The sequence below is a fragment of the Salvelinus fontinalis genome, chromosome 15 (genome assembly GCF_029448725.1).
Source record: "Salvelinus fontinalis isolate EN_2023a chromosome 15, ASM2944872v1, whole genome shotgun sequence".
Taxonomy (NCBI): Eukaryota; Metazoa; Chordata; class Actinopteri; order Salmoniformes; family Salmonidae; genus Salvelinus; species Salvelinus fontinalis.
In genome coordinates, this window is record NC_074679.1 from 45100840 (window position 1) to 45245018 (window position 144179).

The 144179-nt window shown below is 40.9% G+C and overlaps 1 protein-coding gene across 2 annotated transcripts; it reads right to left on the reverse strand.

Moving 5' to 3' along the window:
- Positions 1 to 10888: 10888 nt before the first annotated feature.
- si:dkey-87k14.1 (leucine-rich repeat transmembrane protein FLRT2) lies at positions 10889 to 74501 on the reverse strand. Of its 2 annotated transcripts, none has more exons than XM_055863963.1 (2): positions 74089 to 74501; positions 10889 to 14986 (listed from the first exon to the last, which is right to left on the reverse strand). In XM_055863963.1, the coding sequence occupies exon 2, from the start codon at positions 14405 to 14407 to the stop codon at positions 12362 to 12364; it is 2046 nt and encodes a 681-aa protein (XP_055719938.1). In that variant the 5' UTR covers positions 14408 to 14986; positions 74089 to 74501; the 3' UTR covers positions 10889 to 12361. The 2 variants fall into 2 exon arrangements, with proteins under 2 accessions (XP_055719938.1, XP_055719937.1); XM_055863962.1 differs by lacking the exon at positions 74089 to 74501 and adding an exon at positions 29971 to 30588.
- Positions 74502 to 144179: the final 69678 nt, after the last annotated feature.

Genomic DNA, 144179 nt, shown 5'->3' on the forward strand with positions numbered 1-144179 from the left:
TTGTCTGCACCAGTGTTGGGATTAGTTACTTGTAAAAGTAATACATTACATATTACTCTATCATTAACGAAAGTAAGGCATTACTTTACAATATTACTTTGTGTGGAAAGTAATGCGTTATATTGCTAGTTATATTACTTTGCGTTACTTTCAATAAAAAAATACATCATCTATTTTTCACTGTCGGAGGGAGCAAGGCTAGCCGTGTGTGTTCTAAAAAAGATAGGCTACTTACTAACTCAGGTTTGAGCACTAGTTTCTCATTTTATCTGTGGCAATGCTTTCCTGTGCTAGACTACAAGTGCTGCGGTATATACAGTATGGGCTGCTTAATTAGCCATAATATACTGTAAGCCATACATCTGTACAGACCTTTTCATACAAAATCTTTATTTCGAGCTGCCAGTTCTGGTTATAAACCGCAGGTACACGGACCTATAGAGATGTATGTAGGGCACACTTTCCACTAGATAGGAAGCCCTCTATGTGCTTTGCTATCACAGAAGTGATAAATGTCAAAGATCAGAGGTGTGCCCTCTATGCATTTCTATGGACAGCAGCTGTCTTCCACCGCTCACTCGAGAACTAAATTAAGAAACAAGTTGAGATCGTGCCCGGTAGAGATATGATTCGAAAAGTAATGCATGTGTTGTTTGATAAAGTAACTGTAATAATATTACCCCATTACTCAAGTTGCATAACACATTACCCCAACACTAGTCCGCACTAACTAGCTCTGGTCCAGGGCGGAGCTAGTAGCTAGCTAGCTCTGGTCCGCACTAGCTCTGGTCCAGGGCATAGCTAGTAGATAGCTAGCTCTGGTCCGCACTAGCTCTGGTCCAGGGCATAGCTAGTAGCTAGCTAGCTCTGATCCGCATAAACTCTGGTCTAGCTCTGGTCCACACTAACTATTTATGTTCCAGGGTGTAGCTAGTAGCTCTGGTCTGCACTAGCTCTGGTCCAGGGCATAGCTAGCTAGCTAGCTACTTAGCTAGTAGGTAGATTGTACTACTATCTGGCTACTAGCTAGCTAGCTACTAGCTACATCCTTTACCAGAGCTATTTAGTGTGGACCAGAGCTAGCTAAATAGTAGCTATGCCCTGGACCAAAGCTAGTACAGACCGAAGCTACTAGCTATGCCCTCGACCAGAGCTAGTTCGTGTGGACCAGAGCTATCTATTTACTAGCTATTACCTTGACCAGAGCTAGTGACAGATTATAGCTCTGGTCCAGGGTGTTAGAGCACTGCATGCCCAACCACTGTTTTGTCATCTGCAAACTTAATGATGGTGTTGGAGTCGTGCCTGGCCATGCAGTCGTGGGTGAACAGGGAGTACAGGAGGGGACTGAGCACGCACCCCTGGGTAGATCAAGTGTTGAGGATCAGTGTGACAGATGTGTTGCTACCTACCCTCACAACCTGGGGGCGGCCCGTCAGGATGTCCAGGATCCAGTTGCAGAGGGAGGTGTTTAGTCCCAGGATCCCAAGCTTAGTGATGAGCATTGAGGGTACTATGGTGTTGAACGCTGAGCTGTAGTCAATGAATAGCATTCTCACATAAGTGTTCCTTTTGTCCAGGTGGGAAAGGAGATTTTGCATCATCTGTGGATCTGTTTGGGCGGTATGCAAATTGGAGTGGGTCTAGGGTTTCTGGGATAATGGTGTTGATGTGAGCCACTACCAACCGCTTCATGGCTACAAACGTGAGTGCTACGGGTCTGTAGTCATTTAGGCAGGTTGCATTTGTGTTCTTGGGCACAGGGACTATGGTGGTCTGCTTGAAAAATGTTGGTATTACAGACTCAATCAGGGACATGTTGAAAATGTCAGTGAAGACACCTGCCAGTTGGTCAGCACCTGCCCGGAGCACATGTCCTGGTAATCCGTCTGGCCCCGCAGCCTTGTGTATGTTGACCTGTTTAAAGGTCTTACTCACGTCGGCTACAGAGAGCATGATCACACAGTCGTCCGGAACAGTTTATGCTCTCATGCGTGCCTCAGTGTTGCTTGCCTCAAAGCGAGCATAGAAATGATTTAGCTCGTCTGGTAGGCTTGTGTCACTGGGCAGCTCGCGGCTGTGCTTCCCTTAGTCTGTAATAGTTTGCAAGCCCTGCCACATAAGACGAGCGTCGGAACTGGTGTAGTATGATTCAATCTTAGCCCTGTATTGACGCTTTGCCTGTTTGATGGTTCGTCGCATGGCATAGCAGGATTTCTTGTAAGCTTCCGGGTTAGAGTCCTTATATGTACGTACAGTCACTGTGGGGATGACTTCCTCAATGCACTTATTGATAAAGCCAGTGACTGATGTGGTGTACTCCTCAATGTCATCAGAAGAATCCCGGAACATGTTCCAGTCTGTGATAGCAAAACAGTCCTGTAGTTTAGCATCTGCTTCATCTGACCACTTTTTCATAGACCGAGTCACTGGTGCTTCCTGCATTAATTTTCGCTTGTAAGCAGGAATCAAGAGGATAGAGTTGTGGTCGGATTTACCAAATGGAGGGCGAGGGAGAGCTTTGTACGCGTCTCTGTGTGTGGAGTACAGGTGATCTAGATTTTTCTCCCTCTGGTTGCACATTTAACATGTTGATAGAAATTTGGTAGAACTGATTTCAATTTCTCTGCATTAAAGTCTCTGGCCAGTAGGAGCACCGCCTCTTGGTGAGTCGTTTCCTGTTTGCTTATTTCCTTATACAGCTGACTGAGTGTGGTCTTAGTGCCAGCATCTGTCTGTGGTGGTAAATAAACAGCCACGAAAGTATAGCTGAAAACTCTCTAGGCAAGTAATGTGGCCTGCAATTTATCATAATATACTCTACTTCAGGGGAGCAAAATCTAGAGACTTCCTTAGATTTCGTGCACCAGCTGATGTTTACAAATATGCACATACACCCCCCCCTGCCCCCTCGTCTTACCGATGTGTGCTGTTCTATCTTGCCAGTGCAGCGTATATCCCGCTAGCTGAATATCCATATTATCATTCAGCCACAATTCCGTGAAACATAGGATATTACAGTTTTTGATGTCCCGTTGGTAGGATATTCGTGATCGTACCTCGTCTAATTTATTGTCCAATGATTGCACGTTGGCGAGTATTATTGACAGTAATGGCAGCTTTCCCACTCGCCTTCTCCGGGTTCTGACAAGGCATGCGGCTCTTTGTCCTCTGTACCTGCGTCGCTTCCTCTTGCAAATAACAGGGATGTCGGCCGTGTGGGGTGTTTGGAGAATGTCCTGTGCGTCCTCCTTGTTGTAGAAAACATCTTAGTCTAATCTGAGGTGAGTGATCGCTGTCCTGATATCCAGAAGCTCTTTTTTGCCGTAAGATGCGGTTGCAGAAACATTATGTACAAAATAAGATACAAATAATGCGAAAAAAAAACACATAATAGCACAATTGGTTGGGCGCCCGTAAAACTGCTGCCATTTCTTCCGGCACCATTTTAATGTTTGTGGTACTTTTGAGTTCTTTTGGGTTCCTGTTTGGGGTTGTTTCGTTTTCTATTAGGGGTTGTTTGTGGTTGTTTGGGGTACCCGTTTGTGGTTGTTTGGGGTTGTTTTTGGGAATGCCTTGTTTGTGTTTTTTGGAGGTTGGTTTGGGTTCCTTGGTGTACCTGTTTGGGGATGTTTGTTGTTGTTTGGGGTTATTTGTGGTTGCTTGGCGTTGTTTGGGATACCTGTTTGGTGTTTGGTGTTGTTTGCGGTACCTGTTTGCGGTGATTAGTATGATCCATTGATAATGCTATTGACTATTTACATCACTATTCCCCTGATACCATACCTTGAATAAATGATTAGTGGATATACTGTATCTTCATGCACCATCGTTTTATAATGTTATGTCAGTGCCAATCATATATTATATCCACGTCTGTCTGAGTGCTATCCTATGACTGTAATAATGTAGGTGGTGTATTATTTATGTGGCTAGCGGCTTTTAATCCAGTTAGAATGCAATTCCCAGGATTATTGACGATTGTAGGGAGGAATGAGACACTTCTATTCCCAGTGTCAATAACGTAAGTAGCAGGGATCTCTCCAAGAGCGGGCGTACATGTTCATTAAGGCGTTAAAGATGCCTCGGCAGCCATTATGCTTGACTGCGTCCCAAATAGCACCTCTTTCCCTACATAGTGTACTACTTTTGACCAGAGCTCTATGGGCCCTGGTCAAAAGAAAAGCACTGTAGAGGGAATAGGGTGCCATTTGGGACGCAGCCCCTGACTGAGATGGGTAGAGCAGGAAATCATAGCAGCTCCCCTCCAATCCACTTACCCAGCGAGCGGAGAAATGCCAGATAATAATGTAATGAATCAGAAAATATGCAATTCTGCTACATCTATCAGGCCAGTCTGCCTATATGTGGGAGGGTGCAATGGCTAATTCACATTAGATTGGAGAATCAATCGACACACCACGGCAATTCATCCCGCTGTTGTCGCGTTCCAGTGGCCAACGTACATTCCTGTTTAACATTTAGGGTCAGATCCATCATGAGGTGTTTAGATATCACAGGGCCAGGTGGAGGAGTCTCTCTCTCTCTCTTCTCTCTCTATCGCTCTCATACTCACGGTTGCTCTAGCTGAAAAGGAGCTATCAAAAGACAGCGATACAGACTAAGGGTTCTTGGACTCATTATGGTTCCACATAGAACCATCAACCTCACCAACGAACTCTTGATGCGCCATCTTTTCTTAGTGTCTATACATATAGAGTTTAGCAAAGCATTCTCCATGTTGGCACCAACCATCCCATACCAATAACATTCTAATTTGCATTCTAACTAGACTGTGTTGAGGAACGTTCTTTGCCAAGATGCCTGTCATTAAAACTGAATCTAAACTGAGTTTTACTTGTATACTGTAGCTTGTTTATCTGTGGCTCTGGTTCTATCCGGAGTCTGATTTTGTGGTTCAATCCAAATCTCTCAGCACCTTCAGTACAGTTTGGTGATCAATAGTAGCACCCTGGTACCAAATGAATCCATTCACAGTCATGGAAAGGTTAAAGAGAGCCATGATACCTGTATTGACACTAACACGCTACATTCCTTTCTAAGAAACACATATGATGCTATTTCACTATCGAATGAATAGCAGATGTGAAGTTTCATTAATATAGTGGTTTGAAATCCTCTATAATGTGAGCTCAATTTGTCATGTTTTGAAACCTTCAATTATGGTAGTGATAGTGAAGGAAGGGTGGGAGCCAATGTTATGAGTAATGTATGCTCTATTCCTGTAGGTTATAGGACACATTCTCCCAGCCAGGCATCCTATAACTATTCTCTAGTCCGCATAGGGTCTCATGCACACACACACACACACACACACACACACACACACACACACACACACACACACACACACACACACACACACACACACACACACACACACACACTATGTCTGGTAACAATGGACATAGCCTTAATGCAGGGGCTGAACCTGATTAGAGGAGAGAGGCTAACAGGCAATGGTGTCAAGGTCAAATTAAGTCAAACTGCACTGAAGTGTGGTCACCAACTTTCATAGAAGGGGACATAGAGGGTTTATGTCAATGTCAAGTAAGCCTATCTCAGCCAACAATGTCTCTAATACTCTCAAATACTCTATTGATATTCATACGGATTGCAACTTGATTGAATTCTGTAAAAAATAAAAACATTTAGTAGATTTTCATTAAATGGGATAAAAAGCTGTCAATGTCATGTTGCTTTGATCTGTGAATATTCTCCATATTTTATCTCAGTGGATGGTTGCATTTCAGCTAGACCAGACGTGTCCTTGATTGTGATAATTGTCTGAGCATGTTTTTGATTGTCTCACATGATTATTGACAGCAATTAGAAAATCACAGTCCTGTGCTGCTTGTAAAGTAAAGAAACTCAAATGTTCATCTCCCAGGGAAACCATCTGTCGGTCAGGAAAGCCTCGTTACTCCATAATATCTCTATTTTAGCACTTAATCAATTCTAGTAGATGCAATGACAACCCAAGACAACATTTAATACAGATTTGATATTTTCTGCTCATGTTTGCACCTTCTTATTTGCTCAGAACAGAAGAGGCAGTCTATCTCAGGCCAAACCATTAGGGCTGGGGATCATTTTTCATAATCCAGTGGAACCCCTTAGATCAATACTCTCCTGTGTGTGTGTGTGTGTGTGTGTGTGTGTGTGTGTGTGTGTGTGTGTGTGTGTGTGTGTGTGTGTGTGTGTGTGTGTTTACGTGCATGCATGCCAGGGTGTGAGGAAGAGAGCGTGTATATAGGTGAGTCTGGCTGTGTGTGAGGGGAAAGAGTGTGTTTGTGTGTGTGCTGTGGTGTTTTAGGAAAAGAGTGTGTATGTGTGTGGGAGTGTGTGAGAGAGTATGTGGAGGAAATAGATTGTGTGTGTGTGTGTGTGTGTGTGTGTGTGTTTACTTGATAATTATACATCTGGCGAGTTGGGAGACTATCATTCAGGGGTCCCTTACTCAATAAAAACTGGACCCAGTGTTAGTGTGTGTACAAGTCGGTTTGTGTGCCTGTGTCTGTGTGTTTAATTGAATGGAAGCTGACCATGGTAATGACCATGAGGCGTGGAGCCCAAATGTTCCTGGAAGCTTGGGACCAATATATCCAACAACTGCAGCAGGGCATTAAACACTGAGTTCAGGGGTAGTCCACTGCTATTGTTTTCTGCTTATTGACGTAACCTATTTAGTTATTAGTCAGTTACTAGATTGAACCTATGCCAAGAATGGTGTTCCCTGATTTCTTTCCCAGCTGGCTAGAAACCACAAGCCAAGCCACAAAAGGCAGGAGAAACACCAAGGAAGCATCTCAAATGGCACATTTATTGCCTTTAGAGTGCACTACTTTTGACCAGAGGCCTGGTTAAAAGTAGTGACTATTTGTATATATAAAAATAATAATTGTCAAATACACCGGATAAGTGCAGTGAAATGTGTTGTTATACGGTGCCATTTGCGACGCAGCTTCAGACACCCCAGCCATTTTGAAATCTCTGCAGTGATTTGCACACTAAGGAGGTAAATCTCTTCAACTGAACAGTCCCTCTTCCAAGGGAATTTATCGCAATGTATGTTCAATCAATCCTGTCTTCCTCCACCATCCTCCCCCATTCCTTTGCATCTTCTCTTTACCAATTGTGAGGAAAGCACTGTCAATGCACTGTCAACTATGTTCTGTCTCACCGTGCAGTGACTTTCTGGTACTAAGACAGTGTTTGTATCCAAAATGGCACCCTATTTCCTACATAGTACATACTGTTGACCAGAGTCCTACAGTAGTGCATTATATAGGGAATAGGGAGTCTGTTGGGATGCAACCTCAGTGTCATCCGTGTGATGTCCCACCCTGCAGTGACTCTCTGGTACTGAGAGGATCAGGCTGTCAGTTTAACAGTGGCCTGACTACTAGTTGCCTGGCCAGCACAGTTACTGTAATTGTTCAGGGTTGACCAAGGACATGATCACTTAAAATACAGAGTCGACAGGCTACAAATTCCAAGATGAAACTTCAATGTGCTATTCCAATGTGCTAGTATTTACTTGTATTTTAGATATTTGTTCTGTGGTTATGGTAGTAGAAATACAGAAATATAAAAAGTACTCATACCAAGTAATATGATCCATTTGCAATCTAGATTTTTTTCATTAAAATAGTAGTCCAATTGTCCTAGAGTTTGAAGCGTGCCTATAAGCCCATTTATTTGGCAAGACAGCTGTGCATGGCTGCATCTCACTGTAGTAGGCTGTAGGCTATGTTTAGGTTATTTGGATCTACATTCGCCTTTTATTTGCTCTGTTTGTTTACTGTTCATGTAACTAGCCTAACTATAGATTGTGTCACGCCTTTATCAATATTACATTTTGTTTACTAGGCCTACGACTTGGTACCTCTGTTTTGTTCTGTTCACATTTGCAGTTGTGTCGGTATTCTAAGCTAAACTGCTATTCAGTATTTTTGTCTGCGTGCATGAATAACTAGGCTGCTACTTTCAGCATTTAGTTGCCGTTGTTTTGGTAAAACAGCCGTGTGTATGGCTGCATTCACATAGGGTAATTCCCCTTTTACAAACAGCCTCTCTGTTTTGCAGCTTATATTCAATACCCAAAACAGCCTTGCTCTAGTATGTAAGGTGCTGTCCATTGTACTGATACAGCGCAACGGAGATAGGCTAACGATTTCACTCTAAACTGTCCCTTCAAAAGCACTCAATCAGTGGTCTCGGAGTCTCTGCATTTGAACTTTGTTTATTGTGTGATATAAGCAGAATTCAATATAATTCCAATGCAAGAAAGTGTACCAAAAGTGTACCCCCTCACTGATTTATGTCCTTGATTAATCCCCTGTATTGCTTGCTTAGGTTTGTTTATGGTCTGAACGTTCTCACGTCAAGGACTAGTTTCTGGATCATCAGAAGCTCAGACAGTGCATGCAGTGGCTATGCTGCATGGTCCTCATTCTTCAGTCATAAATGCCTGGGAGCAACTATCAGTGGAGGTTTTACATGAGGTTTTATATTCTCCATTTCCATGGTATAATTATAATTGATCCAATGTATTCTTTTTTAAATCACAGAGCATGCAATCATGTTTGCTATGCTTACAGAGTGTGTGCTTAGAGGTAGTGTTTTCGAGGACCATTGCTTTAAGTTTTAAGATGCATTTTCTGTTTGTTAGTCACACGGCAGATTGACGAGGACAAGTTAAGTTTACTATTATTTTAATGAAAATAATCTAGATCGCAATCGGATCATATTACTTGGTATGAGCAAATTGGAATAGCACATTGAAGTTTAATCTTGGACTCTGTAGCCTGTCGACTCTGTATTTTAAGTGATCATGTCATTGGTTGTCCATTGTCATTCCTGAAAAATTACAGTAACTATGCTGGCCAGGCAACTAGTAGTCAGGCCACTGTTAAACTGACAGCCTGATCCTCTCAGTACCAGAGAGTCACTGCAGGGTGGGACATCACACGGATGACACTGAGGTTGCATCCCAACAGACTCCGTATTCCCTATATAATGCACTACTGTAGGACTCTGGTCAACAGTATGTACTATGTAGGAAATAGGGTGCCATTTTGGATACAAACACTGTCTTAGTACCAGAAGGTCACTGCACGGTGAGACAGAACATAGTTGACAGTGCATTGACACTTCCCTCACAATTGGTAAAGAAAAGATGCAAAGGAATGGGGGAGGAAGATGGGATTGATTGAACATATATTGTGATAAGTTGCCTTGGAAGAGGGGCTGTTCAGTGGAAGATATTTACCTCCTTAATGTGTAAATCACTGCATAGATTTCAAAATGGCTGGGGTGCCTAAAGCTGCACAGCGGAGATACAGAGTTTGTGCCAACCTGTCACTCAATCATTGGAACTTTTTTGCTATTTTTATAAAGGGACATAAAACTTAAACTGAGGGGGCACGGGTTTCAACTGAGGGGGCTAAGCCCCCTTTTCCCCCCTCGTCGATCTGGGCCCGACTGAAAGGGCTGAAACCTTACTTGAGATATGGATGAAGAACTCAAACTTCTGTGGAAATTATTCCATTAACAGCAATGCATGATTTACAAAAGCTAGAGAAAGTTCACATCCATCCCTCAATGTCTCCTACACACTGGGCCCGTGGCAGACCTGGACAAAGTACCACACATATAGTATAAGTACACTACCTTCAGATCTGTCCTCAATACGAAAGTATCTCACTCACAGACACTGATCTCCCCAGAGAGGGAGCATTTATTTATTTACTTTTATAGATGACCACACAACTGAAGAGCACAGAAGTCTGAATTTAAAGGCTGATTACTGTCTCCACCGGCACACCAGGAACATAGGTTAGAGATCATTTAGAATGGTATACTGTTTATACCCCTCATTTATTCCTCTGCTCTCAGAGGAATCACAGGAGAATATGTGTATACACACACACTACAGTATACTGTGTACACATGTAAAGGACGTCATGCTGATTGCTTAGCGAGTACCAATTCTTCCAGATTAAGCCCATACCTGACGCAAACTCAGGACCTCTGCCTTGCTAGCACACATGACCGCCCTCCTGAAGCATTTTACCAGTCGGCACCACGTGAAAAGCTAGCTATTCGCTGGCGCAAGAAGTGACACTTCAGGCAGAGTAGTACATTTCACACATCCCCATGTGCTACACACACAAAGACTCACAGCTCAAGACTAATGAGGAAAACAGCCGAGCCATGACCTGGATCGGTACCGGATCATGTAATTGCAGCCATCAGTAGAAAAGGTGGCAGAGAGCCAAAGTGGACTACAAGTCTGTCTGATCTTCAGTGCGGGCAGAGTTTGGTTAAAGTGTAAATGACCTTTCACTAGACTAGAGACTCGTTAAAAATAGATGCTAGAATAGAAGCTTCATGAAATGGAATGTCGGAGGTTGACAAAATGTCTGAGGATGAGGGATGCAACTTACTACAGTAATGTATATCATTTTGGAATGTTAGCGATATAAAAGCTATCCCTCGATGTTCCACATCCCCTAAACAAGCGATTTGATATGGGACACAATACATTTTGTGACAAACAAATTGCAGTATCATCATCTCAGAATTTGTTCTCAAGGGTAACATTCAGTGTTTGACTTTTTTTTATTTTATTATCCAGCCTACACGTGTCCCTTCCAAATTAGGGCCCAACTTTTGTGAGAGCCGAGGACACATTTTGGTAGAAAAGAACTCAAAGCATCGACGATATAGACTCTCTACATAATTTGTGTATTTCTCCCAGAGAAGACCGTAACATCACAGATGAAAATGTCTTAAGTGATAAAGAGATGCGATAAGACTGATAAAGCAACAAGATACAAATAAATAATCAAATACAAGGCAATCGTTTTCTTTTTCAACAACAATTCAATGTCAATTGAATGTATTTACATTACACTTTTGTGCAAAAACACATGGATTCAAAAGACTTTACACTATGAGCTGATCATTTCAAGGCACATATAATATATTACCGTAACATAATTTTTTGCTGAACAAAAACTGAAATAGTTGCTTAGTATCCAACTATCTTGACAGATGTGCTTGTTGATCTTTCATTCTCAACTATACAATGTACAGTTTCCTTATGCTTTAGTTGTCGTTTTTGGAAAGCACACGATACAAACGTATGACCTCTGCATGATTTGCTGAGTCAAGTCCATGAGAAAACAAATGTGTTTTTTTAACAGCTTGGGAATCGATCAAAAGGTTCAACAAACTCCATAACTACAGTAGCCAACTACCATTTCATGAACAGTATGTCCAAGTTGTGGTGAATGACCACTGGCCAACGACATAACAGTGTGTTGTTACTGAAATAAATACTTGAATCAGACGCCGTATGTCTCAAGCATCTCGGAATAGGAGTGCTGATCTAGGATCAGTGTGGCCTTTTGTATAAGATGACAGAGGGGGGGGGGGCATGATCCCAGATCAGCACATCTGATCTGAGACACTTTATGTATACCAGCCCTGGAATCCATGCAGCCATTTGACCAACACTTCTCAACACTGTGTTCATAGAAATGTGTCTTTGTTATGTAGTTGAGATGATGAAAGAGAGACACTCACTGCAGTATTACTACATAGGCAGAACTACTATTCAGTACTCGGCAATGTCCAAGCAAATAAAAAGAGAAAGAATCATGAATGAATCATTGACAATCATGAAAAATTCTGCCCTCTTGTGGTACATTTGAATGAACAGATTCTCTCCCTCTTTCCCTCTCTCTTCCCCTCCCCTTCCTCCCTCCTTCCCGCACTCGCTCCCATTCTCTCTCAAATCCTTACTGTGAGAAAATATTTACCTCCAAAGATCATTTCCTGAATGGTTGGTTCTCTCTGTCACATTGAGTTGCCACATCAAGTCTCTGACATAAACCCTATTTGTTTTAATTTCCATTGCCAAAACATGGGATGTAGCTACATCTGTTATGGACATTGTGCATGTTAGACTCATTACTGGCTAGGCTATTTTTATAGGAATGAGTAGACCGTCTGACTATCATATGACTTCCACATGGCCCAATCTTTATGGAGCTCAAAATATAAGATGATGAGAGAAAGCTCTGATTGTAAAGAACTGGCTGCACAGAACCGAGTTACACAACTTTGAGAAATCAATAACTTATAAATCAATTAGCATTTTTTACGAAGGGAATATAAAAGTTAGCTGAATTCAACATTATAGCCCAGCCGGTGTATAAATTACATTGCAGACACAGAGGTCTTTGAAATATACTGTTCAGTGTACTGTATGTAGAAGTGTATTTGTTAATACAAAGGGGGTTCTATAACACTCTGCTATGCAAAATCATCATGTACGGCAAAAGTCTGCGTCTGCTTGAACATTGTTCTTGCAGTATACTGTGCTATTGCTTCCCAGAGGGCAGTCTCTGAAGCCAATGCCCCCATTAGGGGTATAAATGGGCTGTATGCGGTAGTCTCCCTTGAGGAGCTGCTCGTTGTTCAGGGACGCTATCTGGAAGCTGGTCTCAGTCATTTCCAGTATAGAGTTATCCTTTTTGGTTCCTGCCTCGCAGTAGTCGTCTTTTCTCCTGCCCTTATTGTATTTCCACTTGGCCGAGGATGACCGACCCTTCTTGTGCATGTGCCAGCAGAATATGCTAAGGAGAAGCACCAGAACTACGATCACGGCCCCTCCGATGAGGCCAGCCAGAAGAAAGGGAGAACTGAGGTCCTGCTGGGTGGCCTGCTCCGGCCCCGGTGGCCCTGTATTATTACCTTGGCCATAGGAGACCGGCTTAGTCACAGCCTCTGAACACACTGTATCATCCTTGGGCCGGTAGTTATTGAACGCATCCAACGGGATGACACAGATCCGGTAGGTGGACTTAGGCTTGAGGTTGACCAACCTTATGCCCCGGTGCTCCCCTCCCACCATCCTCTCCCTCACTGTGTCTCCCGACAGGCTGGGACCCATCTTGGCCCAGGTGACCTTGTAGGCTGTGACAGGAAAGGAGGCCACCCAGCTGACGTGGATGGCTGAACCATTGAGTATGGTGAACTTGATCTGCAGGGTCTCCCGCTCAGGATCCAGGGGCGGCAGGTTAGTCCTCTGTTCCCCATCTCTGGGAGGGGAGGAGGGGAGGAGGGGGGGGTGATGTGTGGGTGAGAAGGGGAGCCTGGATGGGGGAGAGAGAGACTCCGTGTCTGAGGGGTAGCCTGTGGAGGAGGGAGGGAAGCGGGTGGTGAGGCCTGGCAAGGTGGGGGGCAAGTGGGTGGGCAGCAGGTCAACCGTGGTGCTGCGAGGGCACTGGATAAGCTCGGTGTTCAGCTCTCTGATTACCATGCCCCGGACAGTTTCGGGCTTCTGGCACATGAAGCCGCGCACGTTGAGGGAGACTGGCAGAGACTTTAACCACAGTATGACCCAGTTAATGCTGCAGTCACACAGCCAAAGGTTGTTACGAACAGTGAGCTGTCTGAGGCTGACGAGGCCATCAAAGACCCCCTCTGTCAGGGACTGCAGCTGGTTGTTGGAAATATCTAGCCTCTCCAGCTTTCTCAGCCCCGCGAAGGCCGTCACAGGGATCTCATTCATCTGATTATCTTGAAAGTTCAGCTTCACCAGAACATCCCCTGGGAGAAGCGGGGGCGGGTAGGTGAGGGAGTTCCGCGCCAGAGACAGCTCCCGTAGTGTCACCAGGTCCTGGAAGGTTCCAGGGGCCACACCCTCGTCCGTCAGCAGGTTCCCGTCCAGTAGGAGGCGCTCTAACCTCGTCACATTCCTGAGCGCCTCCTCGGTGATCACTGCAATCCGGTTCTCGTCCAATCGCAACTCTTTGAGGTCCTCAGGGAGACCAATAGGGACACTGCTCAGGTGGTTCTTGGTGAGGAAAAGCATCTTGAGGCTGACGGCCTCCCTGAATGCCCCTTCTTCCACCCCAACTGTGGAGATAGAGTTATCGTCCAGGTGGAGCTCCTCCAGCCACAGCAGCTGAGCCAGCGCGGCCCTGGAGATGGTCTGGATGTTGTTCTCCTGCAGGTGCAGTACCCGTACATTCTTGGGCAGGTTGATGGGAAACTCATCCAGCTGGTTACCATAGAGATAGACAGTCTCCACGGAGGCGACGTTGTGAAGCTCCGAGGGGAAGCCGGCATTGTTGATCTGGTTGTTGTGGAGGTACAGGGTCTTGTAGCCCTCTCCGATCCCTAGAGGCACCGAGGTCAGGCTCCTCTCGTTGCAGTAAACAAAGGTCCTGTCACAGCGGCACTCCTCTGGGCAGCTTGAGCCGGACGCCCTGGAGAACTGCATGTGCAGGCCCAGCAGTATGGGTATCCATGGCCTGAGGAAAGAGGCCCAGTCCTTATTCCACACGCGCAACGGATGTAGCTCCATTATAAACGATAGGTCAGAACTGATGGAGCTGTCGTTAAAAGAACGACAAATGACAATCACAACAGCCAGTAGCAAAAAAGAAAAGAAAGAACAAAAATAGTAAAAATCCACCAGAATAAAAAAGTTCTGTGACCAGCTGTGAATGCTTAGTTCGCTGCTCCAGCAGTAAGCAGTGGTGGAGCGGCAGCAGCAGCAGTGCTGGAGAAGGCCTCTGGTGGTAATTCCTCCGTAATTGCCTGTCCTAAGCGTCCTAACACAAGAGCAATGGTCTCATTAAGCAATGTGCCTCCTTCACCGGCCGCCATCCACACTCACTAGCTCGCTACGGGGATGATAGCAAAGCTCATCACATTTTCACTCTCAGTCAGCCGCCGCAGTGCACTGTAAGGGCCAATTTAAAATGGTGGCTACCAGAGAGCCATGTATGGTACACTCAGGGTTATCATCGGAGAGACCCCTCCTCCTTCTCTTCCTCTCTCTCTGTCTTTCACTCTCTCGTTGTTTCACTCGCTCACGTCACACACGGCTGGGCCCAGACTGATGCTGCCTCCGTTGGAATTGACATTTGGATCCGGAGGCCTATTTTCAAAGAGACAAATGGAGAAATCAGTTGGATGATCTTAGAATGCATGCTTTCCCTCTAAATAAACAGAAAGGAAGACTTCAATTTCTATCCCTCAAATACAAAGTGAAGCATTGTAAATTAGAGAGAACAGACTCAACATGAATTGACTTAAGCATCACATCTTGTGAGGCATATCTTTCAACAAAAGTTTACCAGACTGATGCTTTTCAACGATATCATGTTGACAGACTAGTGCATGGTAGATCTGATAGACACACTTATTTCATATCCCTCACCAGACATGTGTTGCAGCAGTGGATGTTATATGAAACAGTGAATGTTGAATAATGCTCTTGTTGTAAAAATAATGTAACACTTTACATTACAGTTTCCTTACAGCTGTAATTACGTCATGAAACAGCTGGCCATTGTGATCTGTAGCATTGTTGTACAAATGAATCACAGGTAGAAGTGTCAATGAAAATGTCCATGAATCATTGTAGGTTTAATCAAATTGTGGCCATATAATAATGGAACAATGGAAACATTATTGTGTGGAGTTACGCATTTTCAGTGCTGTGAAAAAGTATTTTCCCCCTTTCTAATTTTCTCTACTTTTAAATATTTTTGATACTGAATGTTATCAGATCTTCAACCAAAACCTATTAGATAGAGGTAACCTGAGTGATCAAATAACACAACAATTACATACTCATTTAATTTATTTCATAAACAAATTTATGCCACACCCAATGATCCTGTGCAAAAAAGTTATTGCCCCCTTACACTCAATAACTGGTTGTGGCACCTTTTGCTGCAATGACTCCAACCAAACGCTTGTAAACTTGATTGTATGTTTTGGATCATTGTCTGGCTGCGTAACCCAGCTGCATTTCAGCTCACAGACAGATGGCCTGACATTCTCCTGTAGAATTCTCTGATACAGAGCAGTTATACTTTTGACTCATCTGTCCATAGAACATTTTTCCAAGAGTCTTGATGATTATCCAGGTGCTTCCAGGTTCTTTTTGGCAAACCAGTCAACTTTTTCGACAAGATGGGTCCCATTTTGTCTGGCAAAAACCAAACACTGCATTCCACAGTTAAAACCTCATACCAATGGTCAAGAATGGTGTTGGTAGTGTTATGGTTTGGAGATGCTTTGCTGCCTCAGGACCTGGACAACTTGCCTTAATAGAAGGAACAATGAATTCTGCTCTGTATCAGAGAATTCTACATGATAATGTCGGGCCATACATCTGTGAGGTGAAGCTGAAGCACAGTTGGGTCATCCAGCAAGACAATGGTCCAAAACACATTTTATTTTTTATCTTTATTTAACTAGGTAAGTCAGTTAAGAACAAATGATTATGTTCAATGACGGCCTAGGAACAGTGGGTTAACTGCCTTGTTCAGGGGCAGAAGGACAGATTATTATTTTTAAAAATGTATTATAATTATTATGATTTTTTTTTAACCTTGTCAGCTTGGGGATTTATCGGTTACAAGTCCAATGCTCTAACCACTAGGCTACCAGTCACCCCAAAACAAATAATCAAGTCTACATAAAAATGGTTAAAAAGCAACACATTTTAAGATTTGGAATGTCCTAGTCAAAGTCCAGACCTAATTGAGATTAATTGAGATTTTGTGGCAGGACTGGAAATGAAATCAAAATTCTTCCACTGCGATTTGAGAGAATAAATAACAACTACAGTAAGCATTTGGGGTGGCAGGTAGCCTAGTGTTTAGAGCATTGGGCCAGTAACCAAAAGGTTGCTGGATCAAATCCCTGAGCTGATATGGTAAAAATCTAAACAAGGCAGTTAATCCACTTTTCCCTGGTAGGCTGTCATTGTAAGTAAGATTGTGTTCTTAATTGGCTTGCCTAGTTAAATAAAGCTTTAACAAATGGTTGTAGTCATTGGAGCTAAAGGTGGTACAATCAGGTATTGAGGGGGCGATACTGTCACGCCCTGGCCTTATTATTCTTTGTTTTCTTTATTATTTTAGTTAGGTCAGGGTGTGACATGGGGAATGTTTATGTTTTGTTGGTTTTGGGTGTTTATTTGGTAAAGGGGTTATGGGGTGTAGTAGATGGTTTTGTGTTGAGTGTATATGTCTAGAGTTGTCTAAGTTGGTTAGTTATCTAGGAGAGTCTATGGTTACCTGAATGAGTTCCCAATTAGAGACAGCTGATTTCGGTTGTCTCTGATTGGGAGCCTTATTTAGGGTGGCCATAGGCTCTCATTGATTGTGGGTAATTGTCTATGTAAGAACGTTAGTAGCCTGTATGTTTGTGCACAACGTTTGTAGCTTCACGGTTGTTTTGTTAAAGTGTTTTGTTAAAGTGTTTTGTGTCGTGTTCATCTTCGTGTTATAATAAAAGAAGATGGCTTATTTTCCAACTGCTGCATTTTGGTCCGTTAATCCGCCACACGATCGTGACAGAATTACCCACCATAGGACCAAGCGGCATGACCAGCGGCAACAGGAGAAATACAAGGATTCATGGACATGGGAGGAAATTTTAGACCGGGAGGTACCAGGAGAATATAACCGCCCCAAAGCTGAGCTGGAGGCAGCGAAAGCAGAGAGGCGGCGATATGAGGAGCTAGCTCGGAGACAGGAAAAGGAACCTACAAAGGATCTGGGCTACACTACGTGGGAGGAGATCGACAGGTGGGCGATCAACCCAGGGAGAGTGCCGGAGCCCGCCTGGGATTCTCTGGCGCAGTGCGAGGAGGGATACCGGCGAATGGAGGCAGCACGACGAAGCGGTAGGAAGCCTGTGGGAAAACCCAAAAAATTTCTTTGGGGGGGGCTTAAAGGGAGAGTGGCGAAGTCAGGTAGGAAACCTGCGCCTACTCCCTGTAATTACCGTGGAGAGCGAGAGTACGGGCAGACACCGTGTTACGCAGTAGAGCGCACGGTGTCTCCTGTACGTGTGCATAGCCCGGTGCGGGTTATTCCACCTCCCCGCACTGGCAGGGCTAGATTGAGTATTGAGCCGGATGTCATGAAGCCGGCCCTACATATCTGGCCACCAGTGCGTCTCCTCGGGCCGGTTTACATGGCACCAGCCTTACGCATGGTGTCCCCGGTTCGCCTACATAGCCCGGTGCGGGTTATTCCACCTCCCCGCACTGGTCGGGCAACGGGGAGCATTCAACCAGGTAAGGTTGGTCAGGCTCAATGCTCAAGGGAGCCAATACGCCTGCACGGTCCGGTATTTCCGGCGCCACCTCCCCGCCCCAGTTCAGTGCCACCAGTGCCTACACCACGTAACAGGCTTCCAGTGTGTCTCCAGAGCCCTGTTCCTCCTCCACGCACTCGTCCTATGGTGCGTGTCTCCAGCCCGGTATCACCAATTCCGGCACCACGCACTAAGCCTCTTGTGCGTCTCCAGAGTCCTGTGCATCCTGTTGCTGCTCCCCGCATTAGCCCTGAGATGCGTGTCCCCAGTCCGGTACCACCAGTTCCGGCCCCACGCACTAGGCCTAATGTGCGTCCCCAGGGTCCAGTATGCCCTGTTCCTGCTCCCCGCACTAGCCCTGAGATGCGTGTCCCCAGCCCGGTGCCACCAGTCCCGGTACCACGCACCAGGCCTACAGTGCGCCTCAGCCGGCAGGAGTCTGCCGTCTGCACAGCAATGACTGAACTGCCCGTCTCCCCAGCGCCATCTGAGCCATCCGTCTCCCCAGCGCCATCTGAGCCATCCGTCTCCCCAGCGCCATCTGAGCCATCCGTCTGCAATGAGCCTGCAAAGCCGCCCGTCTGCCATGAGCCTGCAAAGCCGCCCGTCTGCCATGAGCCCACTGAGCCGTCCGCCAGACAGGAGCCGCTAGAGCCGCCAGCCAGACAGGAGCCGCTAGAGCCGTCCGTCAGACAGGATCTGCCAGAGCCGCCAACCAGACAGGATCTGCCAGAGCCGCCAACCAGACAGGATCTGCCAGAGCCGCCAACCAGACAGGAGCAGCCAGATCAGTCAGCCAGCCATGAGCAGCCAGATCCGTCAGCCAGCCATGAGCAGCCAGATCCGTCAGCCAGCCATGAGCAGCCAGATCCGTCAGCTAGCCATGAGCAGCCAGATCCGTCAGCTAGCCATGAGCAGCCAGATCCGTCAGCTAGCCATGAGCAGCCAGATCCGTCAGCTAGCCATGAGCAGCCAGATCCGTCAGCTAGCCATGAGCAGCCAGATCCGTCAGCTAGCCATGAGCAGCCAGACCCGTCAGCCAGCCATGGGCCATCCCTCAGTCCGGAGCTGCAGTCCCTCAGTCCGGAGCTGCCATTCTTCAGTCCGGAGCTGCCCCTTACCCTGGTGCTGCCCCTTACCCTGGTACTGCCCCTTACCCTGGTACTGCCCCTGATCCTGGTACTGCCCCTTACCCTGGTACTGGACCTTAGTCCGGAGCTGTCCCTTAGTCCGGAACTGCCCCTTAATACAATGGGGTTAATGTGGAGGGGGGTCGTTTGGAGGAGGCCTAGGAGGTGGTTAGGTACTGTGGTGACGTGGGGACTACGACCAGAGCCGGAGCCGCCACCGTGGAGGGGAGCCCACCCAGACCCTCCCCTAGACTGTGTATGGTGCGCCCGGAGTTCGTGCCTCAAGGGGGGGGTTATGTCACGCCCTGGCCTTATTATTCTTTGTTTTCTTTATTATTTTAGTTAGGTCAGGGTGTGACATGGGGAATGTTTATGTTTTGTTGGTTTTGGGTGTTTATTTGGTAAAGGGGTTATGGGGTGTAGTAGATGGTTTTGTGTTGAGTGTATATGTCTAGAGTTGTCTAAGTTGGTTAGTTATCTAGGAGAGTCTATGGTTACCTGAATGAGTTCCCAATTAGAGACAGCTGATTTCGGTTGTCTCTGATTGGGAGCCTTATTTAGGGTGGCCATAGGCTCTCATTGATTGTGGGTAATTGTCTATGTAAGAACGTTAGTAGCCTGTATGTTTGTGCACAACGTTTGTAGCTTCACGGTCGTTTTGTTATTTTGTTGTTTTGTTAGTGTTTTGTGTCGTGTTCATCTTCGTGTTATAATAAAAGAAGATGGCTTATTTTCCAACTGCTGCATTTTGGTCCGTTAATCCGCCACACGATCGTGACAGATACATTTTTCACAAAGGGTGTTGAAAACTTTGTTAATTAAATAAATAAAACAAGTATAATTTTGGGGGGTTATTTGTAAACTCAGGTTCCTTTTATCTAATATTAGGTTTTGGTTGAAGATCTAATAACATTCATTATTAACAGGGTTTGCTAGATTACTTTCTAAATGTAATCCATTACAGTTACTAGTTACCTGTCCACATTTTTTATCGGTACACATTTCAGAAAATTATGTCATACTTTAGAAGCTTCTGATAGGCTAATTGACATCATTTGAGGTGTACCTGTGGATGTATTTCAAAATCTACCTTCAAACTCAGTACCTCGTTGCTTGACATCAAGGGAAAATCAAAAGAAACCAGCCAAGACCTAAGAAACAAAATTGTAGACCTCCACAAGTCTGGTTTATCCTTGGGTGCAATTTACAAACGCCTGAAGGTACCACATTCATCTGTACAAACAATAGTTTGCAAGTATAAACACCCTGGGACCACGCAGCAGTCATACCGCTCAGGAAGAAGACGCGTTCTGTCTCCTATCAAATGATGTCAATTAGCCTATCTTCTAAAGCCATGACATAATTTTCTGGAATTTTCCAAGCTGTTTAAAGGCACAGTCAACTTAGTGTATGTAAACTTCTGACCCACATGAATTGTAATACAGTGAATTATAAGTGAAATAATCTGTCTGTAAACAGTTGTTGGAAAAATTACTTGTGTCATGCACAAAGTAGATCCTAACTGACTTGCCAAAACTATAGTTTGTTTATAAGACATTTGTGTAGTAGTTGAAAAACGAGTTTTAATGACTCCAACCTAAGTGTTTGTAAACTTCCGACTTCAACTGTATATACAGTAACAGTAAAAAATGTTTGGACACACCTACTCATTCAAGGGTTTTTCTTTATTTTTACTATTTTCTACATGGTAGAATAATAGTGAAGACATCAAAACTATGAAATAACACATATGGAATCATGTAGTAACCAAAAAAGTGTTAAACATTTTTTTCAATATTTGAGGTACTCCAAATTTCCAGCATTTGTCTTGATGAAAGCTTTGCACACACTTGGCATTAACAAGCTTCAACTGGAATACTTTTCAAACAGTCTTGAAGGAGTTCCCACATATGCTGAGCACATGTTCACTGCTTTTCCTTCACTCTGCAGTCCAAACCAACACATCCCAAACCATCTCAATTGGGTTGAGGTTGGGTGAGTGTGGAGGCCAAGTCATCTGATGCAGCAGTCCCCTCTCCTTGGTCAAATAGCCCTTACACATCCTGAAGGTGTGTTGAGTCATTGTCCTGTTGAAAAACAAATGATTGTCCCACTAACCGCAATCCAGATGGGATGGCGTATCGCTGCAGATTGCTGTGGTAGCCATGCTGGTTACGTGTTCCTTGAATTCTAAATAAATCACTGACAGTGTCACCAGCAAAGCACCCTCAAACCATCACACCTCCACCTCCATGCTTCACAGTGGGAACCATACATGCGGAGATCATCTGTTCATCTACTCTGTGTCTCACAAAGACAAGGCATTTGGAACAAAAAATCTCAAATTTGGACTCATCAGACCAAAGGACAGATTTCCACCGGTCTAATGTCCATTGCTCGCGTTTCTTGGCCCAAGCATGTCTCTTCTTCTTATTGGTGTCCTTAGTAGTGGCTTCTTTGCAGCAATTCGACCATGAAGGCCTGATTTACACAGTCTCCTCTGAACAGTTGATTTTCAGATGTGTCTGTTACTTGAACTCTGTGAAGAATTTATTTTGGCTGCAGTTTTCAAGGGCGGTAAAATATAATAAAATGATCCTCTGCAGCAGAGGTAACTCTGGGTCTTCCTTTCCTGTGGTGGTCCTCATGAGAGCGAGTATCATCTCAGCGATTCATAGTTTTTGCGACTGCACTTGAAGAAACTTTCAAAGTTCTAGAAATTTTCTGGATTGACTGACATTCATGTCTTAAAGTAATGAGGTACAGTCGTTTTTCTTTTCTTATTTGAGCTGTTAATATGCCATAATATGGACTTGGTCTTTTCCCAAATAGGGCTATCTTCTGTATACCACCCCTACCTTGTCACAACACACTGATTGGCTCAAACACATTAAGAAGGAAATAATTTCTGCAAATTAACTTTAAAGAAGGCACACCTGTTAATTGAAATGCATTCCAGGAAACTATCTCATGAAGTTGGTTGATAGAATGCCAAGAGTTTGCAAAGCTGTCATCAACTTAAAGGGTGGCTGCTTTGAAGAATCTAATTTTGATTAGTTTAAAACTTTTTTGGTTACCACATGATTCCATATGTGTTATTTCCTTGTTTTGATGTCACTTTTATTCTACAATATAGAAAATAGTAAAAAAAAAAAAAAAAAAAAACCCTTGAATGAGTAGGTGTGTCAAAACAATTGACTGGTACTGTATGTATTGTACCAGTCAAAAGTTTGGACACACCTATTCATTCAAGGGTTATATATAATTTTATAAGTCAAAAAATGGATGTAGCAACTGCAGATTGCCCCTTTTTAATTCTATAAAAAGTGTGCGAGTTTGAGCATGTGTCCATTAGGCCTATGAATTATTTTGTTTATCAGCATGAATTAGATTGAGCAATAAAATACCCATTTTATTCCATAGGCTTGGATCCGCACTATGCAGCTGTTGTAAGAGTGCATTTTTACTGGCTGTCCACTGGTTTCAAAAACAATGATTGATAAGCAGCTTAAACTTCTTGAATTCAACCATTATTCGGTTCAAATACACAGAAAGATTTGTGAGCAGCCGTCCACAACAACCACAATCTATAAGGCGCAAATAGCTAAATGAGAGAGTAGCATTGTGATTCACATCAATGTGCTATGTAGATATCAATAATAAGTGATATCTGTATCGCCGTAGACTACACCACTCCTGTCATCCTTACCTCCAAGCGTTTATTCAAGTTGGATACTCTTTGGATGCCGACAGCAGTCGCACCATTGGAAGACATAGCATGGACTGTAGCCTACAAAAGCCAATTCCTTTTCTTTTCTCGCGATCCAACGAACACATTTGGTGTGTCACCATAGTGGTCTCTGACTTGTGGTCAGACTCGCTCAGGTGGAACAAACGTAAACTTGCACATTTTTTCAATGCTGATTTGAATGTCATTGAGAAAACAGAGAAGTCTCAACAATTTTCCCTTCGCAAACATCCTTTCTGAATTTTAAAGTAATACTTTTCAAAAGTATCTGTAATCTGATTACAATATTTTGGCTGGTAACGTAACGGATTACAGTTACTGTTTTTTTGTAATCCCTTACATGTAACAGATTACATGTAACCCGTTACTCCCCAACCCTGAGTATAAAAAAGGCAATTACTTTTTCACTGCACTGTACATGCAACTGCCAAAATAAAGAAAATACCAACATAAAGTGTCTTAGGGCGTTGGGCCACCAGAACAGCTTCAATGTGCCTTGGCATAGACTCTACAAGTGTTTGGAACTCCATTGGAGGGAAGCGACACCATTCTTTCCAGAGAAATTCAATAATTTGGTGTTTGTTGATGATGGTGAAAAACGCTGTCTCAGGCACTGCTCCAGAATCTCCCATAAGAGTTAAATTGGGTTGAGATCTGGTGACTGAGACACACACATGCTCAGATAGGGCTCTACCTGTGCAGAACACATGCCCCTTTGCTGGTGGTATACCCCCCCCCCCATTTCTTTTTGTATTATTATTATTTTTGTATCGACTCAATCTGCCCGTCATAAAGTTAGCCACCCCCCACCCAGTCCCAGTTGCCCCTTTTTCCCAGTATGCCCTGTATAGAGATTGCATGCTCGGTATCCAAACATGCATTGCTTGAGACATGCGGTCACCGGTCGAGTATGTGTGGCTAACTACCCAGTTTAAGTATCAACATTACTACCACAGCAGCATACCATTTGATTAACACTTGATAACACTTGATTTAGCCTACATCATCAATATTCGATCTTGTTGGCTGATACGTGCAGCAGAGCGAGGCAGAGAGACATAGAGACGTAACAGTCAGTAAAAGAAATAGAGCTAGCTAAAGGAAATATTTACATCGATCATCAACATCAATGATCAGCTGATTGCCCACCCTCTTCTCCTGATGTCAACCGTGCCTATAGGAGGCACTGTACCTACACTGAACAAAAATGGAAATGCAACACGCAACAATTTCAAAGATTTACAGTAGATATGAGGGAATCAGTCAATTGAAATAAATTCATTAGAACCAAATCAATGGATTTCACATGACTGGGAATACAGATATGCATCTGTTGGTCACAGATACCTTAAAATAAAAGGTAGGGGCCTAAAAAACACTCAGTATCTGGTGTGACCACCATTTGCCTCATGCAGCGCGACACATCTCCTTCGCATAGAGTTGATCAGGCTGTTGATTGTGGCTTGTGGAATGTTGTCCCACTCCTCTTAAATGGCTGTGTAAAGTTGCTAGATATGGTGGGAACTGGAGCACGCCGTCGTACACGTTGACCCAGAGCATCCCAAACAGGCTTAATGGGTGACATGTATGGTGAGTATGCAGTCCATGGAAGAACTGGGACATTATCAGCTTCCAGGAATTGTGTACAGATCCTTGAGACATGGGGCTGTGCATTATCATGCTGAAACATGAGGTGATTGTATCTCTGTGCATTCAAATTTCCATCGATAAAATGCAATTGTGTTCAATGTCCAAAGCTTATGCCTGCCCATACCATAACCATGGGGCACTCTATTGACATCAGCAAACAGCTCGCCCACAAAACCCCATTCAAGCTTTCTGCCATCTGGACGGTACAGTTGAAACCGGAATTCATCCGTGAAGAGCAGACTTCATCAGCATGCCAGTGGCCATTGAAGGTGAGCCTTTGCCCACTGAAGTCGGTTACTACGCCGAACATCAGTCAGGTCAAGACCCTGGTGTGGACAACGAGCATGCAGATGAGCTTCCCTGAGACTGTTTCTGACAGAAATTCTTCGATTGTGCAAACCCACAGTTTCATCAGCTGTCCAGGTGGCTGGTCTAAGATGATCCCGCTGGTAAAGAAGCCAGATGTGGAGGTCCTGGGCTGGTATGGTTACATGTGGTCTGTGGTTGTGAGGCTGATTGGACATACTGCCAAATTCTCTAAAACGAAGCAAGCGTGGTTATGGTAGAGAAATTCACGTTCAATTCTCTGGCAACCTATCTGGTGGACATTCCTGCAGTTAGCATGCCACTTGCATGTTCCCTCCAAACTTGAGACATCTGTGGCATTGTGCTGTGTGACAAAACTGCACATTTTAGAGTGGTCTTTTATTGACCCCCAGCACAAGGTGCACCTGTGTAATGATAATGCTGTTTAATCATCTTATTCATATACCACACCTGTCAGGTGGATGGATTATCTTGGCAAAGGAGAAAAGCTCACTAACAGGGATGTAAACAAATTTGTGCACAAAATTTGAGAAAAACTTGCTTTTTTTGCATATGGAACATTTCTGGGATCTTTTATTTCAGCTCATGAAACATGGGACCAACACTTTACATGTTGCAATTATATTGTTGTTCAGTGTAGCTTGCTTACAATTTGCGATTATGAGTGAGTGCGTTGTTGCAGAAAGAAATAGGCCTATGTAAAACGTTCACTACAGAGCTAATTGTTATGTTAACAAACTCAAGATATTAATTCTGAAAGTAAAAAAACTAAATTGAATCAGGGGGAATGCCCTTTTATCATTTTAAGCACCTGCCTCGAGAAAGGGCTGCGCGTGCGTGCACACACAATGTTTTGCTGCATGTGCTGAAGCTGGCAAGAAATGCTGAATGAAATAATCAGAGTGAGAGAGAGAAATAAATAGAAAAACAGATGCATATATAAATGAATGAATAGATCAATCATTAAATAAGTAAAGTAAATTGAGTCAGGAATAAAGAAAAGCTCCCAAATGTATTTTGAATGGTGGTGAAGTGAGTGATGCTAAAGAGATCACTGGCTCTGTGCACTCAAACTTGTAGAGGGCATTGAGGTGTTTAATCTGTCAAATGCCACGGTGATGGACAGAGATTTGCTCCACTGCACTCACAAGAAGCACTGCACAGTCCTCCAATAGTAATGAGAGAGAGAGAGATACACATGAAGAATTACATTTCATAATATGTCTCTCTCTCAAAACACACATACATGCATATACACATACACATGCACACGTTAGTTCTATTTAAATTCAAAATGTTGTGATTCAGTTAGGTTAGAGGGGGAACAGAATCTTGCAATTGAAGCTAAAGCATGGGCAACAATACTCCAGTGAAGTTGATTTGCCTATATATACCGTTGATGACGATTATGCTCTAACGCATGTGGGTCATTCTTGAATTACAGTGGCATTTGAGGATTTTTTGGGGGGGATACATCCTATTCTAAACCAACTAATATGGTATCTTAATGATGTTTAATAATTTCTACCACAATGATAATATTGTGCCACCGGTAAGAGTAATAACATCAATGATGGTAACACCAATGAGACATTTTAGGTAAATTAGGATTTTCTGAAATGGAGGTCACAAACGCTAAATCCTAAGGTTATCAATACTTTAAACATCTTTTGCTAAAGTGATATGATTACTAATCTTTCTGACAATGTTATTGCCCTTCATTAAATTTAGTAAAACTAAGTGACACTTTGGATTTAGAGACACCAAATGATCAATGCAATCCTCAAATGTATGACATACTAAAAAGGTGTGATTAGCTAATCATTTTCTTTAATATAGACCCCTCCTCCGATAACAATTTGCCACTGCAGAGAAGACTCAAGGTCCCTGTATATCTTTGTAATGAGTGATTGTCAAGGCGCTAACACCAATGACATAGAACTGAGGGACACACATTATACTGGTAATAAAAAATAAATAAATAAATGCCTTTTTTGTTCTATTGATCTGTACAAAATATGAAATTATTTTGTTCACTTTCTAACATTCTAAATAATAGATATCTCTAAATCCCCAAAACACTACAACTCTACACATCACTACTAGGACAAGCCAGTTTGCTTGCCCTAAGTACTTTAAACGATGAATAAGTATACAGTCTTGCAGTAAAGGACTTGCATTATGTTTTATCATTAATAAACAGTTCAATATGAACAAAAACATGTTTGATGTCTACCTATTATTCATTTTCATGTGTTGTTTATGGTTGCAAATGCCACTGCAATTCAAGAACGACCCATGTAAGACAATGATTCACATTTAAACATGAGTGGACTAATTCCAGTTGTATTCAAGCAGTAAAAAATGCACTTGCAATCCACCTCCCATAACTGGCGATATCTACACTATGCAACCTCAAGCAATATCAATATTTAAAGCTGAAGGGGCTGAGCAGGGGCGTCATGCAACCCCAAAAAATCTGAGGGGAAAAATAGTACTTGAGGATGGCTGGGGGGTAGTCTGGGGGGGGCCTGAAGTTGAAGAATTTAGCATTTTTCAAACACCTGAACCTGCTTTTTACTGCAATCTATAGCCATAATCATTATGCTTAATTCTATGTAGAAAAAATATGTAAATTTTTCTGCATATCTATGCATACCTCTTTAGCTGTTTGTATCCTCATGACTGCGGGTTCTTTTTTTAAAGAAACTAAATATGTTTCTCTACATCTCTGCTAAAGTCTGGGTTAAAGGTTGGAGTCTTATTCAGTACATTTAGTTATTGCTTGCTTTTATTAAGTCATCCTACCTTGCCAGCATGCATGCCAGCTAAACAAGTTAGGGAAGCTAGCTACTCTAACTTGATTGAGAGCCTGAAATGGCCTCTTGGTAGCTAGTTATGAGGTTTGGAGATCGGGAACCTATTTGGGCTAGCTAAAGCGAACTTCATATAATTGCTAGGTGGCTAGTAGTGTTACAGGGAGAAAAGAACTGGGCTAATCTGAGGGGACATGTGTCCCTGTGCCCCCTATGGGAATGACAGCTCTGGGACAGAGATCCAGATATGACCACATGAATTATAAAGGTAGAGAAGAGAGATGGGGACAAGTAATGACGTTACACCTGGCTGGCTGTCATTTCCTCAACTGTCATTGAAAATGTCCAAGACATTATCTGATAATGTCCAAGACATTATCTGATAATGTCCAAGACATTATTTGATAATGTCCAAGACATTATCTGATAATGTAGTATAACCCTCTACTTTTTATCCTGCCAGGAGAGGAGGAAACAAAGCCTGGCTGACAACTAGTGTTCCTCAAGGGTTCTTTGGGAAGGGTGATGGTTCTATATGGAACCATACCGACCCAAAGAACCCTTTGAGCCCTTTAATGGTTGTTTGCTATACAGAAAAGGGTTATTTTCCTCTTCTGGTGATAATTAAAATGTCAGGGTGGCAGCTCATTCAAATATTTTGGGGAGTGGTTTGCCCACCGCTTTTTTTGTGCAACCTTGAGTGAGAGTGTCATTCCAGTTGATCTAATCTGTTGTGTTTTGCTATTATATGACTAAAATGATTATAGCTGGTAATGGTGTTTCAGGTAACCCTCAGATATGGCCTTGTGTCACTAGTGAACTATGGACTAAATCAGTGTTTCTAAATTCTCTTCTTTCTGACTAACCAGAACAAATAACCCGGTATGGTTCTTCATAAGGTTCTTTGTAGAACCTTAGAGATTGAGAATGGTTCTATAAAAAAAAAACTTTCTCAGTAAAGGTACTATAGACAATGGGAGGCACACAGTACGACATAGAGCCATAGCTACGTAGAACTGTATTCCACAGACACATTTACACATGATAAGACATGCACTCTACACATGTGCACATGTATGTTGTATTGTAAATATGTGGTGGTGGAATGGTGGCCTGAGGGAATGCACTGTATGTGTTGGGTAAGGTGTTATATAATGTAATGTCATGTAGTATTTGAAACTGTATGTAACTGTCTTGTGTTGCTGAGCCCCAGGAAGAGTAGCTGTTGATTTGTTAGCAGCGAATTGGGATCAATAATAAATACAAATACAAAATACAAATACTATAAAGAACCATTATAAAGGATTGAAACCATAGTGGATCCCTTTTTTGTGCTATATAGAACCTTTTTATAGTTCTTTATAAAAACCGTAGGAAAGGGTTCTTCATAGCACCATAAAGGTTCCATTTAGAACCGTATGAGCATGGTTCTTTATAGAACCTTCAAAAAAACGGTTCTATATAGCATCAAAAAGGGTTCCACTATTGTTACAAGGCAAATAACCCTTATTTGGCACTATATATAACCATTTGTTTTTGTGTAACACGGATCATTAGCTTCTGAACAGGAGAGTGAATACCTAACTCTGTCCCTAATCCGTGTGAAGCACCGGACTGGCAACATCTTTAAATAGAATCCTGAGCCGATGTGTCAATATAGCCAGCAATTGAAATAAATGTCAGTTACAGCTGCCAATAGCAGCGTGGGTAAAAGTTCCTTATCATTACCAATATGTCACGAACCGCAGGTGAATTTCAAACGCTGCGCAAAAAGGGAAAATCGAGACTCACAATGCCAATAGATTTGTCTGAAACGGCTCACTTGAAGTACTTGATTTGAAATCAAATGGAAAATACATAAAAAGTACATTAAAAAAAATATGCACTCAGTGTTTCATATAGGCTTGTTTTCCATGTCTAAATAAAATACAAATCAATAGGCTATATTGTGCGTAAACATAAACCATATGAGTGAAATCAAATTTATCCTATTTTAGATAAAGTTTTTAAATATATGTATATTTACCACCGTGGTGTTATTAGGCTATAGTGGACAGCGCTGTAGGTATTTAATAACGCATATCCAGATGTCAGCGATAAAACTGGTTTTAGGCAGTAAGATGGTCTTCACCTTTTTCAGGAATGCCGAACGTCGTTTTATGGTATATCCATGGGGCATGGTGAACTATCCCTGGTCCGTTTCCCCCGTAAATGACACCCAGCGCAGGCTTTCACTCTGTCAGGCATTCAGGCTTCCACATCTTGACTGGTGTACTCCAGGGTCCTAGCGGCTCAGCCCGAGAATTCCCGGGGGCAGGTGGTTGTTGTGGGGGGGCATGCTGGGGGCATGCTGGTCCGGGCAACGATTCAGTTTATCCGCGGTATGCTCCGCTACTCCTGTACTCCGCTGGCGATGCCACAGCAGCAGTCCTTCGCCTCCCGTGCTGGTTCAGAGGCGCCACCAAGTTCAGCGCTGCCTTCAAAAGATTAAATGATTACATTAGGCGAAGAGATGGGACTTTTGTCTCCCACCCCTTCATGTACACCCGAAAGAACCGGCTGCGCGCAGTTCTCAAGAAAGCAGCCCGATTTCCTAGCCATAAACGACTAACATTGAATTGTTTATTGCTAATGCAAGAATTGCCTTTTCCCCTTGAAACCCATGGGAGAGGTTAACTGTAATGAATTCAGCTGATAGCGATCTTTCCCAACTGCTCGCTCGCTCGCTCTCTCTCTCTCTCTCGCTCTCTCTCTCTCTCTCGCTCTCTCTCTCTCTCTCTCTCTCTCTCTCTCTCTCTCTCTCTCTCTCTCTCTCTCTCTTCCTCACACCCTGGCGCACGTGCACACACCTAAGCGTTTCTCACTCTGTCTCTCCCACCATTTCAAGATGACTAGCTGTCCTACACTACACACTAAAAACTGTGTGTTCCTCACGAGTTCTTTGGGAAGTGTGATGGTTCTATGTGGAACCATAATGACTCAAAGAACCCTTTGAGCTCTTCAATGGTTCTTTACAGTTCACAAATGGCTTCTTTGCTCTTTTAGTGATAGATCAAATGTAGGGGAGGAGGCTTGTTAAAATATTTTATGGTTTGGTTTTCACATTGGTCTTTTTGTACAAACGTAAATGAGAGTGTCAAGATTTTGATTTATTATGAAGGACTATGGAGTGATGCTGGTTTATGAAAGACTCATATATGGCCTTGGGCCAAATGAGAATGGTTGGTTGACTAAATCAGTCAGTGGGTTTCAATTCCATCTTCAGGGACCCCAAGCTGTTCCAGAGGTAGCTCATGAACAGTCAAAATCATGATTTTCATTCAATTGGGTGATGTTTGAAAGAAACCAGATCAAAGTATGATGACCAAAGTACAAAAAATTACTGTTGCTTCTATATTGGTTAAGTTTGATCAAAAAGTTACCTTAACTCTCATTTCAATACATCAATGGTAACATGATATTATCTTACCTAATTTAAACTTGCACTTGTAACCAACATCGGAGAAGAAATGTTTGCGGAGAGGCATGGTTTATATAGGTAGATAGGTACTCTACTGGTGCCAAAATTGGCCTGTAGGATGTCAGCAAATATAATAAAAAGTTGATCTTATTCATCTATGGCAAAGATACTTATATGTTTCTCCTTTCATCTGTGTCTGGTTTTAAATACAGTTGAAATCGGAAGTTTACATACACCTTAGCAAAATATATTTAAACTCAGTTTTCACAATTCCTGACATTTAATCCTAGTATAATTCTCTGTCTTAGGTCAGTTACGATCACCACTTTATTTTAAGAACGTGAAATGTCAGAATAATAGTGAAGAGAATGATTTATTTCAGCTTTTATTTCTTTCATCACATTCCCAGTGGGTCAGAAGTTTACATACACTCAATTTGTATTTGGTAGTATTGCCTTTAAATTGATTCATTTGGGTCAAACGTTTCGGGTAGCCTTCCACAAGCTTCCCACAGTAAGTTGGGTGAAATTCGGCTCATTCCTCCTGACAGAGCTGGTGTAACTGAGTCAGGTTTGTAGGCATCCTTGCTCCCACACACTTTTTCAGTTCAGCCCACAAATTTTCTATAGGATTGATTTTCTATAGGATTACATTTACATTTAAGTCATTTAGCAGACGCTCTTATCCAGAGCAACTTACAAATTGGAAAGTTCATACATATTCATCCTGGTCCCCCCGTGGGGAATGAACCCACAATCCTGTCGTTGCAAGCGCCATGCTCTACCAACTGAGCCACACGGGACCAGTTGGTAGATTTTGTTGTCCTTAAGCCATTTTGCCACAACTTTGGAAGTATGCTAGGGGTCATTGTCTATTAGGAAGACCCATTTGCGACCAAGCTTTAACTTCCTGACTGATGTCTTGAAATGTTGCTTCAATATATCAACATAATTTTCATTCCTCATGGTGCCATCTATTTTGTGAAGTGCACCAGTCCCTCCTGCACCAAAGCACCCCCACAGCATGATGCTGCCATCTCCATGCTTCACGGTTGGGATGGTGTTCTTCGGCTTGCAAGCCTCCCCATTTTACCTCCAAACATAACGATGGTCATTATGGCCAAACAGTTCTATTTTTGTTTCATCAGACCAGAGGACATTTCTCCAAAAAGTACGATCTTTGTCCCCATGTGCAGTTGCAAACCATAGTCTGGCTTTTTTATGGCGGTTTTGGAGCAGCGGCTTCTTCCTTGCTGAGCAGACTTTCATAATATGTCAATATAGGACTCGTTTTACTGTGGATATAGGTACGGATGTTCCTGGTTCCTCCAGCATCTTCACAAGGTCCTTTGCTGTTGTTCTGGGATTGATTTGCACTTTTCGCACCAAAGTATGTTCATCTCGAGGAGACAGAACATGTCTCCTTCCTGAGCGGTATGACTGCGTGGTCCCATGGTGTTTATACTTGCGTACTATTGTTTGTACAGATAAACGTGGTACCTTCAGGCATTTGGAAATTGCTCCCAAGGATGAACCAGACCAGTGGAGGTCTTCGATTTTTTTTCTAAGGTCTTGGCTGATTTCTCATGATTTTCCCATGATGTCAGGCAAAAATGCACTGAGTTTGAAGGTAGGCCTTGAAATACATCCACATGTACACCTCCAATTGACTCAAATGATGTCAATTAGCCTATCAGAAGCTTCTAAAGCCATGACATACTTTTCTGTAATTTTCCAAGCTGTTTAAAGGCACAGTCAACTTAGTGTACGTAAACTTCTGACCCAATGGAATTGTGATACAGTGAATTATGAGTGAAATAATCTGTCTGTAAACAGTTGTTGGGAAAATGATCTGTGCCATTCACAAAGTAGATGTCCTAACCGCCTTTCCCAAACTATACTTTGTTAACAATACATTTGTGGAGTGGTTGAAAAACACATTTTAATGACTCCAACCTAACTGTATGTAAACTTCTGAATTCAACTGTAGTTACTGGCTAACTAGGTCTTCAACCAGCATGGAACAAAAGGGGTTGTTCAAAACTTTGACGCAGTTGTCAAGTCAACACAACCGTCAGTGCTGCTGTGAACCGCATAACAGAACATGTGCCAAATGGTAGATATCAAAAAAAGGATATCATTGATGCAATTTCAATGTTGTATGAGTTGCTTTGTGTATCACCAAATTAGTTTCACACTTATTTTATTAGTGATGATACGTTTGAAGCTCCGAGGCATGCATCAAATTGCTAAGCAGTTAACTTCGAAGCAGTGTCCCTATGCGTGTATTGCTTTATCAGAAGTATGTCATCAAGGATGTCTGAAGCTTCACTTGATCACGTGCTTTTTAAACCGTATTTTGCAAAATGCGAGATCCCACAGATTTTGCCATGGTTCCGGTGCTTTCGTCAATTCCAAGCTGCTTTGCAACACCGACCTCTACTGGACACCGTACTTACAAATATAGTTAGGATTTTGTACAAAAATTCTTAAATCTTTTAGCTAAGCTTTTAGGATTGTGTAATTATGTGTAAATATCAAACATATATGTTTATTTTGAATAATGTGTATATAAACTATGTAAATAATACAAATTATTTGATTTATGTAAATTTCATGAATACTGTATATGTCTATTTTGAGTTTATTTGAGTGGAATTAATCCTCTTGGCACGACGAGTCATCCATTTCCTGTTTTCTGGAAAGCGCGAAGATGGACCTGGAATTGCCTTCTGAAAAGCTGTCGTGATAGGCGACTACTATCTCCGGCTTTGATTTTATTTGATACATGTCACAATATCATCGTAAACGAAGTTTTTTTCAATATAGTTTTATTAGATTATTGAATTTTTTTCGGGACGTTAGGCGTGTTGCGTTGTGTGCCTTTGTTCAGAAAGGAGAGCTTCGCGCCACTTGGCTAGTGCGCTTGCTAATTCAAGAGGGAAAAACGATGTTCTAAATCCAAACAACGACTGTTCTGGACAAAGGACCTCTTGTACAACATTCTGATGGAAGATCACCAAAAGTAGGACCCATTTTGTGATGCTATTTCATATATCTGTCGAACTGTGTACTAGTAGTTTTGCGCCCAGGTTTTGGCCACTCTCTCACTATAACATAAGCCTTATGTCGTAATGAAGATATTTTTTGAATTCTAACACTGCGATTGCATTAAGAACTAGTGTATCTATCGTTTCCTATACAACATGTATTTTTTTGTAATGTTTATGAATAGCTATTTGGTCAGAATAGGTGAGAGTCTAATAGAAATATCTGCACATTCTGGGAAAAGAAGCTACGTTAGCATAATGGATAACCATTTCAGCTCTAAATATGCACATTTTCAAACAAAACATAAGTGTATGTATAACCTGATGTTATAGGACTGTCATCTGGGGAAGGTTTATGAAGGTTAGTGAAAACTAATATCTTTTGCTGGTTTATTCGCTAATGCTAACGCGCCTATTGCTATCGCTAACGTGCCTTGATGAATGAATGCGGTTGTGTGGTAGGCTATTGTAGTAAGCTAATATAATGCTATATTGTGTTTTCGCTGTAAAACACTTAAAAAATCTGAAATATTGGCTGGATTCACAAGATGCTTGTCTTTCATTTGCTGTACACGATGCATTTTTCAGAAATGTTTTATGATGAGTATTTAGGTATTACACGTTGGTCTCTATAATTACTCTGGCTGCTTCAGTGCTATTTTTGACGGTAGCTGTGATGGTAGCTGCAATGTAAAACTGATTTATACCTCAAATATGCACATTTTTCGAACAAAACATAGATTTATTGTATAACATGTTATAAGACTGTCATCTGATGAAGTTGTTTCTTGGTTAGTTTGGTTGGTTCTTGGTTAGTTAGGTTGGCTTTGTGCATGCTACCTGTGCTGTGAAAAATGTCTGTCCTTCTTTTTATTTGGTGGTGAGCTAACATAAATATACGTGCTGTTTTCGCTCTAAAACATTTAAAAATTCGGACATGTTGGCTGGATTCACAAGATGTGTACCTTTCATTTGCTGTATTGGACTTGTTAACTTATGAAAGTTAAATATTTCAATATAAATATAAATATAAATATAAAAAGGAAGTGTGATGTAAACCTTGTATTCCAACTGATAATAGACTACTAAAGCTACAGATCTACCTCTGCACCACTGAGTCTTGATAGAAACAGTGGAGAAAGAAACATCTATCTAATAGTCACACGCTGTTATTCAATGTGCATTGTGAACAGATAATGAAGCTCCAAGTAATTAACTGTTTTTCGGCACAATTTGGTGAAAGACTCGGATTCCCATCACTAGATTTTACAGCAACACTGCTCACTGCATCCAAGTTGCTTGACATAGGCGTTTCAAAGAGCTGTCAGTCTTTGACTGGTGAACTCATGAATTAAAGCTCCCTGCCCACGCAGCCTGTCTTTTCAAACTTCCTGGTAGTTAGCCATGAGAAAAAAAGTAATTTTCAGAATGACTGTTCAGGACCTTTTTATTTATCTCCACGTGGCACGTCTCTTACATTTTCCACTTGAGTCATTTAGCAGACGCTCTTATCCAGAGTGAGTGAGTGAGTGCATACATTTTCATACTTTTTCGTACTGGTCCCCACTGGCGTTGCAAGCGCCATACTCTACCAACTTAGCCACACGGGACTGTTGTGATGCGTGCGCACACGCACAGGCTCCAGTATAGACTATATGGCTTAAGAAGCGTTCTGCACTGCTGGAGACATTAGAATCCCATGGCATGAGTCATTTGGACACATCAAAATACATTTATATTTTAGTAATTTTCCAAGACTGATCCATATCCATTTTTCCTGGATTGCACAGTACGGATTCTTGTCCACATAGAAACATTCCGTTCTAAAGCTTAATGTTCAACAGCGTACATCCCTTTACCACAATGCAGAGAAGAGATGCTTGTCTGTATTACCATCATTTCTGGATAAGGCACTCAATCAGCAATTTCAATGGCAAATATCCATGAATCATAATTCAATAGCATTATCATTGGCATTTCCCTGGCATAACACAGTTAAATGCCCACTCATGTAGTTTTACCAGATATGAAGCAGCTAATTTCCCTGCCCATGATGCTGCTTTGCCAGACCAATTTACATCCCCAAATGACCCTGTCTGGAAATGGTTGCCATTGATTTTTAATTACTGGTATCAATGCAGATACAATTGCATCATGTCAAGGGTTAGAGAAGGGGGTAATAGATAGGGTATATGATAACCAATGCAAAAGGCAGACTGATGGATTAATCTGATAAATGTGACCTGGTTCAGGAAACTAGGCGTATGCCGCAAGTCACGACTTCACAGACGAGTAAAAAATATTTTTTTTTATCAAAATGCTTCTCAAACATGTGAACTTTCATGTGCCTTAATAAAACACTTGTATGCCATCTGTAAATACAAATAAAATTGTTAAATTACACACCTTGTTGGTTAAGCCACAGAAATAGTTGGCAACCTTCCCACTAGCCATGATTGGCTTAGATAATGAGTGGGCTGGACATGCCGAGAGATGATTTTGCATTGGTCTGCCATATTGAGGGCGTCTGTCTATTTGAGCTCGTCAGTCTGTGTTGGTAATCCTGTCGAACGCAGCTCTTTAAAATATGTGTTGTGTAGTGGAGCTGCATAAGTGTTGCTCTCCATTTTCTGGAGGATCAAGATTTGAAATCAGTGGAATTAGAGTGTGATAGCTAAAGAGATGGAGAAAACACCTGTTTTTGAAGATTACATCTTCAAACTAAGGGCAAACATCGTATGGTCTGCTGGTAAAATAGTCTAGCGTTAGCTAGTTACAATTTCATATATTACACGTTTCTAATTTGACAGAAAGTGGTTTCATTTCAAGCTAAGCTAACATTAGCTGGCTGGCTCCCTAGTTGACGTTATTATTTGTTTCCCAGAGCTGTTTGCTAGCTAACATTGTACCTGGTTGGTTAGTGCCTAGCACTGTGGCATTGTTGCCACCATGTTCATTGTTGTTTAACTAACTAACATTAGCTGGCTGGCTCGTTATCTAACGTTACGCGGCGTGTGTGATCTTAAATGCTGTTTATCTAGCTAGGTTCATTGTTTACCTAGCTAGCTAGCTAGCTATATGTCTTAAGCTAAAGTGTACTGTTAGCTAGCTAGCTAGTGTTAGCTGGCTGGCTCCCTATCGGACGTTATTATTAGTTTCCCAGAGCTGTTTGCTTTTCTAGTTCGAGCCTAATGTTAGGCAGTGTTGGCACTTTCTTCATTGTTGCTTAACCTGTTGAGGATGGGGGCGCTGTTGTCACTATTTATGCTAATCGTGTAATTTTTGAAACGGCTTCCCACAAAATTCTTGATCGTACAATATGCATATTATTATTATTATTGGATAGAAAACAGTCTATAGTTTCTATAGGAGTTGAAATTTTGTCTCTAAGTGGAACAGAAGTCATTCTACAGCAATTTCCCTGACATGGAGTCAGATTTCAGAAATTTTGGCCCCTGATCTGGAGTCAGTTAAAAGGGCACTGTTATTGCTATGAGTATACGGACACTGCTTACGTCTTCCCCTGGATGCCTTTACGTGATGACGATTTGAATGGGGTCGATTGCGCGTTCACAGGCACTATAAATTAAAAAACCCTGTAGCTAGCAAGTCTTTTCTTGCTGCGTAATGCGCCTGGAGGACATCGACCCGCACTTGTTCCAAGCATTAGTGGAGGGAGTAATATTACTCTGGTCATGTTTCTACTCGTTATGGGAGTTAAAAACATCATAAGGTAGTTAATTTAAAGCGTTTTATAGCAATTTATATCCGTTTAGTGCGATTTTGGGACATTTATTTCTGAAACGCTGTGAATTGCTGGGCACGCTTCCAGTTCATCCCGAACGCAGTTGGCATTTCCACATGGCAAGAGGACAGCTTTCCACCAAAAGACGATTAGACCCAAGAAAGGATCCTTTGCCCAAGATACTGATGGAAGAACAGCTCAAAGTAGGACATTTTTATTATGATAAATCGTGTTTCTGTCGAAAAATGTTAGTGGCTTAGGACGCCATGTTTTTTGACGTAGCTTCGCTTGGCGCAAACTGTATTGAAAAGTAAGGATAATTTAAAAAATGTAATTCCGCGATTGTATTAAGAATTAAATTGTCTATCAATCCCTGTCCACCCTATATTTTTTAGTCACGTTTATGAGTATTTATGTATAAGAGTAGATCACTGTCTAATATGGCGCACGGACATTTTCTCACCAGCTGGGCTACATTTCACATTGTCTAACCATGATTTTGGTGGCTAAATATAAACATTTTCGATCAAACTCTATATGGATTGTGTAATATGATGTTACAGGAGTGTCATCTGAAGAATTCTGAGAAGGTTAGTGAAAAAATTAATATATTTTGGCGATGTTGACGTTATCGCCCACTTTGGCTAGAATCAATGCTGGGCTGCTATGTGCTATGTGCTATGCTAATATAACGATTTATTGTGTTTTCGCTGTAAGACACTTAGAAAATCTGAAATATTGTCTGTATTCACAGGATCTGTGTCTTTCGATTAGTGTATGCTGTGTATTTTTACGAAATGTTTGATGATTAGTAAGTAGGTAAACACGTTGCTCTATGTAGTTTTTCTAGTCCATTTGTGACGGTGGGTGCAATTGTAACCTATGCCATCTACCTGAAATATGCACTTTTTTCTAACAAAACCTATCCCATACCATAAATATGTTATCAGACTGTCATCTGATGAGTTTTTTTCTTGGTTAGGGGCTATAAATATCTTAGTTTAGCCGAATTGGTGATAGCTACTGGTGTTGGTGGACAAATAAAAGATGGTGGATTATGCTAATGTGTTTTTAGGTAATAGATGTACATCTTTACATATTGTGTCTTCCCTGTAAAACATTTAAAAAATCGGACATGTTGGCTGGATTCACAAGATCTGTGTCTTTCATTAGCTGTATTGGACTTTAATGTGTGAAAGTTAAATATTTAAAAAAAAAATATTTTTTGAATTTCGCGGCTCTGCCTTTTCAGTGGGGGTGGGGGGGGAGTGCCGCTAGCGGCACCCTCATCCTAGACAGGTTAACTAGCTAACATTACCTGGCTGGCTCATTAGCTAACGTTACATGACGTGTGTACAACGCCCGTTGAATATGGCTGGTGTCTGCAAAAAAAGCGTTTCATGTTATCCAGAGGTAAACAAATCATCGGCCAGAGAGTCAAGTGTTCGCTCCGAGAGCGACATGAGATGGGTGGAGCTAAAGCTTAAGAGGGTGTGAACGATGCTGAATGGGTGTAGACAAAGAAAAGCTCTTCCAAAACATTCAAAGGCGATTTTCTCAAAAGTGACTTTACAAGTTGATCAACTTTCAAAGCAGAATACTTTCCCATTGTTCCTCAAATGCAATGTATGATATACCATTTTGTAGCTCTGAGTCTCTACTTTTATCCATTGCAAAAAACACAATTTCACATTTTTCTACATAAGACCGAATCAAGGTGGTGAGTCACAAATATGTAGATAACACACACTCATGCATGCACACAGGCACACAAATACACACAGGTCTTTAATCTGTCAATATCATCATTAGTATTTCGTGTCCACTGCCTCTATGTGACATTATCAGGAGCTTTGTGGCTCTAAATTCAACTGCCAAACACCACATCTGCTCTCTTTCTCCAACCACTTCCATAATTAAAATTATATTTAAATCTGGCTGTTGGTTACTAAATCATGAAGTGATAGGCCATATCAGCCCCTCACTGACAATATGTCATTCATGGTGGTTTATTTGGGTGGTGTTGGTATAATCTGTACTATAATGAGACTATGTAGCCTACAGAATGAAAGCTTTAAAGGGACAATCTGGGATTGGTAGGTTTATTTTTAAAACTTTTAAATTAATGATATTATAACTTGTTGTTGTTTCAATTCGTTATTGCCCCTTTAAGTACAGAGGCAGCTGCTAAAGGAACAAACGCAGTGGTGCTGAACACATATATTTAAAGCACTGTCTGATATTAAATACACATATTATTTACTCTCTAACTCAATACAGGAAAGCAGAATGATTCTATAGAATGATTTCTGTCTTGTTAAGTGTTCCACAACTGGAAATGAAACAACATCAAGCTGGTATTTGTACATTTTATATAGACCAATATGGCACTTATTTGAGAGACTACAGGGTTTGAGGTTGTAAAGGAAGATCTGTGACAAAGGTTGTGTGTGAATCGTGAAATTTAAGTGCTGCAAGTACCTGAAACACTGCTATATGCAGTGAGTCAGGTGCTGCAAGTTCAACATGCTATATGAAGGTGGCAGTAGTGTACAGGATTGTACCACATCTGGAGTCATGATACAGTATGTCACACATGAAGGACACCCAACCTTATGGATTGAGACCTTCCCTTTGACCCCTTGAAGTGTGGTGCCATGAACAGTCTGTAAAACATATCTTTGTGACCTTGCAAGTACATAGAGACACAAAGCTAATCATTAGGACATAAATAGCTGACCAAAAAATATATGAATCTGCTATAGAAGTAAACACTATGGATGATCATGATTCATTAAATGTTTTCAGTTTTTTTCCATATCTATGAAGGTTAGCGTTATTATTTTTTAAATCACATTATATTCCACATGTTTTTGAGCAGCGATATATTGTACCCTATACTGTCTCGTGTTTTCCATACTACAAACTAAAAACAAATGGTTCTATATAGTGGGTTGTTTGTTTTGTAACCATAGCGGAAGCCTTTTTGGTGCTATATGGAACCTTTCTTTGAAGGTTATATAACAACCATGCTCATAAGGTTCTAAATGGAACATGTATTGTACTATAAAGAACCCTCTCCTAAGGTTCTATGAAGAACCATTAAAAATAGGTTCTATATAGAACCAAAAAAGGGTTCCGCTATGGTTACAACCCTTTTGGGGGCTATATAGAACCATTTTTTATTGTTCTTTTTAGAACCTTCATGGAGAATGGTTTTATATTTATTAAGGTTTAATAGCCGTATTATGGTGTTAGAATTACATAGGTTGTTGAATTATTGTTGCTTTTACGTTGATAAAGTTTGATCATAAAGTTACTGGTCCCCTCCCATGTCAAAACACTTGGATTCAGAAGGCGGGATAATTCAGGGGAAAAGGTGACATCACCCTAACTGTAGTAGTAGTATGCACTACTAATATATGTTAAAGATACTTATATGTCTCCCCTTTCATCTGTGTCTGGTGTTAGCTAGTGACTGCCTAGCTAGGTCTTCAGCCAGCATGGAACAAAATACGGGGAAGGGTCATTCGAAACTCTGACGCAGTTGTCATGCAACACATTCGTCAGTGCTGCTGTGAACTAATGATCGGGAAATTAAGCTTTCTGAGACATTGAGGTTCTCCAGCCAATTGTAGTCGAAAATAGGTTCATTACTTGAGGCGTTGAGCTTTACAGTGTACACTAGTGACACCTGATGGTCAAAAGAAATTGGAGCAGCCAAATTATTATAGAGTCCCACACCCTGTAGCGCGTACACAGCGTAGCCTTTTTGTCTTCTACCAAACCAATACCAAACCAATCACCTGCGTCTGATAAAGTGATACAGGCATCGACACACTGCTTGCAGGTACACTGCTTAGCGATTTTGACGCGTGCCTCGGATCTCCAACATCAAATGTAACATCTCTACTGTGAACCGCATCCCAAGAGACATGCCAAACATGAGATACAATATCAATTTGTTTATCACCAATTTACTTGGGATGATTTTACTGCAACACTGCTCACTGCATCCAAGTTGCTTGATCTGTCAGTCAAGGCGAGCTGATTAAATATAAGCTCCCGTCCCACAGCCTGTCTTTTCAAACTTCCTGGTAGGGATGTTACGTTTGATACTGGCCCTCCGAGGCATGCATCAAAATCGCTAAGCAGTTTGCTTCGAAAGAGTATTTCCCGATGCTTGTATCACTTTATCAGAAGCACGTGATCAATGACATCTGAAGCTTTGTTTTGTCGAATGACCAACAGATTGGTTTGGTAGAAGATAAAAGGCTACCATGTGCACATGCTACATAGTGTGCGATGTCAACTATAATAATTTGGCAGTTCAATATTATTTTGACCAGAAGGTGTCACTGGTGTACACTGAGTTGATCAAAGCCTCAAGTAATGAACCTATTTTCGCCACAATTAGCAGGATATGCTCAATGCTTCTTGAAGCTTTGTTTCCAAATCACTACTTCCTGGTAGTTCATTTGAGCATTTCTATCCCCCAAAAATATTCTGGGTGATATTTTAGTCACTCAAAAGGCTATTTTTTTTTTAAATTTGACATGTGAATCAGATTGACAGTTCAGGAACTTAATCAAGTTTAATCAGGTGGTAGCACTGGACCAGCATATGGTTCCTGAGAAGAGAATTACTAACTTAATCTACTGTCCTCAATTAACACAAGACACTATCACTGACCATAGTCATCTATAACATGTAACCAGGGTTGCCAGGGCAAGCTACAATTTATAGCCCAATGTCTACTCAAAACCCGACCAAATGGCCTGAAAACTAGACACATGTTTTTTCACAGCAAGATAGGAGTTGCCATATCTATACAATAAATCCTTTTTCCTTAAACCTGTTGAGGATGGGGGCGCTGTTGAGACTATTTATGCTAATCGGGTAATTTTTGAAACGGCTTCCCACAAAATCCTTGATCGTACAATATGCATATTATTATTATTATTGGATAGAAAACAGTCTATAGTTTCTATAGGAGTTGAAATTTTGTCTCTAAGTGGAACAGAGCCCATTCTACAGCAATTTCCCTGACATGGAGTCAGATTTCAGAAATGTTGACCACTGTTCTGGAGTCAGTTAAAAGGGCACTGTTATTGCTATGACTATACAGACACTGCTTACGTCTTCCCCTGGATGCCTTTACGTGATGACGATTTCAATGGGGTCGATTGCGCGTTCACAGGCACTACAAATGAAAAAACCCTGAGGCTAGTCATTCTTTTGGAGCTGCGTCATGCGCCTAGAGGACACCGGCCCGCACCTGTTCCAAGCATTAGTGAAGGGGGTAATATTACTCGGGTCATGTTTCTACTCGTTATGGGAGTTAAAAACATCATAAGGTAGTTAATTTAAAGCGTTTTAAAGCAATTTATATCCGTTTAGTGCGATTTTGGGACATTTATTTCTGAAACGCTGTGAATTGCTGGGCACGCTTCCAGTTCATCCCGAACGCAGTTGGCATTTCCACATGGCAAGAGGACAGCTTTCCACCAAAAGACGATTACTCCCAAGAAAGGATCCTTTGCCCAAGATACTGATGGAAGAACAGCTCAAAGTTGGACATTTTTATTATGATAAATCGTGTTTCTGTCGAAACATTTTAGTGGCTTAGGACGCCATGTTTTTTGACGTAGCTTCGCTTGGCGCAAATTGTATTGAAAAGTAAGGATAAATTAAAAAATGTAATTCCGCAATTGTATTAAGAATTAAATTGTCTATCAATCCCTGTCCACCCTATATTTTTTAGTCACGTTTATGGGTATTTATGTATAAGAGTAGATCACTGTCTAAGTGGCGCAAGGACATTTTCTGACCAGCTGAGCTACATTTCACATTGTCTAACCATGATTTTGGTGGCTAAATATAAACATTTTCGATCAAACTCTATATGGATTGTGTAATATGATGTTACAGGAGTGTCATCTGAAGAATTCTGAGAAGGTTAGTGAAAAAATTAATATATTTTTGGCGATGTTGACGTTATCGCCCACTTTGGCTAGAATCAATGCTGGGCTGCTATGTGCTATGTGCTATGCTAATATAACGATTTATTGTGTTTTCGCTGTAAGACACTTAGAAAATCTGAAATATTGTCTGTATTCACAGGATCTGTGTCTTTCGATTCGTGTATGCTGTGTATTTTTACGAAATGTTTGATGATTAGTAAGTAGGTAAACACGTTGCTCAATGTAGTTTTTCTAGTCCATTTGTGACGGTGGGTGCAATTGTAACCTATGCCATCTACCTGAAATATGCACTTTTTTCTAACAAAACCTATCCCATACCATAAATATGTTATCAGACTGTCATCTGATTAGTTTTTTTGTTGGTTAGGGGCTATAAATATCTTAGTTTAGCCGAATTGGTGATGGCTACTGGTGTTGGTGGACAAATAAAAGATGGTGGATTATGCTAATGTGTTTTTAGGTAATAGATGTACATCTTTACATATTGTGTCTTCCCTGTAAAACATTTTAAAAATCGGACATGTTGACTGGATTCACAAGATCTGTGTCTTTCATTAGCTGTATTGGACTTTAATGTGTGAAATGTGTGAATATTTTTTTTGAATTTCGCGGCACTGGTTTTTCAGTGGGGGGGGGGGGGGGGGGGGGTGCCGCTAGCGGCACGCTTATCCTAGACAGGTTAACGTTATCGAGCAAATTTAGAAGGAATATCATAGTAACTTGTAGCGATGTTAGACGCAAAATGTCCTCAAAATAATCATTATTACAAGCTACGACATGACACAATAAAATAATTTGAATATGTGGCAGGAGAAAAGATAATTCACACTTATTATTAAGCTCGACAGATAAATTGACATCCATTGATGGAAAATTTACTCGTTTGACTGCAATGATTACGCATTAAGACACAAGGGAGTATGGTATAGGGCCAATATACCATGGCTAAGGGCTGTTCTTAAGCGCGACGCAACACAGAGTGCCTGGATATAGCCGTGGTACGTTGGCCATATATCACAAACCCCCGGGGTGCCTTATTGCTATTATAAACTGGTTTCCAACAGGTGCATAACAATATATATATCTGACAGGAGAGTTTGAGTGATCAAATCAAAATCAAACTTTATTTGTCCCATGCCCCGAAAACAACAAGTGCACACCTTACCGTGAAATGCTTACTTACACGCCCTTAACCAACAGTGCAGTTCAAGAAGAGTTAAGAAAATATTTACCAACTAAAGTAAAAAATAATAAAAAGTAACAATAATATATATACAGGCTATATACAGGGGGTACCGGTACCAAGTCAGTGTGTGGGGGTACAGGTTAGTTGAGGTAATTTTTACATGTAGGTATGGGTGAAGTGACTTTGCATAGGTAATAAACAGCGAGTAGCAACAGTGTACAAAACAAATGGGGTGTCAATGTAAATAGTCCGGTGGCCATTTAATAAATGTTTCATCAGTCTTATGGCTTGGGTGTAGAAGCTGTTAAGGAGCTTTTTGGGTCCTAGACTTGGCGCTCCGGTACCGCTTGCCATGCTGTAGCAGAGAAAACAGTCTAAGACTTGGGTGACTGGAGCCTCTGACAATTTTATAGGCTTTCCTCTGACACCGCCTATCATATCGATACTGGATGGCAGGAAGCTTGGCCCCAGTGATACACTGGGCCATATACACTACCCTCTGTAGCGCGTTACGGTCAAATGCTGAGCAGTTGCCATACCAGGCAGTGATGCAACTGGACAGGATGCTCTTGATGGTGCAGCTGTAGATATTTTTGAGGATCTGGGGACCCATGCCAAATCTTTTCAGTCTCCTGAGGGGGAAAAGGTTTTGTCGTGCCGTCTTCACGACTGTCTTGGTGTGTTTGGACCATGATCATTCCTTAGTGATGTGGACACACAGAAGAACTTGAAGCTCTCAACCCTTTCCTCTACAGCCCTGTCAATGTGGATGGGGGCCTGTTCGGCCCTCCTTTTCCTGTAGTCCACGATCAGCTCCTTTGTCTTGCTCACATTGAGGGAGAGGTTGTTGTCCTGGCACCACACTGCCAGTTCTCTGACCTCCTCCCTATAGGCTATCTCATCGTTGTCGTTGTGATCAGGCCTACCACTGTTGTGTTGTCAGCAAACTTAATGATGATGTTGGAGTCATGTTTGGCCATTCAGTTGTGGGTGAACAGGGATTACAGGAGGGGACTAAGTACACACCCCTGAGGGGCCCCAGTGTTGAGGATCAGCGTGGCCTACGTGTTGTTGCCAACCCTTACCACATGGGTGCAACCCGTCAGGAAGTCCAGGATCCAGTTGCAGAGGGAGGTGTTAAGTCCCAGGGTCCTGAGCTTAGTGATGAGCTTTGTGGGCACTATGGTGTTGAATGCTGAGCTGTACTCAATAAACTGCATTCTCACATAGGTGTTCCTTTTTTTCAGGTGGGAAAGGGCAGTGTGGAGTGCAATTGAGATTGGGTCATTTGTGGATCTGTTGGGGTGGTATGCAAATTGGAGTGGGTCTAGGGTATCCGGGAGTGTGCTGTTGATGTGAGCCATGACCAGTCTTTCAAAGCACTTCATGGCTACCGACATGAGTGCTACGGGGTGGTAATAATTTAGTTAGGTTACCTTCACTTCCTTGGGCACAGGGTGATTTGCTTGAAACATGTAGGTATTACAGACTCGGTCAGAGAGAGGTTGAAAATGTTAGTGAAGGCACTTGCCTGTTGGTCCGCGCTTGCTTTGAGTACATGTTCTGGTAATACATCTGGCACTGCGATTTTGTGAATTTTGACCTGTTTAAAGGTCTTGCTCACATTGGCTACCAAGAGCGTTATCACACAGTCATCCAGAACAGCTAGTGCTCTTGTGCATGCTTCAGTGTTGCTTGCCTCGAAGTGAGCATAAAAGACATTTCGCTCGTCTGGTAGGCTCACGTCACTGGGCAGCTTGCGTCTCGTTTTCCCTTTTTAGTCCGTAATAGTTTTCAAGCCCTGCCACATCTGATATGCGTCAGAGCCGGTGTAGTAGGATTCAATCTTAATCCTGTATTGACGCTATGCTTGTTTGATGGTTCGTCTGAGGGCATAGCGGGATTTCTTATTAGAATCTAGATTAGTGCCGCTCCTTGAAAGTGGCAGCTCTAGCCTGTAGCTCGATGCGGATGTCGTCTGTAATCCATGGCTTCTGGTTGGGATATGTATGTACAGTGGTTCCTCCTTTAAAAGTTGTGTCATACTGTAGCACACCTTGCGGGCTGCTGCAGCATTCTATGACATGTTATTTAATTGTCAGCCATTTTTTATGTTAATGCAAGTTAGTGCTAGTTTGGCCACTAGAAGGCAACTTTAAGAATCATTTGATAGTCTCCCATATTGGCATTACTAGAGATTTAAAAACCTTTTTTTGTAATAACATAGTACCTGGGATTGATTTGAAGAAATTTGGCTTAATTAATTTGATTAATATTGGGTTTCTATTCCGAGAAAAACAAAAAAAACGAAACCCTCAGAGTTTCATTTAGGATGGAATGGAACATTTTCCGCTGTACAATGTGACAGTCGGGTGTAGGCTACAGCATAAAAGGATTGGATGATTCTATATTAATTTCTAAGGGGCATAACATTTCCGCACCCTAATTATAATGTAACCAATACTCATTTGCCTACGATAGGCCTACAGTATATCTACAAATATTTTTCAATGACATGACTCTCCGCCAATAATTACATTTAGAGGATTGGAGGAAAAAATGCTAAACACAAATTTCAACCCTGGTGAGACAAAACCGCAACTTGTCAGTGAAGAGCACATTTTGCCAGTCCTGTGCAGGTGTTGTTACACGTGGTCTGCCACTGCGAGGACGATCAGCTGTCCGTCCTGTCTCCCTGTAGCGCTGTCTTAGGCGTCTCACAGTACGGACATTGCCCTGGCCACGTTTGCAGTCCTCATGCCTCCTTGCAGCATGCCTAAGACACGTTCACGCAGATGAGCAAGGACCATGGGCATCTTTCTTTTGATGTTTTTCAGAGTCAGTAGAAAGGCCTCTTTAGTGTCCTAAGTTTTCATAACTGTGACCTTAATTGCCTAACGTCTGTAAGCTGTTAGTGTCTTAACAACCGTTCCACAGGTGCATGTTCATTAATTGTTTCTGGTTCGTTGAACAAGCATGGGAAATAGTGTTTAAACCCTTTACAATGAAGATCTGTGAAGTTATTTGGATTTTTACAAATCATATTTGAAAGACAGGGTCCTGAAAAAGGGAATTTTCTTTTTTGCTGAGTTTACATTAATAGGCTAATTGATGGCCAACAGAGGAAAATGTATAATTCTCCACATTTAGCCTAATGTCAGTTCCATTGAGGACTTTTCCCTTAAAAAGAACCATGGGAGGGAGTTTCATAACTTCCACTCCATTCTAGCGTATTACTATGTTTTATGGAAAAAGGTTTGGAAATAGGTGTCTCCATTAATGAGAATCTAAATAGCCTACCTACAACTGGGTAAAGGTTGTCACAACATATGTGAGCGCTCCTCTCGCTCACCTGACTCAGACAATAACTGTATACTCCGGTGCCCCTGATCAGCTACTGCATGGCCAGTGGTGTCCCAGCCACCAGCTCATAGCCATTGTTGCAGTTCCCGCTACCACTCCATTCCTGCTTCTCCCGAAGTTCACGCCCACTATCTTTGGTAGCGATGGTGATATGTGTGTTTTTTTTTTTTACATGTGATTATCACATTTTGAAACATTAATAAAAATGAATCTGCCAATTAAACTATTGTACTGTTTTTTTTAATGTTTGTGTGTGATGAATATGATTAGTGATTAAGGCAGTAACCTAACCTGTTAACGCAAACTACTGTAGTGGAAATTATTTCAGCTAAAAAGTAAGCTATAGAGATTTGCTTGTTTGCTTATGTTCAGTTAACACATACTGTATCTTAAGAATACGATGGAATATAATTGAACATTTTCGTTTCTCTTAGAATAAAAACCTTAGTGTAACAACAGTTTTAGTAAGTAATACTGAGGAGTTGTAACAAAAAATAAGTGTATTTTTCCGGGTGTGCACATGCTAGGCAGAGGAATAGCAATTCTTACACTATTGTTCTAAATTCAATCACCTTCTTCATCCTCATCATTCAGTTCATTGAAATTCAATTTTGAAGTCGTGCACAATTATCAGTTTCTATTTGGTTTATGTCGCCCATTCATTGTCAGTTACAGACACAGTAGTGCCTTGGGACCCAAAAACATAATCAGTGCTCTAATTCCCCCTTGCGTTGGTCTGGAGCAATGAGGCAGTGACGCAGGGTACCGTACTAAACCACAAATTACCTCTAAACCCTGCAGCATAATATCAAAACTTTTAGTTGAGCAACCACTGTAGGGGAAATCATTTCAGCTAGAAAGTAAGCTATAGAGATTTGCAACCAGATTTGCTACCATGTCTAAGAGACAAAAACAGGAAGCAAATATATATATAAAATAAAAAATAAGAAGAAAAGAGACACACTCTCTAAGCAAAAGAGATTCGCTGTTGAAATGTATCAGCGTGCAACAATTTCCATCAGCTGGTGTGGAGAACAACAAGTCTCCAAGGACAGGCCATTCATTCACAGCGCCAGACGAGCCCATGTTCACGGGTTCTACCAGCAAAGAGGGCGAGTCTGGGCTATCCACTTCCACCGATGATGACAGCTGTCTGGGTGGACAAGAACAGGTGGTCTCACCAGGCTAGCCACACCTCCAAACAATGCCAGTGGAGACCCTACTATCTAGGACCCGGACTCAGATTCGTCGCTCCACGTCCCCGATGACAGTGGTGCTGCTGCTGGTAAATCCGACTCCCAGACAAAAAACATGAAATATCCCTGTGAGTGGACAAAATATATGAATGGATCTTTACAGGATATGTTAGCGCAGGCTTGGCCACATCAAGATAAGGAGGGGAATTTCCCAAGCTCTATTTTCATTGGCCCACTACAATAGGAGGATGACGAATGGAGAGAACACGGCTTGTTAATTCCAATCAAAACACAATTATGGTATCCATAGATGTCGGTATAGCCAAATCCTCCAATACTGTCCCATGCACTCCTTAAATACCTCAGTGTCTGGGAAGGGCTTGGTGTGTTTGAGCTCAAATTGAGTGAGGGTATCCCATACCCTTTCTTGTAAGAAAAGGGCAAAAAGTATACCTATTGTTAGTTTTATATTTATACTTAGAAATAAATACATTAAACGTTTGGGGAAACCCTGCTATAAACAACATTCAAAAAGGTTCTAAAAGGCCCCAAAAAGCATTCTGCCATGGTTACAACCCTTTTTGTATGGTTCATTATAGCAGGGTTTCCCAAAACGGTCCTTGTTTGGCATATTTGGGATGCTCTGGATTAAAGTGTAAGACAGCGTGTTCCAGTTCCCGTAAATATCCAGCAACTTCACACGGCCATTGAAAAGGAGTAGGACAACATTCCACAGGCCACAATCAACAGCCTAATCAACTCTACGTGAAGGTGATGTGTTGCGCTGCATGAGGCAAATGGTGGTCACACAAGATACTGACTGGTTTTCTGATCCATGCCACTCATTTTTTTAAGCTATCTGTGACCAACAGATGCATATCTGAATTCCCAGTCATGTGACATTCATAGATTAGAGCCAAATTAATATATTTAAATTGACTGATTTCCTGATATGAACTGTAACTCAGTAAAATCTTTGAAATATTCTTTTCAGTATAACTTAATTTCCTAACCATTCTGAATGCTGGCTGCTGGTGAATACACATTCCCAGCTCTGGCTGGATTCAAATAGGAATTACACATCACTTTACAAGCCTGCATAATATGACTTTCAGTCCACTATATAGGTTAAATCTAAACCCACAAAGTATGGCAATTTTAATGATAACACATTCACTTAACATGCTGACCAGACCGGACACGTCACGTGCGCGAGCGTCGCAAAATAAATTTTGAAATCCATGTTATTCAATTATTGCACCCACACTGCTCGCGCGCGCCAACAAGCGTCTGCGTTACCAAGGGCTAAAATAGAAGTCATTCCTATTTCTGATGCAGATCGCGCTGCAAGTCCTGCCTCTCCTCTCCTCATTGGTTTATAGAAGCAGGTACCCACGTGTAATCTCCTCATTGGTTGTACCCACGTCGGTGATTGAAAGACTAAATGTTTTGCCGGTTGTCGTGGTAAAAGTGTAGATGCCAATTACCATATAAATTCAAAGATGAAAAGCCTGGAAGGAGGAGAGATGACTAGAAACGATTCGGTTGACCGTTTTATGTGTGGATTAATTGTTGGAGTAGAAGACCTTGTGCATTTCAGGTAAAATAACAACTCAATGTTTATATCCCAGGACAAATTAGCTAGCAACAGCAAGCTAGCTAAATAGGACAAATTAGCTAGCAAGTGCAAGCTAACTAGCTAAATTGCCATACATGTTTAATGTTTTTCAACCTGTCCCCAAATGAATGTAATTGGTTCAGAGTTTGTTTTGATATTTTAACCTGTGTGTCGTGATTGAGTTTGGTGAAGGGGGACAAAATACATTTATGCACGATAGCGTACACGGTTTGGGTTCCATGTAAGACTTCACTTGATGAAGGCTACATTACTGAAAATTGATGAATGTAACAATCATGATTCTGTCACTAACAAATACAGTCATGGGTTGTAACTCTACAATTCAATCAAAAGGTAAGGCACCCTGGGAAATATGCAAATAAGGCTTTACACTAAGCAGTGTGTTAATTAATACTTCTTAGGGCTAGACTGCTTTTTTCTCCATTTCCGCTTGAATGACATGCCCAAAGTAAACTGCCTGTTGCTCAGGCCCTGAAGCCAGGATATGCATTTAGTTGGTACCATTGGAAAGAAAACACTTTGAAGTTTGTAGAAATGTTAAAATACTGTAGGAGAATATTACACAATAGATACGGTAGGAGAAAATCCTAAGAAAAAACAACCAGAATTGTTTTGGTCATATTGAAAATTATCTCCCTGGATGCAATTCCTATGGCTTCCACAGGGTGTCAGCAGTCTATCTTCAAGGTCTCAGGCTTGTAACTTCAAAAACAAATATGTTTTAGTACAAGGACACAGTCTTGGAAATTCGTGTTTGCGCGCCCCATGAAGCACCTGCTAAAATCTGTTTCCTATTGAAAATACTTCTTACCGTAAGAACTATTATAGTTTGATGACATTTTAAGGGTATCTGAGGAGTAAATAAAAACGTGTTGAAACAAAGTTTAGGGGTAGATTTTCAGATTGCTTTCTCTGAATGTTGAACCAGTAGATTACTCAAATCGATGGCGCCAACTAAACTTACTTTTTGGCATATAAAGAAGCATTTTATCTAACAAAACGACACTACATGTTATAGCTGGGACCCTTTGGATGACAAATCAGAGGAAGATTTGTGAATGTATGAAACCTGTGCCGGTGGAAAAATATTTTGACGTGGTGCGCCGTCCTCAAACAATCGCATGGCATATAGCTATAATAGCTACTGTAAATCAGACAATGCAGTTAGATTAACAAGAATTTAAGCTTTCAGTTGATATAAAACACTTATGTACCTAAATGTTTAATATCCATAATTTTTATGATTATTTATTTGAATTGCGCAACCTCCAGCATCACCGCTAGCGGGACGCCTATCCCTAATGCTGAAAAGTGTGTACCCGAATAGACACTGGACCAGTGTTAAATTTAACACTGTATAATTTGCTGTGCACACCCATCAAGGCATCAAGACAGCCATAACACCTCATCAGCACCCTCAAAGGGAAAAACAATGAACATATTTGTCAGACCCTGGGAGTAGGAGAGAAAGGGTGGCAGTGTTCAATCAGCTAATTTATTTAATATGCCAGTTCTCTCAGTCAGAGTCAAATTATCAGGCTAAAAAAGCCCTGGGTACATCAGACATTGAGCTGGGTGGCAGGCTGTGAAAACAGACTGGTAACAGAGAGACGCCTGTTAATGGCCGGGCTACAGACAGACAGGAGAGGAAGGACATGAGAGCAAAGGAGAGGGAGGGTTATTGAGCAAAGAGGAGCTCGCTCTCTTTCTCTCTCTCTAGCTTTCTCTGTCACTACATCTACCACTCCTCTCTTTTTATTTGTCCATCCGACTCTTCCTCCCTCTCTACAAATCTCTATCCCCTCTACTCAATTCTCTCATTTCTTATTTTATGCACCAACTTTTTAACCCCCCCCCCCCCCCCTCTCAAACTCACCCGCTCCTATCCAACACTCCACACATCCCTCTTTCTCATTCATCTCTCATTCTCTCCAACTCATTATGCCTATTCCTCTTTGTCAAATTCTATCTCTGCCCGCATCTCTATTGCCAAAACTCTCTCCAAAAAAGCTCTGTCTGTATCTCCTCACCATACTTTGTCTTTGATATCAAGTCTGATTGGGGATATTCCAATCCTAAATCCGTTGTAGTTCTGCCAGTGTCTTTTCTCTGCTCTTTTCTGACCATTAACACTATTTGTCTGACCCATTTTGACATCATCCGACATCAAAGGAGTTCCCTGCTATGTATTTTCCATCTCCTAGATCTATCTTAGATCATCTTCAATCTTAGATCATCGGTTTGACTCAAAGGTATTGCACTAAAAATTCAATTCAATCTATTTGTCACATGCTTCGTAAACCACAGGTGTAGACTTACTGACAAGTTGAATCAAGGGAAGAGGGTGCCATTTGGTACACAGACACTATCTCTAGCCTGAAAACATGGAGGTCTGTTCTGAACACAAAGCCTGTCTGAAAAGATGCAACCTCTACTGGTTGTAATGGAATGAAAAGTAAGCTACAGTAATAACACCCTGGGAGACCATCATGCAGTCCAGTTTACCAGCATTAATCTCAGGCTGGCCCACAGGCATCAAGGGTGCGGCAGGTAGCCTAGTAGTTTGAGCGTTGGGCCAGTTACCGAAATGTTGCTAGATTGAATGTTGCTAGATTGAATCTCCGAGCAACCAAGATAAAAAACGGCAGTTTACCCACGGTTCCTAGGCCGTCATTGTAAATAAGAATTTGTTCTTAACTGACTTGCCTAGTTAAATAAAGGTAAAAAAATTACTAGAACACAACAACACTCCCTCAGCCCAATCTAACAATCTAATGCTTAATTATTTTGTCAGTTGTTGTAATGTAATTTCACCCCATGACACAAACATTAACAAGTGCTATTGTCGTTGAGAATCGCTGAACATACATTATTGTGATTGATGTTGGTTTTGTGATAATCGTGCCATGCCTTCTCAAAAGAAGGTTGAATAAACAGACAAATAGCTTCAAGCAATGGACAGGTTTCTCCATTTTGGCTGGGCTCTCTCTCAGCTGGGCTCTCTCTCACACCGTTGAAGACACTGGCTGCTATCAGGTGCCTGCTACACTCTAAAAAGTAAAGGTGCCTGGAGGATCCTTTAGTGGTTATTCAAATTGAGACTGTGGGGGAACCCCTATAAGTTCTTCGAGTAACCTTTAAAAAGGGTTCTTCAAAGAACCCCTTTTAATGGAACCTCAAAGAACCTTTTGAAGAACCTTTTAGGGTACGTTTTTTAACGACCCCCTCCTCCCATATTATTATTATTATTAATACGCATTACAATAACAACAATAACACTATTTTAGTTGTCAGTGTTTATTATGATTTTAGTGGGAAAGCAGAATAAAAAAAATCGAAATATGAGGTAAACTCTCAGCAGAGCCCCAACCCCAATGGATATATCCTCTGGCATGTTGATGTTCTTCGTATCCATACCCATAATGATTTTGCAGTACATGGTGATCGAACAGGTTTCCTGTTACATTCATCAGAGGTGTAAGGAGGGTAAAGTCTGTGAATCCAAAACAGATGTTTAACAAGACATGCGCACAACAGTACCTTGGTTTTTGTGGTGAATGTGAATGAAAAAAACTGTTTTCATAATGATCTTCTTACACATACCTTGTCCATCCCTGTGGGATTTTCATTGAAGAGGTAAGGGAGGAGGATGGTAAATGTGATCTGCATAACATATCAATACCAATTGACATACCTTTGTATGCCTCTGTCACGCCCTGGCCTTAGTATTATTTGTTTTCTTTATTATTTTAGTTAGGTCAGGGTGTGACATGGGGTATGTGTGTGTTTGGGGGTATTTATATGGTAGAGGTGGTGTTGGTGGTAGTGTATGGGTTTGTGTTGAGTGTATGTATCTAGCTGTGTCTATGGGTGTGTCGTTTTCTAGGAAAGTCTATGGTTGCCTGAATGGGTTCTCAATTAGAGACAGCTGGTTTCGGTTGTCTCTAATTGGGAACCATATTTAAGGCTGCCATAGGCTTTAGCTGTTTGTGGGTCATTGTATATGTCGACGTAAGTAGTTTGTGTGTGCACTTGCGTTTGAAGTTTCACGATAGTTTGTTGTTTTTGTTAGTGTGGTTTAAGTGTTTCGTGATCATCTTCGTCGTTGTAAATAAAGAAGATGTATTCATATCATGTTGCGCCTTGGTCCTCTCTTTCACGTCAACACGATCGTGACAGCCTCCTCGTCTGTATACCTGCAGACACAGACAAAAAAGTGAGCAGTTCATTCATCTGCACCCAATACAGCTAGCCTTTAACATATTATTAAAGCATACATATTATTACCTTTTTGTGGATCGATATCCATTGAATTGTGTCCATTTTCTGTTTTAGAAAGATTTGCACAAATATGAAAAGATGGTATCATCATAAAACAATATCAATATAGATCATACAAGGAACACACCTTACCTTAAATTGAGGAGATCTTAACATTGTTCAGTTAAATGCCTGCACCTGCTGTCCTTTCAAATCCAAATGTTTCAGTAGGGCAACTAAGGAGGTTCCTCGATGAACCCCACCTCCTATGGGGTTCTTGGAGAACCTTTTGTCTGCAATTTTCAGTGGCTAGAACACTAAGGTTCTTTTAAGAACTTTGAGGATCTTAGAAGAACCCTTGTTGAACCCCTAATATTTAAAGTGTACACATAGCTAGTTACACCAGAGAAAAAGAGAGAGAGAGCGAGAGAGAGAGAGAAGCAAGAGCTGCTCCACTTCCTGCCTGATTGCTGCAGCCCATACAGTACCTCCTCCCAGGGAGGAGAGGGAGAGAAAGGAGCAAGTCAAGTTGTTGACACAAGAGTTAAATATATAGGAGAAGCCAGGGTGATAAGAAAGATAAATAGGGTAGGGCTAAGAGTTAGGTTGAGAGGAGAAAAATAGGAACATTTTGAAAAGTTAGTAGGAGAACGCAATGGGGAAGCTAGAGAAAGTGCAAGACACTGAAGAAAGAAAAACATGCTGTCCCCCAGTAACTCTTCAAATGGATACATTTATTATTATCATTGTCAATTACCATTCCTTTCGCATCAAATGCATACATCATACAGAGAGGAATTTTAGCCAAAAGAAACAGCACTCCATCGTGTTCCTCCTTCATTATAAATACAGAGGAGTTGCAACTAGCTAACCCCATAATTACACTGTTTCAAAATGTCAGTTGGTGACTTTCATGGATTTTGCAGATCTAAGTGAAGTGAAGTCACAATATGCTCTTATCTTCTCTGACATAATGTTCCTTTCTCTCTCCATGATCCAGTCAGAGTCATACTGCCTCCCTACCACTGAGGAAGTACAGTTCCCGCTCAGCCCAGTCAAAACTGTTCGCTGCTCTGGCCCCCCAATGGTGGAACAAACTCCCTCACGACGCCAGGACAGCGGAGTCAATCACCACCTTCCGGAGACACCTGAAACCCCACCTCTTTAAGGAATAACTAGGATAGGATAAAGTAATCCTTCTGACCCCCCCCCCCCCCCCTCCTTAAAAGATTTAGATGCACTATTGTAAAGTGGCTGTTCCACTGGATGTCATAAGGTGAATGCACCAATTTGTAAGTCGCTCTGGATAAGAGCGTCTGCTAAATGACTTAAATGTAAAATGTAAATGTATACGGGTTCTTTTTCAGGCTGGATCCCAAATGGCACTCTATTCCCTATAGTGCACTACTTCTATCTGACCATGGCCCATAAAGCGCTATATAGGTAATAGGTGACATTTGGGATGCACACCTCAGACTCTAGATTTCATTAAACTGCTACAACTCTCTCAGGTAACTTTAAATCACAATCCCTACTTCCAAATCTATCCTCACTATAGCTCTAAGACACGTGTAGTTCGTCGGAACGATGTGTCGAAGGGACGAAAACCTGCTGGTTTGTAAATAAGTCATTTTCAGTTCCTTGTTCCATATGGCGTCAGTGGAGCAGTGAAAGCCTGCTCCGTTTGTGGGCCCCATCTGGGCCGTTGGAAGGACGGTTTGTGTTCTGACCTTACACCTTCCCACATGTTACCACCACCAGCATGAGAGAGAGAAAATGGAAATGAACAAACACGTTGCTCTCTTCTGAGGCCAGCTCGCGATTAATTAAATCAACGACACCCCTGTCGGTGTAGCACAGGAGATCCATTACTCACAGTTCTACGTGAACATTTTGTATTTTTTACTTCTTGAAAATGCTGTATATCACAAGACCAGCCAGGATCAACCCAGCATAATGACGATCCAGAATGAACACAACTATGACAATGCAGGATCAACCCAGCATAATGACGATCCAGAATGAACACGACTATGACAATGCAGGATCAACCCAGCTAAATAGCAGAACATAATCGGAAACAAATTGAGCTGCTTTCCCTCAATCCTCACACACTAAGTCACTAGCTAAATGACGATCCAATATCAAGTGTAAACACAGCTTAATGACAATCCAGGATCAATCTGGACATTCTCTGCTATGATTCGGTCTGCTGTACAGCACAGTAAACATTAACTAGGCCAGTGAGTGATGGTAATGTGAGGCATATTAATGAACAGGACAGCTTTCTTCTCCAATTATTAACCAGAGGGTGGGACCTGAGGAGATAACTCTTCTTCAGGTGGCACAGGGCCGAGCACCAGCGGCTGTCACGCTGCCACCCCACACAGCAGATTAATGGAAGGATACCGCCACAAATGAATCACATATGGCTCATATCCTTCTTATCCATGAAAATGCATAAGTATCAAGGATGTTTTTCTTTTTCAATTCTAAAGTGTGATCCAAAGTGGAGCCTAGTACTTGGTTCTTCTAAGGAAAAGGAGATAAAAGAAAAATGTAAATCAAGGAGCCCAAAGTCACCTACCTGTGAGTGTGTGAATGTGTGTGTGCTTGCACATTTGTCCACGTGTGTGTGCACTCACGTGCCTTTATGCACATCCAGGGTGGGAAATCTTTACCATTGAGATTTTCCATTGTATAATTCATGTGTTCTGGTCTGTTCTGGGCTCCACCTTGGCTTCAGGTTCATCACATGACACATGAGATTAATTACAGTGGTGTTAGGAAGCTGAGGAGCCAGCACCTGTCCCGTCCCAACCATACATCAGCATTAAGAAATCAGCCCTTTGCGAACCTTATTTATCAGACCCATTAAATGCCCGTAAGGCCCCGAAAGTGCTGCAGGAGCTGTGGAGAGAGAATACCATTTGAATGTGTGTTTAAAGGTCTGGCCCCAAGCCCACCTGAATCGCAAGAGGAAAACGGGGCTTCTGTTATGTTTCTGTAATTATTTACAGATAATGTAACAGACAATTTACAGACAATATTGCTATGACTGCAAAATGTTATTTAAAAATGGTATCAACTAAAAAACAAAATGGCTTCTTTGTCACTATAATGATATTCATGGTGGTACATTTGGTGGTGAGGATTGACGCTGGAATAGTGTTGTCAGAACAGTGTAAGCTGCTGTATGTGTTAATACGAAGTTGATATTTGAAACATGGACAGTCCAAGGCCAACAGACAGAGTCCCATACATTATCACAATCCAGGCTTTACATATTAAAGTCCAGCCAACAGAGAAATTGAGTCATACATCTAGACGTACGGTATAACACTGCATGTGGCATACTGTCTTTCAAAGTAGTAGGGAGGGCAGGGAGTCTCAGACATGCAGTAGCCATGTTCAGGAAGGAATACCTAGATTGTGCTAGAACTCCACATTCCCAGTCATGGCACATTCCTGGGACAGGCAAAAATTCCCCCGGGGGACAGGGATTGGCTTGTGTCCAGTCCAACTGATAGCTAGACCTCATAACAAGAAGGACTTGTTTTTAATGAATGGCCTCTTTGCATGCCTAGCGGGGACATGAAGTTTGGGCTTTCTGACAGGAGGCCTCGCAGGCAGGCTCAGACCTGGAGCCCTAGCCCTCCTGTCTTCTGTCGTCTCTCTCCACATCACCACTGGGCTCCGGGCTTAGCTGTATTGTTATTAGTATTCCACACTTTGGCTGGAGTCTGGGTGCCTCAAACAAGCGCAGGTATTGTGTTTTGTGTTCCAACGGAGGGAAAGAAAGAGGGAGGGAGGGAGGAGGGGTACAAGTCCCATTTCCCATCAGGGTCCGTCTTGGCAGCGGAGGGAAGTAATACCCCAGTCATCTTTCAACAGTATCCACTAATGAACTGTTTTTATATGACAGCATGTAATTACAAACACGGCCAGCCATGTCATGAAACCTTTTTTCCTACCCCCCCCCCTTCTCCCCCTCGCCTCGCCGACCCTCCCTCCCTCTCTCTCTCTCTCTCTCTCTCTCTCTCTCTCTCTCTCTCAACATCTGATGTTGAAATCATTCTCTGTGCCAGTTTGTACATCTACATTTGGAATCCAATTCACACCCCTGACAGTGTGGATGTTGTCAGACTCCCCATACTAATATTTTGACATAACTGTACAGAGCAGCCTGTGCATGGCACTACCTTCCTCCTACCTTATGGAAGTATTCAGATACAGACTCGCATACCAAACACCTGTCAGTGGGTGGAAACACTGTCATTTGTATCATGCTTATCTGTAAATTGTTACACAGTTCTTAACACTGTGGTTGAAATTGTAAAATTGGTTACTTCATATGCATGAAAGCCAGTGTGTAGTTTATCAGGTGTAGTTTATCAAGTGTATTTTTATACATAAAACATTAGAGAATTGAATTGAATTGATATAAATTAAAGGTGGAAAGAGCATTCCAGCATCAGGTATTGTAACTTATTGTGAAATAATTTTATGCCAAGAAAGTTTCCCTAAGCGGAGAAAGATGGAGAAAAATATCCACATGCCAGAGATCTTATTTTCTAGTCTCAATACTGTCCCTGTTGCCCTTGAAATTCTCAAAATGGCAAACTAATTTGTCAGCTTTTAGCTTGGTTTTCTACCACCCTACCCTACCAAACCAATCAATATGCGCAGCACACACACACACACACACACACACACACACACACACACACACACACACACACACACACACACACACACACACACACACACACACACACACACACACACACACACACACACACACACACACACACACACACACACACCTACCACTTTTTGGGTATCCTTTTCCCTCCTCCCCACCACAGTTTTGGTTGAGGATAGGTTATTCTGCTGCTTACAGTCATGCAGGCGAACAGGTAGATTCCTAACGATTTCCACTCTCTACTCTGAGGGACTTCCAGGCAGTTCAAGGCCCACGGCCAAAGGCCTCAGTCTCTCTCATCAGTATGCTGCACAGCAGAGCAGACAAAATGCTTTCATCACAATGCAGAGGGCGAGCTAGGAGATGATACTTTGAGATGAAAACAGACAAATCATCTGTTTTCCAGAACGCGGGTGAGATTGGGATCTCCCCCTGATGAAGAGAGAATAGCTCTCTCTTTCTCGCTCTACTACTGTATCTGTCTCTCTCTGTCTCTTTCTCTCTGTCTCTTTCTCTTTCTCTCTGTCTCTTTCTCTCTGTCTCTCTCTGTCTGTCTCTCTGTCTGTCTCTCTCTCTCTGTCTCTCTCTCTCTGTCTCTCTGTCTCTGTCTCTCTCTCTCTGTCTCTCTCTCTGTGTCTCTCTCGCTGTCTCTCTCTGTCTTGTATAACTAACCTTGTTGGGACACACAAGTCAGTCCCATTCAAAATATTTTTTTCCCTAACCCCGTACACTAACCCCTCACCCTCTCCAGACCGGTATGATGTACAATACAGAAACAGGGCAGAAAGTTGCAATAGGCCCGTCTAACCCATGGTTTGATACCAGCATAAACCACAAAACCTAACCTTAACTATAACCCTAAAACGAACCCTAGCTCCTAACCCTAATGCTAAATCTAATTCTAAGCCTAACAAATTCTAACATTAACACTAAACCCTTTAGAAATAGCGTTTGACCTTGTGGGGATGTCCCTAGTTGGTCTGTTTTTTATTTGTTTACTATTTTGCGGGGACTTCTGGTCCAGGAACTTGGATAATATCCTGCCACTGCAGATAACTTAATCATACTGAGTTGAGTCTGCCAAGATGCATATTCATGTGTCTTATCTACAATATGTCACAATAAAGCTATTTCCAGGACATGGACTAAGTTCTGTTGGGTTAGCTTTTAATAAAATATTCTACAATGTGTTCTACATGTGAAACGGTTTACTTACTTAAATAGTGGCTTACCATAGTTTGTTTCCATGTCCTGTAACACATATGAATTGGCTTGAGAACACAGGCAACAGCTCTCCTCTTCTCAGTCTGTGTCTACTGAAAACTTGTACTTTGGACAGTTACTTTGATATGCATTCTAGAGTTTCTTTGTTGCCCAAATCCTGATTTTTCTAACTAAAATAATTTTACTCCTCAAAATGTGGACTTCTCTTCCCTCATTTTTATGGTTATATTTTTATAGCCCTCTATGGGACAATGGGAATGCGTAGACAGCAAACACAGAGAGCTGGCCTGTGTTTAGCTAGCTAGCTCATTTGTGTGAGTGTACATTACCTATACATAAAATGCCTTGCATTGACCCTGTGTCCTAATTTACGACACAGTCAGAAAAGCCTTGCTAATGGGCACACTTCGCCTAAAATAGCCTGCCTCACAGAGGCCACCATACATCATGTAACTGTGCCTGGGGTTGCATCCTAAATGGTACCCTATTTACTATAGAGCACACTACTTTTGATAGGACTCTGGTGTCCACTCATTTCATTCCATCAGGCGGAAAGGAAAGGGAAGACCCCCGGCGGAAAAAACAAATGGCGTTAACAGGAGCACTTTCCTCCGGGCGATAAAGAGGGAGGGCACGTTCCTCCCTCTCGGTCTCTGCTAGCTGCACTCCACCATGTCATTCCAGGGGTATTTAATAGGCCAAGTTGTGATGGACAACAGTTTGTAACTGGAGATTTGTACCTTCCCGGGCCACGTCTTTATACCTGCAGCCAAGACTCAATAAGCAAAATTACGTCACAGACATCACAGACATGTCATGTGCTGAATGAAAGGTAAGAAGACGTCTTTCCAAACGTTGAAAATACATCTTATATGGATGTTGAAATGATGTCTCATACGGACGTCAAAAATACGTATTTTCCGGATGTTGAAAATATTTATTTTCCGAATGGTGAACATACTGTACATCTTTTCTGGATGTTGAAAACAGGTGTATTTTAAGTACTGAATGAAAGGTCAAAATATGTATTTTCCAGATGTTGAAATGATGTAATTTACAGACATTGAAAATACGTTTTTTACGGTCATTGATTCTATGGCCAAATTTCAACTGTCATACATTGTCAATTCAGTAAACATTATATCACAACAATTATTTTCCAAACCAATTAACAGGAAAGAGGAGCCAACTGGAGATTGCAACAAAACATCTATTAGTGCTCCCATCACATGCTTTTACTGTATGTTATCTTTTTCAAAAACAATAAAACTAGTCCCGTGTAGCTCAGTTGGTAGAGCATGGCGCTTGCAACGCCAGGGTTGTGGGTTCGATTCCCACGGGGGGCCAGTACAAAAAAACTATGAATGTATGTACTTGTAAGTCGCTCTGGATAAGAGCGTCTGCTAAATGACTTAAATGTAAATGTAAAATGGAAGTGAGGATGTTCGAAGTAGTCCAATATACAGAATAAACCAACAGACCACTTCAACTACAATAACAGATTTTTTTTTCTTGCAATGACTGTAATATGTTGTTTTTCTACCTTAGTTGAACGCGCTGAGTGTAAGTCACTCTGGATAAGAACGTCTATTGAATGACCAAAATATAAATGCAAAAACAAACACTTGCAAAGCATACTGGGCATTATTTTAATTAGCCCCAAACAAGTACACATTTGGTCGGGGGGAACCAGATCCAAATCTGAACAAATCATAGACGCCTAGGCTATGTTTCACAAGTATGAACATCACAGTACAGTATAGCACAGTGTAGTACAGTGGAGCATAGTAGAACATTGAAGAGTACAGTACAATATGGTACGGTACAGGACAGTAGAATTTTAGATTTTAAACAAAGCTGAAAACAAATGTTTTACCAGGGAGTGGTCCTAAATAGGTCCAGGAGTTGTGCCTATGACCATTTTTCTTTTGTTGCTGATGTTGCATGGTCATGGAAAAACTTGACCCACATATCGTATGACCACTCCTGGCAGCACATTTGTTTTCAGGTAGGTTCATTTGTATTTATTTTGTTTTTCATCATCATAAGCCCTATGCCAGGGCAGGGCAGAGCAGGGTCCTTGCCCTGGAGGGAGGCTGTGCTGAGATGTCCTCAATATAATCAGAATACCCCAGCCAGTGTTAGGAACATTTCTGTGATAACCTGTGTTTGCAGTGAGGTCAAATTACTGTACTGTAGCCTACATCTCACCAACAAGAGCTATAATCCTCTGCTTTGATCCCTGCCAGCCCAGCCATCACTCAGGCTAGGGCCTGGGAGAATTCACTGGAGGTCCGACCGGACAGCCCCAGGTTCCAGGGCCCAGAGCCAAAACCCTGAAGTATTGCAGCAATCTCAATTAATGAATATTGTTTTAGTGGTGGTATCATTTCATGGCTGATACAGTGTGTACCATGAAAATAGCGAGCAGCGGGGGCCCGTGGTGCAGCCTGTAACCGATCTGGGCGGTTGCCTTGCCAACAAAAACTGACTCACTTCTTGGAATCTTTGCATTTGCAACAATAAATCAGGACAGGGAGTAGCGGCCAGTCAATCTACCCAGGGTCTGAAACTCAAGCCGTCACATTGTGTGTGTGGCTGGTGTGTGTGTGTGTGTGTGTGTGTGTGTGTGTGTGTGTGTGTGTGTGCTGCATGTACATGTGTGGGTACAGGGTGTGTGTGTCCGTGTGTGTGTGTGTGTGTGTGCGTCTGCATGTGTGTGTGTACATGTGTGTTGGGTCTAGGGGCTTAAAGTGAGGCGTCTCTCTGGATCATATCTGTGCCACTTAATCATGTCTCTCAGCAGCTGAACAAATGGAGATTGACGTTGTTCCCACTTCTACTCTCATCCCTGTGAGTGGCTTACACACGGGCATGACCGATCGCAGCACATGTGTGTCACAAGATATACGAGCGGCTGCACATATGAACTACTTCACAAAACGTGTTGAAGAATAGAGCGGAAGTGTGCACTTACGTCAAACAGAGGATGAGCTAGGAATAGGACAGTTTGGGTCTCCACGTACGTGAGGCTTTTGTGACTTATGTTCTGACAAGCCCTCCCCGGCTAGCACAAACTACTTGGCTAACAAGCAATGCAGTGCAAAAGGGAGTACAAACTAACTCAGAGCAGACTTTCACAATTTCACTGGTTCGGGTAGTTTTAAACTTGCTATAGGCTCTAGTCTGGCTTGTATTATACCACATTGAAGTCATTACATTATAATATAGTTTGACTTGATATTGACACTGGGATATGGACTTTTAATGATTTGATACTTAACATGACTGAATAGTCATGAGAACATAACCAAAAAAAGAGATGTAAGCCAAGTGTGATCGCTCCATAGACTTTGGCAAGTCAATTCGGGAACACTTATCTCATCCTGGTCTTATGAGGTAAAACAGACTTTCAAAAAAGCTTTTAAGAAGTGAACTTTTATAATGGGCCAAATGGTATCTTGAGATATTCACGTGTAACTTAGACCTTTGCTTGAATCTTTGATGTCAATTGGAGAATTCAGAGTCTGAGGTATGCTTCCAAATATCAAATTCGGATTTGGCACCAATGTGCATATAATCAATACAACACAAAGTCTGAAAATGTGCTTTACATGTGTTGTGGCTTTTATTCTTTATTTTCTTACTATTCCATAATTCCTCCCTGTATTCATAAGGGTCTAACAGTGGGTGTGGATAAGATTTAAATGTGCCGCAATAACAGTGATATTTTTTAAAAAGGTTCTCACAGTTCTCAATTTGTGTCACAGTTCAATTTGTCCGACTATTTCAAACTTCTCATTTCTGTCCAGACAACAGTATTTACAAGCATAAACAAACAACGCTTTCCCCCAAAAACCTTCTCTGTGGTATGTCATTTTACGGTACATGCAGTTGTGTCTGTGTACTGTACATGTGTGCGCGCGTGTGTGCATGTGTGTTTGTGTATGCATTCTTGCTTGCTTTCTTGTGTGTACAGTATAAATAAATAAAACGACCAAACAGTGCCATGGAGCCAACATCCACACACATATATGACATCTGGTTTCTCAGATGGGGCTATAGATGTTCTCTATCAACATAATCATCTCCACATGCCCTATGGAGTGTGCAATGTTATGTACACATTGCTCCCTAACCACCGTCTTCAGCTACAAATCACAATCAAAATGATTACCTCTCAGAGATTAATGTAGCCTACCACATGACCTGTTACAATAATGCTTTTGCGTTGCGTGATTGAATGGTTGTAGTAATTTTGAAGACAACGAATAATAGGCTACACAGGTTATTCTGTTCAAACTGGGATTGAAAATGTACCAAAACTTACAGTGCAGCTAAGAGTATAATAATGCTTATTTTAGGTACGTTTTTGGTAATGGTGTAGACAGAGCCAGTGGGTGACAATCAATGGTTTAAGAGAGTTACAGTGCAGCTAAGAGTATAATAATGCTTATTTTAGGTAGCTCTCTTAAACCACTGATTGTCACCCACTGGCTCTGTCTACACCATTGCATCATAGCTAGGGATAAACCATTTGTGTGCCCTTCTCACAACTGACAGTTAGCTCTCATTGGCTATTCTGAAAGAATATGAAAATTCTGATGACAGAAGAAAAGGAGAGTGGAGCGAGACATCCCTTCAGAGATTGTGTGTGTTTGTTTCTTAATTTATATTTTTGATTTAATTGTGTCATTTTTTATTTTTCTATTTATTTTTGTTCCCTTTTTCTCCCCAATTTCACGGACTCGGGAGAGGCAAAGGTCGAGAGTCGTTCGTCCTCCGAAACACAAACCAGCCAAGCCGCACTGCTTCTTGACACAATGCCCGCTTAACCCGGAAGCCAGCCGCACCAATGTGTCAGAGGAAACACCTGGCGTTTGGGTCAGCATGCATTGCACCCGGCTCACCGCAGGAGTCGCTAGAGCACGATGGGACAAGAACATCCCTGCTGGCCATACCCTCCCTCTAACCAGACAACTCTGGACCAATTGTGCGCCGCCCCATGGGTCTCCCGGTCGTGGCCGGCTGCGACAAAGCCTGGACTCGAACCAGGATCTCTAGTGGCACAGCTAGCACTGCGGTGCAGTGCCTTAGACCACTGCGCCACAGTCTGTTTCTATGTGAGCTTGCGAGAGAGCTTTAGCAAATTTTTTTCCTCTATTCTCCCCCCCCCCCCCAAGCTCAGCTGAGGTCGATGCTTTGTCTTCCGTCTGGTCTGCACCAGCGCTAGGCCCCTTTAATGTGAAAGACACAAGGTTAGGGGATCCACTTACTGAACAGCAGCAGCCTCCGCCAGGTAATCAACTAAGCATGGCATTGCAATTTGACCTGGGTCAACCAGGCTCATACCTCCACTTTACGTCAGGTGGAGAAAGCTCTTTGAATGTCCCGAATGGTACCCTATACCCTATTTAGTGCATTACTTTTGACCAGATCCCTAGATCCTCAGACACTCAGTCAATGGGAATGTGCATGAAATGCTTTCTATTTAGTGTGGCCTTTACTGTTCTAATCTTGGTTATCTCTATATCCCTTTGTCTCTTAGTGTTTGATTTGTTTTTTTCTTGCCTGGAAGTAAAAATGGAAATGTTGTTTATTGACCATTGCATCATTTTGATTGTTCCATAAAACGTTTTAAATGTATGGTTTTGAATCTGTTTCCAAGGATGCCAACAGGCTGAACGTATGTAGGAGTTAGGCTTAATGGGCGTTAAAAAATGTGGCCTGCGGGAATGAGGTCTAATCCAAATGGAGCTGATTTGGATTTAAGCTTTTAATAAAGATGCAGAGCATCACACCCACTTGGCAGACCTAAACTTTTCCACTTCTCTTTGTTTCTTGGCAGCATCATGTAAAACAAAAGTAGAATACAACCCACCGGGTTGTAATGTTTACCATCTTGGAACAAGTTTTGAGTCCATGCTTTTGGAAAATCTGAAATGCACCAGTGGATCGTTAACAACCTTTTTTTTTAACATAGCCCAGTTATTACAGAGCTAACGCTGCATTGGATGGGTTGAGCTTCAGTTTCGGCTAAGTTTGCAAAATTTCTGTAACGTTCCTCAAATTCATAGGTTTTCCTGAAACCCCAGTTAGAAGATTCCCAGAATCAGGAAGGAAAAAGCAGGAAATCCAGAATCAGCCAACCAATATTTCTGGAAAACCTGGTAACTTGGGGGAAGTTAGAGTATTTTTTCAACCCTTGAGGAGACTAGAGGATTCAAGGCTAATGGTTGTTCAGAACCACTGGCTAGGTCTCAGTGGGAGGTGCTAACAGCATAAATGCATAAATAAATAATTTGGTAATTTGAATAACCGAAGAAAGAAGCTCGAGCCCCCTGCTAAGAAATGTATTATCTGGTCCATTGAGCTAGATTTCTCTTCAATGGAATACTGTTCAGCCGATTCAATTCAACAGTAATCTTGTATTCTACAGTTGCTATGCTCTATCTAGCCTGATCATAAGATGTAAAGACCTAAATATGAGACCATTTTTTTTGCTTCATTTGATGATATCTACTCACTATATGCTTCATAGAGAAACACAGACAACTCTCTAAAATTAGGTGTGAAATTATTCAGTCTCGTACTGAAAAACTTCTACAGTTTGCTATAAAATACTACAGTACTTACTATAAAAGTCTATAGTAAACTGTAGTATACTGTAGAATACTATACTACACACTGTAGTATCCCTCAATCATGTGTACACAGCAAACACTGTCCAGTGTCTATATGGGTCCACACTTTTCTGTGTTAAATTAACAGACTGTTGAGTGTAAAGGCTTATTTGCATATTTTCCAGAGTGCCTTGCCTTTCAAGTAAATTGTATTGTTGCCACCAATGACTGTACTTGTTAGTGACAGACATGGCTGTTGAATTCATCAAGCAAGATTATAATCTGATATGTTATAATTAAAATACAATTACTTAACACAATACAACCAGTATTTCAGAAAGTCAAATTATGATGGATTGCAAAGTGATGTGTAATTCATATTGCAATCAAGACAGAGTGGGGATATCTAGCATTTGGAATTTTTATTCAACCACAACCTGATTTTAGATTGACTGCCGGGTTGGGAAGTATAAAATGTGAAAGTACCTAAAGCATCTAAACTGGAGTTTAGACAAATGTATGTTAATTCTATTTGATTAACATTAGATTAATTATGCTACTTTGTTTCAAAAACAAATATAGAAACAAACAATTAAAAAAATCTTTGCAGGTTATAGAAAGATCACATATTCAAACACACACACACACACACACACACACACACACACACACACACACACACACACACACACACACACACACACACACACACACACACACACACGCACTCCACTTCTATGTCAGAGATAATTAAACAAAACACTATAGTAAATACTGCAGTATAGTACGATCCTCAAGAACAATACATTAATTACAATAGTATTTATACTATAGGTAACTGGAAATACTACATTATACTACAGTATACAACAGTCAATACTACAGTAAAGTCTACAAAAACACTACAGTGAATGCTACAGTAAAGTATGCAAAAATACTACAGGGAATACTATAGTATTTATACCATAGTATACTGTAGTCTTTTTTCATGTGGGTCATCTGTATGTTTTAGAGATCTGCCTTGAGGGGGAGTAAAATTTGCCAAACTAAAAAACGAAACGATAAGCATAACACGTTGTGACCAGCAAACAAGAGACCCCCAAAAAATGTATGCCCTGACATTGTTCACAGTTTGGAGTTAAGAGCCCAAGTCCTTGCTTAGCCTCAATACGTCTCCCGTCATTTGTGAAAGAGAATACCCCTGGAACCATCCATTTACTACAGAGTTTTGCTACTACATATTTCAGCTCTGTCCTGGTTCTGGAAGCCACTTTAACCCATCTCCAAAGCAAGGGGAACCAGCTTCAAACCAGCCCTGCCCGGGGAGAGGAGATCTAAAGATATACTATACTATTGTCATTAAGTCTTGTAGTCATTAGGTACCCAATGACTGTACTGTCAATGGGCAAGTTCAGCAAGTCTTCACTGTTTTGTGTGTGTGCACGTGGGCATGCGCGTGTATTGTGTTTCTGTATGTGAACGTTTGTGTGTGTGTTTTTTTGGTGTGTTTTATCTTTCTACAACTACAGTGGCGTACAGTAGGTGACCTGTCCACAGCGACCCGACCAGCAATGAAACTGTTATGTCAGCACATTGTCACTGTCACACGTCTCACAACACGTAAATCCACTGCGACTTCGGTGGCATAAGCAAAGGGAAAGCCCCAGAAGGGGTTGCTGCTTTTGTCAACATACAGAGTAGTAGCCAACATAAATGCATTTTCATCACAATATAAATGTCTGGGAGCCATAGGATTCATTTTAAACTGTTGCTTTTTCTAGTAAATACATTTTCGAAAACTTCTTCAGGCGCTAGATATAACAAACCTAAAACTACAAAACAAAAACTGCTGGTAAAAGTTTGTATTCTATTCCATCTCATATTTTTGTAGATAAGTACAAAAGCTCTTTTTGATCTTGAGATGTTTTCAAAGCTCTTCCACTGGTCAATCGGGCTTCATAGAAATACAACAATCATCCTATTGAACCACAGTACAGTTGTGAGATGTATACAAATTCTGGTCTGTCTGAACTGTACTATTTCTCTGAACAGCTCTGTCCAGGATTTAATGATTGAGGTAGTATTTGAATGAATGAATGTCAGTAAATAGAACTGCAGGGCAAACAGCTAAAAAGAGGCGCTGGTGGGATAGCAACCATAACTGTGGTTTCACCTTTGATCAAAACACTGTAAAAGACAAGTGGATGGACTGCAAACACACTAGGAAAGCAGAGACATGCAATATGCACACACACAAACTTTATCCCCCCCCCCCCTTTTTAAGGGCACACAGACAATTCTTGCTCGGGGACTTACAATAACAGACAATAACAGCACATACCAACTCAACTCAACGCACACTGACGCGCACACACACACACACACACACACCCACACCCACACCCACACCCACACACACACACACACACACACACACACACACACAAGTATGCCCTTGCAAACACGTAGAGTAGATATACACACTGAACTCTTCTAAGAGCCTATCTGTACAATGCTCAAGAGGCCTAGTAGTGAAGACCCCCATTGAGACTTTCATTTTATTCCCGTTTTGACGAATGAAACAACTGTTGTAAGATTTTGATCTGGTTCTGTCTGTTGTTTTAAATCTACTATTCCAAGCTACACTATGTCATGTCACATCTACTCCCGCTCCCCGTCGCTCAACGTCACCAGTCTATTCGTTATTACGCACACCTGCCACCATCGTTACGCGCACCTGCGCCTCACCTGGACTCCATCACCTTCCTGATTACCTCCCCTATATTTGTCATTCCCTTTGGTTCTTTACCCAGGCGTTATTGACTCTGTTTCTGTGTTTCATGTCTGTACGCTACTCGTGTTTCTTGTTCCATGTTTCATTTCTTTATTAAATTCACTCCCTGTACTTGCTTCCCGATTCCTAGAGTACACGTTACACACTGTAACGGAAAACTGTAAATTATAGGGTCATTTTGTCTATTATCAACAGTAAAATACTGTGAAATGTTTTAATGCAGCATACTTAACATTAGGATGTGTTGTGGGGAAATGTTGTGCACGGGGAAAGAAATGCTCCATTTCAAATGGTACTGTAACTCCACCCCACAGAATACAGTACATTACTGCATTTTTGGAGCAACAAAAACCTTTTGACCACTAGTGAGTGCATGGTATTGTTGTTTCCAGGTAATTAACATATTTTGAGGCATGCCTTATAAGAAGCTATCTTTGATGCAACAGTGAATTTAACTCCTATGTGGTTATAGTGCCCCATCATTTAAAAATGTATAGGGGACAGATTGAAGTGGCAGAAAGTCTTAAATCTTAAAGCTGCAATGTGTAACTTTTTTGGCGACCTGACCAAATTTACATAGAAATTTGTTTTATAAATCTGTCATTCTCATTGAAAGCAATTAAGAAGCAGTAGATCTGCTCTATGTGTGCTTTTTCTATGCTTCCCGTTGTCAAGTTTCTTTTTTTCTTAAATTTTTTCCCTTTTTTTATATCCCTTTTTGTAACCCCAATTTCGTTATTCAAGTTTAGTTTTTGTGTCTTTTACTTTCTGTTTTGTACACCAGCTTCAAACTGCCGACAAATTTTTTTTTGGTTATGATTTTATGAATAAATAAAAATGGTTTAGATGGTACAATGATTCTCTACACTATACTTGCTTGTTACATTTTGCAAGCAGAAAATGGCGGCGCGATTTCTGCATGGTGCATCTTAAAATGGTTGAGAATTTTGCCATGTCCTTTTAGTCTGTTTTGCCCTGTCAGTTTAGAAGCCTTTGTTACGGCCGCAAGAAGTGCAAGTAATATACTGTAAAACACCAAATATTCATTAAAATCCTGTCTATTGCGTCTCAATCCACCACATCCGCCTATGTCGGCCTTCCACATCTGGCGGTGGAAGGTGGCTGAGCTACAGCGGTGTTTGTCAGACCATGAGATATCCCAAAAATTGGTCTTCTCATGGAAACGTTTGGGCTACAAACTAATATGTAGCGTCCGAAACATTTGGGCTTCAAACTAATATGGAAAGATGAGATTCTCACAAACACTATGGTTTTCTCCGTTTTTCTCTCCGACCCCCACAAGTGCCATGGGACTCGTCAGAACGTAAGCTGGTCCTGATTTAAAAAATGGAAGTATGGAGGTAGTTTTGAGCCAACAAAAAAAGTGGTTAAATATGTGTCCAAAAACCCAAAATTGCCTACATATAGGACAGACACTACAAAACCTATTCCTTATGATTTATTTTTTGTCTGTTTTGCCATTTATTAATATGTTATTCAATGTGTTTCTATGGGCTATAGTAGTAAACGTCAAATACTCAAAATCAAATAGCTAAATGATCCATGGTATGACCATCTTAAAATAATTACATATGTTAGCTTGGTAAAACACCCTCCCAAAGGATTAGACCTTTAGTATGCTGTAATGTTTATAAACACTTTACCAATCAACCAACCTGCTCGCACAAATCCCTTATAATTACAGTAAAATACTGTGAAATACAAACTCCTCTCCTCAATGAATTTCATCCATTCATTCATTCCGATTATGGTAACATTTACTTTTTTACAGTACAATACAGTCAATTATACGGTATTGTATTGTGTGTCATTACACAGTACTTGCTTTGATACTGTATTTATTTATATTACAGTAGATGTACTGTAATATGAAATACAGGATTTTACTTGCCACTGAGCCTGTAAGCTACTGTCAAAATTAAGGTAACCCCTTTCCAGTGAACAAAATTCCCAGAAGTGGGGAAACGGTGAACAGTTATACGGATTCCATGGACTGCGGCCCGTCTTCAGTTATTCTGAATTCATGTTCAGATTTAAGGAACTTACATCAATACATTACATTAGACTAGATGACATCTGTGTATTTTCAATGAATTGCATTTTGTGGCATCGTTGTATTTTACAGTACTGTTTACAATAGGAGATTGTATGATAGTGATGGTACTTACGTCCCAAAAACTTGAATTTGCAACTACATGTTAAGCTGGTTTCAAACGGTGCGCTAGTGAAGCAGTGCTTGATTAAACAAACTAGTAATTCATATGTTGTTATTGTGTAATTACAATTGTAACAAGTATTTTATTTGTAAATACCTAGAAAATACTGTACTGTAAAATAAAGTAAAATAAAAAATAAAATAAAATACCACCATATAGGCTTTACAAATTAAGACAAGTCATTAAAAATATATATTTATATATATGCTGTAGTCTTATTCTCCAAACACTAGCACGGAATTAAGGAGGAAATTCACTCAACAAAATAAATGAAGTAATAGGATAATGCCGTATTTCCATCTACAGGGCAAATCTGTGTGCCTTACAATATATTAAGACATATTTGAAAAGTACAGTACGTGTTTCACGCTGTGTCTTTGGACATAATATTTGAAAGGCCAGCAAGAATTCAAACCATCTATGAAACTACCCTTGCATGTGTATTGCATTATAAATGAACACTTTCAGCTTGAGTTACTCCTTGTAATACATGCTGTGTTACATGTGATCTTCATATAACTTTGAATATGGTTTCTTGTTTCACATTTGATCTCAGTAACATTGAATATAACTCTGAGGATAGTTTTGTCGTTCATTATGTTTTCACCATACATACTTTTATAAGGTTTATCTAACCTCTACCAAACATGTCTTAGTAAACATTGAAATAATGATCATAAAGATTTTAATTAATTGTCCAGCCGTAAGCGCATGCAGCAACAATTTAACGGTTCCCCATATAGATACTCATTATATCAGGTAATTAGGTAGGCTGGCTCTTTACCTTCTCTAGGGCTGCTGTCAGGGACTCTAAATTCATGCAGTCTCGAAGTCCTTTGTGGCGCTCCCCCTTCCTCGTACTGCACGGTTGACTTGTAAACTTTCAGAGAGAGAGAGCAGGAGACCGGGGCCACTGCTCAGCGGCTCAAGCAACTTTTCGGTGAGATCAACACCTCAGCATTTCCTTCTCTTCATCCTGTGTAACTTAACCCTCTCACTCCCTATGTCCCTCTTCCTCAACTCCCCCTCAGCCCTGGACCAGCCCTCCACAGGCAGGCATCACACCTCCAGTTGGGATTTCGACTTCCTCTCCTTTTTATTTAACCCCTAAGCCCAGCTAGCGATGAGCTCACAGGTGCAGTAGGGTCGGGTTTCCAGGCCTCGTGAAGGAAGGAGAGCCTGCGGAAGACCAGAGAACACAGGGGAGAAGGAAAAAGTGAGAGTGGCCAAGCTGGTTGAGGAGTCTCTGCATCTCACAGATGAAGACCATGTGATGATGTTCATGCTAAAACTCCCCAAGCTTTAGAACCGCAACTTCAACAAAGGTAGGGAAAATGGTGCTCTTGTGAACAATGAGTGGTTCCCAAAAAAAGAGGTACAGAAACGTTTCAAGCTAAGCGGTAGTTTTTATGAGGTCAAAGTGAACAGTCTATGTAGCTAGCTAGTTTAGTTTAGTTAGCTCTGTTATTTAGAAAGGGATATCTACGGGTTCATTACAGTGCAATGTGCTTTTACGTCATCTCAGATGACTTACCTATGACCTATTTTTACATGATGTGTCTCATCTGAATGCTGCAGAACACATGTGCATTGCATCATTAAAGGTAATGACATCATGTCATAACCCCTCCTAGTGTTGACGGTAATGGAACCGTTTAGTAGTTCATTGGAGAACACCCCATTGGAGAACACCACGTTCCATATAGATTGCACTACTTTTGACTAAAACCAGTGCATAATAGGGAATAGGTTGCAATTTGGGACGCAAGCAGAACATATATAAAACTCACCATTGACTTGTTAGTAGTTGTGGGACCGAGAAAATGTGTTTTCTTCAATCTCATGTCAACAGGGATACCGTAATTCAAAACAACAGGACTGGATGGCAGTATGCCTAGAAACCTCTTCTCTCTGTGTTTGTGCATGTGAATAATGGAGCCATGTGGATCCACAGATTAGGTATTAGCCCATATTTATTATTTATCTAGGTGAGAGAAAGTGCTTTGACATGGTCTAGCTAGCACAGGCTCCCACTGGTCTATGGCTGTCTCAAATTGAACCCTATTTTCTATATAGTGCACTACTACTTTTGACCCATAGGGCTCTGGTCAAAAGTAGTGCACTACATAGGGAATAGGGTGCTTATGTGTCTTCTTCAGAGGAGGCTGGTGGGGGAGCTATAGGAGGACAGGTTCATTGTTATGGCTGGAATGGAATAAATGGAACCTTATCAAACACATCAAACATATGGAAAGCACAGGTTTGACATTGTCCATTCATTCCATGCCAGCCATTACAATGAGTCTGTCCTCCAATAGCTTCTCCCACCAGTATTTTCTGGTCCTCTCATTTAAAATCATTAAGGAGTTTTAACCCATATAGATTTCTATCTCAGTTCTCTATCTTTATGCTTTTTGTTGTCACCCAGAAGGAACTTAAATTTTTTTACAAAATATTGTAAGTAGTATGTATCTCATACATGGACATGAACTAAAATGAATAGAATGCAATGTCAACAAATTTGTCATTATTGATGTGGAATCAACAAAACTCCAAAACCAATTAACCAACCAGTCATAAACCCCTTACAGTAAAGAACTGTAATACATGTCACAGTTTTCAATCCTGTCAACTACACCACAATGTCCAATCTGTGCAATATTTTGGGCGGGACATGTCTGCAGGACCCCTAGACATTCAGGGAGATTGTAGTGTCACGTGCCATTTAAAGAACAGGTCATACCTTTGATTAGATCATCGTTGCAGGTAATGCAATATAACAAATATCACTCTGTCACTTTTCTAATACACCTCAGGAATGTGTCTGATTGTGGTATGTGTGAGAACATCAGCTACAGTATCACATAAACTAGACATGTATATCAATGAAGAAGCATTCAAAGAGAAGAGATTCTCTGTATGTTCTGTTCGAGTGTGAGAATGATTCATTCAAACAACCCAGGAATCTCCCTTTTCTCCCCCCAGGAGGTAGTTCTGTGAACGTTAGAGACCACACTCGATACGTCACCAGCTCTTAGCTGTTCAGACAGACACAAATATAATGTTACCTCTGCAGATTGCAGGAAATGAACTCTGTAAGATGTCATTGTCCCTGAGCTCTCTCTCTGTGTGTGTGTGTGTGTGTGTGTGTGTGTGTGTGTGTGTGTGTGTGTGTGTGTGTGTGTGTGTGTGTGTGTGTGTGTGTGTGTGTGTGTGTGTGTGTGTGTGTGCGTTGAGTTGGTATGTGCTGTTATTGTCTGTTATTGTAAGTCCCCGAGCAAGAATTGTCTGTGTGCCCTTAAAAAAAAAAACATGTGAAATCACATTTTCACATATAAAAGAGCTGTTTTCACATGTTGATCTTAAATTTCACGTGAAACTATATTTTCACATGTATTACATTTAGAGTTCAGGTGTCAAACACAACCTTTCAACATGTGAGGAGAATAACATGTTTAAATGTGATGTTTCTCACATAAAAATAGCAACTTTTTGGGGGTGTTAACTGGTAACGTGTTTGCTACAATGTGCATTATACAAAAATATATATTGTTCAGATTCAACATTTCGACATTTTGAATGGTAAGGGTAAGGAAGATGGTATATGAAACACAAACATATGTAGACCGAAAGCGGTGCTGTTGTTATGGATGCTAAGGGACACTGACACTTGATGTGCATCCCAAACGGCACCCAATTCCCTACAACGTGAATAGAGTGCCAATAGGAACGTTACATTTGAATGATGCCCCTGAGAAGAACAAGCCAACATTATTTCATAGCAGTGAACACATCTCTAAATACTGTATATCTAGTAGGGCAGACCGGGGTTGGGGTCTCACGGGTTGGCTTTCACAGTGCTACTTACTCCCAATCTAAATGGCGCTGTGTGATAGTTTGAAGGATTAAATGTGTGATTTCTTTGAAATAACTTTTCCAGCTGGTCACCTTACTTCATGTCAGCTTGACAAAACATTGAGGGGAGGGTATTAGTTATCAGTTACTGTTCGAATGAACGTTAGAATGGACAAAACAAGTGACCCAAGCGGCTGAGCGTGGTATAATCGTCGGTGCCAGGCGTGTCAGTTCCAGTATCTCAGAAACGGCCGGCTTCCTGGGCTTTCAACGCACAACAAATCAAATCAAACTTTATTTGTCAAATGCGCCGAATACAACAAGTGTCACATGGATGACGCTGGAATGACGAAGCAGGTACGGGGAGTCAAACATTTAATAAAGAACGGACATGGAACTAGACAGGAGCAGCAACAGCAAACAGATAACACAAACAAAAGACAATCAATGCATCAGCAGGGAACAGAGCAGGGAAACTGAGAAATATAGGGGAGGTAATAAACAGACGATAAGTGAGTCCAATATCGCTGATGCGCATGACGAGAGAAGGCAGGTGTGCGCAATGGATGATAAGAGTGCGTGATGCAGGGCTGCCCGGCGCCCTCAAGCGCTAGGGTGAAGAGTGGAAGCAGACCTGGGCGAACCGGCCGAGACATGGGCGCTGGGCAAGCCGGTTGGGGCGTGGAAGCCCAACGGACCGGCAGGAGCGTGAAAGCCTAGCAAGCCGGCTGAGGCATGGAAGCCCGACGATTCGGCTGAGGCAAGACGCTTGTCGATCCTGCTGCAGAGAGGGAGCCCGAAGATCCGAGGGAGTGTGACGTGGGATGTGAAGCCGCCGAGCCAACCGAGGCAAGGAAACCTCTCGAACCAACTTAGGCACCCCCCGTTCCATCGGCGGCGGAATCCACCCAGACGTCACCAACAAAACAAAAAACAGACCTCTCTCTGCAGAGAGGGAGCAGACGTGACCTTACCATGAAGTGCTTACTTACAAGCCCTTAACCAACAGTGTAGTTCAATAAGAGTGAAGAAAATATTTACCAAATAGACTAAAGTAAAAAATAATTAAAACACAATAAGAATAACAATAACAAGGCTATATACAGGGGGTACCGAGTCAGTGTGCAGGGGTTCAGATTAGTTGAGGTAATTTGTACATGTAGGTAGAGGTGAAGTGACTATGCATAGATAATAAACAACGAGTAGCAGCAGTGTACAAAAGGGAGGGGAGGGTGGCAAATGTAAATAGTCCGGTGGCAATTTTATTAATTGTTCAGCAGTCTTATGGCTTGGGGGTAGAAGCTGTTGAGGAGCCTTTTCGTCCTAGACTTGGTGCTCCGGTACCGCTTGCCGTGAGGTAGCAGAGAAAACAGTCTATAACTTGGGTGACTGGAGTCTGACAATTTTAAGGGCTTTCCTCTGACACCGCCTATAATATAGGTCCTGGATGGCAGGAAGTTTGGCTCCAGTGATGTCCTCGGCCGTAAGCACTACCCTCTGTAGAGCCTTACTACGGTCAGATGCCGAGCAGTTGCCATACAGTGTGTCTAGGGTTCACCGAGAATGGTGTGAAAAACAACAAACATCCAGTCAACATCCAAGTAATAGCACAGTACAACAGTGGTGTGCAGAACGGCATCTCAGAATGCACAACTCATTGGTCCTTGTCACGGATGGGCTATTGCAGCAGATGACCACACTGGGTTCCACTCCTATCAGCTAAAAACAAGAAGAAGCGGCTCCAGTGGGCACGCGATCACCAACATTGGACAATTGAGGAGTGGAAAAACATTGCCTGGTCCAACGAATCCCAGTTCGTGTTGGGTCATGCTGATGGCAGAGTCAGGATTTGGTGTAAGCAGCATGAGTCCATGGCCCCATCCTGCCTGGTGTCAACGGTACAGGATGGTGGTCAATGGTGTAATGGTATGGGGAATGTTTTTCTGGCACACATTAGGTCCCTTGATACTTGAGTAAAGTGTCCATGTCTCGAATAATTCAGGCTGTTCTGGAGGCAAAGGGGTGTCCAACCCAGTACTAGATGGGTGAACCTAATAAATGGGCCATTGAGTGTATATATTTGTATTTCCTTTGTAAATGTTATGTATCCATGAACAATTATGTTTGTTGGGAAAAGGGAAAGAGAAAGCTATATTTCTAACCAATTTCTGAGTTCCTCGGTCAAGCCATGTGTTAACTACGATCTTAATTAGCATTGGGGATGTCACACCCATACTGTGTGACATCCGATCCCACGATGGGGCTGGTTGTCACACGTGGACAAAGTGTGTTTGATGTCTAAGAACTCCATATTGGAATAACATATGACGATAAATAGGGTTCCAATTTCAACCCAAGACCTTGGTCCTTCTCCTAATATTCAAAAGAGTATTGTAAGATATAAAAGCGTGACAACCAATCCCGTTCTCCCCAATATTTCTCCCCAACATAGATCTGATACTTTGCTGATCAAGTGATAAAATGTAATTGTACATTAGAAGGCAACATTACAGTAATATTAACATTAAATTGCACGGTAAATCAACTCATCAAGCGGTATTGATTGATATAAAACTATAAAACATATTACCCATCTTAACTTTTCAGAATAGCTTAGTTGTCTTCAGAATTTGAGAGTGGTGTCATGGGTGATGTCTAAATTGCTGTCTTGTCAGTGAGTATCGCTGAGCCAAAATTGACATTATGAGCCCCATGATCTCCGTTGTCACTCGTTTGACACGGATCATTTCTCATTAAGTATGTGAGCGAGACAAAACAATGTCCTTGTGCTCATTCCGAAACATTAGCCAAGTGGATAACGAGCGATTACATCCCCATTATTTCTAAGCACCCTAAACAGACTTAAGTGTTTGTTCTGATGGGTATTGTTTGGTGGTCTCTTTATTTGAAGCACACCACATTATTAATCCCAATAAAATGGAAAATGAAACAGGAAATGTAATATAGCTACACATCCCAGAAAATAATCTGTATTTCACAGCTGCTGAACCGAATTGATATTTAAAAATAACAATTGGAAAAGCAACAATCATAGCAAGATAAACTTAATTATTATCAAAACATCATTAGACATGTAAATGATGTTATCCGAAATAGAATATAACCAAAACAGACCGTTATTGTAGGAAAATGACAGGTAATGTGCATATTCTGTAAAACAAATATATTAATTGTTTCCTTAAGTAATGTGCAGCTTTTTTCCAAAGTACAATCCACATTAGTAATAAAAAGCTGATTTACTACCATTTTCTTGTAGTATCATTTGGTTTTTAGAATTTTTAAGAAAATATAGAATTTTTAAGAAAATATAAATATAAATGTATGTGGTAAAAATGATTGCCATGTACACCAAAAGGAAAGATATATCTAATTTTAATGATAAAAACTGATTCATCCATCAATCTTGACAGACGCCACTAGCACTGCATCTCAGTGCTAGAGGTGTCACTACAGACCCCTGGTTCAATCCTGAGCTGTATCACAACCGGCCGTGATTGGGGGTCCCATAGGGCGGCGCACAATTGTCCGGGTTAGGGGAGGGTTTGGCCGGGGTAGGCCGTCATTGTAAAATACCGTCATTGTTCTTAACAAACTTGGCTAGTTAAATAAAAGACAACGACCCAAAATATGGCTTAGTTTTCTGTTTTTACTTTCCCAACAGCCAGCATTAGCATCGCTGCTAGTGACACAATGCCCATATTCTCAAAGTCACTTCAAACCAAATGTTATATCATCCAAAATACCATAACAAGTTGCACATACAGAATATTATTTCCTAATCCAGGCACTTGTCATCTCCCGTCTGGATTACTGCAACTCGCTGTTGGCTGGGCTCCCTGCCTGTGCCATTAAACCCCTACAACTCATCCAGAACGCCGCAGCTTGTCTGGTGTTCAACCTTCCCAAGTTCTCTCACGTCACCCCGCTCCTCCGCTCTCTCCACTGGCTTCCAGTTGAAGCTCGCATCCGCTACAAGACCATGGTCCTTGCCTACGGAGCTGTGAGGGGAACGGCACCTCCGTACCTTCAGGCTCTGATCAGGCACTACACCCAAACAAGGGCACTGCGTTCATCCACCTCTGGCCTGCTCGCCTCCATACCTCTGAGGAAGTACAGTTTCCGCTCAGCCCAGTCAAAACTGTTCGCTGCTCTGGCACCCCAATGGTGGAACAAAGTCCCTCACGACGCCAGGACAGCGGAGTCAATCACCACCTTCCGGAGACACCTGAAACCCCACCTCTTTAAGGAATACCTAGGATAGGATAAAGTAATCCTTCTGACCCCCCCCCCTTAAAAGATTTAGATGAACTATTGTAAAGTGGCTGTTCCACTGGATATCTTAAGGTGAATGCACCAATTTGGAAGTCGCTCTGGATAAGATCGGCGTCACGTCATCAGGACAGTTGTAAATTATGCAGCGTCTTGTGTCACCATAGCAGATTTGAGAGAAACAACAAATGTCGGTACATATAAGTGTCTTATAATCGGCTGAAAGCTTAAATTCTTGTTAACCTGTTGAGGCTAGGGGGTGCTGTTGTCACTATTTATGTAAATCGTGTAATTTTTTAAACGGTTTCCTACTAAATTCTTGATCGTACAATATGCATATTATTACTATTATTGGATAGAAAACAGTCTATAGTTTCTATAGGCGTTGGAATTTTGTCTCTGAGTGGAACAGAACTCATTCTACAGCAATTTCCCTGACATGGAGTCAGATTTCACACATTTTGGCCCCTGATCTGGAGTCAGTTAAAAGGCCACTGTTATAGCTATGAGCATACAGACACTGCTTACGTCTTCCCCTGGATGCCTTTACGTGATGACGATTTGAATGGTGTCGATTGCCCAATCACAGCCACTATAAATCAAAAAAACCTGTAGGTAGGAACTCTTTTCCAGCTGCGTCAGGCGCGCGGTGGCCACCGACCCGCACTTGTTCCAAGCATTAGTGTAGGGAGTAATATTTCTCCGGTCATGTTTCTACTCGTTATAGGAGTTAAAAACATCATAACCTGTTGGGGATGACCCCCCTTTTTCTCAATTTCCGCCTGAAAACATACCCTAATCTAACTGCTTGCAGCTCAGGCCTAGAAGGAAGGATATGCATATTCTTGGTATCATTTGAAAGGAAACATTCTGAAGTTTGTGGAAATGTGAATTGAATGTAGGAGAATATAACACAATAGATCTGGTAGAAGAAAATACAAGGAAATCAACAGACGTTTTTTGTTCTTTTACTGATGTTGCATCTTTAAAAATCAACAAGAAAGGCCAAACATTCAGTTATGATACTGGGGATCATTTCAAATGAGAACATAGGTAGGCAACAGTATTTTACCAAAATTTCAGATGGATACATTCAGGAATGAGTGAGGTACATGCCATTGAGCATGAGGTCAACCAGGTGTCCCTCACAAGTTTCCCAAATGTACCCAAGTGGCCGAATTGGTACAATGATACAATGATACAAAACCTATATACAAAATACAAAACAATTATTGTAACATACCCCCAAAAATATATATTTGAAAAATTCAAGGAAAAAAATGAATATTTCAAAAAATAATAATAATAACAAGGGGTGGGGGTTAGGGGCCACATCCTCCTCAAGAACAGTGTGCCAACGGTCCTCCTCCGCTCTGGCAGGTTCCACGCTGGACGGTTCCACGCTGCCCTTCCTCCGCTTCCTTGCCGCCGGCTTACCACCCCTTGATGGCCGGGCGGGAGTAGGTGTGGTGCCGGATACAGCAGGGGTCCAGCTGGATGGACCAGCTTCAGTGGGGGATTTGCAGCTTGGCTCCCAATCAGAATCGCTGCGACTGTGAAATAAAGACAGACACCTATTATAAATACACAATTTGTGACCATGGTGAGCTTTTGGCTATTGCAGTATGTGTGTGTGTAATTAGCACCTATTAGAAATACACAATTTGTGACCATGGTGAGCTTTTGCCTATTGCAGTATGTGTGTGTGTAATTAGCACCTATTAGAAATACACAATTTGTGACCATGGTGAGCTTTTGCCTATTGCAGTATGTGTGTGTGTAATTAGCACCTATTAGAAATACACAATGTGCCTTTATTTCATGCCCTAGTCATATTTTTATATAAGGCAAATAAAATACAAATATCTCAAACAACTCAAATGAATTATATATGATATTACTAATTCCAAACAACGTTACTCACCGATCCAAAACTGGGTCTTCACCGTGTAGAAACATGTCTTCGAATTCAGAATCAACGGATTCAACCTCGCTGGAATCAATTAGATGTTCATTTTCACTTTCACGGTCAATTTCACTAATTATATCTTGCACATCTGTGTACTTCGTCTTGGTCTTTGATTTGGCTGATTTATTTGCCATAATTGATCCTTGAAAATGCTCCAAAACAAACTTTCGCGGCGCGTAAAACGGTGAGCTCCTTACTTTCTGATTTTCAATGGGGAATAGCTGCGTACACGCATGGCTTTACAAAGATGCCTATTATTTCCGGGTAGAACCATTTGATATCCCTATTTACCTCTGCTCATTGGCTATCTATCCAGCTAGATTTCAAAAAGATCAGTGGTCATTGGACCGAGATACAGTCAATCAAAGAAGAACAGGCCAATCGATTGGCGCGTAATGACGTAGCTGGTAGGTGTGTTCAGATCGAATTTCTTCGGTCAATATGTCCCGGAAAAAGAACCAGGAAGTTTGGTTGTATTACTAACAAACAGAGGATTCTAATGAAACCGAACTTGACTTGATAAACGTCCCTTTAGAGTGAGTAATTACAATGAATGTTACGTCCAAAGTTGATGGACGCTGAATTTTCCACACAAGCCGTTCACAAAATGTTTCGTTTTAGGCTATAAAAATGGATTATATCGATCAAAAAGCCACTTGATTGTTTCGTCGTGACCTTTAGGATTGCCAAAAGAAGAAAATTTCCTAAGGTAATTGATGCTTTGCATTGCTATTTCTGACTTTTGTGACTAATGTACTTTGTTGTAACTGTACCTAATGTGTTGTTTACTGATCGATAATCGCTTTTGTAGTGAAGCTTTTCGAAATCGGACATATTGGCAAGATTAACAAGAGGTATAGATTTGATATTGTGTATAACACTTCTGATTTAATTGAAGCTAAATATTTATAATTATGACATTCCGCCATTTTTTTTTTTTTCTTGTCAAACGTCCCGCTAGCGGCACGCTCATCCTAGACAGGATAAGGTAGTTAATTTAAACCGTTTTATAGCAATTTATACCCGTTTAGTGCGATTTTGGGACATTTATTTCTGAGACACTGTGAAGCGCCGGGCAGGTTTCCAGGTCATGCCGAACGCAGTGGGCATTTCAAAATGGCAAGAGGACAGCTTTCGACCAAAAGACGATTAGACCCAAGAAAGGATTCTTTGACCAAGATTCTGATGGAAGAACAGCTCAAAGTAGGAACAATTTATTATGATAAATCGTGTTTCTGTTGAAAAATGTTAATGGCTTAGGACGCCATCTTGTTTGACGTAGCTTCGCTTGGCGCAAACTGTATTGAAAAGTAAGGGTAATTAAAAAAATGTAATTCCGCGATTGTATTAAGAATTAAATTGTCTATCAATCGCTGTCCACCCTGTATTTTTTAGTCAAGTTTATGAGTATTTATGTATAAGACTAGATCACTGTCTAATATGGTGCAGGACATTTTCTGACCAGCTGAGCTACTTTTGTCATTGTCTAACCATGATTTTGGTGGCTAAATATGCACATTTTCGAACAAATTGTATATGGATTGTGTAATATGATGTTACAGGAGTGTCATCGGAAGAATTCTGAGAAGGTTAGTGAAAAAATGTATATATTTTGGCGATGTTTACGTTATCGCTCTCTTTGGCTAGAATCAATGCTCTGGTAACGTTTGCATATGTGGTATGCTAATATAACGATTTATTGTGTTTTCGCTGTAAGACACTTAGAAAATCTGAAATATTGTCTGTATTCACAGGATCTGTGTCTTTCGATTAGTGTATGCTGTGTATTTTTACGAAATGTTTGATGATTAGTAATTAGGTAAACACGTTGCTCTATGTAATTATTCTAGTCCATTTGTGACGGTGGGTGCAATTGTAAACTATGACATCTACCTGAAATATGCACATTTTTCTAACAAAACCTATCCTATACCATAAATATGTTATCAGACTGTCATCTGATGAGTTTTTTTCTTGGTTAGTGGCTATCAATATCTTAGTTTAGCCGAATTGGTGATAGCTACTGGTGTTGGTGGACAAAGAAAAGATGGTGGATTATGCTAATGTGTTTAGCTAATAGATTTACATCTTTACATATTGTGTCTTCCCTGTAAAACATTTTAAAAATCGGACATGTTGGCTGGATTCACAAGATCTGTGTCTTTCATTAGCTGTATTGGACTTTAATGTGTGAAAGTTAAATATTTAAAAAATATATTTTTTGGGAATTTCGCGGCTCTGCCTTTTCAGTGGGGGTGGGGGGGGCTAGCGGCACCCCAGTCCTAGACAGGTTAATATAACTGCACTGTCCAATTTACAGTAGCTATTACTGCGAAACAATGCCATGCTATTGTTTGAGGAGAGCTCCTAACAACAAAACACTTTTTTCACCGCATAGGTTTGATAAATTCACCTCTGAAGGTGACATGTGTACTTACATTCTGAAATCTTACATTTTAGTCATTTAGCAGACGCTCTTATCCAGAGCGACTTACAGTAGAGTGCATACATTTTTATTACATTTTTGCATTTCATTACATTTTACATACTGAGACAAGGATATCCCTACCGGCCAAACCCTCCCTAACCCGGGCGACGCTATGCCAATTGTGCGTTGCCCCACGGACCTCCCGGTTGCGGCCGGCTGCGACAGAGCCTGGGCGCGAACCCAGCCCAGCCTGGGCGCGAACCCAGAGACTCCGGTGGCGCAGCCAGCACTGCGATGCAGTGCCCTAGATGCAGTGCCCTAGACCACTGCGCCACCCGGGAAATCTTGCTTTGATTTATCATCCAAAGGGTCCCAGAGATAACAAGTCGTTTTGTTAGATAATATCCTTTTTCATATCCTAAAAAGGTCCATATAGCATGCATGATCGATTTTGTATTTCCACTCATTCAATTTTCAAAGAAAGGAATCGGTGAAAATCTCACCCTAAACGTTGTTTCAACCAGCCAAATCACATTCATATTAGTTCCCCAGAGATCCTAGAACGTAACAAGACTTCACTACACTTTAGGGGTGTAGTATATCCTATAGGACACCATATTTGGTCAGAGAGCGACGCCTTCATGGCACGCCGATGACGCAGGTGGTCTTCACTTGAACGACTCTAACTTTGTCAAATAAGCACCAATCAGGGTCAAACAAAGCTAGCTAGATAGCCAATGAGATGGGCTTTACGGGAGTATCCGGTAACCATGTATCTGTCGTAAAATGTAGCTACTAACCTTGTACGACAGCATGCCTTTTCATTTTGGACAAAAATTATAAGAATATTCAGATTTATGAAGTTATGAAAACTTGTTGTTTTGCAAAGGTTGAACTTATAATATGGCTACTAATACTTGGAAAGCTAAATCAAAGTCCAAGTATACAGATTTGACGATATTCTTGCAGAAAAATGTTAATATGAATGCGAATGTCTCCTTCACGATTTGCCAAAATGTACCTGAAGACTTCACACTAAAGTCTTGTAGTTTGCTCATACTTCAAGTTATCCGTCTGAAACTTTGCACATACACTGCTGCCATCTTGTGCACACTACCGGAGTGATGGCTGGAAGGGGGACCTTTCTGTTGCATTTCAAAGATGGTGCTAGAAAAGAAACAGTTGTTTTTTTACTTAGTATTTTCTTCTACCAGATCTATTGTGTTATATTCTCCAACATTCAATTCACATTTCCACAAACTTCAAAGTGTTTCCTTTCAAATGGTACCAGGAATATGCATATCCTTGCTTCAGGGCCTGAGCTACAGGCAGTTAGATTTGGGAATGTCATTTAGGTGAAAATTTAAAGTAATTCTGGTATTTATATAACATTTTCCGGAGAATAAAAACTATGTGTACATTCAGAGGGTAGCTGGTTTCTGTGTCACAGTTATACAAAGTATTCATATCACTGAAATACTTTTATTAGCTGTTTTGACTGCAACTAAGTATATACCTAAGGTATTTTAGATTTTGTGCACGGTCATACCTAGTTATAACTTTAGGCGAGCAGACAAGCTGTTCCATCTCTGCAGGTGATCAGTCTATCAGGTCAAGATAACTTCAACAGGTTGCCATCCACCCTCTGAGGATATGTATAACCTAATATTATGTATAACCTAATATTATGTCTCTAGAGAAACCTGGATTCAAATGTATTTTTGTTGTTTATTTCCACGAGAATAACTGTACAGCTTTCTGTGCAGATTCAGAGTGTATATGAGTTTTGCATTGCAATTTTATCAAGTATTTTTACATTGGCAGACCTTGTATACCATTGGCCTATTTGTATTTGCACACAATATGCCTCTGGGGTCAAAATGACCCCAGTTGTTATTATGAGGGCTAAATGTTATGGTGGAAATGAACAAGAATAAGATTTCTCTAATAGCTCATTTCCATGGTTTCTTTGAAAACATGGCTTTGAAAACTATTTCACACCATTCAACTGTACTATTCTGGAAAATTCTGAACAACTGTAACTAAATACATTATGTATGTTTCCCTACTTATATAGCCATTCCTGGAGTGAGTCGCAACAGAAGAGACCGGGAAGTATCCTATCGTCAACAGTAGGAGGTAAGCCAACAGTAGTAGGGTCAGTCACTGGTGTGAGACTGCCATGATGCATTTGTTTGCGATAAAATGAAATAGATAAAAAAACGATAAAAGCATAGTTCATTACGGCATTAGTCCAGTTTGCATATTGTAACGGTGGTAAAAATGAAAAACAACTCTCCATGTAGTTTTTATAGGCCTTAGCAGTGGGCTCCTGCAGGCCTACCAGAGAGCTGGTTGGTAATGAAGGGCCATGTTTATGAGGGCTAGAATAGCTGGGTAATTACATCATTTGTGACTGACATGAGAGTTCTTTACTAGGAGAGAAAAGCTTATTTACTACCTGCAACATTAACCATGAAATACAACACCTGTAGAATAGGGAGCAGTAAATGGTAACCAGACTATATCTGAGAGGTATTAACTCATTTGTCAGAATTAAATGGATCTCCAAACATGGCCATGCCTTTCCGTACATACTGTACTGTATCTATAACGGTGTAAAGAAGTTATATCTTATTTTTTTAGCGAGACAGATGCATTTGTTGCCAACAAATATCATTTTTGTATTAGGTAGCACCTTTTTAACAACTCCTTGTAATAAAACATGTTTTTTTCCCTCCTTTCTTCATGATATCCAATTGGTAGTTACAGTCTTGTCCCATCACTGCATCACCCGTACGGAGGCAAAGATTGAGAGCCATGCGTCCTCCGAAACACAACCCTGCCAAGCCAGACTGCTTGTTGACACACTGCTCGATTAACCCAGATTGAACCCGGGTCTGTAATGATGCCTCTAGCACTGCGATGCAGTGCTTTAGACCGCTGTGCCACTCAGGGAGGCCCTAATAGAACATTTATAATGGATTAGTTAATTGTTTATTTATCATTTATGAATCATTACTGCAATCATAAGATGTTTAATATAGGTCCTGATAAACCATTTACTAATCATTTGTGAATAAGTATTTTTGTGTGGCCTCATCTAAAGTGTGGGCCATTGGTAGACTTTTCAGCAGTGCCTGATGCTCCTTAAGGTCTCAAAATAGCCTAGAACAGGGATCATCAACTAGATTCAGCTGCGGGCCAATTTTTTTTTGTGTGGATGGTAAGGGGGCCGGAACATAATAAAAAACATTTTGTAGACTGCAAACAGATATAATATTTGACTAAAACATAATAATTTCAAACCTTTCTTACAGTTGTATACAATCACACCGTATTACACATGGGAATACTTGGGAACAGATTTCCTAAATTGAAATCACTTGGAGATGATTTCCTGGTGTTTCTACAGTGTTTTATGTCCAACAATGTACATTTCTTCCTCAGAAAACTTGGGGCCAAAATAAAGCACCCATGGGACACATTCGGCCCGCGGGCCACCAGTTGGGTAACACTGGCCTAGAACGTATCAATGGTAAAATAATAAGCACACAACACAGAGTGTTAAAGGAAATATATCTATTGTTGTAGTGTCGATGTTTTGCTAATGTCGTCAACCTCGCAACCGGGAACTATTCATAAAACAGGGAGATGTAGCCTACACACAACAGCTAGCCGGAGTTGCCAGTTTTTCTCTAGTGGATGTTTATTCCTTCATTACTGCTGAAATGTGAGTGAGGTAGACATGTTACATGTATGCTGTGTAGGTAGAAATGTTACATTTATAACCTTTAAATGCTTCCAGAGCTTCAGTCTTTTAACCACAGACTATTTTTGCACAACTGTTTGGTGGCACCTTTGCTGGGCATTTAAAGGTATTAACTCTTTAAACGTAATGGGATATTTCAGCAAAATAATGTATTCAGAAATGTTTTTCCTTACGTCATAAGCACACTCTAAACCCCAAGGCATTTTAAACTCAAATACTAGTAAGTTGTACTCAAATGGTAGTTCCAATTTAAATGGCTTAGGTAGTTTCCTCCCAGTATTCTTAACTCTGGCAGTCATTATGAATGCAGGTTGTAGGTGAATACAAATTTAAACTGTTGGAAAGCCTACCACTGGCTAGCGTCCAATAGGAATTAAACATAATTTTGCAAGCCAGCATAATGTAATTTATAGTTAGGGTTGCAAAATTCGGGTAAATTTCCCAGAGTTTCCAGAAATCCTGGTTAGAGATTACTTAATTTTTTGGGGTGGAAAGTTTGTATAATTTTGCAACCCTACTTGCAGGCCTGAAAACAAATTAGTTTCAGACAACTGTATAAGGCCTTATGATATATATATATATATATATATATAATAGTTAAATTATAATATTTGTCTAGGAACTCACTTGGTGAAGGCCACAAGACTGAAAATGAACTAATTCAACAACCGTGTCTCTGTCACTAAGAAAACACAGTAATTATATATATATATGTTTTATTTAAACTTTATTTAATTAGGCAAGTCAGTTAATAAGAACACATTCTTATTTACAATGACAGCCTAGGAACAGTGGGTTAACGGCCTTGTTCAGGGGGCAGAACAACAGATTTTTACCTTGTCAGCTCGGTGATTCGATCTAACAAACTTTCAGTTACTGGCCCAACGCTCTAACCTGCCACCCCATACAATTGAATCAAAAAGGCAAGGCACAATGGGAAATTATTGGAGGCGTGGCTTAGTGTGGGCGTTAAATTTAAGTATTTTTGTTACAAAAAATCTGTATTTGTATTTCTCATATAAAGGTAGTACTGCTCACTTCAGCAATTTAAGTTACTTCATCAAAATGTTTGAGTAGCCAGAATTTATCCGGTTTTACAGTGCAGTCTATGGACTGCTCTAAATATCTCGTGGACAGATTCAGCATGTAACCCGGAGAATCTGTCGCTGACTGGACGGAATAATGAGCAACAGTAGATCTGAAGTTAGGTTGAAGGAGATCCTTAAAAACTTTGAATGCTTTGCGAGTGTGGAAAAATTGGCCGAGAGATTCCTTTAGTGAGGATGGAGACTTTGCAAACTGGGGAACACCCAATTTCTAACACATATGGACCCAGAACTTAATTACGCAGCTGACCAAATGATGCAAGATTTAAGTTCTGGGTTAACTGAGATTAGACTGCTCTAAGGAGTGACTGCAATCCACATTTTAGTTTTGGTAGAAAAGTCACTACCATGAAAAGCTTATGTTAGCATTTTCGGACTAAAAATGAATTTACTGCGTGTGATGCCACCATGGAAGGCCAAAACTCCCTCCCACCAAAACAGGTGGAAATTTCAAGTGGTCTTTTGAAACAGCACGAAGAGGGCATTATCATAATTTTCACTATATTGTTCCAACCTCATATTGTGGAAATATAAAAAACACAGGAAAATCACATTTTTGACAGCACCTTTAAGGAGCATCAGGTACTGCTGGAATATCTACCAATGGCATGTCCATCTTTTTGTGAGAAATTACACTGGTCACTCAAAACATAAAGTATTTATAAAGTATAAATAGACCACACTTTAGATTAGGCCATGCAAAAATACTTAAGTAATGATTAGTAAATGGTTTATAAAGACCAACATTAAACACCTTACGAATGATCTCATGAATCATTATTCATTCCTTTGAAAGTTGATTATAAATGTGTGAACAACTAGGTTGCTAACATTTACAAATGTGGGAGTAATGATGAATAAATAATGAATAAACGATTTACTAATCCATTATAAATGCTCAATTACGTGAAGTTATTATAAAGTGCTACCTGGTATTATTCTCAGTGATAAAATATACTATACAGATATATCATCAGGGATACAAGTCCCGAATCTTTCATTGATGTTAACTGAGAAAAATCTAATGTGGGACAGCTTTATGTTTGCTAAAGGTATAATTTGTGGGAAGGGGAAGGCAGGGGTGTGATTACAGTACAACCTCCTCAGGTCTGAATGGGGTGAGTGGGGTGACTTCATGTCTTAACAGTTGGATTTACTTTTTAGCACACTCATAAAGACTTTATGTCCCCGGAATAACATGGTGGCAGGACCACAAAACGCACTGGAAAATGTTCGGAGATAATGTTTTCATAATGATTCATACACATAAAACGTATTGTCTATAGAAAGTTTGTTTTGTGAAAGAGCTTATTTGACACTGATAGGAGCCTTAAACCTATCTAAGAATTTCATCACGGCCTGTGTTTAATTTTAGTTGTGTTTTTATGTATGCACTCTTGGTTTCTTAAACTTTGTCTCAGATATTTCCCTACCATTTATTATTTCTCCACACAGCAGGAAATATATCATCCCTCTGGGCTAAATCAGCAAATTGCTAAAATATAAAACATATGGTTTTATTCACCTTGATTTCAGTCTTCGGTTTAAATTGTTTCAGCAGCCAAGGCCATTGTGAATGTGGAAGCCATTACACTAAACCTTTTGATAAATATTTGACTGCATGTAAGATATTTTAACAGTCTACCTATAATCATATCTACCAAGACCTTCAAAACGGCTCCTGGATCTTCTTTTTCAGAGTATCCAAAGATAGGTTATTGTAAACACATTCATCTATTAGCTATTTTTAATTGAACAATATGGTGCAGATTGTATGACAGATTATGATTGTGCATGGAGTAAAGAATGATTGCTCACACAATGCTGCTTACAATGCTGAGGGATACAATTATGTCTCATCAGCAACTTCCATAATTTGTAACATGGGAATTCAGAGGGCAAAAGGCAACATGAATTCAGAGTGCAACATGGGAATTCAGAGTCCTCAGAGGGCAATATGCTCAGGGGAAGGATTCAAGAATAATGTCATATTTAGGCACAAAATAATAATAAAAAGACCTCACTATTGTATGCCCTATTATTCTATTTCAGATAGCTGTTTTTTTGTCATTTCCTAGAAATCCAGTGATACAGGATTAGTCTTCACGCTCATTGAAGGCAGAAATTGTGCCCAGACTGAATTTCAATGTCAGTCACCATTCACCACTTTGATCATTGCATCAAGCAAAGGTACAAGGTACTAACTAGTTAAATAGTGCAAATAGTCCCCAAAGCCCCTTTCCCTCCTCTCTTTTGTCTGGTGATCAGCTGTGGTATGTTCTAGTCCTGAAACTGACAATCATCTCCTTCGTTGGTCAGATCAAAGGCACCTAGACGACAAGGAGACTAGTCACAGGGGCTGACAGCTCTGCTCGTCATAGCTAGGCCTCAATGTGCTACAGGCCTGTCTGGAGCCTGGTGCTGACAGAGACTAACACGTCAAGAGCTGTCTGGTCCCAAGCTTCCCCGGCTTCTCTACTCTCAGCTCCGAGCCCAGCGGTGGGGGTATCAGCTGTTTCTGTAGGGAAGGGGTATCAGGCCCTGGTTGTCTGGGTCCTGCTCAGTGCTTCAGACATAGATATCTGATGCTGTTTGTGATGGCTGTCCAGACACTTCACTTCCAGGCAGTCTAAACTCTTCCCCCACAATCACATTCCTGACTACGCTTTTTTTTCTGGCCAAGCAGAAACAACACAGGGCCAAGCATCTTCGTTGAGATAAGACAAAAACGACGTCGACCGACAAAGGGTATTTCGGGAACAATGACCAATGGGTTTGTGTACCCGAGCAAGAGGAAGGATCATTTGTAAAAAAAAAAAAAAAAAAAATGTTAGTCTTGTTTATATTCTCAGTCCGTCTTGCTGTTATTGTATTACCTTCTGTTCTTTTTTGGGTAGTTAACTCGTATTCCTATTCATGATTCTCAGAGAAAAGTAATGCTCTTACCCATTGAATTGGTATGCGCCAAAAAATAAATCCAAAATATTTTTTGTATGTCTAAACATTCAATGACACAAAACACCGTACAATATGGCTGTATTAGTGCTGGAGAGAGGCTTCATTCAAACTAGACTGTTTCATAATGTGTACATTTTTGTCCACGTCAGTGCATATGAACATACTGTCACTAACTTAAAGCCCCTCGGAACCTGTCAAATTCAGGAAGCTCAGCATATTGTTTCAAATCGCTCATAAAGAAACACGGAAAACGACTACATGATTCAGGGTGAGCTCAACTTAAGCCTAGAGTGGAAGCAGTGTATGGTGTTGAAAAGAGTTCTACAAAATGGTTTCCCCTTTTTCCCCAGTGAGGAAAAAAAGAATGAGAGAAATAAAACTCACAGAGAGAGAGAGAGCATACGCAGCCAACAACTGAGCAGGAGAAAATCTACTCCTATTTTAGTCATCCGCATTTTATATCCACCAAAATAAAAAAAGTCAGTTGAATATTTATACATAATATTGAATGTATTGATATTGAAGGTACATAGTAAATAAATAACCCACTTGCTGGCTGGTTGGGCCCTGGGGATCTTTTCCTGAGGGATCTGGTGTTATTGCTTGCGTCCCAAATGGCTATTCTCTATATAGTGCACTACTCATAGGGCTCTGGTCAAAATGAATGTGCTACATAGGGAATATAAGATGCCATTAGAGTTGCAGCCATGGAGTCCTGTCTGCCTGCTCAGGGTTCATTCTAGGCCTGCCATGTGAAAAGGTTGACCTAAGGTCCACACCTTTGTAAAGGTGCTTGGGGTGAATAGCATAGGTAGAATAATGTAGTGAAGGCAGGGTACAGGAAACCTGCATCAGTCTCTTGTCCACAGTGCTATTATGATCACAGACAGGGCACACCTTGTCTGTGTCCAAAATGGCAACTTATTTCCTAAGTAGTGCACCATAAAGGGAATAGGGTGCCATTTGGAATGCGATCCCTCAGCCCTGCTTCCCAGGGACCGACAACACTTCAGAGGGCAGAGAGGCCCGGCAAGAGGAGAGGAGCAAGAGGTGCGTCTTAAGAACTGCAATGAGCAGATTCCTTGTTTCGCCAACAAGACCAGAGGTGATCCAACTCTCTCTGACTTGTACGAGTCTTTTGGGACTAATTAATTGTTGTATGTTTTGAAACTGATAAAGGGAGAGGGAGAATGCGTGGGGTTGTTGAAAGAGGAACGAGAGTGAAGGAGTAAAAAGGAAAACCCTCAGTGCCTGAGAGGATTCAGCTTGCACAATGGTATGCACGTCTTTCGTTAACTCTGTCACATAGTCATTGCTATTTTTGCACATGAAAAAGAAAGAGAAAAAGAGGGAGAAAAAGAAAAATGAACAAAATAAGTGAATGGCAGACAGTACATATAGAACATTTGTAGACTAAGGGGAGAGAGACACTGAAATGGGCTCATGAGAAATTCTTCAGCCTCCACACACCCTCTTTCTGAATAAACTAACTTCCATCTGTTTGCCTTAAAGGTACACAACACAAGGCAAAGATAACTATTGATGAGGAACAACATGACTTAATTGAATACATGTGAAGTCAGAACAACAATACTATCCACACGCCCCCCTATTCTGTTTCCCATTTCCTTTCCTGCTGACCACTAAATAGTCATTAGTGGAACATTTCCATTAAGAAAAATAGTGTGACTTGCTTTAGCTCTTTAAACATACAGTTGAAGTCGGAAGTTTACATACACTTAGGTTGGAGTCATTAAAACCAGTTTTTCAACCACTCCACACATTTCTTGTTAACAAACCATCGTTTTAGACCACCACAAGTCTGGTTCACCCTTGGGAGCAATTTCCAAACAACTGAAGGTACCACGTTCATCTGTACAAACAATAGTATGCAAGTATAAACACCATGTGACCACGCAGCCGTCATACCGCTCAGGAAGGAGACGCGTTCTGTCTCCTAGAAATGAACGTACTTTGGTGCGAAAAGTGCAAATCAATCCCAGAACAACAGCAAAGGACCTTGTGAAGAAGCTGGAGGAAACAGGTACAAAGTATCTATATCCAAAGTAAAACGAGTCCCATATTGTTATAACCTGAAAGGCCGCTCAGCAAGGAAGAAGCCACTGCTCCCAAACCGGCATAAAAAAGCCAGACTATGGTTTGCAACTGCACATGGGGACAAAGATCGTACTTTTTGGAGAAATGTCCTCTGGTCTGATGAGACAAAAATAGAACTGTTTGGCCACAATGACCATCACTATGTTTCGAGGAAAAAGGGGGAGGCTTGCAAGCCGAAGAACACCATCCCAACCGTGAAGCACAGAGGGTGGCAGCATCAAGATGTGGGGTGCTTTGCTGCAGGAGGGACTGGTGCACTTCACAAAATAGACGACATTATGAGGGAGGAAAATTATGTAGATATATTGAAGCAACATCTCAAGACATCAGTCAGGAAGTTTGGTCGCAAATGGGTCTTCCAAATGGACAATGACCCCAAGCATTCTTCCAAAGTCGTGGCAAAATGGCTTAAGGACAACAAAGTCAAGGTATTGGAGTGGCCATCACAAAGCCCTGACTTCAATCCCATAGAAAATGTGTGGGCAGAACTGAAAAAGCGCGTGCGAGCAAGGATGCCTACAAACCTGACTCAGTTACACCATCTCTGTCAGGAGGAATGGGCTAAGAATTCACCAAACGTGTTGTGGGACGCTTGTGGAAGGCTCCCCGAAATGTTTGAATTTAAAGGCAATGCTACCAAATACTAATTGAGTGTATGTAAACTTCTGACCCACTGGGAATGTGATGAAAGTAATAAAAGCTGAAATAAATAATTCTCTCTACTATTATTCTGACATTTTACATTCTTAAAATAAAGTGGTGATCCTAACTGACCTAAGACAGGGATAGGATTAAATGGATTACTCGGATTAAATGTCAATACTTGTGAAAAACTGAGTTTAAATGTATTTGGCTAAGGTGTATGTAAACGTCCAACTTCAACTGTATATTTGTGGCAGTGGATAGGATAGCCTGAATATATGAAAGTTGGTTTGGTGTTCCAAGCTTGAACGGTTCAAGAGTAACTGTTGCTGAGTTCTTTTATTATAATTTATGCAAATGTTGATAGTTATAGTTTTAAAAAACCTTCTAAAGTATGTGAAGTTCAGATAGCCTTAAATTTGGCCTTGTAGCATAATTGGACAAGGAGCAGGACCATTTTGAATAGCTACTTCTGTATTCCTATGGTTCTCATTCAAACCCATGTTAATTCATGCACATTTTCAATGGTTATAGTTCAAAAAGTTTATATAGTATGAAAAATGTTTTGACAATAGATCTAAGTAGGGTCATTCTGAACATCTCAAAGTTGGTTTGGAGTTGAGAGCTTAAAACGGTGAAAGATAGGTCTAGAATGTTTTTAATTGTCTTACCATTCTAGTCTACGGACCTTTTTTTCCATTGAAATGCACTGGTATCCGTAGCAACAGCTCTGTTTGCGCTGCTCGTTTACGAAACATGAGAGAACTGTTAGCTGACGTTAGCAAGCTACTTTTCATCATTCTAAACCAGAGATGTCAAACTCTTTCCATGGAGTGCCTAGGGTCTGCTGGTTATGGGGGTTTCTATTCAATTAAGACCTACAAAACCAGGTGAAAGGAGTTCTTTACTAACTAGTGACCTTAAATGCAATGAGTTTGACACGTGCACTAAACTCTGACAAACAACAGTAACTTTTGATTGGTAGAAGATAATTATGTTCTCATTCCAGATTTAAATGTATTTTTATTCATTTATATTTATTTCACCTTTATTAACTTGGCAAGTCAGTTTTAAACAAATTCTTATTTACAATGATGGCCTACAGAAAAACAAAAGGTCTGCTCTGCTGCGGGGATGGCGGTTGAGATTACAAATTAAAAATAAAAATAAAAACATGGGACAAAACACACATAATGACAAGAGAGACAACACAACACTACAAAAAGATAGCCGTAAGACAACAACATAGCATGGCAGCAACACATGACAACACAGCATGGTAGGAACACAACATGACAACAACATGGTAGCAACACAGCATGGCAGCAGCACAACATGGTACAAACATTATTGGGCACAGACAACAGCACAAAGGGCAAGAAGGTAGAGACAACAATACATCACGCAAAGCAGCTACAACTGTCAGTAAAAGTGTCCATGATTGAGTCTTTGAATGAAGTGATTGAGATTAAACTGTCCAGTTTGATTGTGTGTTGCAGCTCGTTCCAGTCGCTAGCTGCAGCGAACTGAAGACACGAGAAACCCAGGGATGTGTGTGCTTTGGGGACCTTTAACAGAATGTGACTGGAATAACAGGCATTGTATGTGGAGGATGAGGGCTGCAGTAAATATCTCAGATAGGGGGGATTGAGGCCTAAGAGGGTTTTATAAATAAGCATCAACTAGTGGGTCTTGTGACGGGTAAACAGAGATGACTAGTTTACAGAGGAGTATAGAGTGCAGTGATGTGTCCTATAAGGAGCACTGGTGGCAAATCTGATGGCCAAATGGTGAAGCACATCTAGCCGCTCGACAGCATCCTGACCTGCCGATCTATAAATGACGTCTCCGTGATCTAGCATGGTTAGCATGGTCATCTGAATCAGGGTTAGTTTGGCAGCTGTGGGGAAAGAGAAGCGATTACAATAGAGGAAACCAAGACTAGATTTAACTTTAGCCTGCAGCTTTGATATGTGCTGAGAGAAGGACAGTGTACCGTCTAGCAATACTCCCAAGTACCTGTATGAGGTGACTACCTCAATCTTTAAACCCTCAGAGGTAGTAATCACATCTGCGGGGAGAGGGGCATTCTTCTTACCAAACCACATGACCTTTGTTATGGAGATGTTCAGAACAAGATTCAGGGAAGAGAAAGCTTGTTGGACACGAAGAAAGCTTTGTTGTAGAGCATTTAACACAAAATCCAGGGAGGGGCCAGCTGAGTATAAGACTAACATCTGCAAATAAATGGATGAGAGAGCTTCCTACTGCCTGAGCTATATTGTTGATGTAAATTGAGAAAGGTGTGGGGCCTAGGATCAAGCCTTGGGGTACTCCCTTGGTGACAGGCTGTGGCTGAGACAGCAGATGTTCTGACTTCATACACTTCACTTTTTGAGAGAGGTAGTTAGCAAACCAGGCCAAAGACCCCTCAGAGACACCAATACTCCTTAGCCAGCCCACAATGGAATGATCTATCGTATCAAAAGCCTTGGCCAAGTCAATAAAAATAGCAGCACAACATTGCTGAGAATCAAAGGCAATAGTGACATCATTGAGGACCTTTGAGGTTGCAGTGACACATCCATAAATAGCAGAGAAGTAGACCAAGATGTCATACCCTATAAGGTTTGTGAATATTCATAGAAACGGCTCTGTTTGGCCTGATCAGTGACGAGACATGAGAGAGCTGTTAGCTGGCCCTAGCTAGCTATTTTTCGTCACTCTAAACTCAGACAAAAAGCCATTACTTTTGATTAGTAGCAGATAATTATGTTTCCCGACAAAGAGGCCTTAACCTCTAATGTTTTGTCTAACTTCTTGGGAAAGTGGTAAAAATGTAAGTTGTTTAAAAAAAGTTAGAGAAAGTTTTGTTGATGCTCTTACTAAAACAGCTTTAACGTTTGATCGGTACACAAGAATTATGTTCTGATTTCAGATTTTATTAGCAGAGAATTAGACCAAGAACTCTTTCCTTATAACATTTTGCCTAAGTTGTTGGGAAAGTGGTCAAAGTAGCTGATTCGTCAAAAGTTACATTGTTGCATTTACAATGAATGGCATGTTGGAAGTCATGATGTCACAATGGAATCTTTTGAACATTGAAGAAATCCCATTAAAGTGCACGGTTTAATACGTTTAAAAAGTAAAAATAATATCAAAACGTTATATGCAAGCACACTATTCTAATCTTTCTGCAGGTTTTGAAGTCTGAATGGCGTTTCTAGCTCAAACGGTGTAAGAGGAGTAGCGTTGTATAGAGTAATAACTATGTCAGAAATAAGTGCTACAATATTTTAAGTGTGGCTGCTTTCGCAAGCCACATTAATGAATGAAACAGAAGACTAGCAGTTAGGGGGGATTTTCATGAAACATTACTTATCCAGGGATCAATTTTGCGTGTGATTAAACATAGTTAACTAATTACAGTGACAGCATGAATTATGATTATGGGAAAATTATATAAATTACAGTGAGGCAGTATAATACACTCTCTGTGATTTATCTGGAATTTGATCGTTTGGGGGCAAAAGTGAAAAATTATATTAGCAGATGCAAAACATATTTATGTGTGGTTAATGAACCTTTCGACAAGTAGCATCACTCAGCTCAGTGGTAATGTTGCATGGCGTTCAGAGGAAAAGCCACCGAAAATATAAATGTTATTAACATGGCGATTAAAGATGAGGAGGGGCTTAACTTATCACCTAGAGGAGCCACGCCACAGGGATTCATGGTGAGCAGGGTTAAAACCAGGGCTCCAAATCTGAGGTGTAAGCAGGGGTAAAACCAGGGCTCCAAAGCTGAGGTGTAAGCAGGGGTAAAACCAGGGCTCCAAAGCTGAGGTGTAAGCAGGTGAACAACCAGGGCTCCAAGGATGAGGTGTAAGCAGGGGAATAACCAGGGCTCCAAGGATGAGGTGTAAGCAGGGGAACAACCAGGGCTCCAAGGATGAGGTGTAAGCAGGGGAACAACAAGGGCTCCAAGGATGAGGGGTAAGCAGGGGAACAACCAGGGCCCCAAGGATGAACGGTAAGCAGGGGTACAACAAGGGATCCAAGGATGAGGGGTAAGCAGGGGAACAACCAGGGCTCCAAGGATGAGGGGTAAGCAGGGGTACAACCAGGGCTCCAAGGATGAGGTGTAAGCAGGGGTACAACCAGGGCTCCAAGGATGAGGTGTAAGCAGGGGTACAACCAGGGCTCCAAGGATGAGGGGTAAGCAGGGGAACAACCAGGGCTCCAAGGATGAGGTGTAAGCAGGTGTACAACAAGGGCTCCAAGGATGAGGTGTAAGCAGGGGTACAACCAGGGCTCCAAGGATGAGGTGTAAGCAGGGGAACAACCAGGGCTCCAAGGATGAGGTGTAAGCAGGGGAACAACAAGGGCTCCAAGGATGAGGGGTAAGCAGGGGAACAACCAGGGCTCCAAGGATGAGGGGTAAGCAGGGGTACAACCAGGGCTCCAAGGATGAGGTGTAAGCAGGGGTACAACCAGGGCTCCAAGGATGAGGTGTAAGCAGGGGTACAACCAGGGCTCCAAGGATGAGGGGTAAGCAGGGGAACAACAATGGCTCCAAGGATGAGGTGTAAGCAGGGGAACAACCAGGGCTCCAAGGATGAGGTGTAAGCAGGGGAACAACAAGGGCTCCAAGGCTGAGGTGTAAGCAGGGGTACAACCAGGGCTCCAAGGCTGAGGTGTAAGCAGGGGAACAACAAGGACTCCAAGGCTGAGGTGTAAGCAGGGGAACAACAAGGGCTCCAAGGCTGAGGTGTAAGCAGGGGAACAACAAGGACTCCAAGGATGAGGTGTAAGCAGGGGTACAACCAGGGCTCCAAGGATGAGGTGTAAGCAGGGGTACAACCAGGGCTCCAAGGATGAGGTGTAAGCAGGGGTACAACCAGGGCTCCAAGGCTGAGGTGTACAGGAGTGCGAGGCAACCAAACAATCCACAATAAACTACATATATAATGCAGTCATAGGCCTAAAAACAGTGCCGTCATGCTAGAAACAGACTGAAGAGGCAACTGTGTGACCTACAAAAAATTAAATGAAAGGATGAATGAAATAATAACTTGAAGTGACAAATAACAAATTACAAATAACTTGGTGCTGAGAAGGTTCTCTCTCTTTCTGTTCCTTTAGTCAGTCGTTTTTGTTGTGGACTCCCTGGAATGCTAGTTATGTCTGAGCTGCTGTTTGGTTGCTTTAGGCCAGTGGTTCCAAAAGTTTTTATAGTCCCATACCCCTTCAAGCATTCAACCTCCAGCTGTACCCCCTCTAGCACCAGGGTCAGCGTACTCTCAAGTTGTTGTTGTTTGCCATCATTGTAAGCCTGCCACACAAACACTATACAATACAATTATTAAACATAAGAATGAGTGTCAGTTTTTGTCACAACCCGGCTCGTGGGAAGTGACAAAGAGCTCTTATAGGACCTGGGCACAAATGATAATATAATAATAATCAATAATTGTTCTCTTAATTTAACCATCTTACATATAGAACCTCATTTGTTCATCAAAAATTGTGAATAACTCACCACAGGTTAATGAGAAGGGTGTGCTTGAAAGGATGCACATAATTCTGCAATGTTGGGTTGTATTGGAGAGAGTCTCAGTCTTAAATCATTTTCCACACACAGTCTGTGCCTGTATTCAGTTTTCATGCTAGTGAGGACCAAGAATCCACTCTCACATAGGTGCATGGTTGCAAAGGGCATCAGTGTCTAAACAGCGCAATTTGCCAATTATCACAGAACCGCTTGACGCAATTTCGCAATTTCGATGAGGCTCTCTTGTTCAGATATCGGTAAGTGTACTGGAGGCAGGGCGTGAAAGGGATAACGAATCCAGTTGTTTGTGTCATCTGTTTCGGGAAGGTATCTGCGTAATTGAGCACCCAACTCATCTGTTTCGGGAAGGTATCTGCGTAATTGAGCACCCAACTCACTGAGGTGCTTCGCTATATCACATTTGACACACATTTGTCACATTTGACATTGTCCGTAAGCTTGAGTTAATTTGCACACAAATAAATCCTCCTACAAAAAGACACGTGTGTTGTCCTTGATGATGCAGACAGAGAAGAGTTCCAACTTCTTAATCATAGCCTCAATTTTGTCCCCTCCACATTGAAGATAGTTGCAGAGAGTCCATGTAATCTTAGATTCAGATCATTCAGGCGAGAAAAAACATCACCCAGATAGGCCAGTCGTGTGAGAAACTTGTCATCATGCAAGCGGTCAGGCAAGTGAAAATGATTGTCAGTAAAGAAAACTTTAAGCTCGTCTCTCAATTTAAAAAATGTATCAATACACTTTTCCCATTGATAACCAGTGCACTTCTGTTGTAAAAGCGTTACATGGTCATGGCTTTTGCGCCATAAGTACAGATATCAACATGAGCAGCAGCTACTTTTGACTATATATGGACCATTTATCAAGGCGACACCCAAATGCAGACACAGGAGGCAGATGGTTGGAGTCTTACAATGTTTATTAATCCAAAGGGGTAGGCAAGAGAATGGTTGTGGACAGGCAAAAAGGTCAAAACCAGATCAGAGTCCAGGAGGTACAGAGTGGCAGACAGGTTACTGGTCAAGGCAGACAGAATGGTCAGGCAGGCACAAAGTCCAGAAAAAGGCAAGGTTCAAAACTGGGAGAACTAGAAAAAGGAGAATGCAAAAAGCAGAAGAACGGGAACACCGCTGGTTGACTTGGAAACATACAAGACAAACTGGCACAGAGAGACAGGAAACACAGGGATAAATACACTGGGGAAAATAAGCAACACCTGGAGGGAATGGAGACAATCACAAGGACAGGTGAAACAGATCAGGGCGTGACACCGTTAGTGGAGTTTCCGCCAGAGAATAACTGTTAATGTGATTGGATGTAAATTATTTGACTAGGCTACCTGTATTTGACATTGTGTTGTTATATCGCTGAACACTAGATAGTTTATTGACATTTTTGGCAGTGAAACAAGGCTACTCAGGCGAGAAAAAAACTTCACCCAAATGTATAGCCCCGTTGGAAAATATAAATGGACTGTTTGAAAATGTGAATTTTTAAGATTACTTTTTAAAATGTGAATCTCATTTTTATTTGGCATACCCGTGACGGCATTGCGCGGACCCCTGTTTGGGAAAACTTGCTACAGACAACTATGTTTGTGTGGATGAAGTAGAAAATAAGACCTGTTATCCTCTATCGTCCTCACTTTTATGTTGAGTTGTCATTGAGTATTTCGATCTATGAGAATGTAGACTGTTGCGAGGCCTGGGATTTGCTTTTTTTAGCAGTAAAAAATAAATAAAAAAGATACCATTTTCTGGATCAATTCTTGTAACTTTCCTTTTGATTGTAGTTCTTGGGTTGAGAATGATGTTTTTTGCTCTGTATGTACTGGGATCCTGTGGTCTTTATTTCATGTAATGATGGATGTATACTGCTGGTTATACATTATACAGGGAAGTCAGTTAAAACCTCTACAGTATCGGTGGGTCCCCCAAGGGACGGTTGAGCTTACGTAGGCTAATGCGATTAGCATGAGGTTGTAAGTAACAAGAATATTTCCCAGGACATATCTGGTATTGTCAGAAAGCTTAAATTCTTGTTAATCTAACTGCACTGTCCAATTTACAGCAGCTATTACAGTGAAAGAAGACCATGCTATTGTTTGAGAGTGTACCATTATGAACTTGAACAGTTATTAATAAACCAATTAGGCACATTTGGGCAGTCTTAATACAACATTTTGAACAGAAATGCAATGGTTCATTGGATCAGTCTAAAACTTTGCACAGACACTCCTGCCATCTAGTGACCAAAATCTAAATTGCAGCTGGGCTGGAATAAAACATTATGGCCTTTCTCTTGCATTTCAAAGATGATGGTACAAAATAAATATATATATTTGTTTTTTTCTTTGTATTATCTTTTACCAGATCTAATGTGTTATATTCTCCTACATTCATTTCACATGTCCACAAACTGCCAAGTATTTTCTTTCAAATGGTATCAAGAATATGCATATTCTTGCTTCAGGTCCTGAGCTACAGGCAGTTAGATTTGGGTATGTCATTTTAGGCGAACATTTAAAAAAAGGGGTGGATCTTTAAGCACAATTAAGTATTAGTATTAATTATACAACGGTACTGTTGAATATTCATTTCTAATTGGCTTGAAGGGCATTCTATTTTTCTGTTTTAATTGTCACATACACTGGATAGGTGCAGTGAATGAAATGTGTTGTTTTACAGGGTCAGTAGTAGTACGGCACCCCTGGAGCAAATGAGGCCTTTGCTCAAGGGCACATCGACAGATTCTAGACTAGATTCTAGACTAGAGTGGGCATTGTTTATCTGTAATGCACGGCAATAACCAACGGCTATGAAGTTCATTCTTACATGTTCTATGTTTGAACTGCTTTTGAAAGCAAAACTATAATTGGGAATATTATTGCCATTGAAGACTGATGGTTTGGTTAGCTAACCTAGCAAGTCTCTCTTTGGTAACCAAGGCAATTACAGTTGCCATCTAGTAAACTTTCTAGCTACTTCAGTGGATGTTGAACACATTTCTAGCGATAAGTGTGTTGAATTATAGTTGTGGTATAAGCAGGATAATCAACTCTGGGCTCTATGAGTTCTGTGGAAAATAATGCAACTCCATGGAAGGTTAGTGCAACAACACACAACACACCTTCCACGTCATGCATTATTTACCACAACGCCCCTCGTTGATTGTCCTTTAAGTATTGAGATTGTGTACAGTATACAGATGACGGTGTAGTCGTCTTTGTCTGTAAACCCCTCTCATTGTTCTCAGTAGCATAAATGTTTTCAAGCATGCCATGGCCTTTTACTGTGGTGAATAATTGAATAGTAAGTGCTATTGTTCTGTAGTTCTGCACAGCTGATCTGTAGAGTAGCTTCTGTTGGCAGGGCAAGCTAACAGTTTATTAAACCAGGAAACAAGGAAACTGTGACATTTAAGGATCTCCCAGATGATCAAAAGGTGTTTAGTTAACCAGTGTTAAGGAAGCTACTCTGAAAATATAGTTTACCAAGCTACCAATTACTTCACACTGGAAGAAGTTAACCTATGCTAAAGCTACCCTTAAATGCATATAGTTTACTTTGAAAGTGTATTTCACCACTTCCAAACTACTTTGTGAAAAATGATCATATCTAAATCAGAAATGTTAGACTACAAATAGCAAAAACAGAGAACTCTGGATTTGAGCTACCACCAAGCTACAGCAAAATGTAATTCAAATACTAGTTGGACTACATGTAGTTCACTACTCCCCAGCACTTGTGTTGTCTGATCAATATGGCGCATTTACATTGTTTTGAAATAGAGTCAAAGACACAAACAGGGAATATTGAATACATATTGAATGCATATTCAAAGAGTGAACTAATCTCAACAGTCAGTACATCTTTAAATATATGACTATTTTTATTTTGCCCTCACAAGGGCTAGATATAGTTATTTTGTAGGCACAAATATTGTGACATTCACAGGGGCCCCAATGAATAGTTGACATACATTTTCTTGTCCACCACTCCTTAGTAATAGATTTTCCAGGGTTTAAATGTGTGTTATGTAGGCAACAATCATAATACCACAGGCAATCTGTAGGCCTATCTACCATTATCGGATGATTTAAGGTGATGTCCACTTGCGGGGATCCTCTACACCCTGAGATGCACAATATATATCGCTTATACCTCAGAGCACTCAATTCCTAATGGAGAGCAGTTGTGTGCATGCAATCTTAAAGTTAGATAGCCCTGCTGTGGCCTGTGGGCAGGGGAGGACAGGGACCAGAAATCGGCCCTGGCATTTCTAACACACCAGCCCATTTTTTTCTTGAGGCCCCCACATTGAGGCCCATTTTTTCAGCCTGGTCTCATAGACGTAACATAGTAAACGTAAATCAGGGGGCCTCAAATTAGTATGAAATGTTACTTTTAGAATGGTTATATAAGAAAGAAGGTTACTTAAGGCAAAAAAAGCGAGAGTAGGGTGTTTGCTCAGGGTGGATGGGTGGGCATATAATGCGAACGTCTAACGCGAATCTCATCATGGACAACTTAATAAGTTTAGCAATTTTGCAACTACTTACTACTTTTTTAGATACTTTGCAACTACTTAGCATGTTACCTAACCCTTCCCCTCAACTTAACCCTTTAAAATAAGTCCCAACCCTAACCTTAATACTATTCTTAAAAAAATAAATCACCTTTATTTAGCCAGGAAGACCAGTTGAGAAGTTCTCATTTACAACTGTCACCTGGCCAAGATAAAGCAAAGCAGTGCGACAACAACAACAACACAGAGTTAAATATTAACAAATGTACAGTCAATAACACAAAATAGAAGAAAAATAGAAAAATCTATGTACAGTGTGTGCAAATGTAGAAGAGTAGGGAGGTAAGGCAATAAATAGGCCATAGAGGCGAAAACAATTACAATTTAGCATTAATACTGGAGTGATAGATGTGCAGATGATGATGTGTAAGTAAAGATACTGGGGTGCAAAAGAGCAAGAGGGTAAGTAATAATATGGGGATGAGGTATTCGGGTGTGCTATTTACAGATTGCCTGTGTACAGGTACAGTGATCGGTAAGCTGCTCTGACAGCTGATGCTTAAAGTTAGAGAGGGAGATATAAGACTCCACCTTCAGAGATTTTTGCAATTCATTACAGTCATTGGCAGCAGAGAACTGGAAGGAAAGGCGGCCAAAGGAAGTGTTGGCTTTGAGGATGACCAGTGTAATATTCTTAACTTCTAACCCCTACCCTAGCTTACGTTAGTTTCCTAGCTAGCGTTAGTGACCTAGCTAGTGTTAGCCACCTAGCTAACATTAGCCACAACAAATTGGAATTCATCACATACTTTTGGTCATGTAGTGTATGTTGAGACCTGCTCTTTGAACATGTCATTTCAAAATTATGGGCATTAATATGGAGTTGGTCCTCGCTTTGCTGCTATAGCACCCTCCACTCTTCTGGGAAGGCTTGCACTAGATGTTGGAACATTGCTGCAGGGACCTGGTTCCATTCAGCCACAAGAACATTAGTGAGGTTGGGCCTTGATTTTGGGAAATTAGGCCTGGCTCGCAGTCGGTGTTCCAATTCATCCCAAAGGTGTTCGATGGGGTTGAGGTCGAGGCTCTGTGCAGGCCAGTCAAGTTCTTCCACACCAATCTCGACAAACCATTTTTGCATGGACCTCGCTTTGTGCACTTGGGAATTGTAATGCTGAAACAGGAAAGGGCCATCCCCAAACTGTTGCTACAAAGTTGGAAGCACAGAATTGTGTAGAAGGTCATTGTTTTCTGTAGCATTAAGATTTCCCTTCACTGGAACTTAGGGTCCTAACCTGATCCATGAAAATCAGCCCCAGACCATTATTCCTCCTCCACCAAACTTTACAGTTGGCACTATGCATTGGGGCAGGTAGCGTTCTCCTGGCATCCGCCAAACCCAGATTCGTCCGTCGAACTGCCAGATGGTAAAGCGTGATTCATCACTCCAGAGAATGCGTTTCCACTGTTCCAGAATCCAATGACAGCGAGCTTTACACCACTCCAGCTAACGCTTGGCATTGCACATTGTGATCTTAGGCTTGTGTGCGGCTGCTCGGCCATGAAAATTCAATTTCATGCAGCTCCAGACGTTGCTTCCAGAGGCTGTTTGGAACTCGGTAGTGAGTGTAGCAACTCGGCGGTCCCTTTCTGTGAGCTTGTGTGGCCTACCACTTTGCTGCCGAGCCGTTGCTGCTCCTAGACGTTTCCATTTCACAATAACAGCACTTACAGTTGACCGAGGCAGCTCTAGCAAGGCAGAAATTTTACAAACTGACTTGTTGGAAAGTTGGCATCCTATGACAGTGCCACGTTGGATGTCACTGAGCTCTTCAGTAAGGCCATTCCACTGCCAATGTTTGTCTCAGAAAATTGATGGCTGTGTGCTCGATTTTATACACCTGTCAGCAACAAGTGTGACTGAAATATCCGAATCCACTAATTTGAAGGGGTGTCCACATACATTTGTATTTTCAAATTTGTAACATATTGTACAAATTGTAATTGTTAACATACAACATACAAAATGGATGATGCACATCCACAAATGAATACATATTATACAAAATGTAACATATCATACTAATTGAAGTATCCCGGATTTACTTTTACTATGTTATGTCTACCACTGAGTACAGGTAGATTTTTTCCTTGAGTCACCCAGTATTAGCCAAATTATTATTATTTTGAGTAAAAAACCCATGTTTTTTGGCCAATCCCAGGCCCACTGAGCTAAAAATAGATCAGCCCATCTGACATTTTTCGAAATGGGAGATGGCCAGTCCGCTCCTACCTGTGAGTCTCGTAAATACTACCGGGTGAGACAGTTTTCGGCAGCCTTCACACCCTGATCAGCGAGAGGCAATGAAAACGATTGATGACAGTTTGGGCTACGCCTGAAGGAAACGCCCCAGCCTCCTCATCGGAAGCAAATGATTTTTTTTCTCCATTGCTCCCCACCATGCTTTGGAAGATTAAATCGCCAGCAGGTTGTCTCCTGCAGGCAGGAGAGTATTACTCACTTGAACACTTGCTTTGAAGAGAAGGAAGGCACCGCTTCCTACCACCACCTCAACACAAGACTGCGGAAATGAAAATGTGAAACAGTGCAGTCATGGTGTTGAAAACACAGCTGCTTATGGTGGAAACAAAAACATTTCCATTCCTGCTGTTATACGACATAGCTGAGCCGGTTATCCATTAGTGTTGTAACCCTATTTATTTGACTTAATTATCTATCACCTACCCCCGAAGGACCCATGATAGATAATGGGCCTGTGATAGCTAATTAAGTCAAACAATTAGGTGTTCACAATCATGCCCACTAACATGGGATTGTAACACCTAGGGAGAATTGAAGAAGCGAACTTCCAGACTCTGAGACTGACATGCCAATTACACAGCGCCTCAAGTGGCCACTTGCTGATGTCTTTGATAGTGATCACTCGAGTCTGCCACTGTTTTGGGCAAAAGGATAAGTTAACAAATTGTTTTTTTCCAAAATGATATATCCACCAATTTTTTGCATTTGTGTTTTTTCATCAGAAATTATTTCTTATGGGTACTTTCATGTGTGTGTAAATATGTTGCTGCTACTGTTTATCTTTCCTGATGCCTAAACATTTTACCCCTATGTACATACAGTGCATTCGGAAAGTATTCAGACCTCTTGACCTTTTCCACATTTGTTACATTACAGCCTTATTCTAAAATATATTACATTTTCCCCCTCATCAATCTACACACAATACCCCATTATGACAAAGCAAAAACAGATGATTTTTTTTAAAAATAAAACTGAAATATCACATTTAAGTAAGTATTCAGACCCTTTACTCAGTACTTTGTTGAAGCACCATTAGCAGCGATTACAGCCTCAAGTCTTCTTGGGTATGAAGCAACAAGCTTGGTACATCTGTATTTGGGGAGTTACTCCCATTACTCTCTGCAGATCCTCTCAAGCTCTGTCAGGTTGGATGGGGAGCGTTGCTGCACAGCTATTTTCAGGTCTCTCCAGATAGGTTTGATTGGGTTCACGTCTGGGCTCTGGCTGGGCCACTCAAGGACATTCAGAGACTTGTCCTGAAGCCACTCCTGTGTTGTCTTGGCTGTGTGAACTCCTGAGCTCAATTTTGAGTCTCATAGCAAAGAGTCGGAATACTTATGTAATTAAGGTATTCCGATTAAAAATATATACACTGCTCAAAAAAATAAAGGGAACACTAAAATAACACATCCTAGATCTGAATGAATGAAATATTCTTATTAAATACTTTTTTCTTTACATAGTTGAATGTGCTGACAACAAAATCACACAAAAATGATCAATGGAAATCAAATTTATCAACCCATGGAGGTCTGGATTTGGAGTCACACTCAAAATTAAAGTGGAAAACCACACTACAGGCTGATCCAACTTTGATGTAATGTCCTTAAAACAAGTCAAAATGAGGCTCGGTAGTGTGTGTGGCCTCCACGTGCCTGTATGACCTCCCTACAACGCCTGGGCATGCTCCTGATGAGGTGGGGAACGGGCGGGCCAGTCCATAGCATCAATGCCTTCCTCTTGCAGGAAATGCTGACACACTCCAGCAACATGAGGTCTAGCATTGTCTTGCATTAGGAGGAACCCAGGGCCAACCGCACCAGCATATGGTCTCACAAGGGGTCTGAGGATCTCATCTCGGTACCTAATGGCAGTCAGACTACCTCTGGCGAGCACATGGAGGGCTGTGCGGCCCCCCAAAGAAATGCCACCCCACACCATGACTAACCCACCGCCAAACCGGTCATGCTGGAGGATGTTGCAGGCAGCAGAACGTTCTCCACGGCGTCTCCAGACTCTGTCACGTCTGTCACATGTGCTCAGTGTGAACCTGCTTTCATCTGTGAAGAGCACAGGGCGCCAGTGGCGAATTTGCCAATCTTGGCGTTCTCTGGCAAATGCCAAACGTCCTGCACGGTGTTGGGCTGTAAGCACAACCCCCACCTGTGGACGTCGGGCCCTCATACCACCCTCATGGAGTCTGTTTCTGACCGTTTGAGCAGACACATGCACATTTGTGGCCTGCTGGAGGTCATTTTGCAGGGCTCTGGCAGTGCTCCTCCTGCTCCTCCTTGCACAAAGGCGGAGGTAGCGATCCTGCTGCTGGGTTGTTGCCCTCCTACGGCCTCCTCCACGTCTCCTGATATACTGGCCTGTCTCCTGGTAGTGCCTCCATGCTCTGGACACTACGCTGACAGACACAGCAAACTTTCTTGCCACAGCTCGCATTGATGTGCCATCCTGAATGAGCTGCACTACCTGAGCCACTTGTGTGGGTTGTAGACTCCGTCTCATGCTACCACTAGAGTGAAAGCACCGCGAGCATTCAAAAGTGACCAAAACATCAGCCAGGAAGCATAGGAACTGAGAAGTGGTCTGTGGTCACCACCTGCAGAACTACTCCTTTATTGGGGGTGTCTTGCTAATTGCCTATAATTTCCAACTGTTGTCTATTCCAGTTGCACAACAGCATGTGAAATTTATTGTCAATCAGTGTTGCTTCCTAAGTGGACAGTTTGATTTCACAGAAGTGTGATTGACTTGGAGTTACATTGTGTTGTTTAAGTGTTCCCTTTATTTTTTTGAGCAGTGTATATTATTTGCTACAATCTCTAAAAACCTGTTTTAACTTTGTCATTATGGGGTATTATATGTAGATTTCAGAGAAAAAATAAATATTTAATTAATTTTAGAATAAGACTGTAACAAAATGTGGAGAAAGTCAAGGGGTCTGAATACTTTCTGAAGGCACTTTATCTACTTCAATTACCTCGTACACCTGCACATCGACTCGGTATTGGTACCCTGTGCATATAGCAAAGTTATCGTTACTCCTTGTGAATTTATTCCTCAGGTGATGTTTTTTTTCTAAATTTTTCACTCTGAGTTGTTGGGAAGGGCCCTTTAAGTAAGTATTTCACTGTTAGTCTACACCGCATGTGACAAATACAATTTTATTGATTGATTAAAATCTTACTGTTCTCAGATTTTTTATTAATACATTTTAGAGGTGTATGAAAATGTGTTTCTTTTTTTGCAAAACGCTATTATCCATTGTTTAGCTGTAATGGAATGTTCGTATCCTATATATTTGACATTGATGTGTGGTTGTCTCACCTAGCTACCTTAAGATGAATGCACGCTCTGGATACGAACTGAAATGTTTTACATACAGATCTCACATTACTGTATTGAGTTATTTATTTTGAAACCTAGCAGTACTACTTATTTCTGAGAGTGAGTTGGAAATGTAGCATTTTGCCCAAAAAATATGAATATATGTCTCTCTGAAATGAAACCGATATTTTTTAAACAAATACATGTCTGTCATTGAACAACACCATGCCATGATTAGAGAATGAAGAAATACCAATCTCTTTCAAAATGTCTTTAAACAATAAAAGCTAATTTAAACAACATTTCTAAAAATGGAAATTAAGAGTTTTGGAATTAATCTCTTTACTTTCACCCCAACTGCAACTTGTGAATATTCAAAAATTCAAAACCCATTTGTGAGCATTTTGTGTCCCTCAGTTTTGCAACATGATTCGCTATGAAACACTGCCAGACAGGCGCACACTTTGGTAATAGATAGTAAAAAAGTTGTAAAACAAAACAGCAACGTAGCACTTGCCAGTGATCAGCTGATTTAGCTAACGTCGCCTGCCTGCTCAATGTGCCTGCTAGCTACTACTAGCTAGCTTCATTGACAAACACAGAGATGGAACATAGCTAGCTAGCTAGTGATTTTGGGCACTGATATACAGCATGTAAAAGCTGGTGCTTTATTTACGATAATTTGACTGCTTGCTGATGATTAAGTTGTAGATGTGTTCTCCATACAGTCCTGAGCTCAGCAGCAGCTGACTTGATACTGTCTGCAGTGCACTACTAGTTTTCATGCGCATTTGTGTCCAGACTCAGAGCTTCAAAATGGAGTTGGAGGAAACATAGAAAAGCTGTGCTGCTTTAAAAGTTGATAAACATTTTATCCTACTTACAAGACAAGTAGTAGAAAAATGCCATTTGAAAAATGTTGATGAAATTTTCACACTCCCTAGAGAGCTCTCCTTTGTTTACGCACATTCAGCATCGTTCAAACTCTCTTAAGCTTTAGACCACCCCCCACAAATGTAAACTCATGTGAGTCAGCATGGCATTGTCCTCCAGAAAGTAGTCTCTACTTAAATCCAACTAAATTTAGGGCAGCACTGTTTTTGAGTGCTGTAGCAACACTTTTGCAGTTGTCAATAGCTATATTTTCCCCAAAATCTGCGGTAGCAAATATGATTTATATACTAACCAGGGAAGAGTCTGTGACATGACAGACCAATCAGGACTCATCTCTCAGCATGTCCAACCACCCCATTAACTCATCCAATCATGACTAGTCAGGAAGGATCCTGTCTTTCTCCCTGTATAGCTCAATGCTTTATCCTGGGCTGAACTAGGCTGATCATTTAAATGTAATAAAGCACATGCAAGTTCTCATGTTCTGCAAAAACATACAAAAAAATACAATTCAAATGACACTAATGTGAAGTAGAAACCAGTGTCAAAAACCTCAGTAACCAGTAAAAAAATACTTGAGAAATACAGCACCAGCAGATCAGCTTTAATATTGCAGCTAGATTGTTGCTTGTAGTAATTGTCTGCATCATTTCCAATCCCCCATATATTTTATTTGGAAATATATATATATATATATATATATATATATATATATATATATATATATATAAACAAATATATATATATAAACAAATATATATATATATACATACATACATACATACATACATACATACATACATACATACATACATACATACATACATACATACATACAGTACCAGTCCAAAGTTTGGACACACCTACTCATTCCAGAATTTTCTACATTTTAAAATAATACTGAAGACATCAAAACAATTAAATAACACATATGGAATCATGTAGTAACAAAAAAGTGTTAAACAAATCAAAATATATTTTATATTTGAAATTCTTTAAAGTAGCCTCCATTTGCCTTGATGACAGCTTTGCACACTCTTGGCATTCTTTCAAACAGCTTCATGAGGTAGTCACCTGGAATGCATTTCAATTAACACGTGTGCCTTGTCAAAAGTTAATTTGTGACAGGTAGGGGTGATATACAGAAGATGGCTCTATTTGGTAAAAGACTAAGTCCGTATTATGCCAAGAACAGCTCAAATAAGCACAGAGAAATGACAGTCCATCATTACTTTAAGACATGAAGGTCAGTCAATTTGGAAAATTTCAAGAACGTTGACATTTTCTTCTAGTGCAAAGGACATTGTCATTGACAGTTTATTGCTTGAGTCGCTGGTTTATTTAGTTAAATGGGACTGAGTTGAAACAAAATCAACGTTATTCTTTTATTTTATTGACATTTTATTTGTGACTTTCAGGTTGTCTGATAATCAAAGGTTGATTATCTACAATGTCATAGGTTGAATGGCTTTTTGGATATTTCAACAACTATTGTCAAACTATTTTGTTGTTGGTTATTTTAATGTTATGGTGTGAGAGAAATACTTTGTTACGCCTTGTTGGATACTGTATGTGGCTTAGAGGAACTACTGTTTCTTTTTGAGCGTTTAATGCTGATGGTTGGAGAAATCAGTCCACTGATCTTTATTATTTTCTTCGAGTGTTATCAGTCTGAAGTTATATCACAGTGAAAGATTACATTGACTATTGAGGCACCATACAGTTGCTTTTGCTTTAGTGTGTTGACTATCAAGACTCTCGTCTCTATACCACTACTCCTAGTGGATGAACATTGTTTATGTGAAACATTCCATAATTCTAAAGGAAGAATAGAAGACTTCATGTTAATGGGTGGAATTAAACCCCCAAAAATCTAAACATTTATCTGGAATCACAGCGTGGATTGATTAATAAAGGAATTGCTATTGCACTCTTACATTTACTTTTACTCAAGTATGACAATTTTGTACTTTTTCGACTTGCAAGCCAAAGAACACCATCCCAACCTTGAAGCACGGGGGTTGCAGCATCATGTTGTGGGGGTGCTTTGCTGCAGGAGGGACTGGTGCACTTCACAAAATAGATGGCATCATGAGGAAGGAACATTTTCTGGATATATTGAAGCAACATCTCAAGACATCAGTCAGGAAGTTAAAGCTTGGTCGCAAATGGGTCTTCCAAATGGACAATGACCTCAAGCATACTTCCAAAGTTGTGGCAAAATGGCTTAAGGACAACAAAGTCAAGGAAGGTATTGGAGTGGCCATCACAAAGCCCTGACCTCAATCTTATAGAAAATCTGTGGGCAGAACTGAAAAAGTTTGTGCGAGCAAGGAGGCCTTCAAACCTTACTCAGTTACACCAGCTCTGTCAGGAGGAATGGGCCACAATTCACCCAACTTATTGTGGGAAGCTTGTGGAAGGCTACCCGAAAAATGTGACCCAAGTTAAACAATTGAAAGGCTATACTACCAAATACTAATTGAGTGTATGTAAACTTCTGACCCACTGGGAATGTGATGAAAGAAATAAAAACTGAAATAAAAAATTCTCTTTACTATTATTCTGACATTTCACAGTCTTAAAATAAAGTGGTGATCCTAACTGACCTAAGACTGTGAATTATACTAGGATTAAATGTCAGGAATTGTGAAAACTGAGTTTAAATGTATTTGGCTAAGGTGTATGTAAACTTCTGACTTCAACTGTATATGCTGATCAACTGGCTTGTTCTTGTGTCAGGAAACTAAATTAATCAGATACTATACCTGGCCATTACAACCGATCAAAGATTCGTATTTACTGCATTTTGCCTTTTTAGGGCAGCATTGATCCTGAGAGACATTGACCAAAATATGGTTTAGTTTTCTTAATTTACTTACCCCATAGCCAGCATTAGCGTCACTGCTACACAGCAAATTGGCCAGTGTTACCTAGTGTTGTTTTTTCAGTGTAAAATTTCTAGTGTTGATTCAGGTGTTGAATTAACTCTGTAAGTGTTACATTAACATTAATTCTTGTAAACAAACCTACGTGATGGTGTTAATAACCAGTGTTAAACCTAAACCATACCAATCAGTATATTTCCCAGCATGCTTTATTGCAGGTACATTTTTAGAATTGTTTGTTTCAATATCTATGTTTTTGCATGGACATTGATTGATTTATTCATCTTTGCTACTCAAATATAAATAGCATACATTTTTTTAAATAATCCAATCTGTTACTTGGATTTATTGGACTCATTACTTAAATGGTTTAAGGTAGTCTCATAATTGAGTGATTCTTACTGCAGTTGGCAGGTGAATAGAAATTCATTATGTTGGCTATACCCACACTGGCTGGATTCCAATAGGAATTACACATCACTTTGCAAGGCAGCATGATATGACTTGCAGGCCTGAAAACCATGAGTTTCAGGCCACTGTATTAAGGAAAACATAGGCTCTCAAAATAAGGCAATAAGTACTTAATAATGACATAATCACTTAGGATCTTACTTGGTAAATGCAACAAAAAGACTGCAACGACCACATCTCTGTCACTAACAAATAAGGTCATGGGTGGTAACTCAATTCAATTCACCTGAACTGCAAGGCAATCTGGGAAATATGAAAATAGGGCTTTACACTAAGCAGTGTGTTAACACAGAAAGTGTGGTCCCATATAGACACTGGACCAGTGGAGATTTGCTGTGTAGAGAAGGGAATAGTAGGGCCTTTTGCAGGATGCTTCAATAACCATGACCAAATCCTCAAATCCACTTCAAACCAAGTCTTATGGCAATCAAAATACATAACAAGTTGGAGGACATTATAAAAAATCTGGTATCTATATAAAATGTTTTGTATAATATTTGTTTTCATAGAACACACACCAATAGAGCATTGTGTGTACATTGAGGGTAGCTGGTTTCTGTATTACAGTTTTACCAAGTATTCATACCACTGACAGTCCTTTCTGAGTTGTTTTGACTGCAACTAAGCATACATTTCAGGTCATTTAGATGTTGTACACAGTCACACCTAGTTATAACCAGTTATAACCATTGGCGAGTTCGTAAGGTGTTCCATCTTTGCAGGTGATCTGTCGATCACTCAAACATGTCACTCTCCATCCTCTGAGGATATTTATTAGTTCAAATGATGTCTCCTCAGAAACTTGGATATTTTCATTTTGTTTTAGATTTTCACTAGAATAACTATACTTTTCAGAGAAAACACACCAATACAGCTCTCTGTATTGCTATTCTATCAATTATGTATACTATTGGCAGATATTTATATGCACAAAAATAAGGTATGTTTGGTTTTGCACACAGTCATGCGATACATGGTATAGAAAAGTACAAACTTTTGCAAGTCCATGGGCAGCTATTTCTCTGCAGATGATCTGTCTAACCGGTCAAGACACTGATACAGGTCCCCCTCCAACCTGTGTTGGTATGGATAACTTATTACAGTTTGTCTCCAGAGAAACCTAGATTCAAATAAAGATCTTATCTATCAAATGAACACAGGTGGAAGTAGGTGTTTTTAGCTGAGTTCCAAAGGACTTGGATCTTTTAAAAAGTCACTTTTGATACAGAAACACTAAACAATGAATTAGATTTATTCACAACAACAGGAACATTTCAGTTCAAAACACTACCCATAAAATGGCCAGTGTTACTTGGTGTTGATTTTTCAGTGTAACATTTCTATTTTTGAATCAGGAGATTAACTCTCTAATAGTGAAATTATCACTCACTCAGTGGCGTAGAATAAATATTGTTGGTGTTAAAACTCTCTGTGGAGAGTAAAACATTCCCGTCAAATCCATGCCAATCATTATCGTACTGCCCAGCATGCTCTACTGCAGCTAGCTTTTTTGGGGGATTGTTTTTAATATATGTGTTTTTGCATGTATATTGATTGATTGATTAATCTTATGCTACACCAAGATAAATAACATACATTTTTCAGTTAGTTATTGCATCCACTACTGAAATGGTTGTTTCAGTTAAAATGGTTTAGGTAGTCTCCTTTATCAATGCTCCTAACCCTGAGAGTCATTCTGAATCCAGGTTGTGGGTGAATAAAACCTCAAACAGTTGGATGTATTAACTCTGTTTAGATTCCAATAGTAATTACATATAATTTTACAAGCCAGCATAATGTGATTTGCAGGCCTGATGTGGTCTTTAAACCAGCAGGTTCCTAACTCCAATGAGTTAGGGTAAGACTTACCCATCAAAGTTTGGTCTTATGATATATGTACTGTATTGTCATTAACAGTTTCATTTTAATGATAACATTTGCCGACAGTAGGAACTCATTTAGTGAAGTCCACAGGACCAAAAATGAAACCAATTCAACAACCATGTCTATGTCACAAACAAATACAGTGATGGGTGCTAACACTACAAGTCACTCAAAAAGGCAAGGTACATTGGGAAATTATATTTAAGGAGTGGGTTAGTGTGTTTGGGTGGCTTTCAATTAGTTATTTTTGGCCACCCGTAAGTGGACGTGTTATACCAGTTTAAGTGGTCTATGGTTATGTTAACCTGTCTAGGATGAGGGTGCCGCTAGCGGCACTCCCCCCCCACCCCCACTGAAAAGGCAGAGCCGCGAAATTCAAAAAAAATATTTTTTAAAAATATTTAACTTTCACACATTAAAGTCCAATACAGCTAATGAAAGACACAGATCTTGTGAATCCAGCCAACATGTCCGATTTTTAAAATGTTTTACAGGGAAGACACAATATGTAAAGATGTAAATCTATTACCTAAAAATACATTAGCATAATCCACCATCTTTTATTTGTCCACCAACACCAGTAGCTATCACCAATTCGGCTAAACTAAGATATTTATAGCCCCTAACCAAGAAAAAAACTCATCAGATGACAGTCTGATAACATATTTATGGTATGGGATAGGTTTTGTTAGAAAAATGTGCATATTTCAGGTAGATGGCATAGGTTACAATTGCACCCACTGTCACAAATGGACTAGAATAACTACATAGAGCAACGTGTTTACCTAATTACTAATCATCAAACATTTCGTAAAAATACACAGCATACACTAATCGAAAGACACAGATCCTGTGAATACAGACAATATTTCAGATTTTCTAAGTGTCTTACAGCGAAAACACAATAAATCGTTATATTAGCATAGCACATAGCACATAGCAGCCCAGCATTGATTCTAGCCAAAGAGAGCGATAACGTCAACATCGCCAAAATATATTATTTTTTTCACTAACCTTCTCAGAATTCTTCAGATGACACCCCTGTAACATCACATTACAACATACATATACAGTTTGTTCGAAAATGTGCATATTTAGCCACCAAAATCATGGTTAGACAATGTGAAATGTAGCCCAGCTGGTGAGAAAATGTCCGTGCGCCATATTAGACAGTGATCTACTCTTATACATAAATACTCATAAACGTGACTAAAAAATATAGGGTGGACAGCGATTGATAGACAATTTAATTCTTAATACAATCGCGGAATTACATTTTTTAAATTATCCTTACTTTTCAATACAGTTTGCGCCAAGCGAAGCTACGTCAAAAAACATGGCGTCCTAAGCCACTAACATTTTTCGACAGAAACACGATTTATCATAATAAAAATTTCCTACTTTGAGCTGTTCTTCCATCAGTATCTTGGTCAAAGGATCCTTTCTTGGGTCTAATCGTCTTTTGGTGGAAAGCTGTCCTCTTGCCATGTGGAAATGCCAACTGCGTTCGGGATGAACTGGAAGCGTGCCCAGCGATTCACAGCGTTTCAGAAATAAATGTCCCAAAATCGCACTAAACGGATATAAATTGCTATAAAACGCTTTAAATTAACTACCTTATGATGTTTTTAACTCCTATAACGAGTAGAAACATGACCAGAGTAATATTACTCCCTCCACTAATGCTTGGAACAAGTGCGAGTCGATGTCCTCCAGGCGCATGACGTAGCAAGAAAAGAGTGACTAGCTACAGGGTTTTTTAATTTGTAGTGCCTGTGAACGCGCAATCGACCCCATTCAAATCGTCATCACGTAAAGGCATCCAGGGGAAGACGTAAGCAGTGTCCGTATACTCATAGCAATAACAGTGGCCTTTTAACTGACTCCAGATCAGGGGCCAACATTTCTGAAATCTGACTCCATGTCAGGGAAATTGCTGTAGAATGGGTTCTGTTCCACTTAGAGACAAAATTTCAACTCCTATAGAAACGATAGACTGTTTTCTATCCAATAATAATAATAATATGCATATTGTACGATCAAGAATTTTGTGGGAAGCCGTTTCAAAAATTACACGATTAGCATAAATAGTGACAACAGCGCCCCCAGCCTCAACAGGTTAATTAGAGTTTGAGCATATCTGCTCTCAATTAAGAATGTTTTATAAACGCTTGCATAAGAGAATGTGGTACAACCACCTGATTGTTTCGGTAGAAGACGAAAAGGTTAAGCTGTGCATGCAGTATGGCGTGTGGGACGTCATCTATAATAATTTGTCTGTTCTAAATTGTTTTGACCAGCAGGTGCCACTAGTGTACACTGTGTTGATCAAAGCCTTGCGCAATGAACATATTTTTGACACAATTGGCTGGAAACGCTCAATTCTTCCGGAAGCTTTGTTTCCCCATCAATACTGAACAGTTATTCTGAAAAGTACTTGCTCTTATGGCTAACTACCAGGAGGTTTAAAAAGATATGCTCAGTGAAATACTTACTGTATGTCAAGCAACTTGGATGCGGTGAGCAATGTTACAGTAAAATCATCTGAAGGAAATTTGGTGATACACAATGCAACTCAAACAACATGGAAATTGCATCCATGACATCAATTCTTTTATATATACATCTCCCGTTTAGCATGTATGGTTTGATGTGGTTCACAGCAGCACTGACGGATGTGTTGTCTTGACAACTGCATCAGATTTCTGAATGTCCCTTACCCCCCTTTTGTTCCATGCTGACTGAAGACCTAGCTAGCCCTTAACTAGCTTAAACCAGACACAGATGAAAGGGGAAACATATAAGTATCTTTGCCATAGATGTATTGGGTACTTTTACTTATATTTGCTGATACCCTACAGTCAAATTTTGGTACCAGTAGAGAAGCTATCGAGCTATAGCACCTTCTCCGATGTTGGTTACAATTAGGTAAGAGAATATTATGTTACCATTGGTTTATTAAAATGAGAGTTAAGATGGTGTCATGTTGTCCCTTTAATATCACATCCAACTGTTTCACATAGGGGAGGAGACCAGTAACTTTATGACCAAAATGTATCACAGTAGAAGCAACAGTCATTTTCTTACTTTAGTAATCATACGTTGATCTGGTTTCCTTCAAATATAATCTAGTTTCATGAAAAACATGATTCAGACTGTATGACCTTTAACACTGTCAGTGTTGATTAACACTGGATAATTGTCTGTGTATGTATCTATTTTCAGAAATGTTGGTAAATTCACTTTTATTGTTTAAAGAAATTATAACAGGGATTGGTGTGTTTTTTTTTCACTATCTAATGATGACATGGGGTTGCTCAAAGACAGACAGGCATTTGTTTAAAATCGATCACTTGATGGTTTCTTTTCCGAGTGACAAACATTCTGTTTTATTTTTGCTAAACGCTATATATCCGCCTCACTGTCAGAAATAAGTAGTACTGCTAAGTTTTACACAGTCAAATGTAACAAATAACTACAGTTTTATTATAGAACTGCACAAATTATACATTTGTGACAAATATTTTTTTATATATAAACAAATAATTCAATACAGTAATATCAGATCTGTATGTAAAACATTAACATTTTACATTTCTGTAATTTAGCAGATGCTCTTATCCAGAGTAATGTACAGTTAGAGCATTGATCTTAAGATAGCTAGGTGAGACAACCACATATCACAGTCAAAAATACAGAATACGAAAATTCCATTCCAGTTTAACAATATATATGTTGCATTTTGCTAAAAAATCTATTAATTAAACATCTGACAACAGTTATATTTTACAGACACATTAATGTACCCAGAAGCGTACACCCATTTCATTTTGGATGAAAAACACAAATTTTGAAAAATTGGTGACAAAGCGTTGTCACGCCCTGGCCTTAGTATTCTTTTGTTTTCTTTATTATTTTAGTTAGGTCAGGGTGTGACATGGGTATTTATGTGGGTTTTGTAGTGTCTAGGGTGGTTGTAAGGTTTAGTGGGGTTATTTAGAGTAGTTGGGTTTATGTTTAGTATAGTTGTCTAGCTGTGTCTATGGTTGAGTGTAGGTGTTTAGGAAAGTCTATGGTTGCCTGAATTGGGTCTCAATTAGAGACAGCTGGTTATTGTTGTCTCTGATTGGGAGCCATATTTAAGGTAACCATAGGCTTTAGCTGTTTGTGGGGAATTGTCTATGTCTAAAAGTTAATAGCGTGTGTGTGCACTTTCGTTTTGTAGCTTCACGGTTGTTTTGTAAGTGTTTTGTTTCGTTTTTCCTTCTTCAAAATAAAAAGAAGATGTATTTTCCACGCGCTGCATGTTGGTCCTCACTCTCTCCAAAAGACGATCGTGACAAGCGTTTTGGAATAAACACTTCAATAGTTGATTGATAATGTCAGGATGATTTAGAAGAACTGAATAAACCATCTTTGATTAAAAAAATATGCACCTTTGAAATGTTATACTTCTGTGGGTATCTTGGAAACAGTTACTGTGATTAGTTTATGAATACATATGATTACATTGTATGTATGCATGGCTGAGGACAAACATTTCTAGGTTGGAATATATCTCACTCTATCTCTCTCTCCACATCTCTCTCTCAATGAACAGGCCTCCTCTCCTCTCACTACACTTTCCTTCATCTGACAGCAATCTTCATTTAGTTTCTATGAATTAATAATCTCCCACACAGAGTAAGCACCTCAATCAATACACTAAATCATTTTTATTTCTGGGGTCAGGGAGGCTAAGACAGAGCAACAGGGGGCAGTCAATAAGGCGACCTGACGCTGACCTGAAGTAAATAAATGGGTTTCACTGCCCATTTCTGAATATATGGGTATAGAATCAAGATAGAAAAAATTATATCAACAAAGGGCTTTCCTCTAACTATTCTGTCGCAATGTATTAGTCAATTGTAACAGGTATGTTTTCTCCTATTTTTTCAAATATTATTTCAATTTGATACACTTTGCATGATTCTTTATACAACATTGAATGGTTGCACTTATCTTTGGCCTTTCAACACATTTCCGGTGAGACAGAATGACAAAAAAAATACATTGTGCCCTTTGAAAAGATCCACTGGAAATCTATGGGGAGCAATCCACTTGAGTGCAGTAAATCTTGTTTTCTTTGTTCATAAGAGACTCTTTGGAGAGGACACAGTTAGCAAATTGAAATGTATTGATTTTGGATGGTTAAGATTAAACTTTGATGTGCAATTTCCAATGCCCGATAAGATGAAAAATGTAGGTAGTTAAAGTGCATTTGGATAGTATTCAGAACACTTGACTTTGTCCACATTTTGTTACATTATAGTCTTATTCTAAAATGGACTAAATACATTTTTTTACTCATCAATCTACACACAATACCCCATAATGACTAAGTGAAAACTGTTTTTTAGACATTTTTGCAAACTTATTAAACATTTAAAACAGGAATGCATAATTTACATAAGTATTCAGACCCTTTGCTATGAGACTCGAAATTTAGCTCAGGTGTATCATGTTTCCATTGATTATCCTTGAGAAGTTTCCACAACTTGATTGGAGTCCACCTGTGGTAAATTCAAATGGTTGGACATGATTTGGAAAGGCACACTCCTGTCTACTGTCATGACGTTGCCCTCTCCCTGCCTCTCCCTGCCTCTCCCTGCCTCTCCCTGCCTCTCCCTGCCTCTCCCTGCCTCTCCCTGCCTCTCCTTGCCTCTGCCTGCCCTGCTGTGGTCAGTGAGGTCATCAATTCCTAGGGAGAGACCCTGCTTCATGGCCACACAGTATAGAGATAGAGTGAAGTTTCATAGAGAACAAAGGAATTTCTTCCACCTCACAGGACTTGAGGTCCGAACAACATTTACGTTCCGGAGAAGGTATAAAAGATCGGTGAAGAATCCAGCTACGAACTGGTTCGTTTTTTACAACTTGGTGAAGTTCATGGGAGACGGTGCGGCCACGTTACCATAACGCTGTTTATATAATAGCCTCAGATATGAGGTTTACATCTAATTGTTGTATAAGATGAATGAGTGAGTATGATACTGTTTGTAAAATTGTGTAATGTGATTTTGGACTGTTTAATGAAGGAAATTCCAATTCCCTTTTGAGTTGAACTAAATCAGAGGACTGCCCATGAACCCAGTTAGGATCAGGCATCCTGGGACAGGCCCTTTTCTGCCCTTCCGAATAAAACCCCCACTCAGGTTTTCTATCACCAGACCAGCTTACCTCGATAACGAGAGGGCCAAGGATTGAGACCAGACTGCTGAATCTTTTAACCATACCACGTGGTTAAACTCTTAGACTATCAATACCGACAGAGTAAGAACAAGTCTTTGATATTAATTAAGCAACTCCTCAGTAATAGGCACATGACAGCCTGCTTGGAGTCTGCCAAAAGGCCCCTAAAGACTATCAGACCATAAGAAACAAGATTCTCTGTTCTGATCAAATCAAGATTGAACTCTTTGGCCTGAATTCCAAGCCTCACATCTGGAAGAAACCCCTATGGTGAAGCATGGTGGTGGCAGCATCATGCTGTAGGGATGTTTCAGTGACAGGGACTGGGAGACGTGTCAGGATCGAGGGAAAGATGAACGGAACTAAGTACAGAGAGATCCATGATAAAAACCTGCTCCAGAGTGCTCAGGACCTCAAACTGGGGCGAAGGTTCAACTTCCAACAGGACAACAACCCTAAGCACACAGCCCAGACAATGCAGGAGTGGCTTCGGGACAAGTCTCTGGATGTCCTTGAGTTTCCCAGCCAGAGCCCGGACTTGAACCCTGTCAAACATCTCTGGAGAGACCTGAAAATAGCTGCGCTCCCCACCCAACCTGACAGAGCTTGAGAGGATCTGCAGAGAAGAATGGGAGAAACTCCTTCAAAAAAATGTTTAATCTTTATTTTTTAACTAGGCAGGTCAGTTAAGAACAAATTCTTATTTACAATGACGCCTACCCCGGCCAAACTCTAACCCAGATTACACTAGGTCAATTGTGTGCCTCCCTATGGCACTCCCAATCACAGTCAGTTGTGATACAGCCTGGAATTGAACCAAGGTCTGTAGTGATGCTTCTAGCACTGAGATGAAGTGCCTTTTACCGCTGCACCACTCGGGAGCCAAGCAGGTGTGCCAAGCTTGTAGCGTCATAGAAACATAAAAAAAGAAAGAAAAAAATTGCTATGGGGTATTGTGTGTAGATTGATGAGCAAAAAAAACGATTTATACATTTTTTGAATAAGTCTGTAACTTAAACAAAATGTGGAAAAAGTCAAAGGGTCTGAATACTTTCTGAATTCACTGTATATTTCAAGACAATAACATAGACAGAAACACCTGCCTTTTACACATATTTCCCTTTTTATATTTTCTCCTACACTCTTTCAGATAATACAGATCATAAAACTAAAACTCCCTGAAAATGTTCTAAAGGTACAGAAAGTTGTTTTGCTGGAGGATCTCACGTGTCCTTGCATGGTAATCAACTGCAAGAGAGTGTTTTTCATATTTTTACGTCGGATATGGTGCACTAGAGACACTACTTGTTTTGATTGAGGGAAGAGAGTTCAGCCTTCCATCAACATTTGGGTCCTCTCCTTCAGTCATTAAGAGTCATCACTGCAGAAAAAGCCTCCCCAAAAATTCCTTAGATGTCTGTCACCTTGATTTTTCACATTCCCTTTTTCTTTCAGAAATGCCGTTGGGAGGGTCTGTAACTGCACTTCTCAAGTTATGATTGTGTTTTATGTACCCATTTTTGATTCAAACAGCTCTCAGTTTGCAAGCTGAGAGTAGCAGAGCCATAATGGATGACTTGGTGGACGTAATTTGCAGTGGGCAGTTTGATCAAAGATAGAACGAAATGCTAGATTAAACCAACTCATTTTGATTGTCCAAACAGTGGCAGTGTAGATAATTACACGTTTCATATTTGCAACCCAATATCCAGATGAAAATTAGCCCAGTGAACGTTCTGACAGGCAAGAGAAAATTGGATTCATTGAAACTAATCACACTTCTTGAATGGACTATGTAGTCAACTGTTAACAGGACAGTGCTCATGGTGGCAGATAATCTGTGTATTCTGTGCCTGGACATGTCTAAGGTTGTTGCAAGGAAACTCGTACGTACATGCCTGACTAGGAGTGTGGTCTCACTCTGAAATCGACAGGACAGCATCTGGCTTCTCCCCTCAACCTCACTGTTATGACGCAGCTCTGAGAGACGAGCACGGAACTGACAGCAGAGCTGACCTTAATGTTCTGCTTATGAGACTCTCATTACCAAAAGAAGATTCCTCTTCTGGTTAATAACCCACCTAATCCATCAACTGTCTTAAATTAGTCAATGTCGTTCATACCTGGGTTCAAATACTACTTGAAACCTTTCAAATGCTTTCAGCATTTGCTTTAGCCTACCTGTAGTGCCAGATGGGCCAGGTTTGCACTTTTGCGATTTTTCTATTGGCTCCATTGCTCCAGACAAGCATAATCAAGCCCAGGTAAAGTATTTAACAGTGTTTGAATCCAGGTCTGTAAAAGAATGGGTTGACTGAGAAGCTACTGAAACGTTCAATACCTTCAGTTGAACATTTTCATTAAACATGTCATCAAATCAAATGTTATTTGTCACGTGCTTTGTAATCAACAGGTGTAGGCTAACAGTGAAATGCTTACGTATGGGCACTTCCCAACAATGCAGAGAGAAGAAAATAGAAATAATTGAAAAATATTAAATGCACAATGACAATGGCTATATACACAGGGTACCAGTACCGAGTCGATATGCAGGAGTACGAGGTAATTGAGGCAGATACTGAATGTACACATACTGTATGTCAGTAGGGATAAAGTGATTAGGCAACGGCAGTGTATGTGATGAGTCAAAAGAGTTAGTGCAAAAAGGGTAAATGCAGATAGTCAGGGTAGCTATTGGTTAGCTATTCAACTAACTATTTAGCAGTCTTATCACTTGGGGATAGAAGCTGTTCAGGGTCCTGACTTGGTGCATCGGTACCACTTCCCGTGTGGTAGCAGAGTGAGTGGCTGGAGTCCTTGACCATTTTTAGAGCCTCCTCTGACACCGCCTGGTATAGAGGTCCTGGATGGCAGGGAGCTTCGCCTGACAACATGGGGCAGCATGTTAGCCTAGTGGTTAGAGTGTTGGACTAGTAACTGAAAGGTTGAAAGTTCAAATCCCCAACCTGACCAGGAACAAATCTGTCATTCTGCCCCTGAACAGGCAGTTAACCCACTGTTCCTAGGCCGTCATTGAAAATAAGAATTTGTTCTTAACTGACTTGCCTAGTTAAATGAATACAAATAAATTCCAGGATGTTCAGGGCCGTATTAACTACACTTTGTAGTGCCTTGAGGTCGGATGCCAAGCAGTTGCCATACCAAGTGGTGAGGCAGCCAATCAAGAGTATCTCAATGGTGCAGCTATAGAACCTTCTGAGGGCTTATGCCAAATCTTTTCAGCCTCCTGAGGGGGAAGAAGCATTGTTGTGCCTTATCCATGACTGTGTTAGTGTGTGTGGACCATGATCATTCCTTAGTGATGTGGACACTGAGTCAACGATCAGCTCGTTTGTCTTGCTGACGTTGAGGGAGAGGTTGTTGTCCTGACACCACAATACCAGGTCTCTGACCTCCTCCCTATAGGCTGGCTCATCGTCGTCAGTGATCAGGCCAAGCACCATCGTCTCGTCAGCAAACTTAATAATGGTGTTGGAGGGGAGTACAGGAGGGGACTAAGCATGCACTCCTGAGGGGCCCTCGTGTTGAGGGTTCAGCGTGGCGGATTTGTTGTTGCCTATCCTCACCACCTGGGGGCGGCCCGTCAGGAAGTTCAGGATCCAGTTGCAGACGGAGGTGTTCAGTCCCAGGGTCCTGAGCTTAGTGATGAGCTTGGAGGGCACTGTGGTGTTGAACGCTGAGCTATAACCAAAAGTTTGTACTAGTCAAAAGTTTGGACACACCTACAAATTCAAAGGATTTGTCTTTATTTTTACTATTTTATACATTGTAGAATAATAGTGAAGACATCAAAACAATGAAATAACACATGGAATCATGTAGTAACCAAAAAATTGTTAAACAAATAAATATATTTGAGATTCTTCAAAGTAGCCACCCTTAATGACAGCTTTGCACACTCTTGGCATTTTCTCAACCAGCTTCATGATGTAGTCACCTGGAATGCATTTGAATTAACAGGTGTGCCTTGTTAAAAGTTAATTTGTGGAATTTCTTTCCTTCTTAATATGTTTGAGCCAATTAGTTGTGTTATGACAAGGTATGGGTGGTATACAGAATATAGCCTTATTTGGTAAAAGACCAAGTCCATATTATGCCAAGAACAGCTCAAATAAGCAAAGAACAAATGACAGTCCATCATTACTTTTGATTGGTAGTGTAGGTGTTTCTCTTTTCCAGGTGGGAGAGGGCAGTGTGGAGTGCAATAGACATTTCTTCATCTGTGGATCTGTTGGGTTGGTATGCGAATTGGAGAGGGTCCAAGGTGTCTGGGATAATGGTGTTGATGTGAGCCATGACCAGCCTTCCAAAGCATTTCATGGCTACAGATGCATTTCAAATGGTCTCTTTTGAGACATGTAAGTCTTGTTTGTCAAATTTCTTGATTTTCATATGCAAATGAGAACTTCAAATAACTTTGTGTGGGATGTGTTTGAAAATGAATTGCTGAGCTGTCAATCTCTTTCAAATTCAAACATATCGCCTCGTTTAGAAGACATCAATCTTATGAGATGAGATGTTTTATTTGATATGATATGTTGTTTGACAGTAGATGATGTTGACATTTTCTTTAATAAATATTAAATAACATTTTACATGCAACACAAGCAAATAAAAATAAAAATGGTATTGCTATGTGTTGACTGGACAGAAATATATACACACTATTACCAGTCCTATAATGAAGATAAATGTACACCTTATACATTAAGAATAACCAATATATACCCAACAATATATACTGTACAAAGTAAAGCTTCAATGGTAACCTAATAATTGCCACTAGCGTCTCATAAGTCTACAGTATACTCAACCTCTTACCCCTACACTACAGTAGTCAGTACATACTGCTGTGAAGCTGTGATCTCATTTTACGACATTGCTAATCCACTGCTATTGACAACTACATAATGCTGTCAAGTCAGATATCCCAGGCTCTGTAAGGAAATAAAGAGTGCACGGTGTAAACCGTTTGATTAGTATAAACGCATTCCAGTCTAAGGCTAGATCCAATGATGTATGCAAAGCCTGGATTGCTGATGCTATGTATTGGCCAATGAGAGTCTTTGAAACCACCGGTTGGCCATAATAGCACTCCTAGAAGAAACAGTCCTCCACAGGAATGAATGGAATTCTACAGTATTTCAATTAAATGTTTCAAGGACAAAATTACATGTATTTAATAAAAATTAAAATAAATTGTATTGGGGACATTGACATTAGAACTTTCAAAAAATAATGCTTTCAGGAAACAGTTTTTATTTTTTTAAATTCTGCTCACGTGACAATTTCAAATATGCATTAAGGTGTCTGTAATTGAATACATGTGACAAAAACAAATGTAGACATTCTTAAATCCATTTCTATAGGTTCTAAAATATTTCTATATGTTCCAAGATGGAGGCGCGGGGGCTTCAAAAAAGTTTAGTCATCTAGTGTATATATAAATCACTGTTCGTCCAAAATGGCACCCTATTCCATGTATAGTGCACTACTTTTGACCCAAGTCCTATGGTCCCTGGTTAAAAGGAGTGCACTACATATTAAATAGGGTGCCACAGAGTGGTTGCAGATTGTAAAACATCTGTTAATGGATTGGTTTTTAATGTAATTACATTTTCTTTCAAGCGTAATGCAGCCTTGATTGTTGGGTGGAATTTTCTCAATTACTCTAGAATTCCACACAGAATTCTTCTTATATATTTCTACTGTTTTCTCATTCTCCATAAAGCTTCTTTATTTTTTTTACATTTCTACTCGGTTTGGTATGTTTGTCAGAAATTGCTCAACACTCTATCACAGCTTATTGTGGAATAGGCACAAATTGCTGTACTTATTTGAAATGTATGACAGTGACACAAAAAAAGGGTTTGGTGTAGGGTTAGGTACAGTGCCTTGCGAAAGTTTTCACCCCACTTGGCATTTTTCATATATTGTTGCCTTATAACCTGGAATTAAAATAGATTTTTTGGCAGTTTGTATGATTTGATTTACACAACATGCCTACCACTTTGAAGATGCAAAATATTTTTTATTGTGAAACAAACAAGAAATTTGACAAAAAAATGAAAAACTTGAGCGTGCATAACAATTCACCCCCCAAAGTCAATACTTTGTAGAGCCACCTTTTGCAGCAATTACAGCTACAAGTCTCTTGGGATATGTCTCTATAACCTTGGCACATCTAGCCACTGGGATTTTTGCCCATTCTTCAAGGCAAATCTGCTCCAGCTCCATCAAGTTGGAGGGGTTCCTGCTGGTGAACAGCAATCTTTAAGTCATACCACAGATTCTCAATTGGATTGAGGTCTGGGCTTTGACTAAGCCATTCCAATAAATGTAAACGTTTCCGCTTAAACCACTAGAGTGTTGCTTTAGCAGTATGATTAGGATCATTGTCCTGCTGGAAGGTGAACCTCCGTCCCAGTCTCAAATCTCTGGAAGACTGAAACATGTTTCCCTCAAGGATTTCCCTGTATTTAGCGCCATCCATCATTCCTTCAATTCTGACCAGTTTCTCAGTCCCTGCAAATGAAACACATCCCACAGCTTGATGCTGCCACAAACAAGCTTCACTGTGGGGATGGTGTTCTCGGGATGATGGGAGGTGTTAGGTTTGTGCCAGACAGCGTTTTCCTTGATGGCCAAAAAGCTCAATTTTAGTCTCATCTGACCAGAGTACCTTCTTCCATATGTTTGGGGAGTCTCCCACATGCCTTTTGGCAAACACCAAACGTGTTTGCTTATTTCTTTCTTTAAGCAATGGCTTTTTTTCTGGCCACTCTTCCGTAAAGCCCAGCTCTGTGGAGTGTACGGCTTAAAGTGGTCCTATGGACAGATACTCCATAGCAGCTTTTGCAGCTCCTTCGGGGTTATCTTTGGTCTCTTTGTTGCCTCTCTGATTAATGCCCTCCTTGCCTGATCTGTGAGTTTTGGTTGGCGGCCCTCTCTTGGCAGGTTTGTTGTTTAGCCATATTCTTTCCTTTTTTTAATAATGGATTTAATGGTGCTCCATGGGTTGTTCAAAGTTTCTGATATTTTTCTATAACCCAACTCTGATCTGTACTTCTGAACAACTTTGTCCCTGACCTATTTGAAGAGCTCCTTGGTCTTCATGGTGCCCCTTGCTTGGTGGTGTCTCTTGCTGAGTGGTGTTGCAGACTCTTGGGCCTTTACAGAACAGGTGTATATATCTACTGATATCATGTGACAGATCATGTGACACTTAGATTGCACACAGGGGGACTTTATTTAATGAATTATGTGACTTCTGAAGGTAATTGGTTTCACCAGATGTTATTTAGGGGCTTCATAGCAAAGGGGTGAATACATATACACGTACCACTTTTCAGTTTGACTTTTTTTTTTAACAAGTACATTTTTTCATTTCACTTCACCAATTTGGACTAGTTTGTGTACGTCCAATACATGAAATAACTATCCATTAAAATTACAGGTTGAAATGCAACAAAATAAGAAAAATGCCAAGAACGGGGTGAAAGCTGTTACAGTGCCTTGCAAAAGTTAAGTAGTTAAAGTGTTAGGGTTATGATTAGGTTTAGAATTAGCTATGTAACACATTTACATTAAATTTACATTTAAGTCATTTAGCAGACGCTCTTATCCAGAGCGACTTACAACTTTACAAATTGGACTTACAAATTGGAACTAGGCAAGTCAGTTAAGAACAAATTCTTATTTACAATGACGGCCTAGGAACAGTGGGTTAACTGCCTTGTTCAGGGGCAGAACGACAGGTTTTTACCTTGTCAGCTCGGGGATTCAATCTTACAACCTTTCGGTTACAAGTCCAACGCTCTAACCACTAAGCTACCCTGCCGCCCCCAACATGTTTGGTTATGTTTCCACTTGACACTGTAGTAATATGTATTCAATGTTCATGTATTCCTATTGATTGGTTGAGGTTACATATCAATTAAGATGGTCATGCCTGCCAATAAGGGGAGGCTGCGAACATAAATTCTTCCAAGTCTAATATTAATTTACAAGTGCTAGGTCACGTCCTGAAAATGTATGGAGTGAAAAGTACATTATTTTCTTTAGGAATGTAGTGAAGTAAAAGTAGTCAAAAATCTAAATAGTAAAGTAAAGTACAGAAACACCACAAAAATAATGAGGCACCTTAAAGTATTTTTACTTTAGTACTTTACACCACTGTCTAATTGTAATATTCACATTAGCTCTCTGCTAATTCGCAGTTATTTCCATGCGAACAGAGGAATCACGAGTCTACAGCCATCAACATGCTATTGTCCTGCACATCTAATGTGCTGCCCTGTGTCTATCGTCAGAATAAACCCCAATCAACTGGGTTCGCTGGCTGGACAGTCCATTCTTTAAAAACACAATGAAAGAGAGTTACAAAGTACGATCACATCTGTGACACTGGTGCTGAGACCGGACTTCTCATCTTCGCTGGACAGCTGTTACGCAAAGGTGATAAATAGATAAATGCTGAAGTTGTCCTTGACACGATCCAAACACGCAGTGTTTGGGTTGCTAGACAGTCGCATTATACGCCATGCCTCCCTACCTTATCTTTTCTGTCTTAAGTAAACTACTGTCTTGATCTGTGATTGAAATGCACTGTTTACACAATAGTTTACTGTACACAAAACAAGATCACTTTTTCGTGTCCCTGTCACAAATGTCCAATAAGCAATTTTTGTCTATTTCACAATAATCTGTGATACCGGGTTAGATTGCTACAGCAAATACTGAGTATCTTAAATTAACCATACATCAGTCTTACATACATTTTTATATTTTTTTTTATTGGATATTAAAACATACAATCTACCTGCAGTGAAGCCACTGAACATTTACATTACATTCAGTCATCTAACAGACTCCCATCCAGAGCGACCCACAGGAGCAACCAGGGTCAAGCACTCCGCTCAAGTGTACGTCGACAGATCTCCCACCAAGTCAAAACGGGGACCCGAACCAGCGACCCATCAGCCACCGGCCCAAGCTCCCAACCGCCAGGACAACAACCCTCTAATATCCCCCCACAGCTCCGAGAGCTGCCCCTCAAACATTCGAGAACCCCCCCCCACCCTCAAAGTCTCCCTCCATTCCCCACCCTCAAACCCTCCCAAGCCATTATCCCCCAATACAACAACAAAACAAAAGAGAAAAACAAAGGACAAAAACAACAGAAAACAACAATGCCAAAACAAAAGACATCAAGGACAACAAAAATCAAAACAGCAAGGGTAACTGTATACGTTTTTGTGCATGTGTGGCACTATTTACATGTGTGCACCTGTGTGTCTGTCCATGTGTGTGCACGTGTGCGTTTGAATGCGAGTGTGTGTACTGTATATGCATGTGTAAACGTGTACATTCTCCTGTGTGGCATCAGCCTCAGACAAACAATCATTGGATGTAACAGCTTTGCCCCTCAGTGTCATTCAAACATACATTTTGTTTGTTTATTTTGACTTTTAAAAAAAACTTTGATCTTTGACTCTCATTCTATCCCCCACCCAGCAACTCCACTCCCACTTGTCTCCAGTTCCACATCCCAACATCCCAACCTCCAGCCCATCCCACCTATCTCTGCTGGCCACCCTCTTAGGAATTCTATGCGCCATATATCTTTCAAATATGCTGTGATGTTTAACATATCTATGTTTACATATCTTGCATTACTCATCTCATATGTATACACTGTTTTTCATACCATCTATTGCATCTTGCCTATGCTTCTCAGTCACCGCTCACCCATATATTTATATTCTTATTCCATTCCTTTACTTATATTTGTGTGTATTAGGTAGTTGATTTTTGTTAGATTACTTGTTAGATTACTTGTTAGATATTACTGCACTGTTGGAACTAGCAAAAGCATTTCGCTACACTCGCAGTAACATCTGCTAACCATGTGTATGTGAGCAATACAATTTGATTTGATTTCCCACAACTTATTGTGGGAAGCTTGTGAAAAGATCGTAATTGACCTAAAACAGGGAATTTTTACTAGGATTAAATGTCCGGAATTGTGAAAAACTGAGTTTTATGTATTTGGCTAAGGTGTACGTAAACCTCTGACTGTATTTGATTTGATTCCACAGATTGCGAGTTGAAGGTAAATACTTTTACGAAGAGTATTAATACATAATTAATTGACTGACCGGGTCTCTCTAGATCTCCCAACAATGCTATTTCAGCCATTACTGAACCTGAGACCAGAAACAGCCTACCTGAGGGCAATACCAGAGCAAATGGTCTGTTGATTCTGTATCCTCACAACAAAATCTGCAGAGTTGCGATGATTGTATGCCCAAAATATTCAACATTTTGTTGGTGGCAAGAATTCTGTACAATCATTTTTGCTGAAAATCACAAAGTTTTGTATATCAACTCATACACCCTTTGCCATGAAATCTCTTCCAAGCTATTTTGCAATCTATATGGCACAGCTGTCAATATCCTGGTCCTCAAATGTAACTGATATTCTTTCCTATTTATGCTATTTTTGTTCCTCAGACAGTTTTGATCCTTTATATTGGGCAGACAGACCAGTTCCCTACCTCCCACTGCCACCTGCCTCCTCCATTTTTGGGGTAATGCTGTAATCAATTGGTTTTAGTCTTGGATTGAGTAGACCTTCCTATACAATTCTGATAACTCAATGAAAGACATTACTCTACCATTCCAATTTACAATATCTTTAAAAACAAAATACACTTTTAAAACATATTTTCCATAAATACAGATATTTTATCAACTAGCACATTTGAGTTCAACCATAATATTTGTCGTAATATTTGTTCTATGTTTTCTGGGGGATGATATTGAAATTGTAACCAGCTCTGCAATGCTTGTTTGGAAAAGAGAGATACTTTGAACAAGGTTTAATTTTCAATTAATCGAGAACGAGACATAGCAGTCTGCACAAAGGCAAAAAAGCCATTTTTAAACAATGGATGAGCTTTTCTTAGTAATCTATTTGAAAACCATTTTGGGGGAAAGTAAAACTTTTGTATAAGTGAAGCTTTTAGAGAGAGCTTTAGTGATTTTATATTTAATCATCTCAACCCACCCAGTTCATATACATTATATAGATAGGCACATTTTATCTTGTCTGGTAAAGCATCCGAGATAAAGTGAAATATATTTTGCTCATACGATCTGAAAAATGAAATTATCAGGAGTAGGCATAAGTAAGTGAGTAAACTGAGATATGACTAAAGAGATAATCAGTGTCATTTGTTCATAAATAGACAGGTATTTACCTCTCCATCGTTCCAGGATCTTACATCAGTCTTAAGCAGCAATCCAGATGGGGAAGCTTTTGTGGAGGACAGAGGAATCAGTTTCACACATCAACTGTAAAATCAGAGGGACTGCCGAAAAGAAACCATGGTAAAATGTTTTTTTTGAAAGCCCAAAGCATTGAATTAGCTTTCTCAAAATAGATTCGGCTCAGATAAAACAGTGGGGCACTGGTGGAATTTGATGATATAATGTTGGATACATGGCTCAGTGGACTGTTTGTCTGTTTCTCATCACCATCTGGCTCACGGGTCCGTTTTTTACAGGCCTTATTGTCTGACAGCTATACACTGATTTAGAGGTAAGTAATAAAGCCAAGCTTTCTTTGTCCTCCTCCCGAAAAGACATGCAGAAAAGTTAGGCAGATATTTGATCGTCTCTACCGCCTTGAGCTATTCATACACAGTAAAAGCTTTATTTGCATTAAAAAGACTTAGAACAGTTATTCCCCATTGAATTGTTCATTTCTGAGTTCATACTCAAATTAAAATACAGTTGTACAGGCTATTAGCGTATTGCAGGTTATTTGAATATCCATCTGCTTGATTGTCTACCAAAATATCGTAATACAACAACAGCACGATGTCATCAATAGTATTTCGATATTCACCATGTTCTTACTGTATGTTACAACTAAAAAGAATTCTTCAGATGTGCAGAAAACAAATCCAAACATCAACAGTATACATAACATGACACATGTCCATAAACCAAAAACATTGAAAGCTCTTTCAGAGATTCCTCCCAGCTGCAAGTTGCAAAAAGTAAACGGAAGGTTCTCTAAAGTTGCTTTAGCTCCTGCAAATATCTCACTTTGATTGGTCAGACTCTACTAACCCTGACCAGACTTACATTTACACTCCTTGATAGTAATACATCAATGTCATGTTGGGTCTGAGGAAAGGGATGACCACAATTTTCAGCTTGGCCTGATTTTGTTTTGCTTAGTTAGAAAATAAGGGGAGAGACATGCTTTATGTTCACCAGGTATCTAAAACATTTATATTGACCATGGTTCTATCATGTTGTCAGGTCATTATTACATTATACAAATTAATTCATTGACAATTTGCATTATCACACTGCATTCTAATTATTGCATGCAATAACACATTGTTCCCATGGTAATTATCCTACCTCCACCCCCTCCCCATATACTTTACCTCTCCTCCCTTCCTCCTGTATCTTTTCCAGCAGTGTTTCCAAAACTGTTTTTCTCTTCCTCATTGACTGGTTGAGTCACATATTCTGAGCCATTGTGGTTGCCCCTAGCTATCTCCCTCCAATATTAGTCTTTATTACCAAAACAGAGGGGTGGAAGAGTGGAGGGGCGAAGGGAAAAAGGAGGGGTGGAGAGGGGTGGAGGAGACAATTCATTCATAGTGATTACTTCCCATGACTCATAGGCAGATCAACTTGCACCCATCAACCTTTCTCCCAACAAGGCCACTCTTCATATGTGGACTGACAAAACACGTCAACCATTGCCATAGCCGCACACACATTGAAACTCTTACTCCAGTAATGTATTAAACAGTTTGAAAGGCTTTGTTTGAAAATTAAGTACGCTATCAGAAAAAAAGATGCTAAGTAAACTCAGCAAAAAAAGAAACATCTCTTGCTGTCGACTGCGTTTATTTTCAGCAAACTGAACATGTGTAAATATTTGTATGAACATATCAAGATTCAACAACTGAGACATGTGACTAACAGAAATGGAATAATGTGTACCTGAACAAAGGGGGGTCAAAATCAAAAGTAAGAGTCAGCATCTGGTGTGGCCACCAGCTGCATTAAGTATTGCAGTGCATCTCCTCCTCATGGACTGCACTAGATTGGCCAGTTCTTGCTGTGAGATGTTACCCCACTCTTCCACCAAGGCACCTGCAAGTTCCTGGACATTTCTGGGGAGAATGGCCCTAGCCCTCACTCTCCGATCCAACAGGTCCCAAATGTGCTCAATGGGATTGAGATCCGGGCTCTTCGCTGGCCATGGCAGAACACTGACATTCCTGTCTTGCAGGAAATCATGCACAGAACGAGCCGTATGGCTGGTGGCATTGTCGTGCATGAGGGTCATGTCAAGATCAGCCTGCAGGAAGGGTACCACATGAGGGAGGAGGATGTCTTCCCTGTAACGCACAGCGTTGAGATTACCTGCGATGACAACAAGCTCAGTCCGATGATGGTGTGACACACCGCCCCAGACCATGATGGACCCTCTACCTCCAAATCAATCCCGCTCCTGAGTACAGGCCTCGGTGCAACGCTCATTCCTTCTATGATAAACTCAAATCTGACCATTACCCCTGGTGAGACAAAACCACGACTCGTCAGTGAAGAGCACTTTTTGCCAGTCCTGTCTGGTCCAGCGACGGTGGGTTTGTGGCCATAGGCGACGTTGTTGCCAGGGATGTATGGTGAGGACCTGCTTTACAACAGACCTACAAGCCCTCAGTCCAGCCTCTCTCAGCTTATTGCGGACAGTCTGAGCACTGATGGAGGGATTGTGCGTTCCTGGTGTTACTCGGGCAGTTGTTGTTGCCATCCTGTACCTGTCCCGCAGGTGTGATGTTCGGATGTACCGATCCTGTGCAGGTGTCGTTACATGTGGTCTGCCACTGCGAGGATGATCAGCTGTCCATCCTGTCTCCCTGTAGCGCTGTCTTAGGTTTCTCACAGTATGGACATTGCAATTTATTGCCCTGGCCACATCTGTAGTCCTTGTGCCTCCTTGCAGCATGCCTAAGGCACGTTCATGCAGATGAGCAGGGACCCTGGGCATCTTTCTTTTGGTGTTTTTCAGTAGAAAGGCCTCTTTAGTGTCCTACGTTTTCATAACTGACCTTAATTGCCTACCGTCTGTAAGCTGTCAGTGTCTTAACGACCGTTCCACAGGTGCATGTTCATTAATTGTTTATGGGTCCTGAAGACAGGGCCCTGAAAAAGGGACGTTTCTTTTTTTGCTGAGTTCTTCGGTTTGTCCCTCAATAGTAGAACCCTATCCCTCCGCAAAGAACCCTTTCGGAACTCTTTTTTCTAAGATTTGATGAAGTGTTTTGGGAGTCAGTTTATGTTGATTGGCCTTGTTATTGTACACCTCAACAAGTGTTTGTTTATAATTCCATAGGAATAAGCTGTGTTCCTTTTTTATGTGGAAATCAAACTGCACCTCTGAGACCAAAGAAAATAAATCCTTACTGAAATTGCCTGTCTAATATTTCCCCTAAAATGTTTGCCCTTCCCAGTTCATGTGCATTGCCATTAAATATAATCCCAGAAGTTTAGGTGCCCAGTGTGTTAGTGTGTAACATATTCCCAAGGACAGCTGCAGATTATAAATAATCTAAAAATTGCCCGACACCTGTCACAGCTCTGTGAAGGCACAGCGTCCCCCAGGGGATAATGATACCCTTGGAAACTGCTAAATGTGCAATGCGTAATCGCAGCCGCCCCAGTTTATTATTGGAGGCACAAAGAAAACAGTGGGGCAATGACAGAGCGCAGGTGGATAAAAAAAGAGGATTCTGCATAGCTAACTTCACCCCCCTAGCACTTTGGAGAGGTGGAGAGACAGAGGCCAGAGAAAGGAAGGCAGTCAGCCGAGCACAAAAAAGCAGCCTGAGTTTTATTATGTCAACATGGCCAACATGGCCTCAGGTGGGATGATTTGTTGGTGAGCGATACTACTGGAGGATTTCTCTAACGTTCCCATCCGTCCTCTCCCTTATTTCTGTCACCTCCCTCCTTGTCTTTTCCTCTCATTTTATTGCTACTACTTCTCACTTTCCTTCTCGCTCATGATTGCTGTGAGCTATTACTCCTTCCCTCTCTCTCCCCCCTCCCCAACTCCTCCTTTAACTCCTATCAGTTGAGGTCCAGCCTGATGTAGACTTCAAGAGGGTGATCTGTTGGTGTGTGTGTGTGTGTGTGTGTGTGTGTGTGTGTGTGTGTGTGTGTGTGTGTGTGTGTGTGTGTGTGTGTGTGTGTGTGTGTGTGTGTGTGTGTGTGTGTGTTTGTTTCAAGATGAATGAGCTCTGAGACCCTGCACAGCAAATCCTCTATTGTTAAATCAACACTGACATTGTTAAATTTAACACCGGTCCAGTGTCTATATGAGTCAACACTTTTCAGTGGTAAATTAACACACTGCTTAGTGTAAAGCCTTATTTGCACATTTCCCAGAGTGCCTTGCTTTTCAACTGAATTGTAGAGTTGCCACCCATAATAATGATAATAATAATGTGTTACATGTTTCTAGCGCTTTTCATAGAATCTCAAAGCGAAAAACAAACGAGCAATACATCATGAAAGGTCAACCAATCGAGGCCAAGTCTTTGAAAGATGGAGATGGAGAGGGTCAGTTCATGGCTTGAGCAAAAGGGAGCTGGACAGAGGATGGTAGATGATGGTGATGGTGTCTGCTGATGACCTTGTAGAGGACTTCTCTTCCTCCACTCTGTGTAGTACCCACTTTGTTGATGCCTCAGCAGCTCTGGGTGCCAGAAAGCTCACCACACAAAGTTCAGAATAGTACCAATTTGTAAGTCGCTCTGGATAAGAGCGTCTGCTAAATGACTTAAATGTAAATGTAATGTACCCATGACTCTATGTGTTAGGGACAGAGACATGGTTGTTGTATTCATCCATTTTCAGTCATGTATGATCCCAAGCTAATATGTTATCATTCAAATGTCATTATTTCATACAATTCAAGTATTTAATGAGGCCTTGCGTTGAGAGTTTTACTCTAGTACGGTGGCCTTAAACTCAAGGTTTTCAGGCCTGCATGTCACATTATGATGGCTTGCAAAGTGATGTGTAATTCCTATTGGAATGCAGCCAGAGTGGGGATAGCCATAACTTGCATTTATATTCACCTACAGCCTGCATTCAGAATTACTGCCTGGTTGGGAAGACTAAGATATAAGACTACCTTAAGCATGTAAACTGGGACAACAATTTCAGTAACATGTGCAATAAATCAGATTGGATTAGTTTAGCATTGTTTTATCTATATTTGAGTAGCATAAGATTACATAATAAATCAATGTAAATGCAAAAACATTGAAACAAACTAAAAACAATTTTACTGTAATAAAGCATGCTGGGAAATATGATAATGATGGGTGTGGTTTTTGTTTAACACTGGTTATTAACACCAACACTGAGGTTATTTTACACCAATGAGTTTTAATTCAACACTACAGAGTTAATATAACACCTGAATCAACACTAGAAATGTTACACAGAAAAATATACTTTAGGTAACACTTGACAATTTGCTTTGTGGCCATCTTCACACAAATATTTTATTCTCTACTTTTATCTCCACCCCAGAACCAAAAGTGGAAACTAGGTTTTTCAGAGGTTGTAGATGGAGATCAAAACCTTGGTCTTTCAGGGCGGAGAAGAGGGCAACTGAAAGATGGGATTGGCTTCAAAGCCGCGGGAAGTACCCTCTGATAAATTGAAATCATTTTGTCAAAATTAGGCTTTGCAAAATAATTTCCTCCAAAATGATATTACCCCTATCTGAACAGTCAGAAACTCATGGATTAAGTTTCATCACTTACCTACAGTCGGGGCGTTTGGAAAGCCAATGCCTACTGCTGAAAAGAGAAGACTAATCGGTTTGTGGAAGAAAAAACAAAATTCTCAACAACTTTGGAGCGATTCTGAACACAAAGCAAAGTAGCTTATTTTGAGAGATTGGCACGAGGACATCGGCCATCACCGGTGAATAGACTATGCTTCATCTTAATCATTGGGTGAGTCAGTGTCACTGGAAAGTTTATTTGGTAGCCTACTGTAGCCAATGCTATATATATGCTATATATCATGGTTTCCACAAGGAACATTTGGCACCTGACAAGTGACTGGGAAGATTTAAATGTGTCGGGCATTTGAGAAATGTACCGGTCATCCATATGCATTGGGTGTGTGCAACCCACTCAGCCAGCGCCATCAATAAACGAGGGATATCGGCCAAATTATCCGCGTTTACAGCCTAGAACAAATTACAAAAACACTGTTCTTTGTGTTTCAATGTGTAGCATATGCAAAACTTCTAAGGCTATTGTTTTATTGGTTTCTACTTTCCTAAAACACAATTTTTCCAACTCACGGTTCAGCTGTCAGATGTGAGCACGAAATCCATCAGGGCATTGCATGCATAGACCTCGGCGTCCACTGTATGATATTAATATACGAAGAATAAATAGAAAGGATGAGAAGCCAGCTGAGAGAGAGAGAGAGAGAGAGAGAGAGAGAGAGAGAGAGAGAGAGAGAGAGAGAGAGAGAGAGAGAGAGAGAGAGAGAGAGAGAGAGAGAGGAGAGGAGAGAGAGAGAGAGAGAGAGAGAGAGAGAGAGAGAGAGAGAGAGAGAGGAGAGAGAGGAGAGAGAGAGAGAGAGAGAGAGAGAGAGAGAGAGAGAGAGAGAGAGAGAGAGAGAGAGAGAGAGAGAGAGAGAGAGAGAGAGAGAGAGAGAGAGAGAGGTTATGACACCAACATGCATGTTTTACTCTTTGTCAGATAGACTACTGCATCTGCTAAACAGATAGAGGTGTAGAGAAGGAGGCTAATCCGTTATTTTTCTATCCAAATATATATTTTTATAAAGACAAGCAATATATTGGTAGATTATAGTAGTAACTCTGGTAGACCGAAAACATTTTTCCTCAACTCAAGTTCAACTGTCTGAATCAGTTGGAGAGCCGGTGCGCAGTGCTTTCATATCATAGGCCTGCAGTATACAGTAATACGCTGATATCCACACCAAACCTTTGCAAGTTTTTATACTTTATAAGGGTAATTTCAAAAGTACACTATATATACACAAAAGTATATGGACACCCCTTTCAAATGAGTGGATTCTGCTATTTCAGCCACACCCGTTGCTGACAGGTGTATAACATCGAACACACAGCCATGCAATCTTATAGACCAACATTGGCAGCAAAATGGCGTTACTGAAGAGCTCAGTGACTTTCAACATGGCACCGTCATAGGATGCTAACCAGTCAGTTTGTCAAATTTCTGCCCTGCTAGAGCTGCCCACGTCAAGTGTAAGCGCTGTTATTGTGAAGTGGAAATGTCTAAGAGCAACAACGGCTCAGACGTGAAGTGGTAGGCCACACAAGCTGACAGAACGGGACTGCCGAATGCTGAAGCGTGTAGCTCGTAAACATTGTCTGTCCTCGGTTGCAACACTCCCTACCGAGTTCCAAACTGTCCCTGGAAGCAACATCAGCACAATAACTGTTTGTCTGGAGCTTCATGAAGTGGGTTTCCATGGCCGAGCAGCCGCACACAAATCTATGATCACAATGCGGCATGCCAAGCGTTGGCTGGAGTGTTGTAAAGGGCATCGCCATTGGACTCTGGTGCAGTGGAAACGTGTTCTCTGGAGTGATGAATCACGCTTCACCATCTGGCAGTCCGACGGTTTTGCGGATGCCAGGAAAATGCTACCTGCCCCAACTGTAAAGTTTGCTGGAGGAAGAATAATGGTCTGGGGCTGTTTTTCATGGTTCGGACTAGGCCCCTTAGTTCCAGTGAAGGAAAATCTTAACGCTACATCATACAATGACATTCTACACAATTCTGTGCCTCCAACTTTGTCACAACAGTTTGGGAAATGCCCTTTCCTGTTTCAGCATGACACTGCCCCTGTGCACAAAGCGAGGTCCATACAGAAATGGTTTGTCGAGATTGGTGGAGAAGAACTTGAATTGTGTTGTATTACCTTACCTTTGGTTGATCTTCTACCTGGTGCAATTTCTATTTCGTCATTTATCTGGGTGTTTGTTTTTTCAATTAATTTCATGGACATTGATAACATATATTCATAAATGGTTTTGCATTTCCATTTGGTGAAAAAAAGTTGACAGAATCAGGACAACGATACCACATAATATTGCGCTGAGCTATATGTCTCAATGCTATTTACTTTTTCTTCTTTTAACTAATATTGCTCTATCTCATGCTGTGACTTGCTCAGCAAACGCCAAACAAGGAGTCAAAGTCATTACCCCCAAACACCTTAATTATCCTGCTGAAATAGATACATCCAAACTCAGACATTCGCTGCTGCGCCACATCAGGCATCTCACTGCATAATGATTCCCTTTTCAATAGTGACTGACAGCTCATACCCCAAGGACAGCGATTAAGTGGAGAGGACAGCAGAGGCCTCTCTTTTGTCTCGCTTTCTCCTCTTTCACACAGAGAAGTAATCTCATCTCCACAGATAATCATTCAAGTCCCCCCGTTGACCG

Excerpts from the sequence above, each read along its gene's own strand:
- si:dkey-87k14.1 (XM_055863963.1), bottom strand. The coding sequence starts at position 14,407 with ATGGAGCTACATCCGTTGCGCGTGTGGAATAAGGACTGGGCCTCTTTC.